Source organism: Pleurodeles waltl, chromosome 1_1 (genome assembly GCF_031143425.1).
Source record: "Pleurodeles waltl isolate 20211129_DDA chromosome 1_1, aPleWal1.hap1.20221129, whole genome shotgun sequence".
In the NCBI taxonomy this organism is placed as follows: Eukaryota; Metazoa; Chordata; class Amphibia; order Caudata; family Salamandridae; genus Pleurodeles; species Pleurodeles waltl.
This window is the reverse complement of record NC_090436.1, coordinates 284,181,927-284,326,105: the sequence shown is the minus strand read 5'-3', so window position 1 is coordinate 284,326,105 and position 144,179 is coordinate 284,181,927. Positions and strand designations below refer to the sequence as shown.

Sequence of the window (144,179 nt, the reverse complement as noted above, 5' to 3'; positions counted from 1 at the left end):
AAACTTTGACAACAGAAACTAGTAGACTGTTCTATAATTATGTTGCTGAACATTATACTCTGACGCAGAGTGATGTTTTAAAAGAATATTTCACTTTATCAGCCGCTAGTTGTGTACCTACTCACCATATATAGATTTTGCGCACTATATATTCACTTATTCACTTTCATTGCGCCGTTCACCTCTTTGGAGCACTTTACCTCCGATACGAGGTGTTGTTAAAGTTTTACAGATGTCTTTTATAAAATAAAGGAATGTGATTTATTGTTTTACAATAGCCAGACCCATGAAGGTCTTACATATTTGCCAAGGAAGTTGAGGCCACACACTACCCCCGAAAGGGACCATTGTTTTACTCTATAACTTTCTAAAACAGGCATTTTCAAATTAGCAATTTAAACTCTGAATTTTCCATCAGATTGGATTTTAAGTTAACTATTAATTCGAGTCATTGAATCTTGGTTCTAGCTATTCCTAAACGGACATGTTACATTATAAGGTGTTATATTGTAACCCAGGTCTTTTTTATGGGAGAGCCAGCCTTGCCACATGTCTGGAGACATGTTTTGCAGTGTCACTGTAATGCTGGCACAGAAGGTGCTGCAGTCTACTAGCGACATTTAACTTACAGGCTTTGGGTACACAGAGTACCACTTATTAAGAATTTATAAAATAATTAAATATGCCAGTTTGGGATTAACCAATTCTACATATTTTAGGGGTCAGTGTACATGCACTTAGTGCTGGACGGTGGGACTCCAGTGTTCAAAAAGTCTATACACCTCTAGCATTAATAAGAACATTGGGTGCAAATGTGCAAAGAAATATGACCTTTCCTTACAGAGAAGAAGCAAGCAGTAGAGGCCCAATTCACCACAATGTCATAAATCTCCTACATCCTTGTTCTTTGAGGTGGCTTGTCAACTTAGTGTGGTGTGGCATAAACATTCCTCAATGTTAGGACACCCAGTATGTTGCCAGAAATATCCACAATAGACCATTAATGTTCAACCTTTATGTTAGGGAGATCCATCATGTCTCCTGTAATGCCTATGTGAGAAAACAGGGCTGATTGCAGAGGCCCCATAACTTTTTGCCCCCATTTTCCTCTTTTTGCTGGTGTTTTCCTGACTTTGATGGTGCCCTGGGTACTGCTAACCAGTCCCAGGGCCTGTGCTCTGTGTAAAATGGATATGCAAATTAGGCTAATTATAATTGGCTAAGTTAACCTACCTATAAGTCCCTAGTATATGGTAGGGCATGTAGGTTTAGGGACCACAGCATAGGTGGTGCACACCTAGGTGCATTGCTGAGGTGCCCAGTGTCATTTTAAAAGCAAGCCTGCCTTGCTGGCTGCTTTTAAATTAAAGTTATATGCAAATTCGACTTTGGAATTAAAGGTACTTCCAAAGTCTTAAACTACCTTATTTTTACATATAAGTCACCCCTAAGGTGTGCCCTATGTGCCCCTAGGGCTGGGTGCCATGTAACTATAAGCAGGGACTTTATAAAAATAGATTTATAAGCCCTGGTGAGGTAAAAACAGCCAAATTCGTTTTTCCCTCATTGAAGTAAATGGCCTTCATAGGCTAGAATGGGCAGACTTTATTTTAAATTTTAAAGTCTCCTTAAATGTTGCATACCAAGAATTTGGTATCAAATTAATTGTTGTAATAAATCCTACAACTTCCAGTTGTTGGATTTAATATAACTAGTTCAGGTAAAAAGTTTAGACTTTACCTAAAAAGTTGCCAATTTCAGCTCTGCATTGTTTTTGCTGCTGTGCTCTGATTGGCCAGCCTGCAGCAGCTTCTGCCAGGCTGCCTTGATGAGGTGTGAAGTGGCCAGACTTCACACAAAGGAATGTGCTTGGGGGAGAGAATCTCCCCTCAGCAGATGGTAAGGCAGAAAGGGGGAGGGCTGCCAAACTGGTCTTCAAAGGCAGAGAAGGACATTTGGAACACCCAGCAACACCCCCACATCCTGCAACCCCAGACAATTAGGTGCCCCCTTGATTAGATTAGGAGAGGGCAGGAGAGGGGTGTGTTTATGATTTTTAGCCACACCAGTGGGTGGGCTCAGCCAGATGTAACCTCCAAAAATCAGATTCATCCATGTTGGATTTTTAGAGACTGTTGCCTTCTGGGATGGATTTTTGCCACACTTCCCAGGAAGTGGTCATCACAGGGGGACGACCCTGTCCCTGATTGGAGAACCAGGGCCCCCCTGCTTTTCACCCAGGAGCAAGGATAAAACTGGCAGACCTGCACCCACACCTCAGATCCCCTCCAGAATTCAACAAGAAAGGAACTAAAGAAGAAGAAGGACTGCCCTGCTGGACCCCTGGCCTGCACCTGGACCCTGCACTCAGAAGGACTGCACCAGCTGCACACTTGGGCTTCACCACAAGAAGGACTTTGCCTGGCTTCAACTGGTTCAAGGAGGGACTCCCTGTTTGCTACAGGTGAAAAATTGCTAAACCAGAGTCCCCTGCACCAACTCCTGAAGAAAGCGACCAGCTGACCACTGTCCAGTGGCCAAAAAGGAGTTTGTGCCAGGTGCATTCTGGGAGTTGAAGTCCGCACCTCCCAAGGACCATCACAGAACTTCTGGACCCTTGGGGTGAGCTGTGGACCCCAAAAGAACCTTAAAAGAACATCTGGGTGAAGCCCCAGAAGTTTGGAAAAGATTTGAGAATTTTTGGAAAAAAGCTCCAGAGAGGGACCGACCCGCCGCGGAAATTCTAGCTGGCTTGCCTCAACCGCGACCCGGCCTGACTTCGTGGTTCGTCCCGGTAAAGAAAAACATCCAAAAAAGAGACTAAGTCCGAACGTAAAAAGTTGACCGGGACCTCCCAGCCATCGTATCCGAGAAGGGCTCCATGGACGTCGGATCAAGATCCAGGTTTACCCCGGTCGAAGGATTTTCATCTCGAAAAAACGACTAAGTCCGAAGGTAAAAATCACCACCGAGGAAACCCACATCGCGTATCCGGACAAGGGCTCCAGGAGGTCGGATTCAACTGGCAGGTTTGTCCCGGTGAAGAAAAACTTCAAAATAAAGACTAAGTCAGAAGGTAACTTTTTAACCGAGGCCTCCCGCGACCTGTAGCCGAGCAGGGCTCCATCGCGGTCGGCCTGAAAGTTTGACTTTGCCCCGGTCGAGGTGCAACCAGATGACCCGATTGGCGCTTTTTGTTTCTAAGCGCTAGAAAAGTAATAATTCTTTAAAAATTCATATCTCCGGTTCCCCTGAACCAATTTTAATCGTTTTTGTGTCATTTTAAAGATAAAAATATAAACTATTTTTATAAATTGGTTTTGGATTTTTAAACTGTTTCCTGTGTTTTATTTAATTACTGTTTTGTGATATTTGAATGCTTTACACTTTGTCTCCTAAGTTAAGCCTTGACGCTCGTTGCCAAGCTACCAAGGGTTGAGCTGGGATTAATTTACTGAGACCTAACTGTACCTATGTGGAGGTTAGTGGCTTGTTGCTAGGTGTAGGTACCTACCTGCCCTACCAATAACCCATTTTCCAACATGCCTAAAAATATGTCAGCGACAGGGCCATCAAGTATGTCACCAAGATATCTCTCTCGCTCACATTCTCTCTGGGAACACTCCTCTTCTCCAGTGCTTACATCCCAGCTGTCTACAGTAATTCCAGGTTCTTGGTGCGGGGGCTCCAACATGTTTCTTTTTCCTTCTTGCTTGTATTGATTTATTTTTCAGATGAGAGTTGGTGGTGGAGAGAGCTGTCAGAAAAAACACTGTCCCACCTAAATGGTACATTTCTCTGGATAAGGTGATGAAGAGCTACTTGGTGCATGGAGAAGGCTGGTAGGGAGTAAAGTGGCATGGTCCGAAGTGCAGGGGTTATCGAGAAGCGAACTCAGATGAAATGCAGCGTGCTAGCAGGCCAGGAGGTTGAAGATAGTTAGAAAGGTCCATCTGGTCCAAGAGGCCACACATGGCACAAGGTAATGCGGGTTGGAGACCTCTCATTTGCCTTTGCCTTTTCCCACATGTTCATAGCCTGGAACAGGTTCAGGTGACTCGCTAACCTCATTCCAGTCTGAGAAAAAGTGTGAAATAGTCGCGGCCAGGACATTGGTGGTATCTCTGCTTCAGGCAGCAATGCAGAGCAACACGCCAGAATTAGAACCGGAATTGCTTGTTGTGGCCTGGCAATATATCTGTGGGAATATGAGGGTGGCACAAGGCTGTGCCATACTTGATCCAAACATATGTGCATTTGGCCTCTCTGCTGCGGGCTCGAAGTAATGCTGAGGGCATGCCAGACAGCACAGAAGTAATGGGCATACTCATGTTCATGAAATAATGCAGTGAGCAGCTGCAATGTTTAGCAAACATAATGGGCTGTGAAACAAATGGTAGGTCTGTGCTTCAGCACCCCTATGGTTGAGCCTCAACTGCTAAAGTAAAAAGCAAAGTGAAAAATTGGACACAAATTTTTCTTTTATTTTTGCATCCAGTTTTTCACTTTGCGGATTGTTAGAAATGGGGTCTCTAGTTGGCAGTCGGTTTGCAACCTGCCCAAGTAGTCAGGATAAGGGAGATGCCCAGCTCAGATAACCCCTGTTCACCTCCTTGGCAGCTTGGCACGAGCAGTCAGGATTATCTCAGAAGCAATGTATAAAGCACTTGCACATAACACACAATAATACAGTGAAAACACTACAAAAGGACACCACACAGGTTTTGAAAATTAGCCAATATTTATCTCTGTAAAACAATACCAGAACAAGAAAAATCCAAAATATAGTAATGAAGATATGGACTTTGCAAGAATTAACTTAAAAGTTCCTTGAAGTCGATAGCTCCATCTGGTGCTATCAAGGTGTCGTGAGCAACATATCCAACAGTTCAGACCGGCCGTGGCTTCGCGGGTCAGCTATGGTGTTGGGAAGACCCGCAAACAGTACCTTGGAAATGTAGGTCATTGTGATCCTTGCGATGAGATCTGGAGTGCAGCGTTGCAGGCGTTGGTTCTAGAGGTCGGTGGGCCCTTGAAGTCACACTCATTACAGATCAAACTCCAGGTTGATGACAAAGTCAGGAGCGCTGGCGTGGATGGTGTTGGGGCTGCGCTGCGAAGTGGGACAATGCAACGTGCGGTGCCCACAGGTCACGGTGCAGGCAGCAGCTCGGTGATGACATCCGTGGCGTTGGTGAGACCAGGGCTGCAGTGTGAAGCACGGCGGTGCAACGTTCGGTGGCTTCAGGTCACGGTGCAGGCAGCGGCATCGTCATTGCTGAAACGCTGTCGTCAGTAGGCCCAAGGTGGCGGTTGGGCATGGGGTGGGCACCATGCGGAGTTTACAAGTCACTGCCACGGACAAAGCCAAAAGGAAATTTCACGCAGAAATGGAAGCCATCGCCACCTGGATGAGAGAAAGCTGCCTCAAGCTCAACTCTTAGAAGACAGAGCTCATCATCTTCAGTACAGCCACCTCAGCTTGGGACGACTCATGGTGGCCCACATTCCTCAGCATCCCAACTGTGCCAACCAAGTACGCCCACAACTTAGGAATTATCATCGACTCCTCCCTATCCATGACCAGCCAGGTAAACTCTGTCACCTCCTCCTGCTGGCACAGACTCCACAAACTCTGGAAGATCTTCAGATGGATCCCAGCAGACTGTCGCAGGACAGTCACCTGTGCTTTAGTCACAAGCAATCTATACTACGGCAACGTCCTCTATGCTGGCACCTCGACTAGGAACATCAAAAAACTTCAACTCATTCTGGACCTCCCTAGCGAACACTCCCAACACCTGAGGACCCTCCACTGGCAACCAGTCGAGAAGCGAATCACCCACACGTACAAGGCCATACACAACACAGGAAGAGCCTACCTAAACCTCCGCGACTCCTTCCACACCCCCGCCAGATCCCTCCGCTCTGCCCAGATGGCCCCGGCCACTATCCCTCGCATCCACAAAACCACCGCCTGAAGACGGTCTTTTACCTACACTGCAGCGAACAGCTAGAACAACCTCCCCCTGCACCTCAGACAAAGCTCGTCTCTCAACATCTTCAGGAAGAACCTCAATACGTGGCTCATCAGATGAGGCCCCTCCCCTTCCCATCAGCACCTTGAGACCCTCTCAGGTGAGTAGCCGCACTTTACAAATACTGATTCATTGACTGATTGACTGTGCATGCAGGGGCGTCTGTTGACGACACTGAAGTCAATGGTGCTGGCATTGGTGGATCGGAGCTGCGGTGCGAGATGGGATGGTGCGTCGTGTACCTCATGAGTGGTGCCCTCAGGCCACCACGTGGGTAGCGGCATTGGTGTCAGCGTGGATCGGTGTCGTCAGGGATGCCAAGGCTGGAGTGTGAGCAAGGCAATGCGGAGTACGGGGCAAAAACAAAAAGGTCACAGTGCAAGCAGCGGCTCGGTGATGGCGTTAGGTGGCTGTGTCAGTGAGACAAGGATTGTGGTGCGACGTGGGGCACGGCTTCGTGTGGTGTTGTCAGATCACAGTGTAGTCAGTGGTGCAGTTGACAGCATTGCAGTGGTTGCAGCACAAGCCACAGTTCCCAGTGCTGTAGCAGATAAAGCTGAAGTCTTTGATATCCCTAAGACTTCCAACAGGAGGCAAGCTCCACCCCCAGCCCTTGGAGAAAATTCACAAGTAGGATACACAGCAAAGTCCAGTCTTTGCCCTCTTTAATGCTGAAGCAGCAACTTCCGGCCAACCCAGCAAAGCACACACAGCAAAGGGACAGTCCTCCTCCTCCAGCTCTTCAGCTCTTCTCCTTGGCAGAGGTTCCTCTTAATACAGAAGTGTTCTAAAAGTCTAGGGTTTTGGGTCGACTACTTACACCCCTTTCTGCCTTTCAAAGGAAAGTCTCTGTTGTTCACAACATCCTGCCTTGCCCAGGACTGGCCCCAGACACACTCCAGGGGGTCGGAGACGGCACTGTGTGAGGACTGGCACAGCACTTTCAGGAGTGTCAGCTTCTCCCTCCTCCCTCCCCACTCTAGCCCAGGACACTTATCAGGATATGCACCCCAACTCCCTTAATGTCACTGTCTAGAGGGAATTCACAACTGCCCAGGGATGGATTTGCCCTATTAACTTTGAAGTACCGTTTACATAACTGGTAAACTGCAAATTGTGTAAGTCTATGTACCTGCTATCAGGGCTATAACTTGTAAAGAACATTAGAAAATACATTAGTTCAAATTTAAAGTCCCCTATAAGAGTCCTTTGACCACTGAGTGGTAATTTTACACTTACATGTAACAAAGTTATGTTGTGCCATTTGATTATCCTCCTAAAGAAGCTTGCCGGATGAAGACCTGGTGAATTTAAGGCATGTATCCTTTTATTCACTGTTGTCAGTCGACTTCCTTAAAGAGAAATCACCTTTTTGTTTTGCATAGAGCGCACTGGGCTCTCACAAAAATGGCAAGATGGGCAACGCTAAGTGAAAATTAATTCAAGAAGTGCAGTGATCCAAATGCAGATGACATACATATGTTTGTATCCTGCCCTGCCCTGAACACTTTCTGGGAGGGTGTAAGTAGAATTATTGGGGTAGTCACAAGAGGCAAGTTTAAGGTAAGCCCTATTACAATTGTGTTTGGTGTTGGAAAAGAGGACAAAAGAGAACAAGATCAGGACCATAATTTTTGTATTTTTTATTTTATGTTGCTTGCGTGTCACTTGATATGTAGAAAATAGGTTGAGAAAACGCCACTGAATGGCAAAGTATGGTTGCAGTGGATTGAAAAAAACAAAAGTAAGTCGGATGAAGATTTTTTTAAATAACAGAAAACGAAATACTGGCAACCAATTTTAGATTGTATCGGGTCTGATAATGAGAGACAAAGACATAGATGAGTTGGAGAGTCCGACGATTATGCCGCAAAAGGCACAGGGTATTCACCCAGGAAGCCTATTCCCAATGCCCAAGACAAGCGTATTTCAGACAGTTGTACAAAGAAATGTGAGTATAACCGGGTTGATTTTTGAGTACTGCTTATTTGGTGGTGCCTAAGTGTAGGAAGTTGGCTCTGTATGTGCTATTTCAAAGTAAGGAATAGCATGCACAGAGTCCAAGGGTTCCCCTTAGAGGTAAAATAGTGGTAAAAATAGATAATACTAATGCTCTATTTTGTGGTAGTGTGGTCGAGCAGTAGGCTTATCCAAGGAGTAGTGTTAAGCATTTGTTGCACAGACACATAGACAATAAATTAGGTACACACACTCAGAGACAAATCCAGCCAATAGGTTTTGTTATAGAAAAATATCTTTTCTTAGTTTATTTTAAGAACCACAGGTTCAAATTCTACATGTAATACCTCATTCGAAAGGTATTGCAGGTAAGTACTTTAGGAACTTTAAATCATAAAAATTGCATGTATACTTTTCAAGTTATTGACAAATAGCTGTTTTAAAAGTGGACACAGTGCAATTTTCACAGTTCCTAGGGGAGGTAAGTATTTGTTAGGTTAACCAGGTAAGTAAGACACTTACAGGGCTTAGTTCTTGGTCCAAGGTAGCCCACCGTTGGGGGTTCAGAGCAACCCCAAAGTCACCACACCAGCAGCTCAGGGCCGGTCAGGTGCAGAGTTCAAAGTGGTGCCCAAAACACATAGGCTAGAATGGAGAGAAGGGGGTGCCCCAGTTCCGGTCTGCTTGCAGGTAAGTACCCGCGTCTTCGGAGGGCAGACCAGGGGGGTTTTGTAGGGCACCGGGGGGGACACAAGTCCACACAGAAATTTCACCCTCAGCAGCGCGGGGGCGGCCGGGTGCAGTGTAGGAACAGGCGTCGGGTTCGCAATGTTAGTCTATGAGAGATCTCGGGATCTCTTCAGCGCTGCAGGCAGGCAAGGGGGGGATTCCTCGGGGAAACCTCCACTTGGGCAAGGGAGAGGGACTCCTGGGGGTCACTTCTCCAGTGAAAGTCCGGTCCTTCAGGTCCTGGGGGCTGCGGGTGCAGGGTCTCTCCCAGGCGTCGGGACTTTAGGTTCAAAGAGTCGCGGTCAGGGGAAGCCTCGGGATTCCCTCTGCAGGCGGCGCTGTGGGGGCTCAGGGGGGACAGGTTTTTGTACTCACAGTCTTAGAGTAGTCCTGGGGTCCCTCCTGAGGTGTTGGATCGCCACCAGCCGAGTCGGGGTCGCCGGGTGCAGTGTTGCAAGTCTCACGCTTCTTGCGGGGAGCTTGCAGGGTTCTTTCAAAGCTGCTGGAAACAAAGTTGCAGCCTTTCTTGGAGCAGGTCCGCTGTCCTCGGGAGTTTCTTGTCTTTTCGAAGCAGGGGCAGTCCTCAGAGGATGTCGAGGTCGCTGGTCCCTTTGGAAGGCGTCGCTGGAGCAGGATCTTTGGAAGGCAGGAGACAGGCCGGTGAGTTTCTGGAGCCAAGGCAGTTGTCGTCTTCTGGTCTTCCGCTGCAGGGGTTTTCAGCTGGGCAGTCCTTCTTCTTGTAGTTGCAGGAATCTAATTTTCTAGGGTTCAGGGTAGCCCTTAAATACTAAATTTAAGGGCGTGTTTAGGTCTGGGGGGTTAGTAGCCAATGGCTACTAGCCCTGAGGGTGGGTACACCCTTTTTTGTGCCTCCTCCCAAGGGGAGGGGGTCACAATCCTAACCCTATTGGGGGAATCCTCCATCTGCAAGATGGAGGATTTCTAAAAGTTAGAGTCACTTCAGCTCAGGACACCTTAGGGGCTGTCCTGACTAGTCAGTGACTCCTCCTTGTTGCTTTCTTTGTTCCCTCCAGCCTTGCCGCCAAAAGTGGGGGCCGTGGCCGGAGGGGGCGGGCAACTCCACTAAGCTGGAGTGCCCTGCTGGGCTGTGACAAAGGGGTGAGCCTTTGAGGCTCACCGCCAGGTGTTACAGCTCCTGCCTGGGGGAGGTGTTAGCATCTCCACCCAGTGCAGGCTTTGTTACTGGCCTCAGAGTGACAAAGGCACTCTCCCCATGGGGCCAGCAACATGTCTCTGGTGTGGCAGGCTGCTGGAACTAGTCAGCCTACACAGACAGTCGGTTAAGTTTCAGGGGGCACCTCTAAGGTGCCCTCTGTGGTGTATTTTACAATAAAATGTACACTGGCATCAGTGTGCATTTATTGTGCTGAGAAGTTTGATACCAAACTTCTCAGTTTTCAGTGTAGCCATTATGGTGCTGTGGAGTTCGTGTTTGACAGACTCCCAGACCATATACTCTTATGGCTACCCTGCACTTACAATGTCTAAGGTTTTGTTTAGACACTGTAGGGGTACCATGCTCATGCACTGGTACCCTCACCTATGGTATAGTGCACCCTGCCTTAGGGCTGTAAGGCCTGCTAGAGGGGTGTCTTACCTATACTGCATAGGCAGTGAGAGGCTGGCATGGCACCCTGAGGGGAGTGCCATGTCGACTTACTCGTTTTGTCCTCACTAGCACACACAAGCTGGCAAGCAGTGTGTCTGTGCTGAGTGAGAGGTCTCCAGGGTGGCATAAGACATGCTGCAGCCCTTAGAGACCTTCCTTGGCATCAGGGCCCTTGGTACTAGAAGTACCAGTTACAAGGGACTTATCTGAATGCCAGGGTGTGCCAATTGTGGATACAATGGTACATTTTAGGTGAAGGAACACTGGTGCTGGGGCCTGGTTAGCAGGGTCCCAGCACACTTCTCAGTCAAGTCAGCATCAGTATCAGGCAAAAAGTGGGGGGTAACTGCAACAGGGAGCCATTTCTTTACACAAGCCCCCCCCAGCCCACAGGCCAGGAGACTCAGCCCAAGCTGGGAGAGTCTTCCTAGTCTGTCAGGCGAGGAAGAGTAGGAGAAATAGGCTGGTTAGTTGCAGGGCCTACTCTGCCTTACATCCTTCTGTTCAGGTCATTCCCTTTGGGGAACTGACCCACTTCCACAGTGATAGGACCTAGTCTGAATTGCCTCTTGTCTGCCTCTTCAATGTCTCCACCCATTCTTTTTATTTTGGGTTTAGAGGTATCCACCTCTGCTAATCTTATCTTAGCCAGGGTCATCCCTAGCTTACCCAAAGAGGTTACCCAGAGCTGGAGTAACCCCACCATGACCAACAGGGTCAGGGGGCCTAACTTGCTATTTGGCATGGGGTCTGACCACCATGCCAAGGATAGTGCAGCCATAAAGGCTAACACCCAGCAGAGGCCACTGACAGCTGTCAGTGCCCAGAACGACACCTTTAGCTCTTCACCTACAAGGGAAGGGGCTAAGTTACAGGCTTCTTTGGGTTCAGGGTGCCTGTCTGCTGTATTAGAGTGGGGGGTTACCACATTTTGTAGTAAACACCCTTCTTCCACTCTTTCTTCTGTTAGCTGAGGAGCCACCCACTCAGGTTTAACAGTTGCCTGACTAGCCAGGACTTCTTGTGGGTCAGGTTGGACTTTATCAGGGCCATTTTTGGAGTTCTCCCCTACTGGAGCAGAATCTCCCTGGCTTGCTGTAACCTTGGCTAAAGGTTGTCCACCCTTCCTACTCTGTTTTCTTTTCTTCTTCTTCTGGGGCCTGCTTGCATTTACTGCAGAGGCAGGACTTCCAGAATCCTTGGGAGAGGACTGGCACTGGACCAGTTCCTCTCTTGGGCTCTGACTAACCTCTGGGTAGTCATTTCCAAGGAGACAATCAAGGGGGAGGTCTGTACTGACTACTACCCTTCTCCAGCTAAGCGTGCCACCCACTTCTATGGGTACTAAAGCCACAGGCCTCTTAGTGACCCTGTCTAGGCTAACTCTTACCCTGGCAGTCTCACCTGGGATGTACTGGTTTGAGAGCACCAGCCTGTCATGCACAATAGTGTGACTGGCACAAGTGTCTCTCAGGGCAGTGGTTGGGATTCCATTCACCAGTAGGTGGTGGAAGTGTCTGCTTCCCTCTGGAATCTCCAACTCACCTGTTGGGCCCTGTTTCCAGTTGAAGGCTATGAAGACCTCCTCATCTGAGGAGTCATCTCCCATGGCTACACTGGTTACCCCTGGAATTTTGTTCTGGGGTTTGTTTTTGGGACAAGAAGTGTCCTTGGTGTGGTGCCCAGACTGTTTACAGTTGTGGCACCATGCCTTAGTGGCATCCCAGTTCTTACCCTGGTACCCACCTTTGTTTTGGGTTGTGTCTTGGGGCCCACCCACCTGTTCTGGTTTTTGGGGGCCTACAGAGGACTCTTTTTCTTTGTTTCTAGTGTCACCCACTTTCTCCTGGGGAGTTTTTGTAACCCCTTTCTTTTGGTCACCCCCAGTGGAAGTTTTGGTTACCCTAGTCTTGACCCAGTGGTCTGCCTTCTTTCCCAATTCTTGGGGAGAAATTGGACCTAGGTCTACCAGATACTGATGCAACTTTTCATTGAAGCAGTTACTTAAAATGTGTTCTTTCATAAACAAATTATAAAGCCCAACATAGTCACACACTTCATTTCCAGTTAACCAACCATCCAGTGTTTTTACTGAGTAGTCTACAAAATCAACCCAGGTCTGGCTCGAGGATTTTTGAGCCCCCCTGAATCTAATTCTATACTCCTCAGTGGAGAATCCAAAGCCCTCAATCAGGGTACCCTTCATGAGGTCATAAGATTCTGCATCTTTTCCAGAGAGTGTGAGGAGTCTATCCCTACACTTTCCAGTGAACATTTCCCAAAGGAGAGCACCCCAGTGAGATCTGTTCACTTTTCTGGTTACACAAGCCCTCTCAAAAGCTGTGAACCATTTGGTGATGTCATCACCATCTTCATATTTTGTTACAATCCCTTTGGGGATTTTTAGGATGTCAGGAGAATCTCTGACCCTATTTAAGTTGCTGCCACCATTGATGGGACCTAGGCCCATCTCTTTTCTTTCCCTCTCTATGGCTAGGATCTGTCTTTCCAAAGCCAACCTTTTGGCCATCCTGGCTAACTGGATGTCCTCTTCACTGGGGCTATCCTCAGTGATTTCAGAGGTGTTGGTCTCTCCTGTGAGGGAACCAGCATCTCTGACTATTATTTTTGGAGTCAGGGTTTGAGGGACCCTGTTCTCCTTAGATAGGACTGGTAGGGGGGAATTGTCCTCCAAGTCACTATCCTCTTCCTCTGAGTTGCCACCCTCAGAGGGGTTGGCCTTTTCAAACTCTGCCAAAAGCTCCTGGAGCTGTATTTTGGTAGGTTTGGGGCCCATTGTTATTTTCTTTATTTTACAGAGTGACCTTAGCTCCCTCATCTTAAGATGGAGGTAAGGTGTGGTGTCGAGTTCCACCACAGTCACATCTGTGCTAGACATTTTGCTTCTAAAAGTTGGAATACTTTTTAAGAATCTACAACTGGTTCTAGAATCTAATTCAAACTTTTACAAACTTTTAAACTCTAAAAGAAATGCTAAACAGGGACTTAACACACAAGGCCCTAGCAGGACTTTTAAGAATTTAGAAAACTTTTCAAATTGCAAAAATCAATTTCTAATGACAATTTTGGAATTTGTCGTGTGATCAGGTATTGGCTGAGTAGTCCAGCAAATGCAAAGTCTTGTACCCCACCACTGATCCACCAATGTAGGAAGTTGGCTCTGTATGTGCTATTTCAAAGTAAGGAATAGCATGCACAGAGTCCAAGGGTTCCCCTTAGAGGTAAAATAGTGGTAAAAATAGATAATACTAATGCTCTATTTTGTGGTAGTGTGGTCGAGCAGTAGGCTTATCCAAGGAGTAGTGTTAAGCATTTGTTGCACATACACATAGACAATAAATGAGGTACACACACTCAGAGACAAATCCAGCCAATAGGTTTTGTTATAGAAAAATATCTTTTCTTAGTTTATTTTAAGAACCACAGGTTCAAATTCTACATGTAATACCTCATTCGAAAGGTATTGCAGGTAAGTACTTTAGGAACTTTAAATCATAAAAATTGCATGTATACTTTTCAAGTTATTGACAAATAGCTGTTTTAAAAGTGGACACAGTGCAATTTTCACAGTTCCTAGGGGAGGTAAGTATTTGTTAGGTTAACCAGGTAAGTAAGACACTTACAGGGCTTAGTTCTTGGTCCAAGGTAGCCCACCGTTGGGGGTTCAGAGCAACCCCAAAGTCACCACACCAGCAGCTCAGGGCCGGTCAGGTGCAGAGTTCAAAGTGGTGCCCAAAACACATAGGCTAGAATGGAGAGAAGGGGGTGCCCCGGTTCCGGTCTGCTTGCAGGTAAGTACCCGCGTCTTCGGAGGGCAGACCAGGGGGGTTTTGTAGGGCACCGGGGGGGACACAAGTCCACACAGAAATTTCACCCTCAGCAGCGCGGGGGCGGCCGGGTGCAGTGTAGGAACAGGCGTCGGGTTCGCAATGTTAGTCTATGAGAGATCTCGGGATCTCTTCAGCGCTGCAGGCAGGCAAGGGGGGGATTCCTCGGGGAAACCTCCACTTGGGCAAGGGAGAGGGACTCCTGGGGGTCACTTCTCCAGTGAAAGTCCGGTCCTTCAGGTCCTGGGGGCTGCGGGTGCAGGGTCTCTCCCAGGCGTCGGGACTTTAGGTTCAAAGAGTCGCGGTCAGGGGAAGCCTCGGGATTCCCTCTGCAGGCGGCGCTGTGGGGGCTCAGGGGGGACAGGTTTTTGTACTCACAGTCTTAGAGTAGTCCTGGGGTCCCTCCTGAGGTGTTGGATCGCCACCAGCCGAGTCGGGGTCGCCGGGTGCAGTGTTGCAAGTCTCACGCTTCTTGCGGGGAGCTTGCAGGGTTCTTTCAAAGCTGCTGGAAACAAAGTTGCAGCCTTTCTTGGAGCAGGTCCGCTGTCCTCGGGAGTTTCTTGTCTTTTCGAAGCAGGGGCAGTCCTCAGAGGATGTCGAGGTCGCTGGTCCCTTTGGAAGGCGTCGCTGGAGCAGGATCTTTGGAAGGCAGGAGACAGGCCGGTGAGTTTCTGGAGCCAAGGCAGTTGTCGTCTTCTGGTCTTCCGCTGCAGGGGTTTTCAGCTGGGCAGTCCTTCTTCTTGTAGTTGCAGGAATCTAATTTTCTAGGGTTCAGGGTAGCCCTTAAATACTAAATTTAAGGGCATGTTTAGGTCTGGGGGGTTAGTAGCCAATGGCTACTAGCCCTGAGGGTGGGTACACCCTTTTTTGTGCCTCCTCCCAAGGGGAGGGGGTCACAATCCTAACCCTATTGGGGGAATCCTCCATCTGCAAGATGGAGGATTTCTAAAAGTTAGAGTCACTTCAGCTCAGGACACCTTAGGGGCTGTCCTGACTAGTCAGTGACTCCTCCTTGTTGCTTTCTTTGTTCCCTCCAGCCTTGCCGCCAAAAGTGGGGGCCGTGGCCGGAGGGGGCGGGCAACTCCACTAAGCTGGAGTGCCCTGCTGGGCTGTGACAAAGGGGTGAGCCTTTGAGGCTCACCGCCAGGTGTTACAGCTCCTGCCTGGGGGAGGTGTTAGCATCTCCACCCAGTGCAGGCTTTGTTACTGGCCTCAGAGTGACAAAGGCACTCTCCCCATGGGGCCAGCAACATGTCTCTGGTGTGGCAGGCTGCTGGAACTAGTCAGCCTACACAGACAGTCGGTTAAGTTTCAGGGGGCACCTCTAAGGTGCCCTCTGTGGTGTATTTTACAATAAAATGTACACTGGCATCAGTGTGCATTTATTGTGCTGAGAAGTTTGATACCAAACTTCTCAGTTTTCAGTGTAGCCATTATGATGCTGTGGAGTTCGTGTTTGACAGACTCCCAGACCATATACTCTTATGGCTACCCTGCACTTACAATGTCTAAGGTTTTGTTTAGACACTGTAGGGGTACCATGCTCATGCACTTGTACCCTCACCTATGGTATAGTGCACCCTGCCTTAGGGCTGTAAGGCCTGCTAGAGGGGTGTCTTACCTATACTGCATAGGCAGTGAGAGGCTGGCATGGCACCCTGAGGGGAGTGCCATGTCGACTTACTCGTTTTGTCCTCACTAGCACACACAAGCTGGCAAGCAGTGTGTCTGTGCTGAGTGAGAGGTCTCCAGGGTGGCATAAGACATGCTGCAGCCCTTAGAGACCTTCCTTGGCATCAGGGCCCTTGGTACTAGAAGTACCAGTTACAAGGGACTTATCTGAATGCCAGGGTGTGCCAATTGTGGATACAATGGTACATTTTAGGTGAAGGAACACTGGTGCTGGGGCCTGGTTAGCAGGGTCCCAGCACACTTCTCAGTCAAGTCAGCATCAGTATCAGGCAAAAAGTGGGGGGTAACTGCAACAGGGAGCCATTTCTTTACACTAAGCAAGCAAGCTGGCTCCAAGGTGATGAGGACTAAAAAGGATGAGTGATAATTGTTAAATGATTTCATAGAAAATATTACAACTTCTTAGGATGATTATAATAAATTATTGCTATAGAGAATGACAACAGTGTTATTATGTCAGACGTATAACTTAATATTTAACTAATTATCAATTTATTTTGTTTATTAAATTTTTTGTTTTGGTTGGAGTTTTACCCATTACGACACACAGAATTCTGGGCGAGCAATTAAAATTCAGAAAACTGCCTAAATAGTTACCATTAGTTAGATTCCAGAAGGAAAAGTGTGATGCCGTAAGTGTGATGCCTATTTCCAGTATTGTTAAGATGCTGCAAGGTCATTGAACATCTTGAGAAGAATGTCAGCATGAAGTGCTCTGTTTCCAGGCATTTCCTCCATGAAATTGGTTAGATTCTGTTCTCATCCAAAGGTTCTGATCTGGCTGTGTGTAGTCACATCCTTTCAATATACGAGGAAGGGCCTATTTTGATGTACCCAAAGGCACGTTTGAGTGCTGGTATTTACCTTTGTATTTCTATTTGAATATGACTAAGAAATATGTTACCAGAGTGTGGGGAAGTCTTAATTTTCACCCTAATCACCTCAATTGTTTGCCTGATAATGGTGGTTGCTGACTCTGACTGTGCCCAGGGGTCTGCTAACCTGGCCCAGAGCCAGTGCCTTGTTTCAAAGGTATTTGGTAATTGGGCATTTTGGAAAATGGACTCTCTGAAGGGTCACCTTAAACGTTTTTCCTTCCTCCTCCTCTTTTTCTGATATAATTTTTGTTGGCTTTAGGACTCTGGTCACTTTACCACTGCTAACCAGTGCTAAAGTGCATGTGCTCACTCCCTAAAAACATGGTAATATTGGCTCATACACAATTGGATTATTAAATTTACTTGTAAGTCCCTAGTAAAGAGCACTACGTACCCAGGGCCTGTAAATTAAATGCTACTAGTGGGCCTGCAGCACTGGTTGTGCCATCCACATAAGTAGCCCCTTAAGTATGTCTCAGGCCTGCCATTTCATAGCCTGTGTGTGCAGTTTCACTGGCACTTTGACTTGGCATTTAAAGCTACTTGCCAAGCCTTAAACTCCCCTTTTTTTACATATAGTATCTCAGACCATGACAACAGGTGTGGGCAACGGGGAAAAGCAAGGGGATAAGAGAAAGACGGGTGAAACAGAAGGGAAGGAGAGTAAGGAACTCAAGATATGGAAACTTCCCTACATAAAGGGCCACTAAGCCACTGGGGACACATTTGGTGTTGTCCACTAAGGAGGAAATATGGAAGGGTGAGTACTTACAAATGTTTAATTTCCTGCATAGGGAACTCAGGGCTAAGGAAGGCTCCAAAGATGAGGCGTATGAGCTGCCAAAATGCCCAAAGATGCCCATGACCATCGAGAATGGGACTACAGTGTTTCTGATATACACCAGTGTCTACTGTGAGAAATACCCGGAGAGCAGTTTAGCATCATTTAAATCCATGGATTTCATATGACAGGCCCAAATATCATTTGGCGGTAATTCCTGAGCCTAGTATGATGATGAGTTTGGGACGTGGATGTCCTGGGACCCAAAAGCAAAGTGGGGGGAGATAGATACATACCTCAGGGAACAAACAATGGGCCAAGTGAAATTTGGGAAGACTATATTCACAGTGAGTGGATTGCTGATAGTATATCGGCCTTTTCAGGCCCACCCCACCCGAGGAGGGGTGGGGAATACAATTAATAGTCAAGGAGGCACTTTGGGCACTCAAGGGGAATGTTGGGACTTCAACAAGGGGATGTGCAAGAGGGAATAGTGTAAATTCAGGCTTGGACGCTCAAAATGCTTGGGAAAGCACACCCTTGTGCATTGCTATGGGAATGCTGGAGGCATGTCGGGGACCCAGTCTGGGGGCCACATTTTACAATGTCAACATAATTCAGGGGGAACAGGGGCAGACAATGCAGGGACTTACAGAGAAAGTAGAAGGGCACAGGAACCTAATGGTAAAAGCTCATATGTCAGTTAAGTTGGACAGATTTGCATTTTGGCTGGGCTCTTACTCAAACAGGGAAGATGATCAAATTTATCTGGAGGGTTTCACATGGGGATTAAGGGTGGGGTTTCAGGGCCCAAGGGTGAGACATTGGTTAGAAAATCGGAGGTCAGTGAAAGCACATCCACAAGTGGTATGGGACAAGTTACGGAAAGAAGTGAAGGAAGGGAGAATGGCAAGGCCATTCGATCCATGGCCAATGGAGGGCTTGATTGTCTCCCAGATGGGGGTAGTGCCCAAGGAAAAAGTGCAATTCAGACTCATTCAACACTTGTCATGGCCGGAAAGTCAGTCCATAAATGATTTCATTGGGAAGGAATTGGTGTCCGTGTTTTATTCCTCGGTGGATGTGGCTATCGCCATGGTCAAACAAGTGGGACCAGGATCTTACTTTTCAAAATGTGACATAAAATTGGCATTTCGCTTACTGCCTGTACACCCAGATGATTTTCAATTACTGGGTATTCAACTTGATGGGTGTGGTATTTTGACAAGGATCTTCCAATGGAGTGCTCTATTTCGTGTGCTCCATTTGACATTTCAGCACGTTCCTGCAGTGGCTTTTCATGGAGGGTCCGGGACATGTGACGGTCACACACTACCTTGATGATTTTTTCATTGTCACGGACTCCGGTTCTGCGGACTGCCAGCATCTGCTGGTAAGTTTTCATAAGCACATGGAGGACGTGTGGGTTCCATTAGCACTGAAAAAGACTGTGGGCCTGGTAACAAGCATTTCTTTGTTGGGACTTGAGCTGGACTTGTAGGTGATGGTGGCTCCTCTTCCATTGGAGAAAAGTAGGGTATGCAAGTACTGTTGGACATTATGCTGGCAAAAATTAAGGTCATGGTTGGAGAGATACGGGTGCTCTTGTGACACCTGAACTTTTCATGTAGGGTGGTACAGACAGGCAGGACATTTTGCAGAAGGCTCGGTTTAGCACTCTCAGGGCTGTCCCTGCCACACCATCATGGCATGTTGTCTGCGGGGGTGGGGGAGGATTTTTCAGGTGTGTCATTTTTGGCCTCTTTCAACGGCATTCCAATCATGGCGCAGCAGGAGTTTAACTGGGATGATCAGATCTATTCAGATGCCTCAGGTAGCATAGGCTTTGGTTTGTATTGGCAGGGATGCTAGTGTGCGGAGGAATGGCCTGACTGCTGGAAAAAAAGGGAAGAAGTATAGCATTTCTTGAGCTTTTCCCTTTGGTGGTGGCCGGCACCTTGTCTTGTAGGGTGGGTTGTTGCGGCACAGGAAGGTATTCTTTAGAATAGACAATACGGCTGTGGTCCTAGTTGTTAACAGCCAGTCAGCAAAAGATGCTCAGGTACTCAAGCTGCTGAGGGTGTTTGTGCTAGAATGTTTGCGGCACAATATTTTGTTCAAAGCCAGGCATGTACCAGGCGTGGACAAAGAAATTTAAAAAGCTGTGTCTCATTCACAGGGCGGGAATTTCCATGGACTGGCTATGGAGGTGGACAGGGAAAGCCCTCCAATGCTACCGGAGTTATGGACAGTGGCAGACAAAATATGTTTCATTTGGTAGTGGGGTTCCTGGCTACATCCCTCGTAAGGCACATTACTAGGCTCGGATGAGTTTTTGATCAGGGTAATGGGAGAGAGTGGAGAACGTGGTTCAGCTAGTTCTGAGATTAACAGAAAAAAGTTTATCTAGAGTCACAATTACAGGAAAACTGGTGGGTATTGCCTTTATAAGGGGACTGTTGTGCAGGTACGCACTATCGATGGGGAGTTAGGTAAGAGGATGTTAGAAGGTTGGGCTAGGGAACAAGGTAGGGTGGGACGAAGGAGGAGGCCCCTTTCATAAAAGGTTTTTTGTGGGGTGATTAATAGTTTGCCACAGGGAGAAACATTTTTTTTTTCCACATTGATAACATGGATGGTATTGGGGCTTTTCGGGTCTCAGAGTTGTGGGGGGAAAGAGGAGGAGTGACAGGGGCCTACTTTGGGAGAAGGTTAGCCTTAGACTGGAATGTCTGGAGATCCTCCTGTGCAAGTTCAAAACTGATCAACGATCAAAAGGAACAATGGGAATACTACAGGTAGGGCAGGAAGCTGTCTGCCCTGTGGCCTGGGCAGAACATTACAAATATAGGTAGAAGGTAATACTGGGATGGGTTTTAGTCACCAGCAGGGAAGTCAGGGTCATGGCCATACAGGTGTCAGCAGTCCTGCGGAAAGTTGTTACGTGGTTGGGTTTGGTGGCTACACATTTTGGCACTCATTCTTTTTGTATTGGGTCAGCGATGGAGGCAGGTGAGGGGGTGGTCACAGGAGCAGATAAGGGGGATTTGTAAATGGTTGTCAAATTGTTTTCAGAGGTATGCAAGGACAGATAAAGTGAAAAGCTATTTTCTCTTTTTAGGTTTGGTCCAGGCCCATTGGCTGCTGGCTTGTCGGTGTGTATTGTCGGTCATTCCTTCATAAAGTGGATGGAGTGGGCTGCAGGGAAGAGTGCATGAGAAGAAATCTCGGTTTTGACAACAACATTTTGTTAGTAGGGTGGTATGGTAAAGGAGGCATGAGGTGGAGGGAGCTGTTACCCAAACATAACAAGTTCATGCTCAGGAATATTTGCCCGGACATGTTGTTGATACATTTAGGGGAGTTCATCCCTAGGAGGTGTTGGAGGAGAAGCAGCCAGGCCATCAGCCATAGACAAAGCCAGGAGAAAGATGAATAGAACAATGAAGCGTACAGAGGAAGGACTGAGCAGAGTGGAACATGTTGAATTGCGTTATGAGGAAGTTGAGCTTTTCAGGGACGATGAAGTACATTTGTCTAAGCACAAGATGGAGTCCTGCTTGCAGGGGTTGAGGGAGTTTCTAGACTTTGAAGAAACAGATGTGATCTGCTACGGGGGGCAGAAAAAGTCAGGATGGTGCCTTTTTCTTGTGGCGGTTGGGCCACATGTTTGCAGGCCTTTACTTAAGGTTCTTTTGGTGAACATAGGGTAATCAGGCTGAAAGCGAGGGTGTCAAAAAGCTCACACCGGAAGTCCTGGAGTTAAAGGTTATGCCATAATAATATCAAGTTGAGCACATGTTAATTGGTTCACTGTTAAGCTGGAGGGGAAGTTTAAAATGATACAATCAAATTTAGGGGGTATGCATAAGGGGAGGGCTTTAAAAGTGGGGGGGGAGAGGTATAGGTTGTTAAATGTATAGTGAGGTTTTAGTTCTGTAAGGTGATAGGCCAAGGATGTTTTATTTGATACACCCCTGTTTCAATTAAGCTATCTTTTCCACACATACAAAGATTCTGTGGTCTGTATTGTGGCCCATTTTTCTCAATCAGTGTTTATTGACGTGTAGAAGTGCAATATTGCCATTTCCTTGCAGGGAGCTTGTCACCAGAAAAGAAAGGAGCAACAGAACATGCCCGGAGAACTGGTGGGTAAGAGATATGTTCATTCAGACACCTCATCCACAGTCTCTACCAATGGAATCTTCCAGAGCACACACTGTACCAAGCCCTCCTTCCATTCTTGAATGGAGCCCTCTGGTAATGAATGCTCAAATACCTCAGTGGCCCTTCCAGCAAGCCCCACTCCTAAGAAGAGATAACGTTTGTACCACTTCAACGATTACCCCAGTGGCAGGATCACCTTTCATTTCTAAAACCGAGCGCTGCATGCAAACTCACAGACACAGGCCCATTAGAAGATATGCCCAGAGCCACCTGAATGGATATCCCAATGCAGTGCTCAGACAGAGGTGGAGGGTTTGAAGCCTCTCTGTGGCACAACCCCATACCAATGAGTTGATGGTCCTTACTGGATTGTAATACAATGATTCCTAATACAAATGGGCTGTTCCTGTGTGATTCATTCCATTCACTGGCACCTGACACAGAACAAGGTCCCTCCAGCTGATTAAAATGACAGATTCAAAGTTTCTCATATAGTCTTCCCTCTTCCTTTGAAACTCATTTCAGGTTTGTCTCCATTACCCTCTTGCATACACTCCCCAATATGCATGGTGAGGATCCTACAAATCACTACATCTCTCAAAGAACTCACCCAATCACTTGCCACTTCTATGCTTTCACTGACAAGCTACCAAAATAATCAGTTTTAGAAATGGGGTCTCTAGTTGGCAGAGATATGCACCAAGTTCAAGTAGGGATCACCACTCTAGTCAGGGTAATTCAGATACAAACTAGAAGATAACCTGTGCTCACCTTCTGGTGACTTGGCACTGATCAGCCAGGCTTATCTAAAGAGTCTATGTGTAAAGTATTTCTGAAACACACACAGTCACCCAATGAAAACACCACAAAAGACTCAACACTGGTTTACAAAAATAGACAATACTTTTATAAATAAATCAGGACAAAAACAACAAAAATCCAATATGTAGAAGTCGAGTAATGTATTTTAAAAGAATTGCAAGAGTTCTAGTGCTTACAAACACTAAGCATTAATGGGGGTTATCTGGTTGCGCTGGACTAGGATAAAATCAACAGTTCAGGCCCACTGCGGTGAAGTGCAGGCCGGGGACAAGAGCCACACAGACATGGGGAACACAGTACCTTGATCCTGGTTGAAACAGCGAAATGCGTCTATGCCAAGCCCACAGTCAAGGTGATGCATCGATTTTCTCTACACAGTGGTGTTGATGTGTCAGTACCAGACAAAAAACACCGGCATACGTTGGTTATGAAGTAGGATGTGCCAGGTTTAAGCATGATATCGAGGGGATGTATGAATCTCCCCACACTGCTGCTGCAGTGATGCTCAGTTCCGAGGCGTTGGGCTCTCAAGACCATGTGTTGGTTCAGAGACCGAAGGCCTGATTCTACTCCTCCAATGGGGTTGATGCTGCGGTTCTCCTCCAAGTAGGAGGCAAGCCAACAAGCCCTTGGAGACACTGGTGTTGAAAGGCAGAGTCCAGCTCTCCCTCAGCAGGGTCAGAGAGCAACAGGTAGCAGGGAAGCACAACAGAAATGCACACCTTCAAGTTCAGCGGTTGAGAGTGTCAGTCCTTGATGCAGCAGAGCAGTTCTTCTGACAGAGTCCAGTTGGGGGTACAGAAGTGTCTGATTTGGTGGGGTCAGAGACCTAGTACTTATACCCAGTTGTGCCTTTGAAGTGGGGGTGACTTCAAAGAAGGGTCTTTAAAGTGTACTGATTCCTTTTCTTCCCAGTCCTGGCTCCAGACTATCAGTCGTGGTAATCAGCCCTTTGTGTCAGACAGGACACAGACTACTCAGATGTGTCTGCCCCTCGCTCCCTTTCTGCTCAGGAAGAGCCATCAGAATGCGGATGAGTACTCAAACACAGCTAATCTTCCTGTGTTTGTGGCTGTCTAGAGGGAATGCACAAAGTAAAGCTTTCACCTAACCCAGATGTGTATTGGAAACTGGCTACAGGCACACAGAGTTGTGAGAGCAGAGCAATGCCCACATTCTAAAAGTGGCATTTCTAAAATAGTAAGGTGAAATCCAACTTTACCAGTAAAGACGATTTATCATTACCACTGCAAAGATATGAAACATAATCCAACTACTCCTTTCTAATAAGGAATTATGCTATAAAATTATATTAAGGAATTCCCACTGTTAACCTATAAGAGAGATAAGCCTCACAGTAGTGAAAAGCATATTTGTGTGTCCTGTGCATACTTCTGCTGAATCTTTGTATTTTGAGTATGGTGGACATGTAGGGAACAGCCAGCTCTTTACTAATCTTCTGAAGTTAAGATGATTATCTGTGCATCTTGTGTTTGGGGGTAATGAATTAGGTAGTTTGACTGCTTGAACAGAGAAAGATGTTCCACCCATGGCTTTTTTCTTGTATGGTGGGATTTTGAGGCGAGGCGCCAATCTTGAGAGGCGGTTCCTTTGTTGTACATGAACAAATAATTACAAGCACTGCACAACTGTGTAATGGTAAAGTACCAAAGTAAGTCCTACACTCAGGTACATTTCTCTTGTTTATTTCACTTCATATTTCCACCGGTTTAATTAACAAGCAGCATCTTCACACAAAGTCAACACGTGTTTTGTCTGCTAAGCAGGTATCATCACAGACTTCATCAGGGCTACAATAATAAGCTTACATCAATTAATGTATGACCCACTGGGTTACCACTCAACCATCACCAAGGGTGAAAAAAAAGTTCAGAATTCTATATACACATATTCAAAGAATATAGATTAAACCCAAGTCCAAAGTGTGCAGAAGTCACAAAGGAGAACACGTGGGAAAATCTTCCCAAGAAACAAAAGAGAACCGAGTCCTACACTAAAGTCGTTGATGCGTCTTCATCATCAGTCAAAGAAAGAAGGGTAGTCATATCCATAATGTCCTGTATCGTATAGTCACTAAAGTTAGATTTGTGGCCAGTTCTACTGTCTTTGTTGGGACAATTTGCAAAGTACTTTTTACGTTTCAATTTTCTTCCAAATTTAAAAACATCAGTTTTGCCCATTTGGTAATCATAATTAACCACACAGCAAAAGCTAAGGCCCTTTTTCAGAACTTTTATCCTATCATTGGTAAGCTCTTTCCTAGATAAATTATTCACCTTTACATCAGAATACACATTTGAAGCCTTATCATCTGAGCAAGCCAGGCCTATTATTTCTTGCGAGTTCAGGATCTGGTCTCCATCCCAACCCTTTGCCTTGGTTACTCCCTGACTTTTTTTCTGCCCTCGTCTGGTCTTCCTCCGCTTGTAGATCTGGGGGTTTGAATCTGATTGCCCATTCTGATCCTTTTCAACTCTTCAAAAAAATTATTTTTCTCTCCCTCCTTAAATGTGCCTTCTCCAGGGTCAGAAATGCTCTCATTGCCAATACTGGATGACATGTTAGATTAACTCTGACTAGCACTGCCCCTTGGCATGGAGTACATGTTTTTATTAATCAAATGATCAAATTTATTTGCAAATGTAAAAACCCTTCCACCCCAATAATCATTGTTATCTCTCTTGAGTATCCTGGCCTTTCTTCTCTTAATTTCATCCTGATGCCTATCTAATACTTCATTAGCAATAACATAATTCTTCTCTGTGGGCTCAGGAAGATTCATATCCTTGATTTCTTTCTCAACAATTGTGATTTCTGACTGCATTGTAGTTATCTTTCTTTCAGAATTCGCAATTAGAATCTCCATTAATCATATAGAATAATTGGTTAGTTCTTTTTCCGTCTCCACTAGTAAGTCATCTTCAAGATCATCATATGTGGAGAATATTTGTGACTTAAACCTCTAGGAATCCTATTCAATTTAATATATTGTTTCAAGGTTGCTTCATCCTACCGTTTAGAAAGCTCATTCATTTTTAGTCTTTCAAATTTCTTAAATTTGTCCTAAATACCCTCTTTTGCAGTTGTTCATTTGGGTTCCTCTACTTCCATGTTAAAGTTACTAAACATTTCTTCTGCCATTTTTTGTTTATCCGCTAATTATGCAATATTTCACTGTTTCCAGAACAGTATGAAAACCAATAGTTAACTCCTATAGTAGTGTAGCCTCGCAAGTTACAATCTAGAAGAGAGATAGGTGGCTGGGGAAATGGCATACACACTATTAATGTCCATGCGCGAAACAAAGGAGCCACCTATTCTTCTGGAGCCGGAAAATCCGCCAAACATGTACAAATAATTTCAAGCACTCCACTGTTGTGTCATGGTAAAGTACCAAAGTAAGTCCTCCACTCAGGTAAGTTTCTCTTGTTTATTACACTAGATATTTTCCACAGGTTTAATTAACGAGCATCATCTTCACACAAAACCAACACATGTTTAGTCTGTTAAGCAGGTATCATTACAAACTTCATCAGGGATACAATAACAAGGTTACATCAATTAATGTATGACACACTGGGACCTTTGTTGTATGTATTTGATGATTTTCTTCCTGATGAAAAGTGGTCCTGTTCCATGTATTGCTTTGTGGGTGAAACAAAGCAGCTTGAAAGTGGAGCTTCTGGCAATGGGTAACTAATGTAGGGCCCTTAAGGTAGGTTGTGAGAACACCATGCACCTCGGCATGTCAAGCAATTATCCATCATTAAAAGTCAGATGTTACTATTGTGAGAAAAAGGGGCAGTTTTCACTTCTATGCAAAATCCATCGAGATGTAGATAGCAAACGTGTATCTGATACTGCAAATAGTGAACAGCTGGTAGTGTGTGTTAGCGGTGATGAAGATGGAGTATTGGTAGTCAGAGGCACAAAGGGACTACTACACAAAATGGGACTGTATAATCCACGCATGTCTAGGGAATAGATATTAACATGTTGGCAGCTTCTTGCTAACCTTATACATTGACTGACTGTCATACATGCCAAATGTTAAATGATGTAGTGTTAGTGTTGAAAAAAACATGATGGGTGTCAATTTGAAAACTGTAGAGTAAAATTAGATTAGGTATTTCAAGAAACACTCAGTAGGTTGCAAGGATTTTCCTGTAGTATACTTTTGAATAGAGTGTCTGTACCAAAGGCGCACAAATCAAAAAGTTTACCTCTAGTGGTAAGAATGTAAGGAAGTGATTAGTGAGCCTATAGCCTCTTCAAAGTGGGTAAGCCTGATTGTTTTGGCACTGAAACTAAATGGTAAGATACGGATGTTGAGTATTCTTGAATAAGGAAACATTTTCTTGACAACAGAATTCTTGAAGCTGTTGTGTAGCCATTTTAGCTATAGCTCCATGCACGTTATTTTAGCATAGGCCAGCTGCTGTGCCCTCTAAACTCGATATATTGTATTGGGTTTCATTTATTATTGTTACAATAGCCACTTGTACGGTCTTGTTTTATTTTCTAACTATCTAACTGGTTTGCCTAGGCCAGCACTCTGTTCTCAAACAAGACATTCTTGCTCACTCTGTGCTTCTTCCAAGGCCTACAGCAAGGTATATTGCCGGTGAACGTGGTATAAGTTTAGTCTCCAACATTCGTAGAAAACACACATCCTTACGTAGGGACATTTTCTAAGAACATCAGCTGTTTTATTATAAAAACACCTCCCTGTCCCTTACATGTTAGATTCCAGCCAGAGAACAACGACTGTATGCTGATTGCTGAACGCTTTGCTACAGATGCTAATGCAGACTTCAGGCCTTTGCTCAGGTATGGGGGATGATGTCTTCCCAGGGGAACCTGAAGGGCAGAATTAGAGCTTAAACACGCTGTGCTCTATTGCGATCTAGGCAGGAATTAGTCTATTAATTGTAGTGACAATATGGTGGCGTTATTCTTATGCTTCACTTTCCTTGTCACCATTTTAATACTGTCATGCTGTGTCATTCTGGTGATTGCAGCCCCATCTTTGCTATCTAAGATGCTGTTGTTTTATTAAAATCATTATTGAAACATTTACTGCCTCTGTTTGTCATTGTATATATGATACTAATATAATTGAGGGAAACAGATGAAACCTGAGTGACCACAGCTTTCCTGAGAAACCAATTATTTCATGCGCTCGGCTGCCCAGTCATCCCTGCCCTTGGGTAGAGATGAGGCACTGCTAGTTAGCCGGAGCAAAACCCGGATTGGAGCGACAGGTGTCACCTGCAGTGGGTAAGACTTAGTCTCCCACACCGCTGGCGATTCTGTCTCTCAAAATCCAGTAGTCTCATTAGAATAATGAGAGCCTACGCGACAAAGCCATATCATCAAAAGGGTTGCATCCAAAATGCAGGCATTTTACATTGTTTGTAACACCAAAAGGAGCATTTAGATATCTTAGAATGCAATTTGGTTTAGCAGCTTCAACTGCAGATTTTCAAAGTATCATACAGCAGTTAATGATAGGTATCAATAATGTAGGTTAATTCAAAGATGACAAATTAGTTTGTGGGAAAGATAAATTAGATCACGAAAGCACGTAGGCACAGGTAGAAGAAGGATTAGGAGAACCAGGTTTAACCATTGGTGTAGAAAAATGCTAATTTCCTGAGTCCGAATTGGAATACTTAGGTCATGTCATCTGGACCAGAGCTTTGCTGTTAGAGAAGGAAGAGAAGTATATATGAACAGGAGAGCCAAAAATATGTATTGAACACGAAGGGCTGCATATCAATGGCTCCAATACTGAAACCTGCATACAATGGTGGAATTCACCTGGGGAAGTGCACATGGATTAGGAGCAGTTCTAAATCAGTGGAACAAATGCCTAAAGAGAGTTCTGGAATTTGCCTCCAGGACTTTGAAGGATATGGAAGGTAGCTATTTAGTTATTGAAACAGACACTCCAGCTTGTTGGTAGGGAATTCGAAAATGTCCTACATATTTGTAGGGTTAAGATTCAAGTTGAGAACAGACCATAAACTCAGGCATTTTCACCACAAAGTTAGCAGGGAAAGTTACCTCATGAATGGTAAAGTGGCTATATTGGCTAATATGGAAATATTCATTTACAATGAAATATGTACTACGTGCACCGAAGACCAATGTGGATTGTTTAGACAGGCTACCATTGGCAGGGTCAGCTGAAATAGATGAAGATGGTTGGTTGCTAATGTAGGGTTGTCTTTGGGAAGAGCCATTAGTGAGGAGAAATGTAAAAATGGTATAGACCAGTGGTTCTTAACCTGTGGCCCGGGGACCCCTGGTGGTCCACGAAGCCTCCTCAGGGGGTCCGTGACTGCTTAGAAAATTAAAGAATATTAACAGATTAGGTCCCCAGCTTTCAGTAATGACTTTGTTGGAGGGTCCCCGGACTCCAATAATTATTCAGTGGAGGTCCCTGGGTTCCAGTAATCATAAAGTAGGGGTCCACAGAACTTAAAAGGTTGGGAACCACTTGTATAGACAGTGGTGTAGAATTGGCAATTGTGAAGGCAAACATTTCTGAAGAGTGGAGGAAAGAAATGGTAAACAATTATTTGTCAGAAAAAAATAGATTGGCTCAGCCAGAACTATGTGTGGTGGATGGTGTTTTTCTTAGAGCAAACAAGTTGGTTGTGCCTATGTCTTTGCATAAAAGAATAAAAGATCAACATAATGACAGGTCATGGAGGGATGTCAACCATAAAGAGGAAAGCACATATAGATTTCTGGTGGCACAGGATGGATTGAAATCTTGAAAGATGTGTATGAAATTGTGTGAATACTGTGCAAAGTTACAGCTCACTTTCGGTAAGAGAATAGAAACTTTCATTGTACTATTACAAAGTATCCAAATAAGCCTTGGAGAAGGGTTGGTGTACATATGTGTAGGCCATTTGGTCAATGTAATGTGGAAGGCAAATGTTGAATTCTAAAGTTTGATTATGTCTCAAAGTGGCACGAGGTAAGAATGGTGAATGAAGTTAAAAGTAGCAATGCAATTTCATTTCCTTGGGATATCTCCTAAAAGAAAGGAATCACAGAGGCGATGGCAATGGATAATGGACCCCAGTTTGTTTCTCTAGGCATGGCGGATTTATTGAAGGTTCATGGCATAGCTCACCACAGAACTGCCTTAATCACCCAAGATAAAATTGATTAGTTGAAAGGTTTAACAGGGTGTTGAGAGAATGCTCACAAATGGATATAAGGACTGGATTGGACTGTACGGCTGACTGAGAAAGATGTTGTGGAGTTAAAGAAGCCCACAAAACTTAATCATAGAAGAGCTGCTGTTTGTACTGCTACATGGATGAAAGCCAGCTGCGGTTGTGTGTACCAAATGGATATGAGAGCATGAGAGGAAGGAATAAAGTCTGGAGGTGGTGTTGAGGAGAGATGAAGCTGAATAAGTGATAAGTAAGACAAACACAGTTATAGGCTGTGTGCTTCTAATCACAGGTTTAACAAAGGAGGTTTGGTACGCATCAACCTAGGAATGATGGCGAGAAAGGGTGAATCAAAGTTCAATGGAATTCAGCAAGTTTTTGAGAACAATATACTACTAGAGAATGATGTAGGAAAGTGCCCCTTTTTGACATGGTCACCCCCACTTTTTGTGCCTGGTACAAGATGCAATTTTGACTTGAAAGTGCACTGGGTTCCTGTTGGGTTCCTGCTATTGAGGTCCCCGGTGCCAAATCACTTTCCCTAAAACTGTATAATTGTTCCCCAACTGGTAATTCCTTTGGCATCCAAATATGTCCCTAGTAAATGGTACCCCAGGCACCTAGGGCATGGGTACCAAAAAGGGTCACCAAAGACTGCAGCATGTTATTGTGCCACCCTCAGAGATCCCTCACCAACCTCATGAAGACTGTCATTGCAGGCTGTGTGTCTTGGTGCAGCTAAAAGTGAAAACATGACATGGGACACCGACTGTGTACCATGCCCACTGACACTGCACGAAGTGTATGTAGGTCACCCCTACAGCAGGCCTTCCAGCCCTAAGGCAGGATGCACTATAGTACATGTGTGGACATATCTGTAAGAACAGTTATGCCCCTGCTATGTCTTTGTTGATTCTTAGACATAGTTAGTGATCAGGGAAGCCATTTTAAGTACATGTGCTGGACACTGGTCAATAAGAGTTCCACAGCTGCATGATGGCTCACTGAAACTAGTGATGTTTGGTATCAAACATTAATAACTGATTCCAGTGATGGATTGATTAATTCATGCACCCAGAAAGCATCTTAGAGATGACCCCTGAAAACCCTACCAACTGCCAGTGTACTGGCAACTAGTTTTAGCCAGCCTGCCACAAACTGATATGTTTGAGACTCCCAGGGGTGAGAGCCTGCGCTCTTGGATGGCCAGGAACAAAGCTTGCTCTGACAGGGGTGTCAACACACCCCTCCCACAAGTATGACCTGCAAATCTGTGTTCTGTGCTACAAAGAGCCCATTGCCCTTGGTATGCTGATCTGGCTTCCCTCAGAGGGGATGCCAACTCCCATACCCCCACCCCAGGGCCCATTTGGCACCTGGACTGGCTGGAAAATGAGCAGTCAGAGAGGTGTGTTTACCCCTCAACTTCCACCCCTAAGGTGAATTGCCTGATTCGAACACAACATTTTGAAGTTCTTGGTGATGGCAGAAGTAGGAACTCTGGGACAGGGCTATGCCCACTTCCCACAGGAAGTGGTCATATAGGGGGTGTAGTGAAACCACAGGTAAGTGGCCCATTGACTACTACCCTACACTCCCCAAAATGCCCTAGACTCAGTATTTAGGGGAGCCCCTGACACCAGAAAATCAAATTCTGCTGACCTGAAGAAGTGGGACACTTCAGAGACGCAAAAGAGAGAACTGAAGACCAGTGACGGACTCAGCACCAACCCTGCCTGCTTGCCTGCTGACTTCAACAACTGTGCAAAAGATGCCTCGTCCTGCAGCTGCTTGTGCCTCATGAAGCCATGGAGGACTGCTAGCCTTCACTCAAGATCCAGTGATTCCTGTGGAGCAGTGGAGCTACCTTCCTGCACCTTGCAGGCACTCTAACAGACACTGTGCAGACTCGAACTGCCAAACCCTGACGCTGAACAGCACCACTGCACCCGTGCCTCCTAACCTGAGTTGAAGTGAGCCAATGGTGCCAGTGTGTTCCCCACACCCTCCAGGGACTCAGCCCACTGTGGGTCTTCTCACTGTGACCTTCAGTTCTGATGCCAGCAGCCTCTTTGTACATTCCCCTCTTTCTACTGCGACCGCCACTGATGCTGCACCTGCAGCATCTTTGTGACGGGACCAATCCCCATTGATTACCACAGGGCACACAACACTGAACCAAACCACTGCACCCAGCTGCCCCGGTGTCACCTGAGGTAATCTGTTGGTGTGGCCTAGGACCCTGTCCTGTACTACCGTAAGTCTGGAAGATTGGTCCTTTAAGTTGCTGTGAAGTACCTGTTTGCTGTACATGCTTTCTCCCCCATCGGGTAACATTTCATTTTTAGACAATTGCACTGTAAACGTGTGATAATTCCTATTGTGAAACATACTTACCTAACCATCTTGAGTCTGGTGCTTAAACATACATAAATATACCTTTTATCTTTATAAATTGGTGTGGATCCCCTTACTGAGTCGTGTGTCTCCTGTATTGACTGGGTGCCTATGGTAAGTGTCTAACACTCCTCTCTGATAAGCCTAAGGCTGCTCAACCACACTACCCCCTAAGAGAGCACCTTGGGATTGCTAGAACAAGTCCCTGTCCACTAGTAAGGGAACCCCTGGACTCTTTGCACAGTATATCTAATTTTGATATTCTTTATAAAGGGCCAGCATCCTACAAATGGTGAAAAGTGGAACATTAGAAGATTAGTTTGTTACAATTGAGAGGAAAGCACTGGTCTGGAGAAGTAGTAAGTCAGGCGTTTGGGTGTGGTTATAATGTGGATCACATGGAAAAGTAGAATGTCGTCCAGGGTAGATGCATGATTTATTCAGCAATTTTAGTGGTCTTTACTTTTCTAAAATGTAGCATTTAGTGTTCTCATGGGCTGTGCACTATGAGTTCCATTGTTATTTTCTTCACATGTAAATTATTTCATGAGTAAGCAATAGAGATGTGTTGTATTCATTTCATTTCAGAATATGGATATGATTACACTGTTGGGTGAATTTGACCATATCATCAGAATGTGGTGGGATACCAGGATTAGAAATTTTACCTAACACTATTGCAATGCCAAGGTCTTGCAGAATGGATGTCAAGTTGCTGAAACAATATAAACCTGTTTAAATTACACTTTGGAAGAGTCAATCTTTTTCTCCACCTCACCCTCCTCCTGCTTCGTGCTGTACCAGGAGAGATAATTGATCTGCCATGCTTTCCCATATTCACAGCACGCAGAACTAGGAACATCTACTCAGAGAGCAAACAAAACAGGGGTGTGGAATTCCTTCCCACTACAAATTATTTGATGTGAAGGATAACACACTTTCATATTTATTGTGTCAAATGTGTAAGTAAGCAAAACCACAAGCAGCAAAAAGTTTCAGGCTGCCAGTTTACTGTATCAAGTAAGGATGTGGCATACAGGATACTCCATGAGGGGCAAATAGGTGCAGAAGCATGAAAGCAAAATTGATCATTGTTTGCTCTCAAAATAAAATATCCATAAAAAATTGCAACTTGCAAAAAACTATTATGCAGCCTTTAATACTACTTCTCACATCATTTAGTAAAACATGTCTGATGCATGTCAAAATTGGAACCACATTCTTAATGCAGTTTAAGACTATGCATTGAACAGATTTATGATTTTCAGGAACTCACAAAAGTTAAAGAAGTAGGCCTGGAAACTGTACTTCTAGCAAACGTTTCTGAATTATTTTCTTTGCCTAGGCCGATATACATTGGTAAATTTTCTTATGCGAAAATCTGCACAGCAATTGTAATTCAAATATTAAAACTTTTTTTGTCTTTTATCTCCTAGAGGAAATATTTCCAAATGGAAAAGCTCCTTTACCTACATTTCTCCATTGTTTCTCCTCCATGGAAAAAGTTTTACTATTGCCTTTCTAAGCAATACATTTCTGAGCTTTTCCAATGTGAGAATAGATTGGATAGTCGTGGATGAATACATTTAAACGTTTGGCAGTGCAAACATCCACAGGTATTGAAAACTTGAATTACCATATCTCACCTATATCCAGCCCATGTGAGATTTGAGGAAAGGTGATTTCATCAGAGCATTGCTAGAACCCTGAAAATATGAGTCCTGACATAATCAAACAGTATTATCAGAATATAATAAGAATGCTGCTTTAACATTTTACCTTCCTGAACAACACCAAAATGGACAAGTGAATAGATTTACAGGACAAGTATATTTCTGAAGCATCATGTCCATTGCAAAAGTATGAATGAATGCATGATTGAATGAATGAATTAATTTATTCATGTTTGATTACTTAAAATCATTACATGTAAACGACAGCAGTTTCCTCAGTGCAATTCTTCTCAACTAAATAAGCGCAATTGTAAATAACATTAAAATTCTTATAAAAAAGAGCATTGTGAGTATTGTATCTTCTAGTCTTACATCTGGGATGCTCTGTGTAAAACGTCCACAGAGTTAGTGCAAAAGGCAAGAAAGTGATGAGTGCTTGTGACGCAGTGTGTCTGGCCACAAGGGCCAGACTGAATTTGCTGCTATTATTTAAGATGTTCAGGATATGCAGGCTCTGGAACCTAGGAGGGGAACGGAGAAAGTGCATAAGATGCATCGGTCTTTGGAGCATTGGCAGAGAAAACAGGTCTGAGGCTTTTCTGCAAGATCTTATTCTGTTGGCCCGGAATGTGGGAACTAGCAGTTAATAGTGGTCATTGAAAAGTTTGGGGCAACAGCACAACAGGTGGAGCCTGGATTCTCTGTGATAGCTGCAAGGTGGGCAGGATAGTGCCTCATCCTGCCTCACCCAGGAGGGATTAAAATCTGTGATCAACAGGGCAAGGAAACTCATGGAAATTATTTTCCTGCGAGGGCTTGATGAAAGTAGGGTGAGCCTTCCCCAGCATATTGAAGGCCTCAAGTGTCTCGAAATGTCATTACAACAGAGCCATTGGAAAAGTAGATATTTTAATAAATTCCATACCCCTGCTTGCCACAAGGAAAAAAATCCCAAAATTAGGAGAACATGGAGGAGGGAGAAGACACAGACATAGACTCCTCTCACTGCTGCATCAATGAAATTCCCATACGGCTTAGCTCAGTGCCGAAAAACCCATACACCATGAGTAACAATGAACCAACGGCTAAACATTTGCTAATGAATGACACTATAAAACACAATGGGAGGTGGGGCTCAAATTTTGCTCAACTCTGTAACCTCTGTAAATATATGAAACAACAAAGGCTGTCTGTCTGCCATGCATAAAGAGACCAAATTTAATTTTTGTTTGTTTTTCAGAAATAGCTGCTTTTATAAGCAGCTCCTCTTTTTAGTAGCTATTTTGTGTGAACCCATACTAAATAGCTATTTTGGGACAGATGTATTAAGCCCTAGCTCTAGAATTCAGTAATTGACTTCCATATAAGTTCTCCTATGTTTGCAGAACATTTCTGTTTTTTTGGGGTTTCACTAGTAACTGTCACAGATTTCAGGAAGCACTCTAATAAACAAAATATTATCTTACAGAATTACCACCAGTTGTAAATGTCTGCTTAAGTAAATGATGAAAAATTAAGAGTGGAATATATATTTTTGCTTCTGCACAGGCCATATTATTTGGCTTTTGAAGAAACCCTTTTCACAAAACCCGCATTACATGTGTGCCACTAACTGCTAGCATTGTCAGCTCACATGAGAATTAAGTTTGAATTGTCTAAGAGTAAATATAACCATGTTAGGAACACACCGTTAATAAAAACTGCAGAGGTTTTCAAATATGAATTGGCTTTTAGCAATTCACAATCTTACAGATCTATTTTATTTTCCTGAGCTAAATTAAAGCTCATCAAAGGCTTTTTTGGACGATGCTACACCTAAGCTGATGCATAAAATGAAACAGGTTAAATATCTTAAAATGTAGTTCGTCCATAAACGACAAAAATAAAGAAAAGTTCAAAAATGAACATCATGGTAAAAGAACCCTCCATAGATAACAAAAGAAGAAGTCTGAAAACCTCATAAGGAGCATAAGACTGGTATTTTTCTTCTCTGAAAAAAGTAGTTGATCAAGTAATTTCTCCAAGGAATTGATTAAGATACTTAACTACCGTATTAACCCTAGTATAGAACCAAATGAGAATAATCCCTTGGAGGACTGGATAAAGGCACCTGTGGGATCGGAGAGGTGCTCCAAATTCTCGAAACCCTCGGAAGTAGTATAATTCTTTAGAGAAACTGTAAAGACTGATGATGATGGATCTGAAACATGTGTCAGGTTTACAAATAGAGTGAGGAAGAGGAAAGAGGAAAAGAAAATAGTGAGCGGGAGGGATTCTAATGGAGCAGGAAGAGAATCAAGAAACTCTAAAGAAAACATCAAACAGACCACTACAAGAGTTTTGAGGAAAACCTTCTGTTTCTATGTATTGAACCCATTGCTCAGATGGAACTGTAAGATTGGTCATCCAAAGGCTTTAGTATTAGTATTTTGTTAGTCAGATAAATGTACCTTAACAAAAACATTAGGGAGAAAAAGATCCACCTTTACATTACATACTGTTTTATCATGTAAGAGCAACACTATCAACAATTTTGGAGACTGGATTTTGGTTAAAAAAAAAGGATGTTTTCAAGACCTGTTTCCTGAAACTGGCAGCATCAGGTGATCCTTGAGACCAACACTGCTGTGAAATGTGCCGAGCTACTACAGTGGATTCATGTGTTGCACACAAAGAGGGTGAGATGAGCTGATGAAGAAGTGGTAACAGCCACTGATTCACCAAATGGAACCTCATCTCAGTATTAGGGCTCAGAAGAAGAAGAAACACAAGTTGAGCCTCTACAAAATGAGTTTCAGCGGGTCCCAGCTGATCAAGCCCTAGATCCCTAGAGAGATGAGGGTATTCAACAGTCTCAAATCCAGAGAAAGAAACAGAGCTCAAGACTAAACATTTGTATCTCCCGAACTCCTGGAAAGTCTTGGTCTGCTGTCGGGGGTGAAGATGATCAAATCAAAAACAGTCCTCAGCTTGTGGAGCATGAAGTAAGGTCACCAGTGGTGAATGAAAATGCATCTGAAGAGGAAAATGTGCACTGTAAATCAGAGCCAGTTGTAGGCACTTCAAGTGGAAGACAGTATCACAAGGAAGAGTGGCCAAGGGGTGCATGAAAAAGAATATTAAAAAGGGTGCAAAACCCCAGAAAACTGAAGATGAAACTGAGCAGGTAGAACACAGTGACAGTGAACAACCAAATGTCAAAAGAGCAAAGAGAATGAGAGTGTCTAATAGAAAGTATCTCCCTAATGGTCATAGCTAGTTGATGTTCAGCAATCAGAACAGTCAGTTGAGGATATCATAGATTTGACAGCCTATCAATTTATTTCTGAAGAACCTTCATGACCCTGAACTGATTAAAAGCTGAAACAATCATTCTTACACAATTGCGGATGAAATATTGAACTAAGATTTTAAATGAGGTCTCGAATTAAAGTCTTTTTTGTTTTGTACCTTAGGTATCCAGTCAAGAATAACAGGGTTACTCCCTGAAGACATTGTGCTTTGTCAGTTTTTGTACAATAAAATTAATAGTTAGGGCTTTGAATATATTTGCAGACTCATTGTAAAAGAAACATGCCTAACCATAACAAAATGGGGTGACAGCACAAGTTCCTTCCGCACTGTGTGCAGCGATGACAACATCAAGCGCACCTCTTCAGTCCTCCCATTGGGGTGCTGCATCACAGGGCACCATATTCCAGTGCAAATGGCAGAGAGAACCAGTTGTATACCCTCATCCTTTTGAGTAGCTGTGTAAATTTCTTCTAGTGAGATGGGTAGAGGTTGAGAGTGTTCCACCACCATCCTGACATACTCCTCCACATCCTCCGCATCTTTCTCTTCAATGATGGTTGCAGGCTGGGCATGTCGAGAGACACAGTCCAGAGGATTCTGTGCCCCTGGCCTCTATACCACCGAGAACTGATACTCCTGGAGTTGGAGAATCCATTTTTCAATACAGGAGGGCAGTTTAGATGAAGACCCATTGAACAGGTGTATCAGTGGCTTGGGATCGGTATGCACAATGAACAGATGGCCATACAGATACAAATGAAAATGACGGCACCCCCAGTGCACCGCAATGGCCTCCTTTTCAATATTTGAGTACCGTTGCTCCGTGTCAGTTAGTGCTCGACTGGCATATGCCACTGGGGACCACTCTCCATTCTTCCCTCTTTGAGACAACACAGCACCCAGCCCTGTGGGACTTGCATCGACAGAAAATTCAGACTTGTTAGACAGATCAAAGTAGACCAGAGTGGTATGGGCAGACAAGGCATCCCTAGTGGCTTGGAATGCTGCAGGCACTGGATTTAGTGAGTTATCGAAGCGGAGCTGTGAGAGACGTGAGATTCTGAATGAACCTCCCACAGTAGCTAACCATGCCCAGGAAGCTCTGCACTCCATTGACGGAGATGGGGCTGGTGCTGACTGAATGTACTGTACCTTGTTGGGGTTGGGCATGACTCCCTTTTCAAAGAAATGATAGCCAAAAAAAAGCGATTTCTGGCTGTAGAAAAACACACTTGTACCAATGGAGGGTCAGGCTATTTTCTTGTAGCCTTGTGAATGTGGCTCTTAGCCTCTCCAGAAGCTCTTCCACGGTACAAGCATGCACCAAAATGTCATCACCGTCATTGATAATTCCTTCCAAGCCAGCCAGCACTCCCCTGAGATCCATCTTGGAGAATCAGCGGGAACCATTCACCTCAGCTACAATGTCATCAACGTTAGGTGTCAGGTGACATTCCCGTTTAATGCCCACATTAGACATCCTCATATCCACACAGATTTGTACCTCCCCTGGCTGTTTTGGTTTCCTTGTGACCACTATCAGGGAAACCCATGGTGTGGTCTCCTCCACCCGCTCAATGAAATCAGCTTGCTCCAGTTGTCTCAGCTCCTCCTCCACCTTGGGGCGCAGATAATACGTGACCCTCTGGTGTTTCAGGGCCACTAGTTGAATCAATTCATCGATGTTCAGATTGACCATTCTCCCCTTGAGACAACCAATGTCATCAAATATCTGAGAAAATTCCGACATTAGGGCTTCAACTGACCGTAGTTGTACACTAAAAGCAAATGACACCAGATGCAGTTTTTCTGCTGTCCTGCAGCCCAGCAGCATGTCACCTCCGGACTTCGTGACATAGATATTGGCATTTATCGTTGCAGACCATGAGTAAGGTTCGTTGTGAATACTCCTACTAGGGGAAGCGAGTAGTTGACCCAAATGCATAAACCTGTGTTGGTAGGGTGAAGGGTCGGACCTATGTGTAAATTCTTCAGGACAGACTGTGCTAATATATTTATTGATGTACCAGTGTCTAAAAAGGGCAGACACATCCTCACCAGCCACTAAGACATTGCATCTTGGGACTCTCCTACTGGTTTGTCTCCCCGGCTGCATGTCATGGATCACTTGAATGGTATCTTCAAGCTCTTCCTTGTCACCATCCATGTCTTCCTCCAATTCAGGAGCAGGAATGTACTGTGCACAGTTTATGCCTTTGGCCTTGCTGCCCTTTTGTGTTGATGCAGATCGACACACTTTAGCAAAATGATTAAGCTTGTTGCTATTTGTACAGCGCTTCCCTTGGGCTGGGCATGGTCCATGGTGCGGATAAGTCCCCCCACACATATAGCAGGTCCCGGGCGTGGTCTTGGCTTTAGGGTGAGCCTTTTTTTTTGTCCTTGGCAGTCGTAGTCACAGCATTTACCGGTTTAGTCTTTACCTGCCTTTGCAGTGCGGCTTCCATGTGTGCCGCCAGCACCTTCAAGAGTTCTTTGCATCGCCCCATGGTGAGGATGTCACCATGGACATACCAGGGACCTGCAGGATGCCTTCTCTCAGCTTCACGGAGTGGCACCCTTGAATGAACTGCACCCGTATCTCGTCTTCTGCGTTGGGGAGGGGACATATGCTCGCCAGTTTCCTTCGTGTTTGGCAGTACCACCCTATGTACAGGGTTGCTTCCTGTTTTGCTCCCCTCGCCCTCCAGCAATGGCCTGGGATCAACCTGTGAGGGCTTCAGTACAGGCAACACACCTCACCTTGTTGTTGTTGTGTCGTGTTCAGTTTTTTAAAAAATGTAAAAAAAAATTATAGGCAGGACACAGGTGATCCTGAACGCGAGGCCCATGGCATGTACACTCTCTTGGGCCCTCATGCATCGTCCTGTATGCCTGCAATCGCTACTCAGCTTACTGCATCCCTCTCTGTCCTCAGAGACGCGCCGAAGACAGCAGAGGGTGGTTCTTCTGTGGGGCAGCCTGCATTGTGCGGACGATCATCATGAGTGCAGCCAGGAAATCCTCTGTAGTGAGTGGCACAGAGAGGGCAGCCGGTGTCCCTCGTAGCAACAGCGGGACCAACTTCGGGCGGAAGAAATACACCGGTGCACTGCCATATGTGTAGCCGGGTTCGCGACCACACTTGTCGCCAAATTGTTGTGAGCGGTAATGCCAAACGTTGCTTGAACAGTAAATACATGCACACGCTTTTGGTAATAAACTGTTTATTAGGCACAAAAATCCTCTGCCTCTTTTATTCCCTTCCCTCCTTACGTCAGGAGGCTACTACCTTCCGACTCCCTGGCAGGGAAACCATGTCTACCAAAATGCGACAGGGCCCTCACGCAAGTGGTACAACCCTGAACATAACTGGCTTTGGTTACAGGCACGTTTTTATTTACCAGTTAAGCACTGAATCTAGGCTTGCTTAATTTTAGAAAGCAACACTAATGTTGGTCTCCCCTCTGTACCATGACTTACGCTGAACTATATATTGTTCTGCTTTTTGCATATTTGCATTTTATTCTGAGCTTAACGTTGTTAGTAAGTGACTAACTGTCTGACGTTTAACTGTAATGAGTTAAACCGTCGTTGTTTAGACTGCATTATTTGTCCAGTTTTTACCGTAAAGCTTGATGTGCTTCACTATTTATATTGTAAGCTGCACTGACATATTTGTTGGACAGGTCCAGTTGAGGAGCACCAAAATCCCTAGGGGATAAATGCGACCCGGATTTGTCTGAAGCATTATTAACTGATATATTCAGATAAAAAAAGCACCAGCAGATCTATGTCTGCGCTATATACAATAGATAAAAAACTAATATTGTACCTGCCTCTTAGTCTTTAACATCATTTCCTGCCAGTAATTTCAGAAACATCTCCGTACAGATTACACTGTAGCGCCTCCATTCAACAACTCGCAAAATCAGATACCAAACTGAGACATTTTACAAAATATCACGAAGCCTAAGCACCAGTAATTAGCAACATCCTGCAACTTGATAGAAAAGTTACAAGTGATAGTCCAATCAAAAGGGAGGACAAGGCATCCAATCAAAACCTCAGGAATGTAGCAAATCAAAATGGAGCTTGCACAGAAAGTTCCAGGAAGTGTTTTTCCTATCATGTTTGCGTTCCAACCTTACCTTGCTGACAGTTCGTGTAGGCTACTCTCTTGCTTGGCTATGTTCGTCTGTTGTTAACATAAAGGGGATAATTCACCCTCGAATTCTTTTACAAACTTTACAGTCTGGGTTTGCATTCATGAACTGCGAGGTACGTGCACCATTTTAAAACGACAATCACTTTATGTTAATGGTCGGTCTAAACTACATACCTTTCTGTTTTGCGTATTAGATTCTGCCTGGCTGTTTTACAATATTAGTGTATTCCTTACAGTTAACATTTCTTTTGGATTAACACTTATTTCCTGTAAATTATGATTCCTTTCCTCTTTGATTAGAAAAACGGCGTTTAGCAAATCGCGTTAATTCGAGAACTTGAAGATTGCGCGAAATTAGAAAGATAAAGAGGTTTTACCATTCCTTAACATATGGAAGAAGGAGACAGGTAGCTAGAATGGTAGCATACACCAGTCTATTTACATTAATTTGAGAGCGTTTTTCAAAGCTCTGGTAAACAAAAAATCCTATAACTAGGTATGTCTGTATTTGGAAAACAGCTGTATTACTCCTCAAAACAATACTTTTTTTGGCTAGTTTTAATAGCGAAAGTTCTTTTGAGAGATAGTTCGACTGTCTATTTTCGCCACAAAGTATGTTGTTTATCTGATGCTTGTAAATTGTTATTAATGTATGACACCTAGCTTTTTAACACAACATGTTACATTTTTGGACTTGTAGTTTAATCTTCAACGTTGCTAATCTGAAATTCACAGTCCAGCTGTCAGAGTGCTGTTAACCAAAATGCCAGGACTAGTTGAAGCTTTTACACGTGAAACGGAACCACCTGCCAACGACCGGCGAAGAAGAGATAAGAGGTTGGGGCAGCGGAATTCATGTATTATGAGAAATAGAATAAATCCAGCCATGTATGAAAACTTGTTTGCTAGTCACCTCAGGTTCCTAAAACGTCATAAAGGCGCACAGCTTGGAGCTTTGTACACTGATATGGCTACTTATCTCCTTGGTGACTTTTAACATCCTTATAGATACATGTTGAATTGATACAAAGGAAAGAGAAGCATGAACAGGGTTCTCCTTACAGTTTTAGCACCAGTGGTCCATTTACAATTTTAATGTTGAGCACACTGAAGGTAGAAGTTTTCTGCACTAATTTAATGGAGCTTTTTCAGTTTTTAACTCAACCGAAAATCTGATAACGGGCAATGAAAAATTCCTAGCTAACGAGAAGGAAAGTTTCAATTCTATTAAGGACACGGAGGCGAGGATTATGCATAACTTTCTTCACTTTATTCAAAAGGCAGATTCAAAGAAAACGTAACAAAAAGTAAAAAAAAAACATGTAAAGACTACAAGTCCCATGAGTCTATAGTGTAGAGTGTGCAATAGTCCAATCACAGTACAGCACAAAGTATACATATGTATGACATCCCTTCCTGTTCCTCTTTCTTCACTGCTCCTCAGTTAAGTACTACTTCATTAATGCTTTCCCTTAACTGACGATAATAATCTCTATATTTAGTTGCCTTTTTTGATTAATTCTTGTGCGCGGTAGGCTTTTGGCCCGAGTGCTCATTGTTTTCATATTTTGCAGCTCGATAGAGGCGAGCGCGTGCTCCCTCTCGAACTGTCTGACGCGTCAGCTGTCTTCCTGAGGCGGCTCTTACAGAGCCCCTCAGCTGACAACAACGCGTGTTTCAGGGCAGCGCTGACAGGAAATTCTTTGAATTCTGAACCAACCCTCGCTTTGACACAGCTGGTGAACAGTTTTAATCAAATAGCCCCATCTAGTGGCCAGTTTTATATATATTTATAATTTACTTCTCTGCATTTTGAGCACCAGCGAGGGGGCTGCCCTTTTTATTCTTTGGGTGAATATATATATATATACATATATATATATATATATATATATATATACATATATTTTGAAAACAAATATGTTTTCTCCTAAATTTAAAAAAATAGATCATTTAATTTTTTCTACAATACTCTTATTGAGTTTGGTGCTCTCACCCTTATAATGGACCAATCTATTGGTCACGAAAGCGCTTCCTTTCAGGATGCACAACAGGAATGGCCTTCCCAACGTCTTCCCCCGGAGGTGACTTCTTTCGCTATTTCTAATGCGCTTGCACCTCTTAGGGAACAGGTTGATAAGCTCGCAAAGAGCATACCAGGTGTTTTTTCTGACACGGTTCAACCTAAACCCGGCCCTAGTGGGGTTAGATCAGGGGGTAAAAAGGCCTCGAAGCATGACGCGGGGCACCTGGAAGGTTTTGATAAACTTACCTAAACCTTCCATAAGAGTGCGCGCATGTTTAAAAATGTACCCTTCCGGGAGGAAGATAATACAGGATAAACGAGCGACTTTGTCGCGGAAAATCTAGATCCTTTATTTTCGTTTCCCCTTGGAGGGGAGGGTGATTCTTATGCTGATTTATCCTCAGATGAGGATCAAGAACTGAGTAGACCTTGGCGTCCTAACCCTGTTTCCCCAGATTCTCCTGAAGAGGTTTCAGATATGTTTAACCCTTATGAAATTTATCATCCCAGGACTTCTGAATGGGTGCCTGAGACTAAAGTTGCCAATTATGTGGCAGATAAAATGCGCCAACCACTAGAGAGAGAGGTTAGAGCTAAACGTAGGGCAGAATGTCCTAGACCCTCTTTACCGGGAAAGGTAGCTGTCACACCCAATATCGGCCCTAAGCTGTGCACATTTTTTAGCCAGTACATGAAATACCCTAAGATTTCTGTTTTGGGACACTTTGGGCCTTTAGTGGAAAACTTTTGCTTTTGTATTGTGTTTGATTATAGAAGTAAAAAGAAGTCACCACCCAAGCGTATCCCTTATTTTAATCAGTGCATGAATTCTCTCTTTTTAAAACTTTAAATATTGAAGATCTTTATATTACATGTTTCCTAATTTTGGGATGGATCAAATTTAAATCAGTCCAGGAAGGTGAGGTTGCTGCAACTATAATGAAGTTGAAGCCACCCCATTCCCTCAATGATCCATGTCCCACTCCTTTAATCAAAAAGTATGCATTGCTACTCCCCTAAAGCAGCACATTGAGGAACACAGCCTGCTAGACCTAGATACAGCACAGAGGCAGCCATTCTCCAAATAGTGAACAATGTCCTGCACCTCCTGGTTGCGGAGGCCTCCTGTCTCTTATGCATCTTGGTCTTTCTTGGCCTTCAACACAGTCAATCGCAAAATCCTCATGAAGACTCTGAGTGTGGGTATAGGTGAAACATTTCTTAGGTAGTTTGGCTCTTACTTAGACAACAAATCATAACAAGTCAAATTAGGCACTTATTTGGTGGAATCAGCCACCAAGGAGTTAATTTTCCATTTCCCTTCATTCTGTACATAGAACCTCTAACCACCACCTAAAAACATGCAAGCAGCTCACATCATTTCTACCCTAATGATACTAAGCTTCATCTCAGGGATAGTCAGCTTCATCTCAAAACCATATCTAAACCACATCCAGAAATCATTTCCGGTGTTAAAGCCTGGCTGCCTGCCAATCGGCTGAAAGTAAACCCTTTCAAGACGGAGTTTCTTCTCTTCACCACATGAATGCATCTACCCTGATGCAAGAATGGCTAATCTCATCAAATACACTAGACTTTGACACCAAAACTCTTAAGTCCTCCTGATCTCTTAGGGTCTCCCTCAACAGGAACTGGAATCTTCATTCTTACATAAGTAGCATAACGAAGAGTGCCCAATCCCAACCTAAACTCCTGAAATTCATTACAAGCTTCATTCTTGACTCAATCTTGAAAAAAAATAGTGCAAACCATAGTCATTTCCAGGCTGCACTATGGCAATGCCCTCCTTATGGGCATTCACAAGATAGATCTAGCTCTTACAAAGGCAGTCCTGCACTCTGCTGCTAGACGTATTTCAGGAGTGGGCGCTTCAGTCTTCCCGGTGCTCATCGCCCTTAGCTCACTATCTGTCAAAGCTGGAAGCATCTTTAAAATTGCATGCATTAACCACAAAGCACTGCATAAGGGCTCCTGGTATACCTGGTGCAGAAACTCAAATCCGTCTGGAGATGCTACACGAAGTGCAAACTCTCTCCTCCTTAACCTGCTGTGATTCAGGAAACACAAAAACTATCTCCTGCTCATTCTCAGGTAATCCTCTCAAAATATGGAACTCCATCTCCATTCCGATATCCGGACCAACCCCTCATTTGAATCCTTCAAGAGAGGCATGAAAGCTCTTCTCTTCCAGAGATGCCTTCTAAACTAAAACCTACCGTCTTTGTTTCCTTGGACAGCTGAATCTCCCCATCTTTGACCCTCTCTTAGATTGCACAAATATGTTTTTAATTGGTCTCTCGTAAAAAAAGAGAACTGTCTTCCATCATGAGCTTGATTTTCCATTGAGCCAAGCTACTTCAGGGACAGTGGGTAAGCCATATCTGCTTCAGACACCCCGCCCCCATGGTAGCCTGCGATACCACAAGACTCTTTCACACTTTGAAAATGTTACTAGATTCCATCCATCTTGACTCAAGCTTCCTTATCAAACCAAAGTTGGTAGCCAAACCCAGTCACCAACTACTTAGTCAACAAATCTCCTCAACCATTTCTTGTCATACCACTCCTTGTACTTCAACCTTCCACTCACAACCAGCTTATATTCATCTGTCACATACCTGTTTTCATTTGCCTTCAGTCCTATTCATGCTGGCACAATTTTGTTCCTGCAATCTGTCTTTGCATAGGTGAGAAAGGCCTCATTATGTTGTGCACTGGGGTCTCATATGCCCACAACCTGTCCTCCAACTTCTTTCTCCAGGACAAACAACACTTGGTAGCAACTGTAAATACTGTAAATGTAATACTCTCACTGTCCTATTCACTCTTTCCAGTGAACCATTGATTTTTGAGTTGAAGGCCACACACCTGTGTTTCACAACTTGTCCTTGTGAAAAAACTCACTAATCTCTCTGAAAGACAATTGCACACCGTTTTTTGTAAACAAAACACACTGAACTCCTTCCCCCAAAACATTTTGTTTCTGGACCAGTATTATATTTTTAAAGACTTTATCTATGAGTAAGATGATCTCAAAACATAGGCAATACACAAACCAGTATGATATTAACTGTACCTAAATGTGATGTCAGCTTAGCTTTATCTCATTTTGACCAAGAACAACCCCTCCAGACCTCTAAGGTTTTCCTAAATAATCCAGTGGTCCACTTGTATCAAAGGTAATCTTCTCTCACACTTTATTAAGAACCGGTGCTGGTTCCAAAGGTGTACCCTCCAACTTCTGACACTTGTAATTATTCACGCTGCTTGCACAATATTTCATCATATCTTCCAAGGATCTATCTATAGCCGTTCGCCACTGCCCCTGTTTCTTCGTACTCTTACCAGTATGGTCCTTGTGAGCCATGTCAGGCTAACCTCCTTCTGAGTTTCAATGGTGGGGTTGTCCTCTCAAAACAACATTGTTTAGTACAACTCTTTCTTTACAATTTCACAGTCTTATCCATTGATTCAAGACCAGGCCATCAACCCCAACATCTTTCTTGACACCAATTAGATCTGCTTCTTCACTTTCTGCATTGTTCCACTCATACTCTACAATCTTCAGCCCCACAACACCCCCATGCCATGCTATTCCTGTGCCACCAGTTTTCCACCAGTTCACACATAAGAAATAATGAACCACCACATTTTCCCATCTTTAGATATGCTACACACTGAAATCATCTTCCTATAATTACAACTCTGCTTCAAGTGGAATTGGATCTGTCAATCCTCCTATGTATACCAACTGTACTTAGGGCTGATAAACTGAATGAATCACCTACTTATTTCCCCACTCAAATGATACAAAATTATTTAAACTTCACAAACAGTGTACCTCAGTTAAGGCATGTGAAGCAAACGTTATATTAACTTCGCCTTGAGTTTGGGTAAAAACATATCCAAGTCCTTTTTCCACTTGCATCCACAGTCAAATGATTTTACACATAACATCAAAAGTCATGAATGCTGGAGCTGAGCTGATAAATGTCTTTATTTCTTCAAACTTTTCTTGACACATTGTAGTCTAGCACCATTCCACTTCACTCTTAAAAAACAGTCTTATTGCACTTGTTCATTGTTAAAAGTGTGGTTATTTTAGTGCCTTTTTAGGGACGAGCGTGCAAGAACTCTAGCCTGCTTTAATCTCTCTGTGGGCTTTTAACCACGCCCACTGCACGCCCAATAGTTTTGTTGGTTTGTGGGCCTGCCTTTTAAAAATCGCTTGATTTTATTTGTGAAAGGCATGCATAGGTCATGCCTTTTCTGGTGTTTACCTCTCCTTCGAGCACACCGGCCAACTACTGAAAACATACGAGGCTCCACGTTTTCAGCATGGTTTCTAGAATACTTTTTCTTTTTATTTCCTATGCAGCGCAATCTCACTACACATTTGCGGATACGTTTGACTGCGAGGGAATTTCTGTTCATTTTGTTTGCTCCTTCAATCTCATGGCGTGGTGGTTTAAATCGAGTCGCTTATTTAAAACTGTATTACTTTTTATTTTCATTTTATGTGGCAATAAAAGTCTGGTTAGGACTTTTCAACGCTAATAGCTCTAAGTCGAGCAAATGCGAGACCCACTGCATTGCAAATGCTTGTTTGTTAGTTGTAGCAGGTAACATCGTGATAGCAGAAACAAGATTATCTCTCAGATGTCTTACATCTACAGTGTGATCAAGATATGTCTAAGTCCGTTATAATCTTGCAATTCGCTCTCTTGACCATCAAGCATAGCTAAAACATAGTATTATAATAATAATAATAATAATAATACATAACAACACTAATAAGAATATCATCTTGACACCATACAATAATGTTGACATATTGGAATAAAGCATCCATTCCCCTTTTTTAGAAATTGCATGTGGTAAACCAGTATGCACCCAACAGCGTAATGAATAATGTAATGTGTCTGAACTCTTTTTCTCTTTCTTTCTGGTGTGAAACCACTGGGATTTCTTCAGTATCATCAACAAATCACTAATGTTGGGAAGAGGGCACCGGTTCACATACATAGCTGAGTTAACTTTGTGAAGGCCCACATAATCTTCCTTAATGAGTTGTTCCCCTGGTGAACACATTCTGGGCGAACCACTTCATTGGTTTAATTACCCCATTGTTAAGTACTGTCTCAACCTCATTCTCAAGTTTCTCAATTGCTTTAAAAAGGTACTATGTAAACTTTACGAATGGCTGGTTTTACAGGTATACATAATGTGATTCTATGTTCACAATCTCCCAATTCACCCGGCTTATCAAAGAAAACTTCACATTATAACTCGCGCACATTGTTCCTAATTCCCAAAAGTAGGTTACACTTTGAAGTACATTTACTACTTTTTGGTATTCACAAGCTGAACTATTGTAGTAATTTACACTTTGTAGTAATTTACACGTTTGTTGTAAATTAAACTGTTGTGGTACATTACACTTTTGTAGTAAGTTCAGCACTACACATGGCCAACCACTGGTAATGCAACACTGTGAAATAAAAAATAAACCCCCATAGGAAATAATATTAAATTCAATTAGTAAAAAATTTAAATATAATATAGTACTAAAAATAGCACTTCATTATTTGATTATAAAATATTTATTAACTAATTCTTAATTGAAAACAATGTAACATTACTTTTCATTAAAAATACATTAATTTTAAATAATTCTATACGTGGCTTTTAATCATTATTAAAGCAGATGAAATAATATTTGTTTTTCTTCAGGTGGGAATTTATTGTGTAATTTAAACTTCCAAAATTAATTATATATACATATTAATTACAGTTTAAATTCAAAATTAATTTAATAGTGCTGTAGCAGTTTGTTTTATTTTGTTTTACATTTAAAGTAAATACATAAAATGAGTTTAAAAATTATTTAACCTGAAATATTTTTAATATTTATTTTTTATTTAAATACATTTTTTTATTTTCCCTGTACTTTACAAAAGGGAGCCTCTGCAGTCAGGGCAGACATCTCCACTTGGTAAAGTATAGGAAGCCTTTTAAAGAATTATGAAACAAATAAAAGGATGGGAAGATTTATTTCCCTTCTTATGGTAAAATTATTTATCCATATTTTCAGTTTGCTAAAACTTTTAGTGCAAAATGTTACTGAAAATCGAGGCGTTCAGCACCAAATGGTCACTTTTTTCCTGTACACAGAGCACTGTAGAAGCACTATTTTCATTAAAATCAAGATTTTCGTGCCTTAAATAATCATGCATAATCACAAAAATTAGCAGGCAGGGACAAATCTACTCATTATTTTAATAACCAAATATTCACTATTGGTTACAAGGGTGAATTGCTTTCCCATATTTATTAAATTTATTCACAGGCTGCAGTATACACCTCATCATTGCAACACATATTGTACAATCACTATGACACAAATCTATATACATCAAATTTACATCTCATTCATTAATTACATTTACTCATAAAAAACATATACTCATAAAATAATAACACACATAACATAAGTGAGGGTTATGCCCAACAATATAACTTCTTAAGGTCACTGTAGCACAATTAGCAATGTGATCCTATATCCTATAGGTGAACAAGGGATTAGCACCCAGCTGAAAAATACCTAACTATTTTTTCAAAGGTTTTATGTAGTGCTCTAACAATTTTGGCTATCAATTAATTGGTTTAAAAAACCCTTGATCCCACTAAGCTGGTGTCGACACGTTTCGGCCTCAAAACTCGTGGCCTCTTCAGGACTGTCAAAGGGCACTGGCACCTCTTTCTTTCCGTTGCAGAAACAAATCTCAGATTAATCCACAGGGTTTGTATACTTGTTGTCAATTAGTGCTAGTGCTATCTTATTGTTTGTCCTTTGGTTTACGCGAGGTTAAAAAACAAGTTCTAGCTGTCTGTGCAGGTATTAGAATGCCGCGTGTAAGACGTGATGGATTGTAAAGCCCCGACAAGGAAAATGTCGCGTGGTTCGAGTTTTGTTCAGTAAGACTTTGAGGCTAATTCAAATAGCTCTAAGATAGCACTAATTGACAACAAGTATACAAACCCGAAGGCAGAAGTCGTGATGAAGCAAAAGTGGAGCTGCCGGGGACCAGCAAGGTCCAGGAGGAATCAACTCACACGGTGAGTCCTAGGAGGACCCTCAGCAAGTCAGAGAGTCCACAGAAGAAAAGGCAGCTCACTCAAGAGACCCACTGGATGAGGAACCAAGAATTGCAGAGGAGTCCACGCAGTACAAATAGAGAAGGGTCCCATGCCACAGAAGCACGCAGAGGGCTATGCGTTGCAGGAAGGAATGCTGGGGGCTGGGGCTACATGGAACCTGGAGATCCCTTGGAAATGCCACGGGTGTACTATCCTGCGTGGGAAGGCAACGGCTTATGTCCTCCAAAGTTGGACAGTTAGAAGAGAGGACCAAGAGGACTACATCACCCGTGAGGCAGGATCCACACAGCTCAGGATGAGAGGAGATCCACGCAGCAGGTCGTTGCTGCAGTTAGTGCCTGCGGATGCAGGGGAGTGACTCTTTTACTCCAAGGGAGATTCCTTCTTCCTTCTTGTGTAGACTGAAGACTTGCTGTCCTCAGGGAATGTTGCAGAAGCTGGAAGAAGCTGTGGAAACAACATTGCAAGCAGATTCTTTGTCGTGGATGCAGATTGTCGGTTCCTGGAGGGTCCAGTCATGGTTCCAGTGGCTAAACGTCGAAGTAGAGGTTGTAGAGGAGTCCTGCTGGAATCTTGCAAGCCGAATCTGAGGACTCACCCAAGAGAGAGACCCTAAATAGCCCTGAAAGAGGGATTGGTCACCTAGCCAAGTGACCACCTATCAGGATGGGGCTCTGACGTCACCTGCCTGACCTGGCCACTCAGATCCTCCTAGATGTCCCTGCCCACCTTGGATTCAAGATGGCTGAACCAAGGGACCCTCTGAAGGAGCTCTAGGCACCACCCCTGGGGTGGTGACGGACAGGGGAGTCGTCACTCTCCTTTCCATTGTCCAATTTCGTACCAGAGCAGGGACTTGGGCGTTTGGGGGTCCCTGAACCGATGTAGACTGGTTTATGCATGGAGGGCACAAAATGTGCAAAGCATACCAGTGACTTGGGGAGGCTACCCCTCCCATGCCATGTAACACATATTTCCAAAGGTAGGGGGTGTTATCCCCACCTCCTAAAGGACATCCTTTGTTCTGCATTCCTGGGCTTGAGCTGCTCAAGTAGCAGGAGGGCAGAAACCTGTCTGAGGGGTGGCAGCAGCTTGGGCTGGCCGGAAAACCCCAGAATGCTGATAGGAGCAGTGCTGTGAGTCCTCTAAGGAGCCATCAGAATGCATGGAATCATACTTCCAATACTAGCAGCAGTATTGGGGAATGACTCCGACATGTTTGATACCAAACATGCCTAGTTAGGAGTTAACATTATGTAGCTGGACATAGGTAGTGACCAGGTAATGGAACTTGAGTTTGTGGAGGCACCTCTGCTAGGGCGGGGGAGCCCCCACACACAGGTACTTGCACCTTGCTCTCTGGGCTAGGAGGGCCTACCATAGGAGTGACTTCGAGTGACCTGGTGCAGTGACCTGTAGTGAAAAGGGTGCAGTCACCCTTTCAGGCAGGCTGCAATTGTCTGCCTGAAAGAAGTGAGTTGTCTGAGTGAGTCTCGCTGGTTGGAATGTGTAAAACAGGAGTTGGAAAGTTATGATTATGTATTGATTCAAGAGCTTTAAACAACTATGGTGTTTGATAACCAAATATTACCCACAATCAATGAGAGATTGATGCTAGATGGAACATCAGTGTTCTAGACCTAGAGGTGACATACCATCAAGTGGAGCTGGCTCCTTAATCCAAGATACTTGCCACTTTCAGAACACCTTTTGGCTTTTTCCCCTACAAAAAGATGTCTGGTGACCTGACCTTGGCATGTCTGTTATTTAGAGGGTTATGTACTGCATTTGTAAATACTTGGATTCATCAGTTACGATCTTTCAAGATGATATATTGGTAATTTCCAAAAACAAAACGCATCTTCCTGGATTACTTAACGAGATATGTTACAGACTGCTTAGTAATGGTTTGGGTTTCAATACTGATGCGTTTCCCTGTTCATCAGTAAAGGTAATAGTACCTACTGTAGACCATGTAGACGCCACAGAGCACACACTTGCCCAAGATTCCTCAGAAAAGCTTTTCTCTTTTGCAGTTTTCTGTGACTATTATAGTAGTTTGGTTGAAAAATTTGTAGAACTCATGCAGCCCCTGAGGCAGTTACTGCGTAATGGTAGCTGTTTATGTGACGATCTACAACAAAAACCTTTTAGTCCAGGAAAGATTGTCATTGGCAATTCTCCTACTCTGAAGCTGTATGGTGGTGGTTAGATGTTTAATCCCTGTAGACAGAGAGGCCTATGGTTTGGGGACAATATTACCCAGAGTTCTAGAAATTCAGAATGGAATCTGGTGTTTGCTATTAGGAGGCTTAGAGCCGTTGAACATAAATATGTGGCAATTGAGCTGGAACAGTTAGCCTGTGTTTGAGCTTTTGACCATTTCGATTACTCTCAGTGGGGCAAGAGGTTTATGAGATCAGATCATAAAACCAGTGGTAAAAATCTTGTCACCCGGCAGGGAAAGGAACTCTGGGACCAGAATAGCAAGATTGTGTTTGGAACTTCAAGAATGCTGTTTTATGATGTGTTTGATTCCCACTCAAAGAGTGTCACTGCTGTCAGTTGTCATGCACCCCTTTGCAACATCCTTGCCCCAATAATAATGGTGATGAGTCTTTTGTAATATCTTCCATAAGGGAGAGGGTGGACCACAATTTTTAGGGTGTTTCCAGGTGGCTGATATCAAGGACGAGACTCTCGAGCAAGTTGAGGTATCTCACAGAGAGTTTGCCCTCGACCTGAAACCTCAGTTTATTCATTTATGTAACTTTAAATCTTTCAGTTGAAGGTGCTTTGGTAAAAAGAAATGGAAAGTGCATGTCACCTGAAAGTGGCAGGCGTAAACCGCTAGAGAATGGATATCTAGGCCACATGGGCATGTCTACATAGAATACATAGATTACACTCTTGTTTGCCTTGTTTTGATTAGGAACGAAACAAGTGGGTGAGAGATTGTGAAATCTGTGCTGATTCTGACAAATATGCTAAGACCTCTTCTATGCCTGTGTGTCCTGTCAAATGGCCTTACTGTGCCTGCAAAAATCTCACTTTAGACATTGTGGGGTCTTTCAAAGTGCTGCATAACAAATTAACATGTGCTTTAGCTTCAGTAGCCAACCACTCACAGTGGTCCAAAGTGAAATTTGTTGAACATTACAATAACAGCAATGTCTTGGATTCCTCATAGATGCATTTTGTAAGAAAGAAATCCCAGAAATTTTTGTTACGGATAATGGAGTGCAACTGTTTTCTGCTGAATTAGAAGACCTTTTGGGGAAGTACATTGTTTCGCACTTCACCACAACCTTATATGATCCCCAATGGAAATGGTCAAGTCGAACAATTCAGTATTTATTAGGAATCAAAAAAGCTGGATTCTGGGTATAGAACTTGGTGAAGGCTTGATTACAAGGCTAACAACTAACAATGAGCCAAACTGTCATGCCCTTTGAAAGTCATTAAAGTTAGCATGGTGATCCATAATGGTAAATGCTGACATGCTAGAAGGGTATCTAAGTGGAATGGGGACATCCTTTCAGAGTACAACCCTGTGATTAAAACTCATGGAGACAGAGAAATGAGTTTCCCTCAGCAGGAAGGATTGGAATTACCCGAGTTGGCCCTTTTAGTGCATCAATATCTACCAAGGTAACTACCCCTTCAGTCTCCCAGCCACACGCTCCTCCCCCCACCACCTCTTAGAAGGCAGATACTCCGTTGTTTTTAGTGTCAAAGACAATGTCAGATGTAGGAAAGTGTTGTGGAGACTAATGCAGGATTGTTCTTATTTCTTTTTATTTTGTTTTCTTCTTGTGTTGCATACTTAAAGGGAAAGAAGTGCCATATTCATAATAGACAGCTTATTGTGTAGTTATTATGCTTTGACCTTGTCCTTTCTCTGTCTTTTTTCTCTCCTACACCACGCTCTTCTCCTTCCCAGTATGCAGCTTCAGAATTCTGTGTCCTGGACGTTCCATTATTTAATTAATGGCAGTTGCTAGGATGTCAGAGGTGCTGCATGACTTAACCTAATAAATCTTTGTTTCTGTTTACTTCGTGTACTTTGTTACTACAGTTGTCTTTCAGAGGTCAGATCACCTCCTGTCATTTTGACTGTGACCTTTCTTCATGGAACCTAGAAATAAACGTGGTATAAACATAATTGAAAGAAAGATGACAAAAAAGTAAAGAGAGGGAGGTAGGCATGAAAGTGGCTGTTGACAGAAATGATTGAAATGAAGAATGACAAAAATGTGGTACAAAAGGAGAACAAAGATGGAATAAAACATGAATTGTAAAGGTTAAAAAGCAACCCAGGACATAATAAATCAAATAGAAAGGATGAAAATAGGGGTGGAGGGGAGCAGAGCAAGGAAGATAGGAAAGTGGAGGGCTGCCATAGAAGCAGTAGAGAGGGGACATGAGGTAACAAGCATTTGCAATGCAATGGGTCTTGCATTTGCTCAAGTTACAGCTATTAACGTTGTAAACGCCCTAACCAGACTTTTCTTGCCACATAAACTCAAATTGAAAAGTAATACAGTTTCACGTAAGAGAGCCGATTCAAAGCATCATGCCATGAACGCGAAGGAGACAAACAAAAGGAAAAAAGTTTGCTCGCAGTCTGACTTATTAGCAAAAGTGCAATTAGCCATGTAAAAGGGTCAATGTCCGAGGCAGTAACCAAACTGCCCCAAGGTGGAACAAGTGTAAAGCATTTACTAGTGATAACAAACGATTTTTGAAGGGCAAGCCCATGAACTAGCGCTAGTGATGGGCGTGAAGTGGGTGTGGTTAAAAGCCCAGATAGATAAAAACATGTCGTAAAAGCAGTGCTTGCGTGCTCCTAAGCTCGACCTAAAAAGGTGGGGGGTAGGGGTGGGGGCAGGGGGATCGAAGTTGTTAAAAAAACAGGGGGGCCATAATATGTCTTGCCCGGGGCCTAAAAATCCTATACTGAGCACACACGGCGGATATCAGTCCACTAATACAAAGCCAATTGTAAAAATACAAATTTTTTGACAGATAAGCGCCCATTTGCATTTTTTAAGACACTTTTTATTTTTATCATAAAGGTTACATGCTACTGATATAGGGGGTTATTACAACTTTGGAGGAGGTGTTAATCCGTCCCAAAAGTGACGGTAAAGTGACGGATATACCACGAGCCGTATTACGAGTCCATTATATCCTTTGGAACTCGTAATACGGCTGGTGGTATATCTGTCACATTTGGGACGGATTAACACCTCCTCCAAAGTTGTAATAACCCCCATAATGCGCTGTCATTCTAGCCTACTGCCTTTTGAGAACATTTGACCTGCATCAAATATATCTTTGGCATTTTGCAAAAATAATGTGGCAGTCACTCTTCCTTAAGAAAATTTACAAACTAATTTACAACGAGCATTTTTCTTTAAAGTGTAACTAACCATTTGGAGCTCAAATGTGTTTCCCCTGTAGGCACTACTATAAAACACATACAGCTGAAATAGGTCACATACAGAACTTCCTTGATGTCTTGGCCCTCATCCCCGAGGACACATTGCAACCTCACCGAGGGTTCTTAAATAATGTGAAGTCACAGATGAATGTTCTGTTTTCCTGAAATGATGTGCCTTGTCTTCTGCTAGAGGTCATCACTAAGGCGAGCACAGTGCAGCGAGAGGTTCAGTGTCTTGGGGATACCCTTAGATTTTGCATTCTTTTTTTTATCTCCAATAGGGGGTTGTTTTTTAATTGCAGAATGTGTCACTTAACACTTGACACCTTTATGCTATGCATAGCTCTTCTTGTTAAAATGCCTTACTTTATCAATGTGCCAAAATAGCGTGTTATTTTTACTGCAAAATGTAAACACACACCCTGAAATAAAACAATAGGGCAGCCTGTTTATTATTAATCGATTTCCGTACCAATAGCACTTACTGGCAAAGAGAGGTACATTAAGTGGACATCATTGAATAAATGTTTTCATTTACTTATCTTATTCTCACAGAATCAAAAAAACAAAAAAACATTTGAATGTAAATTAAAATACCGGACTAATATACTGCAACAGCGCTCACATAAGCGAAGTTGTAACTAAGCCTGTAAGGCGGTGGTGTAACGAAACTGGAACCTGACCCCCCCCAACACCCCACCTACCCCCTTTGAAGGAGCACACAAAAGGAAACAGAAGTTCGCTCGCAGTCAAATGTATCGGCAGTTGTGCAGTTATCCATGTAACAGGGTCAATGTCATGCAAAGCACGGAATAAAGAATGCACGAGAAGATGAGTTAGGAAAGGAATGGAGGGAATAGGGATTTAGGGAGAAAAGGGGGGGGGGCGAAAGTTATTGGGTGGCAGTAGTGAAGAAGACAGACCATAGCCGAGGAAACAATGAATTTAGTTTACTTTCGATTGAAGAGGAGCAAGAAAGATACACTGAGTGGCACTCCGGGTGCAAAGGCCACTCCACTGGGGTAGGGGGCAGCGGCCCACAGCATGTCATGGCAGTGTGTCAAAGCTGAACAGACTTTTTCCTCTGACTGAGGGTAGCTGGGTACCATTAGGAGCTTTACCTTTCTTCTCCTTGGTTCACATGATGGCGGTGATCTGTGGTAATCACAGCAAGTGATGGGGAGGGTGTTGAGTCTCAGTCGGCCCCATTCTCTCGGTGTTTGAGTCGGAAAGCGGAATTCACCTTTGTGAACACATCATGCAAACACATTGTCCATGTTTAATTTGGCAAAACAGACCACAAACATGTTCCTTTGGCCCTATTTAGTAGGGCACATATGTGTTTTTTTAAACATTGTTCTTAATGTATTGAAGGCATATTAATAGTGCTTCCTCCATACTACTTTTATTGTTTTATATGCACAAACTCATGTGAAAACCTCGTGCGAGCCAAGCACGTTTCAAAACTTGTAAATGCTCACGTGATGTGCCCTGACACAAAAACGTGGTGGAAGTTCCATCAAGCTAATGCGAGAAGGAGGCTCACCTAAACAACCGTTTTTAGGACGGCTGACCCAAAACAGTTCTGTTATTTGGTCTGTGTTGCTCTAAGTGTCCTAGGAAGAAAACCCCATAATGAAGCAGCACCTTGGTCTGGATTTATGGCCACTTTCTTGAATGTACTGCCTTAGCAGGGTTAAGGTGTGCCCCCGAAGAAGAATGATCAGAAATCAAGTCAGAATATTAAGTGTAAGTTGAGAACTGAAAAAGGTGATGCAAAATGTTGCATAGTAGATACCTTTGACAAAGGACTAGTATTTACGTTGCATCTTCAAAAAGTCTGTGCACATACACGTTAGCTTTCTAATCAAATTATATAAAGGGAGATTAGTGAATAGTAGACTTAAAAAAGCTATAAACTGGTAATTAGAATGTTGTTGTATCAGCCCAGGAAATACTTCAAAGAGAGCATACTGCCTATAGATTAACAAAAGTACTACATGTGCACCAAAACCTCTCCAGAAAGAACCCAAACAGTTATTTTGACATTTTTACATTACATGCACTTAGTGATTTGCCCAGTACATGTTCTTTGCAGCAGGCACATTAACCCTGTGCGCTACCTTCTGATGACTACAAGCTTCCACTAGACAAAAGTGCGTTCTCTCTCTAGAAAGGACATAAATCTCGAGTTATTATGCCATTTTTACATTACATGCACTTTGTGATTAGCTTAGTACACGTTCTTTGCAGCAGGCACATAAACCCTGTGCCCTACATTATGATGAGTCCAAGCTTTCACAAGACAATAGTACATCCTCTCTCTAGAAAGGACATAAATCTCCAGAGTTATTTTGACAGTTTTACTTTACATACAATTTGTGATTTGCCTAGTACAGGTTCTTTGCAGCAGGCACATTAACCCAGTGCACTACCTTATGATCAGTCCAAGCTTCCACTAGACAAAATTGTGTTCTCTCTCCAGAAATAACATAAAGCTCCAGAGTTATTTTGCCATTTTTACATTACATGCACTTGTGATTTGCCTAGTACACGTTCTTTGCAGCACGCATAGGCCCTCATTACAAGTGTGCCGGTCTTAAGACCTCCACGGATCTGGTGGTAAATACTGCCACATTACAAGTCTAGCGGTTTTGCCAAAACCAAACCGCCATAACGCCGCCAGTACTGCCAGGGCGGTCGGACTGGCGGTGAGCACCTCTGGCCCGGCTGCAGCCATACGACCCCTGGCGGAATTATGACTCAGCAAACCGCCAGGCTTTCTGCGGCAGTCAACCCACCACGAAAACTGTGGTGGTAATGCACCCACTGGCAGGAATCCCCATTCCTGTTGCTGGCACACTTACCCCCAACTGCACGCATACATCCAGACACCCCTACTTGCTCTCACACAGACAGAGATGCACTCCCACTCATTTAACACATAGTCATAAACGCACCCACACTCATCAACACACTCCCTGACATACACCCCCACTTGCTTGCACCCATACAAACACCCCTACTCACATGCATCCCAATACACACACTTATTCACACCCCGACACCCCCCTCCTCTCCGCTTCCATTCAGACACACACACCTTCCACACACACATACATACACATAAGCACTCATGCACACCCATACAGCAACACATACATGCACACATGCATGCCCCTTGCCCGCACTTTTGGACAGTCCACCTGCCTGTCTGGGTGAGGTGGTCGTCTGGGAGGGGATGGGTGTTGGCGTTTTCATCGCCGGTGGTCTTTCCAGAAGACTGCCAAAGTTGTAATGAGGGCCAAAGTAATTTTTATAACGGAATACAAGCTGGGAATACAAAGCAGAAACCTGACTAGATGAACTACACATGTTTGTCTATGAAACTTGAGCTGAGTGTGCGTGTATTTATAAAACTAACCTCAAGGAGAGCTTACAGTTGATTATGCTGTACAATGGTCAATATTTTGTAACTAATATTTCAGTTCAAGACTAACTAAGGATCATTGATATCATGTCAAGTGGCTCTCCTCAAGCGTGCCAAAAATCATGGGTGTTTTGTTCGACTTCCCAGACTGCAGTAAAGGGACAGTGCTCGAGTAAGCATGCATTCTTGGAGTACAATTATTTATTAATTGCCACGCGGGCAATGTCTCCTGTACCGACTTCCAAGTAAGTGTATTTTGCACCTGGGAGTAGTTTGTGTTTTAAGGGCCTTGGTTAACAAAAATATTCCAGTAGGCCTACTAGCCCTTTGGTTGTAGGCAGGGCTACTGGAATTATGTGGCAGAAAGGATCAAAATATAATATGTGGCAGGGTTGACCAATTAATTTGGCAAAAAAAAGTCCAGTTATTAATTTACAATGCCAATAGATCCAACTCAAGTAAATGTAAGACCTAATGCATTGCAAATGCGTGTTAACTATGGGAGATGGTATTTTGATCCTCATAATACATGGTCATGCAATGCCTGGCCTTTTTCTCCCTCAGTATGGTAACAGATAATTTGTAATACTTGTGGACTCTGTTAAAATAAAAAACATTAAGGAGTAGCTTGTAATATTGTAACACTTCTAAGTAGTAATAAAGCTCCTTGATGCTTTATATTGTATGGAAACAAGGAGATAGATACCTGCCCCCTCATGTATTGGGCGCCAGCGGTTCAATAAACGTTTTAACATTTATCACCATGAACAGCTCACTACAGATTTTCAAGATAGAAATTTTCGAAGAAAATGGTTTGGAAAAATCAATCTTTAATTTAATTGTTTGTCACGGTTATGTGCTCATGAAGTCGTTTCTCAGAGCGTCCTATCTCTAGCAGCAGGCGTTTAACATAACAATTCGACTATTACAGTAGCCTTTTCATTCTCTTGTCACAGGTGAGTAGGGTATGGATGTTACATCGATTCGAAGTTTTATAAAGAGCTCGACAAGTCACCTTGCAAGCACTTCAGGTCACTGAGCTTGCTACAGAGCACTGTGTTTAACCTCTGATTCGCCTGTTCAAGTAGTGCAATGGGTTCCAAAGTGCTTTTTGCAGGCATATTTTTGTAACATGCAAGTCGATTGATTGTTACTGATCCTCAGTTTTTGTAAAGCCTGCTCCCATGTGTTTGTTTGAGTGCTTTGGAAACTTGGAAATAAAGCCTTGTAGAGACATTGTTTTTGGACCGAAAGCCAATGAAGAGATTGCAGGTAGGAAGAGGTTCTGCTGCATCTCTTGAAACCTAGAGTCAAGCTTGCAGCAACAGTTTGGATCTATTAGACTCTAGCTATGTTGTATGTCGGAATAACGACATATAAGCTGTCACAATAGCCTGTCCTTATGCAGAAAAGGTAAGAGCTTGAATAATGGCATTCCTAGACCATTCTGGAGCATAGGAAGGATTCTTCAAATTAATTTAATTAGGTAAAAGGCAGTTGAGGTATTTTTGTTGATCTGCTGATTGAAGGAAATAAATCTACTGTGCATCAACAATAGAATGTAGGGGGATGAGATGTTTAGACCACAAGGCATGCAGCCATGCCAAAAGTTGACCAAATATAATAATTTTGTTGTTGTTGGCTGCTGTACTCAAGCAGTTTTTGAACCGGGTCTATGAGCAATTGAATCCCAGTCCAGCCTAAGATCCCCTGGGTTTCATCAGCATAACAGTACAAACTGAGACCAAACGGCTAGGTAACAGAGGCAAACTGAGAATGTAAATATCAAAATGTTTTGGGCTAAGAGCAGAGCCACTTGGCTTAAGTGGTGTACTCTTCTAATATGCTTTCAATGTCACAATCTTACCTGAACATTGGAAACGTAAAATGTAATGATAATTTTGTTGGTTTAGACATCATTCATGACTGAAGGTAACTTACTTGTAGAAATAGGAGAGCATTGTTTTCAGTTACTTATTTAAAATGTGAGATTTGTGTTCCATTGTTTCACAGTACTCAAAAGTGAATAATATTATTGTATTATTATTATTACATTTCTGCTTGTTGAGGTTGATGGAAGAAACAGCTTTTGGTTTTTTAACTTATTTACAGGTTACTGTTTTGTACTTTGCGAAAAGTGCAGAACTTGCAGGTATTCGTTCCGAGACTCTTTGCTTACCACAGCAAGTATCTTCATCCCAAATTTGGGAGGGAATCGTCAACCAACATCCAAGGTAATTCTTGTATATAATATCTTCTGTATTCTTGACTTGAACTTCTAAAGTTCCAAGTATCAAGAGTTCCTAATATCTCACACAAAATCTCACATTAGCTGCAGGAACTCATACTCTCTAATGCAAAAAGAAATTATGCCTTCAAACCCCAATTTTCAAGAAAAAAGTTACGTTACACAGCCTTCAGGCAAAGAGCCCAGCATCTGGAATACTCTCCTCTAGCACATTAAAAATATTAATTATTCTCCAATCTTTAAAGATTTCTGTAGGAGAGGCTCATGGATAAACACAATTGTTGTGATTAACTCCAATAATCTTCTTTCTGTGTCTCACATATTAAAATATTGTCTTAATGATAACCACTAAACCCTCTGTAGTCCCCATGCTCCACATTTCTTTGCATTTAACCCCCTAATTAATTCTGGTTCTTCTTTTTCTGTGACTTGAACATATCTCAATTATCGACCCCCACAATTTTGAAATTCATGTATAACATATTACCATATGTATCAATCAGAAAGCAGTTCACCTTTGACTCCGACAACTAAAGAAAAAATAATAATTTTATATATATAAATATATATATATATGTATATATAGCAATATAATATTTTACTTGACTGAAAAAAGGTAAAAGTAACATTGTAGTTAGGTGAAAATGTTAATTTAAAGGTGTTAATCTAAAGAAATAAAATGAAAGAATTATAGTTATTTCAAGTAACTGTAACTTGTGCCCCTGCCATGCAGAGTGGTGTTGTCAATGAAGAAAATTCAGTTGTGTCACAGAACGTCGTTAGTGCTGTAATATGTGAGGTCAAAGCCAGTGCACGGGAGAGTGTAAGTTGTAATTCTGAGTTCCAGGAACTACCATAGGCTGCTGTGTCCCTATTATGGATGCATAGTTCAAGTCGACCTCTGTGAGTCCGTGCTCAGCTAGCTTTGTCCTGTTCTAACATGTTTTACCACTGTGAGGCGGTGTGTGTATGTATATATATAGATTGCTTGACCCAAGTCATAGTGTATGATTACATGGTATCTGCTCTCTTTCCATTAGGCAGTTCTGCCCAACTTACAAATGCCACCATCACCAAGCAACATCAGTACCAATCTGTAGTACTGTAATACTCTCACCAGTAGTAATGACAAACTGTATCCCCACATCTCCTCATACTGTCCAGACTTGGTCCTAACAGAAGCAGAAGGCGTCCATGCTGTTGAACATCACTGCTACTGTATTTTAGTTTTAAGCTATCTATAGTCTATTTCCCTGGATTGTCCCTTGCAATGCTTGCTTCCATCCTAATAAAAAATAGGCTTTACTTCTAATAGCCAAGAAGGCATTTGAAGGCTGCTGTGATCATTACCTTCTCCATCATGTCTTAATGACACAGCTTCAGTTAGTATTTTCGCTCAAGTTGGCCGCTTCTACCCGTCCCCCTCGATTAACTTCAAGCTTTCAGACATGGTCATAGAGTCTGAAACAGACGGTGATTCAGGAGGACACATAAGCATCCATCTGGTGGGGGGGGGGGCATCTGACCAATCTGAGCCTAGGAACTGAATGAAGCCATTAAGAGTGATCCAATCTTTGGGTATCTATAGACTGCTCTGAAACCTGAAATTGTCCAAAGTCATGGCGCTCTATTTTGTTTCAATGTGAGATGCCATCATTAGGTCAGACATTAATTCGTCCCATTGGTTCATGATGTAATAAACATATCATTTCAAGGTATTTTGTCTCGTCCACAAGGTACTGCATGGCCTCTTCGATAAGATACTCTGCCAAATCATTAGTTCCCTACCAGCCTCTCATCATCAAGCCTCAACCGACTTTCCATGTGGTGAACCAACTAGAAGGGATTCAACAGGAAAGGTTTACATACCTGTAGTTCTCTTCAATATTGAACACACTTCCACTCTAAGTTATGAAAGTTTCTTTTTCAAGTTGAGAAAATTCATTTCTCCATTCTAACCTTCAGTTAGATTTCTTTCCTATAGTTTGAGTCAATGGACATCTCATCAGTACTCAACGGAGAAACTGTGTTTACACTAAATTGTGTTCTCATTTAAATTCTTGCTATTCTAATAACGTGTAAACTTGTTGTCCAGTTATAGTACTGGTAATACTGAACCTTGTAAATTTTCTCTTATAGCTTTAGTGGTGGCTGGTGCCTCGAAAAAGCTGTTCAGGTATTACTGAAAAAGGCGAATTGGTATCCGTCTATCACTGTGAACCCTCCCCATATATAATTGCTTCCTATGCTTTCAAACATTTAGGAAAGTGCAACTAACCCCTTCTTCATAGGATTCCCTGACCACTTGGATAATGCCTGGATGGGTTTTTGTCACTGCTAGTGCACAGAATAACTATCTGTTGGTGGAATCCAAAGACAACATCAGCCTGTCTGGGATGAGATTGGCAACACTCTATCCATGCCTTTCAACATTGTCTCCCATCCCATTCTATCCTCATAAATCTTCTTCTTTAGTTTTAGGTGAGAGGCTGTGCCCTTGTCTAGCTGGCTTCATTTTTTAAAGAACAGTCACAGGCAGGGTCATCTCAGCTTTAATCAGACTTTAAAGTTGTTTGTTGTGGGTTCTGTGATGTCTTCTGATTAAATCCCACTTTATTAAATGTGTATGTATGTCCTTTAGCTGCATTACTTCAGTCCCTTTTTCTTTTCCTGGACTGTCCCAAACTTGAATTCCAGGCTCTAGTATTAGCAGGGCCAAATTATGTAAATCCAGCCTGCCTAAATAATCTTCATAGACTTTACATTATTCAGAATGGTGCTATATTGCTTCTGCTAGGGCGACCACATAGAGCTATAGTTGGGTCCACAAAATACATATAAAAAATGTTTGCTCATTGAGGGCCAGATGTAGCAACAGAAAATTTTGCGAGTTGCAAATTGCGAGTCATACCGACTCGCAATTTGCAACTCGCAAAATTGTATGCAGAAAGGTGTCTCAGACACCTTCTGCGACTCGCTATGGGGTCGCAAAGACCCACCTCATGAATATTATTGAGGTGGGTCGCATTTTGCGACCCCACAGCGAGTACCTGCACTCACAGGGATGGTGGCCTGCTGAAGACAGCAGACCTCCATGTCTGTGACTGCTTTTTTAATAAAGCAGTTTTTTTTTATTTATTTTTATTGCAGCCCGTTTTCCTTAAAGGAAAACGAGTTGCAATAAAAAAAAAAGAATGAAACCATTTGGTTTCATTTTTTCAGAGCAGGCAGTGGTCCATTGGACCACTGCCTGCTCTGAAAAAATATTTTCAGCGACATTCACAAAGGGGAAGGGGTCCCATGTGGACCCCTTCCCGTTTGCGAATGAGTTACCACCCACTTCAAGTGGGTGTTAACTGCGAATTGCTTTGAGACCACTTTTGCGGTCACAAAGCAATTCTACATCGCGGTGCGAGTCACAAATAGGAAGGGAACACCCCTTCCTATTTGCGAGTCGAATTCACAGTTTGCGAGTCGTTACCGACTCAGCATCGCGATGGCCGTTTTGCATGTCGCAAACTGCGTTTTTCGCAGTTTGCGACATGCAAACCGGTTCCTACATCTGGCCCTGAGTCACCTTGCTCTAGGAACAAATGACATTTTCAGTCTTGTGGTATTCTTTCTAGTTCATAAAACAAAATTAGATTAAGTGAAATAAAATAAAACAAAGTATCATAAGATGTATTTTTTCTAGAGGGACCTAACTAATCAATACAATTTACCTTCTAGTTTGAATTAAAACTTGATTATAACAATCCTACTCAGTCATCTGCCCATAATTTTACTTTCTGGACCATCCTGAATAGAATTTGAATTCTCTAGGAACATTTGAAATCAATTGCTTTCTCCTTCTTTTTTAGATAGAACGTACAGAATGTTCTCTGTGTTGCCTATGGTTAGAAAGTATCATTAACAAATGCCCTCTCATTCTTCTTGGTTACTGTCAAAGATTCTCAGACGGTTAGGAAGTATTTCTACCTTTTTGGATATTATTTTGAATATACCTTTCCAAAATTTTGTTCATTTTTCAGTCAGCTTGCATATCTTTCAGGTGTCTGTATTCTCTACTTTTGAAAGAATTAAAATATTTGCTAAACTTTCTTATCCGCTCTGGAGTCCAGTATGGCCTGATATTAAACATGAGAAATGTTGTTCTGTAAGACCAGAAGTAAGTATTATGCAGCAGTAGCTAAAACAACTTCAGCCTGTTATCTAAGATCACATTAGATAGAATCCCATGAAAAAGAATATCACAACCAACTAGTCTCTGCCCAGTCCACAAGGGTCATCTGTTACTGTCTTCTTGTCTTTCTTTGCAGGATGGCGGACAGTAAAGTACATCCTTATAGTTATGTGCTATAATTGGTAGGTGGGTCTTTTGTACTAAGCTGTTTGACTGGGATGGTTTGATGATATTCTGTTTTCTTGGAGAATTGTTATTACTTTTTACAACTGAACCTGTTTGATCTTCAGAATAATGTCCGACACTTGATGCTCCAGTATCCTAGGACTTGTTTCTGGAGGGAGCATGCAACCTGTTTACATTCCTGTGACTTTTCCTGACCATAACCTAAAGTGGGCCAGCCGGTGCAGGTGCATGGCTGGATCCTGGATTAATTGCAGGGAGGTGATGGCAGGGGCGCTCCTCCATTAGGGCAGCGGAGCGTTGCGCCCCCACCAGCAGCTGCAAAGCTTTTACCAAAAAAAACGATAATAAACTGTGTTTATTATCGTTTTTTTGGTAAAAGGGCGGGACCACGGAGGTGACGAGCAGTGCGGGGCAGTGCTCAGCACTCCCTCTCAGAGTGCATGTGTTTTTGGCCAGCCGTCTCGGGCCAGCCGTCCAGACATGTGCACTAGTTTCTCTCCAGTTCTGCAACACAGTTGCCGGGCTAGGGAGAGTCTGCACAGGCTCCCACTCTGTGAGCTCCCAGCCGATCCTGACGCTGCTTTGAGTAGCATCAGGATTGGTTGCAGGGCAGGCTGGGAGGCTCTGCCTGCAGGGAGGGGCATTCAGGTAAGTGTTTTTAAAAAATATATTTTTTAATTTAAATCCCCCCCCCTCCCCCACGATCCGCCCCGCCCCTTCTGCTTGCCACGAGTAACAACAGGGTGATGGAGTCTGCTTTCTACCTGAAAGTTGCAATTGGCATCTTTTGAGAATATGCATGGTCATGGTCCAAGTATTGCCTGCTGCTTAGTATGTGATTTTCATTTCATCCCTGATCCTCAGCCGTCCATGCTCTGCAGCCAGCTCTGTCTACAGGCAGGTTGTAGTCGTTTTAAAGCACTTGGGGGATCATTGATCCTTTAGTAATTAAAGAAAAAAAGTTTTACCTCTCATGGGGGGGTTGGATGAACCTGTGTGTGATGGGACTGCAGAACTTCCTGCTACGTTTCTGCAGAGCAGAACTGTTTGAAGAGCTGGAAAGGTCCTTCATGAATATCACAGAAGCTGCATCAAACACACTTCAGACTTTTAGGATAATCAAGCAAGTCTTAGTTATAAACACCTTCTTAAGCCAGGGCTGTGATGAAGAATGTGTCTCCTGAGGAAGAGAATATGTATGATGATTCCTCTGAGGACTTGGCCATGTAAAAGTGGAAGTGTGGGGTTGGCTCAGAAAAGTGGGGCACAATATTCCTTGATCTTGAAGGACGATCAGCTGAACAGAAGGAGAACATCTTCAAATATGTCTATCATTGGATGTCTTTGATTTTGCCGCAATGATGAGTCACAGCAACACCCATTGCACGCCCCTTCCATGCAAAGTGCTGGGCGTGAAGAGGCTGTATTTACAAGGTGGCATTATGTCACAAAAAGTGGCTTAACGCCACCTTGTAAATACGACACAGGGCATTGCGCCACCGATGCGTCACAAAAAGTGACGCTCCGGTGGCACTAGGGGCTCTTAAATATGCCCCATTGTGCTTCAAGCTTCAGTCTCCTGAGTATACCTTAATTGCTCCAAAAAAACTCTAAAACACAGCAATCAAGTGGAAACAAGTCTCCCCACTAAACTTTAACTTTTAAGAACCATAACAGTAAAAATAAAAGGAACACTTTGTCTGGTACTTGATTCATCACTGGCTATCTTAGAAAATGTTGCTGCCTTGTAATATCTACAGAAGATTCCACCTCCTCCCCTTTTTATTGGAATGGGTATATTTCCCTTTCTAATTTGGGGTTGTTTTTTTCAGATGAATTGGTTTACCTCTGAGTCTGGGTTGCTCTGATAAATTTGTCAGAGACATTACCTGTGATGGGAAGGCAGAAATAAAGAAATACAATCTTTTTTTCAGTTGGGATTTCTGGTCTGACGTTCTTCATCACCACTGGGGCTGCTATCATATACTAACAAAGTGTGCTATCAAATGATATTTCTATGAAGGATCCTGAATGGGAGGTCTCAGACCAATAAGACAATTCTTGGTCCCAGCTGTAGTGTTTTGGGGCCCCCATATTGTGACCCCCTCCAAGTGGGGACTAAGTACCTCTTTTTTAACTTGACTCTCATAGTGGTGAGGCAGAGTAGTCCAAGGCTGGCTCCTAGAGGTGCTGTGGACTAGAAACTCATAACTCTGCAGCACATCAAATAACATACAGTAATCGATGTCCAGTCATTTTCTTGAAATAAATATACATACACAGCTAAATACTACGCACAAGGGCAGCCAAACCCTAAACCCAGACAAGACCCCATGTTCTGAGGTTCCTTCGCCCACTTGCGGTCTAGCAGACCCTAACAACTAAAACCACAATAGCTTCTATAAGTATCTATAGCACCCATACAAAGGTATGCAGTTATTAAAAGTGAGTCCTCTTCGGGATTTGTCAAGGGTGTTCACAATTTTCAAATCAGGTCCACAGGCCTGACCATACACGCCATATCAAGAAAACCAACATTTTTTAAATCTCAGACCTATTGGGCTTGACACAGTTTTAAAAAAAAATGAAATATGGGCATTTCAATTTCAATTAATATGTCAGACTAATATTGTTAGCCTACACGTTACCACAATTATGATGACGTTTGGCTTCTGGTATCACAAAGCAGACCTATTGTCCTTGCTAACAATGAAAAACAAACATTTCAAGGGAAATTACTTCTTCTTCTTTTACACCATTATGTCTAGCAAGATATCCGGACCCAAAACATAAAAAATCCAACACCCTCAGGGTAACACATACGTTTGGCATTAGAAACGTCTTATTTTGGTGCCTAGATTTTCCCAGGGTAACTATTTCGGTTCCCTGAGAACCTTAGGGCACTGATTTTGTCCCTGTCCACTATGAACATACGGGAGTCTACTGTTGCTCCATACAACCTCATAAAAGAAAGCACTTTGCAATGCCCCTGCCCTTCAGGGTACACTGTAGTAGCCAATACACACAGTTTTCATTAAGCCCTGATAATCCATGTAGCGTTCCTTCACCCCAAGGTGCTGTTTTTCTCAGATTTTTGATGTGACCGTATCAAGGCCCAGGAATTAATTAATTATTTCTTTTTTCCTCCTTTATTTCTTTTGATGTGTCCTATGGCTAGAAAGTCCTTGTTCTGGTGCTTCTGCCTTTGTGGGGTATTGTGCATACAGGTCCACTCTTTTTCTTGCTTTGCTCTCTTCCTCAAATGCCATGAAACAAGTTTAGCTGTCGCACACCCCTGACTCTCCAGCACTCTTTTCACCTGGAGAGAGAGAGAGAGGGCAAGACTGCTGCTTGTCTCCCTTGTCCCATCCCACTCCGGAAATTCACTATCCGACATAGGCTGTGTGATAAGGTCCTGGGGAATCCCTTGGTCAAATGGCCTGCTCTTTTATCCCCAATGCCAGCAGGGGCTACTTGTTCTGCTGGTTCTAATCAGAATGTGATTGTAGAAATAGTGCTGTTGTGTCCCTCGTCCCTCCCCCCCCCCCCCCCCACACCCCTGACAATTTCCACCTCCACACAGGATCCTCAGAGGTTAATTACTTATTCTGCTTTGAATTCCTTGATGCCATCATGCCCCTCCAGCTCCACAACATCCTCTGCAGACATAGAATGTACCATTATTGCTCAGAGTGGACATTGCCAACCCTATTGGACCAGTTTGCATGGTTTTTTTTCTTCTTGTTGGTACTGGTGGCTCAATCCATCCACCTTGGGGCACGCTTGTGGGGTCCTCTCACCCCAAACATTTTGATGAGGATACTTTAGGTCTTCTTCCAGTTTATGGCTCTTCTGTTTTCCCCTTCTAATTAGCAGTGTGTCTGTAGAGTCCTTGACCGCCCTTCCTCTCAGGTCACTGTTGTCTCGTGACCTAGGCACTTCACACTAGCAGTACCCTACTGTCTTCACAGCAGATCAGTTTCCCTGTCTGCACTTTTAAGCACCCATGGTTTTAGCCATTTGCAGGAACCTGTGACACCCATCCGTGGGGTACTCACAAACAGGACCAGTCCACAGAAGTCAAAAATATCCCTACTCTTCAAGGTCCCCAGCAAGTTCACTTTTTACAGGTTCTGGAAGAGAGTCAGGCTAGTAGCCTTGAGACACAGTCTGCAAGCGTCTAAAAATATAAGTCCAGAATGAAGTCCTCCATGTTTCACAGAGAGGTTATTGAACAGCGCTGTTGCTTGTGGTCATTTTTTTCCGAGGTTATTCCCTCATGAAGACTTAAAGCAGAGGTGGAGAATTCTGGAGGTGGGGGAGATCTACCCAATCCAGTGATACGTACTGCCTTTTTTCCCTCAACTAGCTCTTCCAGAGATAAGTCCAGCGACTGTTTAATACCTTACATAGTATTTTGAGAAGAAACAAACGTGGTATATCTCTGTCCCGAGCCAAGCTTTGACAACCCAGGACTTGTTTTTCCCCTTCAAAACATCAAAGGACGCCTTGTGGTGACTAGAGCCAGAGATGTGCCTGTCCTCCCTTTGTCCCATATGGGAACATCCTGCAAGCCAGTTGACAGGAAGATGCTGCTATCATCTATTGTGATTACATCCCCACTTCCTTACTCTGCATCCCAAGGATAGACCCATTGTTTCAATGGGACTTTGATCTTCCAGCTGAGGCAACACAGCAATAATGCCCCCAGTAGGGGAGCTCAAAGTATAAGTGTAATCAAAGCTGGCTCAAGGAACTATGCCAAATTATGCAAGATATGAAAAACTCATAGAGCAAAATGGACCTTGAAACCTCATGCCAATCAAAAGGCACATTTTAGGAGCTCTTTATTCAAAGTGCATTCCCGTTTAAATAGAGCATTTCAACAAACAACAATCTTTTTGAATTCCCAGTTGAATTATCAAATCTTAGAAGGCAGCAACCAATTTATTCTCAATCTTACCTTTGACAGTCCTACCTGTACGCAGATGCCAGCTGGGCCACACAACAATCTTCCCCGCTCAGAATGCTCACGTGCACGTACACACGTGTTCATGTGGAACCTTCTAATAGAATCTTTCCACAGCTGCACACAATCGAAAATTTCCATAGAATGGACACTGAAGTTTACAACTCAGATCCATTTTAATCCACAATTTACAGTGGGTCATAACCCATTAGGTGGCCCCAAACCAGGAGTGGTCCAAAGAACAGAGGTCCATTAGGGAAAAACCTGACATTTTTCGCCGAATAGAAACTACTACCTTACACTTCCAATGTGACCTCTGGGTGTTTTTTAACCACTATCCCCATCCTTACAAAATCGCCTTTTTTTGTTTTTTTTTGGAGAATGACTCAGGAGGAGATTATCTTTGGAACTCTTGGCTAAGGGAACTGCCCACCATTGATGTTGTTCTCAGTTAGCAAGGTGGAATTTGAGGCTCTTTTAAGCTTTAACACCTGTTGACGTCACCATCAGCAAGGAAATATAGTGATAGCAAACGAGTACATTGCTACATGTTTGATTAAAATGATTTCAATTTGAGCCATTTTTAAGCTCGAATACCCTTTCATGTGCGGAAACCATGCATATGATTTATATAAAAAAATAAGACTTAACTCAAAAGCGTCATTTTCACAATCACTCATGGCTACATTGGTTGTTATTTTAAAGGAAACCTACTGTTAGGGGCCCTCTTAACAGAGCTGATAAAACAAAAAACACAAACACCAAACTTACTTTTAGTGTCCGTTTTTGTTTTTACTCTTTGTCATGGCTGATATCAACTTGATGAGTTCCAACTATAAACGATAACTTTAAGTGTGTATAGCAAACTAAGAATTCATACATTTATATATAATTGGAAAGCAAGTACCCACGTTTTTTTCATTATTTCATACTACAAATGGCTGTTATTTTTTTCACATGCAAGAAACACATACCTGTGTGATTGGAATATATACATTGCATACAATTACATTCGTATGTTATATGTATTAACGTTTGTATTTTAGATTTGTATGTAACATACAGCAATTGAGTGCGATGGTATGGTGATAACTGCTTCCTATGACATCACAATCAAAATGAACTGTCTGTACTAATGAATTCGCTATTTATTTTACCATGTTTGCTCTGTAAAAAGTATATCTCCAGCAGAATATTTTTTTGTCTTACCGTCCCCTCAGTCTTGCTGTCATTCAAGACCACGTGGTCCTCGCCGTCCGTCAGGAGTACGTCCCCCTCGGTGATCAGCTTCTGCTCCTTCAGCCAGGTGACGAGGTCGCTGTTATTCCTCCTATCAGCGGGGGTTAGCTGCGAAGAGATATAACTAGGTACGTCTAGTTTCCTCTCCGAGACGGCTGGTGGAACAGGGCGGCGCAGGTTAATGTTTCGGATGGCTTCCCTTATTTTTGCTAGATCTTCTGCCTCATTGCTTGACAACTTTGTCGCCTCACCTTTACCTTGCTGCCACAATCTTGATTTTCTGCTGCAAGGCGCCATTGTGCTTTGTGTAGCGCTAAAAGTAGTGGGAAAAATAATGTCGTTTCAGTATATTTATACAAATGAATGAGCATTTAGACAATACGCTTTCTGCGTCCCTTTTTGTGTTGTCATCACATGCATGTCATAATATTATTTTGTCTGTAAAGCTTGATAAATTACGCAGGAATATATATATTTATTTGTGTACTCTTTGCAGACTGCTGCTTGTTTGCACTAGACCTCCTTGAAGAATTAGTTTTAAAAGTGCATTTAACTCGTTATCTGTATGAGCCAGAACAGGGATGCAGCTCAGTGAGATTCGAGGGCGTGAAGCCCCCGGATCCCAGTTAGAACGGCCGGGCGGCATGGTGGATGAGTGAGCTGACAAAGGGATACAGCACCTAAGAGGTAGCAAACCGCTGGGGGCAGCTTTCATGCTGCTTTTTTTTTTATTAGACTCTTTTCATCTAGTAAATGTTTTTGGAAATTGTGCCGCCAAATGAATTATTAAGCTCCAAATGTTTTTCAAATTTTTTTGGTGAGGTAATATCAACTAAAACCATTTTGAAGAGGCTCAGGCTTCCTTGTTGTGCTGAGCTTGGTTGGTGCAAAATGGGACTGGGATTGAAGCTCACGGTCTAGCTCTGCATTTTAAGTGGAAGGGTTGTTGTGTTCTCTTGACCTGCCTTTTCATTTCAAAGCAAACCTCCAAAGAACAAAAAACATTAAAGAGACCTGTTTGCGTTTACATTCCCTTACCCCGCCTCATAATATTTTGACATTGAGGCCCAACTCACAAAGTCAGTTACATGACTGAAAATGTGTTCCTGTAAGGAATTCACCAAAGCCATTACTGCTGCATTATTGCGTGTCACAACTTCTTAAAATTATGCAGTGGTAAACCCCGGGAAATGATTTTGGGTGGGCAGATCAACCAAGATCTGCCTTGAGAGTTTGTCAATGGCCACCATCTAGTGAGTTTATGGATAGTCATAAACTCCTGGGTGACTCTTTTCTGTTTTGGAAACTGTCAGAGATTTGCTCCAGCAAAGTGCTGAAGTAAACTGACTTCCAGGCTGGGATGGGGAATGGAACATCCCAGCATTTTGTGGGGTAGAGGCTAAGGGTTTTTTTTTATGCAGAAAAGTATTCTCTATGAAGAAAAAAAAGTACAATGAGAAAATTTACTGTTTGAACAATATGCGTGTTTGAAATAGTAAATTCAAAACTGTTACATGGCGTTGCCACTATGTTGCCTGTAAACCTAAGACTGGAGCATCTTTCCTAGGCTACCATTGCTTGTGAATTCCAAAAAGTGGTAAATTTGCACCAGACATAGGAGTGCTTCTAGGGGTGCAGATCTACTAGATTTTTTTTTTTTTTGTGGGTTCTCACACCCTAAACGCCCCCAATTAAGCTACACCAAGCCAGATATGTGAAGAAGTCCTATGTTTTCAAAGATCTGCACATGCACTTTGAGCTATTGAGGTGGAGAGATTTAGGACTGCTTACCCTTTTCATAATCTTACCCACATGCTTGGGGTTCTTATACATTTCCTGTATAATACTGTCTTTATGCCCAACAAAGAAGCTCTTTTCAAGAGTCAATTTGGCTTACTTTAACCGTCCTCCATGTGCAGTGGTGACCTATCCCTGGAACATCCCATGTTTTATCTCTTAAGTTCAAGGCCAAGGTAGTCCACCTGATGCTATGCTATTTTGTTACTCAGTAAAATTTCCCAGTGTTTTCCTGGCTGCAAGTTGCGTCCGGGAACTGAATATTCCACGACATCTGTACCAGGCTGAACATTTTTGATTTTCTGTGACAACAAAAGAATCAGGGCCCACTTCAAGACTTGCAAAATGTGGCAAAGGAAACATTTGTAAGGTAAATAAGACTGAGGCTCTAATTAAGACAGGGTTGCGGTGGCGGTCGGACCGCTGCAAATGTGGCTTTCCCGGCCTCCTCATTACAACTGTGGCGAATGCGCCACAGTCGGACTGCTGGCACCGCCAGATTTCGGCAGCGCTGCCCGGGGGATTAAGACCCCTCTGTCTGCCAGCATTTGCATGGCGGTTACACCGCCTTGTAAATGCTGGTGGAGATTGGGTGCAGGTGGCCCCTTGGGGGCCCCTACACTGTCCATGCATTTGGCATGGGCAGTGCAGGGGCCCCCATAGCCAGTCCTGTCGTGCTTTTAGACAGTGAAAAGTGCGATGAATGCTGGTGCACCCTACTCAGCGCAACATTGCAGCTCCCTCAATTATGAGCCGCCACCAATGTTGTGTGCTGTTTCCTGCTGAGCCAACAGGCAGAAACTCTGTTTCCGCCCACTGACCCAGCGAGAAACTCGTAATAGGGGCTGTTGGAAGGACACCGCACTGGCGGTGACCTGACGGCGGGGCTTCAGCAGACGGGCTTTTCTGTCAAAATGAGGGCGTAAATGTGCTAAGTGTGCACCACGAAGGAATTATCAGACAGTGTCAAAGTTGACAAACCCTGCTGCTGACTTGTGAAGGGGCCTTCAGCCCCTCTCAAACCTTGGGACCTATTGCGGGGAAGGAAACAGAAGTGGAAGGTTGGTATTTTGCATTCTGTGTGGAAATCAGGCACATAATCCTGGTTGAGCCGGACATTATCAGTGAGGCTGACCACTGGCCAAACCCCTTTCCTTCTTTGTATTTGGCTAACAAGGAGTTGAGTGCCTATTTTAACCTTTCATAAATACAAGGGATATGGGCTTTGGCTGTGTGTTTATTTGTTTTGCTTGTTTCTATAGCACAAGCCACCTCCACACAAACATTGCTACCTCTGAACTGTCTAGGAAGGGTATGCAGCTGAGATATGTCATACGGAAAGATCACACAGCTGAGACATATCTCAGGGAAAGGCCATACCGCTGTGACATGCCATTGGGAAAGGCCATACAATTGAGATATGTCATAGGGAAAGGCCATGGAGAACAGAACATTCATTAAGGAACTACTACTATGCAGTAGTGATAGTGACGCTATGAATTATAACTAGAATTCTTGTAATTTGCCAAGAACATTAGGCAAGAAATGATGTGAGCTTTGACTACTTAAAAACCCTAACTTTCTCCCAGTGCCAGGTCACCTAGATTTACCCTGGGGTCAAGCTTCAGCCTCAAGGGACACATTGCCAAGAAAACAAAGACAGGTTTGTAACATAACTCTCTGTTAAAGAAAATTAAACTATTTACCCCAGAAAGCGACTTCAGATCTGCTGTCCTATCCTTAGTACTCATGCATCGGGGTGGTGGAAATAGCCTGCTCCATGGCCTTCACAGACTCCTCACTGCCCCATTACTCTGTTAAGAGCATCTACATGCAATAATACGCTGCATTAAAGGCCTGAAGAAGAACGACCACATCACCCACACCCTGATAGAATTCGACTGGCTGCCAAAACAGTGCGCATCGTCTTCAAAACCAGCTGCCTCAGTTACAAAGCCATCATAACCAGCATCTCTGCCTTTCTGTCTCCCAACCTCATGATTTCCTTTGGCTCCCTGCATTCTCACAGCCAGTCCGCCATCAGAATGGATATGAAGAAATGCAAAAAAATCCTCCTCAGCTACGCACCCAGGATGTAGAACATCCCTTTGTCATTCAGGACTGCCCCAACCCTTTTCCAATTTACTACTAGCCAAAGACGCACCTTTCTGAAGAACATTACATCGTGGTGCACTTTAACTTTTACAAATCCGCTGCACCTTGAATCACACGTTGACAGTATTTTTTTACCTTGCTGCCTTTCACCTAGGGTCGGACGATGTAGTTACCAAATACGTACATATGTGTTGCGTGCCGTTTAAGCAAGGCACGCCTTTTATTGAAGCATTGTCGTGATGTAGGATTTATTTCTGCTTTGTCCAACATTATTTATGTCTTACGTGATCTGTGTTACTCTGGAAGCTGTTTGTGACTAACGTTTTCAATAGGATGTGTTGAGTAGATGTAATTTTATTTCTTAATAAACCTATGCAGTGTTATAATTCTGAAATCACTATTGGATCAAAGTGCAAAGTAGCTAGACCTTAATTTCGTTCTGCTTGATTCGTAGTTGGTCTTTAGTCACATAGTATGCCACCATATAATTTGTCTTTCCATGCCGCATAACTTTCCATGCCACATTGGATAATCACTGTGCTACATTATGCCATCACTGATGCATAATTCCAGATTCTGCGAATTTTCACACAATTATTTTCAGTATTAAGTTGTGATAATTGTTCTGTAAATTCATTGTTTAGAAATATGAAAAGTTAACCCTTGCTTCACCTAAAATACGTGACTTTCCATAGGTTGTGCGATGAGAGTAATCTTTTTAATTAAAAAATGACATTTATTGCCCTTAGAAATAATGAATGAAAATGAGAGAGAGGTGAGAGACGTCATCAAAGTGTGCCATGAAAATCTATCTGTGGATGAAGTGTCGCAGTTGGTAATCTCGCCGTGCTGCGGAGCTGTGTCCATGTTCGTAGGTAAACTGCCATCAATTTGCTAGTTTCATCGATAATGTAACTGTGGTAGTTGGCAATCATAACACTTTGCATCTTGATAATGTTTTACTCACAAACATGGCCTTTTTTAAATCAGGGTTCATAAAATCACGACATGGTATGAGACCACGGGCTGCTCTAAAATTATGTATTGTGGCCGAGTTAGCCAGTTCCACTAGTTGTTTAACTTTAAGCATTGCTTTTCCTCAGAGAGGGTTCTGCAAAAGTCATATGAAGCAAGTTGTAACTAGGTGGTCAGTTTCTCCGCTGAGTCTCTCTCATTACTAAAAATATGCGGTTATTTTTTTAGAAGAAAAGGAAACAAACGTACTTGCCACAGCTCCTTTGATCAAAAATACACTCTATGCAGTAATCAACACTCAAGTGACCAAAGGACCCCAGACCATACAAACCTCAGCAGCCACGCTCGCGCTCAACTTCCCACTCCGCAGTCACATCACCCCTCACCTCGAGAAGCTCCTGTGTCTCCCAAACCACAAACGAGCACTCTTCAAACTTCTTACACACACATACAAAACCCAACACATTGGCCTAACGTACTCCGACAACTTCTACAAACCTACCAGACATCTCAGCTCAGATGGACTCCTACTTGCACCTCCTCCCACCACCCTGCATACGCAGAACCAAGTCTGGCAGTCATGCCTTCTATGTTGCTGCTAAAGCCTGAAACGACCTGCCCCTGCACATCAAAAGCTCCCCCTCATTTTTACAATTCCGCAAGAGTCTGAAGACGTTGCTATTCACCTAACCCTTTCAATGGCTCAGCCCATACAACTCCTACCTCAGCGCCAGGATAGCCTCCCAGGTGAGTTGTGTGCTATACAGATACACATAACATAACAAAAAGATCTAGGATTTTTCTTGTTTTAGGAACCATCAATTAGCATATTCAAGACATCACTATAAAGTCTGCTGCCCCTGGATCAGAGAAACTTTAGTGTGGCCTTAGACCCAGGTAACACCGTGAACCACATATATAATAAATGAGTGGCTTGAGGTCTGTGATAATCCATAACCTTTCTAGCACACAACTTCATGCACAAACCAGAATATTTAAATGACCAACAAGTGTGTCATCTTTGTACGAGCACTTGTCTCTTTTGTTTTGATGTCTGGCTGACAATTTGCTTTCTGCCAGAACTCATGTTAACACAGGACGTACGGCCAATATTAAACAACATAGAAATGGGAGCTTTTGGTCATCCCTCTTTCACCATTGGCTTGTTTAGTTGAGGCCCCCAGGCAATGGCTCAATAGGCTGTCCATCATGGTTTGGATTAGCCCATGGCTTCCACAAGTGTTTAAACATATTCAACATAGTCCTGTCAGGCAATTAAGGCTATCAGCAGTGTCACTCTTTTCACAGCACATGATTTCAACTCTGCAAAAGCCGTGCTTGTGATTGTACACTTAACCTATAAACAAAAGAAGGTGCCGAAAATAAGAGATTTTTTTAAAAAAAAGTTTCAAAGCTGCATTTGTTAGGTTTGTAAACAAGTAATGTTACCTTGGCATATCATGTTAGCACCTAATCTAAATTGTTATTTGCCTGTGTTGTTTTAATCATGCAGTTATTTTGAAACTTCAGCAGTCAATTGTGAAGACATCAGGATTAAGGTCATCATTTTCTGAGTAGGTGCAGGGTCAAAGGTCACATGATGTCAATTCCTGTCATGTCATTAAGGTAAAAGCTTGTGTGACGCCACTTCCTCTCGCATTTTGGTGAATCAATGTGCATGTCGGCAGCCTCATCATTTCTTTAAAAGAAAATACAAAAGCTGGGAAATACCATTATCAGAATAAATACGCACAGAAGAAAGCGTGTGCAAGCTTTATTAGGTTTTCGATACTACAAAAGTAGAGCAGGCTTTGTGGCAGAAAACTCATGCAATATTCCCCCAAACACCCGGGTTCGACTGCACAATAGTGTTCCATTGGCTGGCAGAAAGCCCAGTACTTGCTGTAACTATTCATATTTCCACTTCAGTGTGTATCCATGTTGCTCCTTCTTTGACGTGCTTAGCAGTGAGCACACCTTATCAGGCTGCAGTGAGAGTACCTGTTAAATGGAACAGTCTGGACACCCTCTGTTGTGCTGAAGGATCCTATTATTGGCAAAATAATGGCCCTGGTCTCCAGCTTTCCACATACCTGCTGTATGCTATTATAAACGTTTGTGTCCACTACAGTCATATTTTTGATGTATTTACTTATGATGTCAAACTTGGAGGGATAAGGGACCGAGTCTGCTCTGCAGGGTAAGTACATAGACATAAGTCTCTGAAGAGGACGTTTGGTCTATTGAGATATTTTGCCAGCTCTGTGGGCTCAGTTCGCACAGTTTATGTGGTTGCATCCTTCACCTCACTTTGACTTGACTTAGCTCTTAAGTTCTAGAAATAAGGCACACTTCAGGCACGCTCCAAAATAAGGATTTTCGGAACCCCATGTGAAATGCCATTTTGGCGTGGGTATTACTTTGTCTTTAGCTGAACAGTCTGTATGGTGCCACTTGCAATTTAGGATCTTCGTGTGGCCGTTTGGAACCTTCTGCCACACTTTTCGCAATTCCGAAACCTCACTAAACCTTTTGCGATACTCGTCCCTTGGTCCCGTCACCACACCTTTCATTCTCCCTGTCTCTTAAACCACCACATTTAATGGTGTTTGTGTAACAAGGTCTGGGAGAAGCCATCTCTCTCAATTTCTTAATCTACCAGGGCTGTTCTGTTTACTTCTGTTTTACATTCTGTGTAAATATTACCTCGCAGATGGTCTGGTATCCAGTCTTGTGCCCCCGCCAATTCTGGGCCATTTGACCGGTTCTTTAGGATTAATTGTTTCCTCCCACCTACCCTTCGTTAGAAAAATGTACTTTTATTCTTTTTACCTATGGTGTACAAAGACTTGGTGCACCTTTCACAGAATGTGAAGCCAGTATATGGTCTTCTTAGGCTGCCTTCGGTAGAGCACTTTGCAGAAATGAACATGTTAGAACGAGACTTTGCAAAGATAGAGCAGTCTACCATCTGTATATCTCACAAGCTGAAAAAAACAAGTTTTTTTTATACTTTCAGATACGATTACTTGGGTATTCATCTGAATTCCATCTTCTCTGGTCGTCACACATCTTTTTTATTTTTAAACACCTCTCACACCTATGCCAAACCACGCATAAAAGGACACACGTTCACTAACTGAAAAAAACAAACCTGCATTTATAAATCTAGTGTGAACTTTTCATTTCTTATCCCTGAGACTACCCAAAACTAAGCCGTAAAGTTGGATTTTATCATGCAAACATAATAATATAAATAAGATATCATACCAAGTTGTCATTACTTTGCCTCGTTAATTAAAGTCTTAGTCACCTGTCACTTAAGTCACTTGAGTTTGTTCACTTCTTTGGTTTCATTTACAGTTTGGATTCATGTTACTAAAATGTTAATAATTCATATTCAAGCACAGATTGTGATTGAAGATCATGTTATCTTGCATAAGAGTGTGGTACAAACATCATTTTTTCAAAAGGACGGTAATTGGCATGAAACCAGATGGGATCCATAAGGTGAATCGGAACAGGATGAACCTACCATCTTGTTAAATTAAGAATTTATGATCCCACTGGTGCGAAGTTTCAGGTTAGTTGCACATGCTTTCCTTCTCCGGTTTTATTTAAACAGCAGTGTCTAGAGGTCTCTTCCACAAAATGACTCCTTTGGACATGCAGGGGAGACCGACTGTCTATAAAAGGTTGGATTGTGCTAAGGAAAAATTCCTTCCTTGTTTTGGTCACTGAAAAGCCTACTTTGATTCAGGTGCATATCTGGATCAGTAATTGAGCTGTATGTCACACTGGCAGCGGAATATTACCAGGCTCCTAAACAGTCTCTCTGTCTCAAATTCCACTGCTCGTTATTATGTTATGCATGGTTCCCACATGAAGAATCTATCGTTTGCACCAAATTCTCAGTCTGGTAATTCGCTTCTATGACTTTGCCACAGTTCACAACACTCGTCACCCACTGTAGCTGCGTTATGAAGGAACTTCCAAGCCAGGCTGGCAGGGCTCTCTCAAGCTCTGTAGGTGCAGCACAGCTCAGCAAGCAGAAAGCAAAGCTTCAGAAGGGGAAGGAAAAGCAGGGAAGGTGGGACAGGCCATTTTATGTATGGCTCCCCAATACCCCCTTGCCTCCATTAAGCAGTTATAAGCAGGGGCAGATGATTTTGGGGGCCATACGTACCATAACATTATAGATGGATAACTTTGAGTTATATGATATTTTTAACTTTGGAGCTCTGAGTGACAGACAACTCGAGCTTCACTCTTGTTGCCTGTTTGATGTCACTTGGAACTCCTTGGTGAAAACCATTACCGTAACTCAGTTACCCTTATATAATTCACCTTGAAAATGCTTTTCTGTCCCTCTGAAAGATAAAGTATTTCCGAGTGATGCTAAAAAAAAGACGATTCCCTGTCTTCCCAAGTGATTTCAAGTTCTCCTGTGTCAGTCATGAGAGGATTATGAGGATCTTTGTTTACTATAAGTTGTAGTACTCGTAGTGCTTGATTTAAGTTCAGCAATTATGTTCCTCTGTTTCTTTCCTCTGTGTGTGGTTATGTTCCTACATTTCTGGTCTGAGTGCGGAATAGAGAGTAGCAATGAGTCCCTAGAAGAGACATCCTTTCTGTGTCCCATTCCACTCTGGCCTCACGGGAAAGATACAGATGTGCCTGCACATTAAGCAAGTGCTTGATGAGCTGTGGAGCAGCCTGCAGGGGGGGGGTAAGGTGACCTTTCCCCTCTCTGGCACTGAAAAGCGGCACATGTAGACATTCTGTAATTCATTTTGGCAGCTTTTCCTTGGATGGCAGCAGACATCAGGAGTCCTAGCAAAGCTGAAACCTCATAGCTCCTCTCCAGATCGAAGGGAGCAGGCCATCAGGGAAACAAGTCACAGCCTGTCCCTTCACAAGCTATTATTAAGAGATACCCGAGACCTGAAAGCGTTTCCACCTATCTTAAGATTTGTACTTTTGTAAGATTGTACATCCGTTAAAATGTCATGTATGTCTTTCCATGCGCATGATTACATTAACAACTAACGAGTATATTGCACCAAATAATGACTTTATCCTATTAATATTGCCATATGGCATGTCTGCAGTTTTTAAGTGTTGTAATTAAAAGGTTCTGTTATTACCCAGCTAAATGTATTTAATCTACCTATCTCAGAAGGATGGAAGGTTGAATCAGATTTGCCAGGATTCAAACTATGACCCGGAGATCACCAGCCACAAATATCATCCCTGGGCGTCCAGCTCAATGGATCACTGTACCAGCGTACAAACTACATTGTTTTGTCGTGTAATAAGTAGTGTTTACAACTACCCAACAGAAATTATGCTGATAACATTACAATAATAAGCATTTTACTGCTGCATACAGTTGTTTGGAGAAAGTACGTGATTCACTCAGCTACTTTACCATAGTTGTGACTTATGGCTGGCAGTTTAGAGGCAGGTAGGAGTAGTTTTTTTTTTGCCAAACCTCTACTTCATTCTGCGCTGACTCTTCTTACATAATGCTCCTGAATCACACAGTGGCCTTGGAATTAAGCGGAGTAAGATTTAAAGCAGAATCCTTTTCAGAGGGAAGGAGAGTATACCCAAGAGCCCTCCTTTTGAATAGTTTAGATGTTCTGATGTTAGTTGACGTTGTTTTGAATGTGAAAACAATTAAAAAAAATGTTGATAGCATGATCACTCCTACTCAGTGAGGCAACAGTCACCAGTTCTTGTTGGGCCACCTCAGTACACCTTTATAAGCCACCTTTATAGTCTTTCCCTCACAGTTTCAGCTTTCTCAGTTCTGTGCTCCTGTACTTTGCTACTGATTATAAGAGGAGTGTGCAAACGACTCTGAGCAGGCCAATTCTACTGGGTAGATCACATATATATTTTCGGTCTTATGCCAAATTCCTCTGTTATCCATGAAAAAGGTATATGAGGCTTTCCCTATGGAACTGAAATAGGGAAAACTGTTCTGTTTTTAAATGGTTTAAAGGTTTCCTCTTCTCCTTTTGTGAGAGAAAAGTCAACAGGTACAGCCCGAGCAGGAGCCCGAGGAGAGCCTGAGCAGGAGCCCGACACGTCATTCTCTGGGCAGCGCCTGCGCCCCTCTACCGGTCTGCACCCTGGACATGTGTCCAGGCTCACACATGCTAAAGGCCAGCCCTATTCCAGAGCTCCTCAATGACAGGCTGTGGCGCTGCTTCCTTATGTTCTATCTGCTACAGAGTCCTATTGGAAATCACAAGCCTGGCTGAGATGCTTTTTAGAATCCCAGTCTTAATATCTCAGGTGTGTTTTGTAGCTGATAAGTGTGTCTCCTTTCCCACACACGTGTACTTCTTTCTACACCTTCAGATGCTATGCTATCACAAAAGTCTCAACTCCTACTTCATTCTTAAAACCCTGCATGAAACTTTACTTTAAATTATATCTACTGATCGTTCATTTCCCGTTGCTTTCCATCACATCATCCTCTCCTTACCCTCCAGCATCTGCTTGCCTTCCTGAGCATAAACCTCCTCTGTTGTATGCATATCTGCCTCACTCTCCTCCATATTTCTGCAAACTGACCACACCTCTTCTGCCAAATCACAGGCTCTCCTCCATAACCATTCCTTGCAGTCTATTAATATCTAATCTCTGCTAGGCTGTCTTGCCATCCGTCTTTTCATTTACATAAGATTACACTGATGGCCTAACCGGACTCCTTTAAGTTTATTCTACTTTAAAGAAATCGCGGGAAATGATTGGAACTGTTTCCTGAGCCCAGAAGATGAACTCCACAATAGCTAATGCCCACTGGAATAATGGCCGTGCCATTTTGGCTGCCGTTTAGTCGGCACACCTTACTTACTGTCCAGGCCGTACTGTTTTTTTCTTTGTAATCAGCACGCCTTACCTATTAGCCTTACTTACTGTTGCCATTTCTTCTATGTTTACCATACTACCTCTATTTTTCATGATGTTTAATGTTACAGCGAGCTTGCTTAGTAGACCACTCTCTGGCCTCCGTATTATGATTTCTAGTAGCTAGCACATTTTCCTTACAAGTACTCCCCGCATTGGAGCCCTTTTGGTCACCTTAAAAAATTAGTCACCTTATTTCCCATTCACTCTTTGTCCTGTTCTTGCCTGAGAACTCCTTTTGTGCTTTTTCCCCTAGGCACGAGACTTACCATGGTCTCTTACATCAGGGTCTACCCTATACCCTGTTGCATTAACAAGTGACTGACCTTATTTCGACCCTCTGTTCTACTGTGCAGTTCAAAGGTGAGTTCCCAACATATGGGATGGTCCTTTAATATAGCCCTAAATCTCTTAAACTGTGGGGCCACCACTGAACATCATCATTCTTCCTCTTTTAGACATAAGCATTTTTGTTTGGGAACTCGTATGCTCAAAGAAGTATGGCAATCTACTACTTCCCTTTTAAATGTTTGCTTTGTTATTCTTTGCAACAATGCTTGGTCTCCCCAACTATGATTCACCACCACCCCTTTGGGTCTTTCCAGTATGCTAATTCACAATAACCTTAACGGGGCTAAGATTAAACTCACCTTTGACTCATCCAACAACACTGTTATGCGGTGGGCACATATGATGCTGTTCATTGCACTGGCTGGATTGCCCTGTCACTAACCATCCTGCGTGCTTCACAATCTTTTGGCTCCTTCTGTTTTGACATTAGGGGTACTTAACCACCTGTCCCCTACTTGGGATGGACGCATGCTTAACCAACAGAACATACACTGTTAATCTCTATGTTATCATCCTCAACACCTACATACAAGCTTTGGCAATCATATCTCTGTATATCTTGCAGCCTTGAAAAAGTCACCTGTTGTGACAAAACAGGTATTGGCTGTGATCGCGGAACAATGCTCATCCTATTACTATGATGTCCATGTCTAGAAATAAAAGGAACCTACTACAACTAACTCATCTGGGTGACGTGTTAATTATGAGCATTTTTTGAGTGCTGCGGTATCTTTGTAATACCCACTGGAATAATAATAACCGGAGTAGCATACTACCCACCAGAAAGTACTTCAAAGCCTGGTCACGTCAAAGGTAGTAAGCACTATATAATGCAATTAGAATTCATTGTGTTCACCACAGCTTCCAGAATTGTCCCCTTGCTACCTGTTTACTTCGCCCCACTGGACTCAAATAACGTAACAATTTCTATGTATTACTTTGCTCTTCGTCCCTTATAACACCTCTGCGCTCATTAGTTTTGCAAGATGATAGTCGACGCTTTATCAAACCCAAACATAAATCAGTAGTTCGAAAAGTGAGGTAGTGTGTACTGTATTTAGAAACGCTTGTAATACAAGTGAGAAGCAGCAGGTAGCAGCAGAGTCCAAGATAGAAGACTGTAATGTTTTCTCTATCGAAATTTGCTACCAGCCCATCAGTTTGTTTGCCTTCCGGTTCTCTTTTTTTTCTTGTGACAAATCTTAATTAAGGAAATAACTACATAGTGGTCTAGGGATACATTTTACCTTCTTCGCTTCTTTTAACAGCCTTTGCTGTTTTCGAGTTAGAGGGGCGGGGTTGGAATGGGGCACAGAAAATTTAAGAGCAACAAAAGAGAATGTAAAATTGTCATTCAGAGAAAGCTTGGATTGTCAGCAAAGCACAATCCTGTCAAATTCTCATTAAGTAAATATGTACGTTTAGTTTTTATTTATCCCAGCCAACATTTTTATGTTCAAGGGTCAAGGGTGACGGCTCCAGATGATTCTTTTTTTTGTTTTTTTGTTTTAAAAGCAGATCTTTGCCTCCTGGGACGTTTCGCTTACAATTTTTTGCCTACAGGCTTCAAAACTTCAGCATGCTTAATGCCACAGGTCAATTCGGAGTACCATTCCAACTTATATTTCTTTTTCTGACCATGCCACATCAGTTTGGAACTAGCCATATGCAAATCAGTCTCGACCCTGCGCCAGTAGGAACACAAGCAATCTAAGACTGTTTCTCCTTGACTGAGGCTTATTAGTCTGGTGTAGCCTAGTTCCAATGGCACAGTGAGCCCGAGACCCGCTTGTGAACATACCACTTAGGGCAGTACTTCAAACATACAAAAGGTGGTGCAAGGAATTCTTGAGTTAGTCTAACCACTGTTGTAGTTAGTTATCTCAAGTAACTATTATTCATGCCCTAAGGTAACTATAACTCGCGCCTCCATCATGCACAGTTTTTTTGCATTTTTTTTTTTACTGCAAATATTACATTGATATTATCAGGATGTTATCAAAGATGTCGAGTGCCGTAATTTGTGGGGTAATTATCAGTGCATGGCGAGGGCGCAAGTTATAGTTAACTTAGGGCACAAGTTACAATTACTTGAGGTAACTCTAACTATAACTGGAGAATTTCTTTGGTTTTGTACTTTTAAAATGTGAGCCTAACTATAACGTCCTTGTAACCTTTAGCTTTTTAAGTGAATTTCGATGTTTTTTTAAAATTCTACTTCCTAACTATAACGTCCCTCTAACCTTTGTGCTTTTTCAGTGAATTTCTGTGTTTTTTTGTAACATATAGTAATTTTTATTACTATACATTAATCCAGCCACCGCCAAGCATAGTCAAAGCCCTGAGGCCAACCCCATACATGCACGCAACCTTGCACCGTGCATGACCCTCGACTGTGCGTGGCAAGGGTTGGCTGCAAGGCCAGGGCTGTGGCCAGACCCTGCGGCCAACCCCCCAACCACCCAACTCACACCAAGCATGGTCCTCTGGCCGTGCGCAGAGGAAGTTAACCGTGGCCTGTTTCTATGGGTGTGAGAATAAGTGTGAGAGGGTGTATCTGGGGGCGAGAGTGGCTGTGAGAGTGTCTGGGTGTGTGAGTGGGTGCATCAGTGTCTGTGTGGGTCTGTGAGTGGGTGTGTGAGGGTTTCAATGGGTCTGTGAGTGGTTGTCTGAGTGAGTCTGTCAGTGGGTGCATAAGGGTCTGAGTGGATGCGTGAGTGGGAGAAAGATTGATAAAGAGTAATTGAGAAAGAGAGGGAGAGAGAGAGGTTTTTTAGGTTTCAATGATTGATAAATATAGAATTAGATATTTCCAAACAAATTGACAAGAGAAATGTATTTGTCAATGAAAATGAGTGAGATCACCTTTCAGTATGAACCTTTTAAACTTTTGAAGTTTAAAAGAAATTAAAGAAGGAAAATGACCAGGGACACACCTGGAGTAGAACTTCAACTTTCAATGTGAGAGTCTGTGACCTTAACCTTTAGGCTTTGCATCTAAACAGAACTATAATGTTCGTCCCAAACATCTTGCTAGTTTAACACTTTGAAGTCATTGCAATGACAACCTCTCTTTCTCTTTTCCATCCTCCTGAAGGCTTCTGCGGTCCTAGCCGGCTCCCCACTTCCTGTGAGAGCCGGCATTGCTCCTCCAAGCAGGGAGCCTCTTTTAAAGCAGGAACAATGTTTTAATCTGTCTTCCCCGCACTCATATTTGCATGTAGGGAAGACAGATGAAAACTCACCTTTCTCCAAGTGAGAACTGTTTGACAGCTCTCACTTGCAGAAAGCAGACTTTGTTTGCGTTTGCTTGCTGGGAGCTGACGGCTCCGACCAAGAAAAGCAAACAAACAGCTATGTTCCGAGTGTGGGCATCATTGGCTTCTCAAGGGGAGGACATGCGGCCCCTCTCCATCTGTGAATTTAGCCCCAGGGAGGTGGCAGTCCCCAGGGTGCGGGGATTCAAAACGGACCCCCTTTCTTTTTTTTTCCTCTTTGACCTGGGGAGGTGGCAGTCCATGCTGCCCCCTACTTCATATTTCTTTTAAGCCCTGGGGCGGTGGCATTCCTCCGGCCTCGGGGGGGGCGGGGGCAGCTCCCCCGCATTGGAAATTTAAATGCCTCCGGGACCTGGCCCACCCTGGGGCTTGTAAAAAATAAAAAAAAATTAAAAAAAGCACCGAAGCCCGCAATTGTTTTTTTTGTTGTTGTTGTATTTTTTCCTGAATTCACAACATCGCTGCATATTGCAGGAAAAATTGATACAAAAATGTTTTTTGCTTGGGGGGACCCCACACCAGAGCTAAGGGGGACCCCACACCAGAGCTAAGGGGTCAGGGTGACTCTACGTTGGCCCCTTGTCTTGTCTTTTTTTTTTTTTATATATACTTTTTTGTGGGACTCGGCTGAAGCTGATGGCTGCTAATACTTCCTTGTTGAAGTGTTGGCAGCCAATCAGTGCTTTGCATTTCCCTGCACGAGCTTGTTATGATTCACTAAGTCTTCGTGAACTCAGATATACAAATTTGGATTTCCTTTAATTTCTCCTAAACTACTGAACAGATTCACACCAAACACCTCAATCCGCAGTCTGCGTACAGACAGCTAGCTTTCTGCCAAAATTATGTGTAGTTCGTCCAGTGGTTCGAGCTGTATTCGTGCTCAAAGGTTCTATGCGCATTAACATGGAAAACACAACTTTTTTGACCCCTCCCACCCTTTTTCTCGGCCCCCGCTTGATGGACCACCCCAAAACTTTCTGTGTGCTACAAGCATCACCGGCAGTTTATTTTGGAAATTTTTGTGAAGATTCATCAAACGGTGCCAAAGACATAGGAAAGTCAAAAAAATTGTGTTCCTATGGAAACATGGTCCCAACTATAACTACCTTCTTGTGACCACCAGTAGGTAATATATATTCATGTGCAGCTCACACCCCTTCCCTGCTGCATGCCCTCGCTATTTCCTTTTTTTCCACTCATTATTGTTTATATAAACCCCCATTCTACATTTTCTGTAGTTGTGATGTTTGTTTTTTGCCCTCTATCCCCATATCTCCATCTTCCTTCAGATTCAATAGCTTATGCCATTGGTTGTCTGAAAGAGCTGTCCTGCATAATCGTTCATTTTGTGTTCAGGGAATGGTCATCTGGTGCAACCATGCTGTGTTTGTGTGCGCCAAAACTGTTGCAGTCTCTCCAGAATCTCATGGCTTGAATGCTAAGTAATGGTGTACCAAGTGTGAAAGAAACATTCAATTTCATTAATTGACAGAAGAGTCAATTGGTAAGTGTAGAGTCTAATAATGGTGGTGAAGAGAAAATTAACTTTGTCAAAAGATTACCCCCGTACCTGATAAACTTCACCCAGCCCGGCTTGAGCTCTATGTAGCTAAGACACGTTTGGCATCAAAAACCATTGCCATACATGGTCTATTCCTTTGACAAGTCTAGCCAATCTTCTTGTATGGAAAGCAAAGTCCCAAGACCATATCACACAAAGCGTCACATGTTTATCTCCTCTGTGGTTTGCTGCAGACTTCTTGCACCAAGGGCTCTGCTGCCTATCTGCTTCCCTCAGCTGGCTCTAAAACTCAGTCTGCTCTTATGACTCCAGAGACTTGCACCAGTTAGTCAAGCCCTGCACCTTATGTGAGTGATCTCTGTTGCGTTCCCGGTCTGATGGGGTTAGGTCCATCTCCTGACTCTTCCTTCAGCCTTGCAGTCAAGCCTGTCTGCTGCACAGTGCAGATGACTGTTGAGAACAAGAGTGTTAGAAATGGGGTCTCTGATTGGCAGATGTATACACCCTTGTCCAAGTAAGGACCACAATCCTAGTCAGGGTAAGCCACAATCCAATCCAAAATATTTTGTGCTCACCCGTTGGTAGCTTGGCACTGAGCAGTGAGGCTTAACTTAAAAGGCAATTTGTAAAGTATTTGTGCAATTTTTCATACAGTAACACACTGAAAACAAGACAAAAATACACCACACAGGTTTAGAAAAATAGATAATATTTATCTGAATAAAATAAGGTCAAATCGACAAAGATCCATTAAGCGCAAGTTTGAATATCACTTTTAAAAGGTTTAAAAGAGTCTCAATCCACAAAACAGTTGTCTCTTTGCTACACACAGTACCTGGTATGTGTCAAAAATAAAGATGCCCGGAGACCACAGAGGAGATGCGTGGAAAAATAAGTTGTTGCATTGGATTTTCTTATGCGGCACAGACGATGCTTCACTTATTTCCATGCTGCAAGGGGTTTGGGTCATTTTTTGGTGCACATTCTTGGTTCCTCACTGTGATGCGGGGATATTTTGATAGCCAGGGACAATGCGTTAAAAATCCTTGATGCGCTGGAAATCCTTGATGTGCTGGAAAAAGCAATAGGCGCTGCATCGATCCAGTAGGCGATGCGTCAAATTTTCCGTCGCAAGGTAGGTGCAGCATCGAATTTCCAGTCGGGGCTGCGTTGTTCCAGTCGGCTCTGTGACACTTTCTTGGCTGCAATGCAGGCTTCACGTTGATTTCTGCAGGCGTTGTATCGATTTTCGACGCACAAAGAATTTCTTGAAGAGGTGAAGTCTTTGTTGGCCCTGAGACTTCAGAAGCATGAGGCAAGCTCAATCCAAACCCTTAGAGAGCACATTTGGGGAAGGCAGAGTCCTTCCAGCAAAGTCGGAGGCCAGCAGGGCAACAATCCTTCTCAGCATAGCAGTCCATAGGAGTCCTTTGGGCCAGACAGCTCCTCTGACTGGGTGCAGGTGTACGGCTAGAAGTTTCTGAGTCAGTGGGGTCAAAAACCCAGTTTATATACCAAAAAAAGCCTTTGGGGTGGGGGAGACATCAAAGAGTGGTTTTGAAATGCACTAGTTCCCCTTTCAGTCCAGTCCTGTTTTTAAGGGTCCAAGTGGTTTTTTTTTCAGTCCCTTTGTGTGAGGGCAGGCCAGCGGCCTTTGAAATGTAAGTGTCAGGCACTCCACCCTTCCAGCCCAGGAAGACCCATGCAGTATTCAGATGAATGTAGATGGGACTGAGGCCCTTATTTCAAGTCTGGCAGTCCCCTAGAACCGCCAGACTCGCTGTGGCAGTCGGACCACCGCCAATGCGATCTTAATCCGCCAGGGCAGCGCTGCCCTGGGGAGTACTTCTCCCATGTCAGCAATTGGCATGGGAAGTACAGGGGCCCCCATGGTTAGCCCTGTCATGCTTTTTATCTACTAAATTCCAGGCAGTGAAAGCGTGACGGGTGCTGTCACACCTGACGCACCGCAACATTTCCACTGGCTCGATTACGAGCCAGCCTCAATGTTTTGGGTAGTTTCCCCCTGGGCCAGCGGGAAACTCATAATAGGGCCCGCGGGCGAAAAACCAAATTGTCGGTTTTCTGACTTAACTAGTTTGGCAGGCAGCCCCCACCACCTGCCAAACTCGTAATGAGGCCCTGAGTGTCCTGTGTTTGTGGTTGTCTGGGTGAAATGTACAAGGGAGCTGTCAACCAGAACAGAACAGACATTGATTGGAGACAGGCTGTAAGGTACAGATGGTTTTAAGTGCAGAGAAATGCTCACTTTCTCAAAGCTGCATTTCTAAAACAGTAATATAAAATCCAACCTCACCAATAAGCAGGGTTTTCTATCGCCATTCTGGCCATACTGAATATGACCTGGTTACCCCTTTCAGGTCAGAATCTACCACTCAAACAGTATATGAGGGCAGAACTAATGCTAGTCCATTAAAGGAGATGGCCTCACAGTACTGGAAAACGAAGTTAGGTGTTTTCCACTACCAGGACATATAAAACACACATGTACATGTCCTGCCTTTTACCTACATAGCACCCTTCCCTATGGGTTACCTAGGGCCTACCTTAGGGGTGACTTATATGTAGACAAAGGGGAGTTTAAGGCTTAGCAAGTACTTTTTAAATGCCAATTCGAAGTGGCATTGAAACTCTACACACAGGCCTTACAATGGCAGGCCTGCGACATGGTTAAGGGGCTACTTATGTGGGTGGCACAATCAGTGCTGCAGGCCCACTTGTAGCATTTAATTTACAGGCCCTGTGCACATGTAGTGCACTTTGCAAGGGAATTATAAGTAACTCAAAAATGCCAATTGGGATGAACCAATGTTACCATGTTTAAGGGAGAGAGAATATACACTTAAGCACTGGTTATCAATGATAAAGTGTGCAGGGTCCTAAAACCAGCAAAAACAGTGTCAGAAAAGTAGAGGGAGGCAGGCAAAAAGTTGGGGGATGACCATCCTAAAGCTGTTAGGTATAATATGTGTCCCCTTCACCTTAAAGTGGGGAGGGATACCCAACCCCCTCACTAAGACGGAGGAATCTGGAGAGACCATAAGCATTGGCGTGGTCCGTCCCTGGGCGATGCTCCACTGTAAAATCCATTCCCTGTAGGGAGATCGACCACGTCAAGAGTTTAATATTTTCACCCCTCATCTGCATGAGCCATTTGAGGGGCCTGTGGTCTGTCTGAACCCGGAAGTGAGTTCCAAACGGGTATGGTCTCAGCTTCTTCAGTGCCTGGACCACAGCAAATGCTTCTCTCTCAATAGCACTCCACCTCTGTTCCTGTGGTAATAGCCTTCTGCTAATAAAGGCTACTGGCTGGTCCAGGCCCTCCTCATTCAGCTGTGCTACACCCGACCCTATGCCATGCGCTGAAGCATCTGTTGCACAATGAACTCCTTTGAGTAGTCAAGGGCCCTGAGCACGATGCCGTGCAAAGGCTTTCTGACCAGCCTCTTTCCAAATCACCAACCTATGTTGCTTTTTTTTAAGGTTAGTTCTGTTGAGGGGGCCATAAAGGTGCCATGACCCTTAACAAACCTACAATAGTACCCAGTGAGGCCTAAGAAGGCTCTCACCTCTGTTTGGGTTCTAAGTGGTTGCAAGGCTGTGATTTTCTCAATCTTGGCCTGGAAGGGCTGCACCTTGCCACCACCTACTAGGTGTCCCAAGTACACCACAGAACCCTGCCCAATCTGGCACTTACTGGCCTTGATTGTCAGGCCTGCTTGTTGCAGGGCCTGAATCACCTCTTGGAGGTGGAGCAGGTGTTCCTCCCAGCTGGAACTGTAGACGGCAATGTCATTTAGATAGTTGGTGCAGAATGCATTCTTACCAGCCAGGACCCCGTTAACCAACAGCTGGAAGGTAGTGGGGGCATTTTTCAAACCAAAAGGCATCACTATGAACTGATAATGTCCCTCAGGAGCTGAAAAAGCAGATCTCCTTTTGGCCTCCTCAGTCAAAGCGATCTGCCAGTACCCTGATGTGAGATCAAAAGTGCTGAGGAATTCGGCAACGCCTATGAGCTCATCAGCTCAGGGGATGGGGTGAGCGTCAGTTTCAGTGACTGAATTGAGACCCCAGTAATCCATGCAGAACTTAAGTTCTGGCTTGGCACAGGGTGGGGCACCCTTTGGTACCATTGCCACAGGGCTGGACCATGGACTGCTAGATTTCTCAATTACCCCAGAGCCAGCATCTTGGCAACTTCATCCTTGATACTGGCCTTCACCCTGTCCGACAACTGTCAATTTTATTCTTTACAGGGGACTCTCACTTGTGTCAATATCATGGACACACAAGTGTGTGAGTACAGGGGTGAGGGAAAACAGGGAGGATTACTGCTCCAGTAGCTGGTAGCAGTCCCATTGTTGGTCCAGGGTCAGGGAGTCCGAGAGATTGACACCCTCCACTGACCCATCACCTTATTGGGCAGAGAGGAGGTCAGAGAGAGGTTCACTCTCTTCCTACACACCCTCATCTGTCACCAGAAGCATGGTGACTCCAGTCCTCTCAAAATGAGGCTTCAGTCTATTTACATGGAGCACCCAAAGGGGGTTCCTAGAGGACTAGGGGCCAGATGTATGAAAGGTTTTTGCACTCGCACACAGTGCGAATTGCAAAAATCGTCCGTTTGCGAGTACAAAAACGTGGTCTGCAATGCATGAAAGGCATTCGCAGACCAAAAATAAGAAATCGCAAACATTTCGATATTTTGCGTTGCGACCTGGTTTTGCGAGTCGCATTTTGTGATTCGGTATTTCCATTAGGAAATTGCGAGGCGCAAAATGCGATTCGCAAATTCCAAATCGCAAATAGATGCATCAAAAAATCGCAATTTGTGATTTTTCGCAGAATGCCACTTTGCACATGCAAAATACCACTAAGTGAAACCAGGTAGTAACCATGTGCAACCTATATAAAGAGGCCCAGAATGCCTCAGACTCTTTTCCACAATGGCTGCACTCTACGTCATGGCGAGGAGAATGAGGATCTTGGCAGGTATGAGGAGAGGGAGGAGGAGACAGGAGCGCATTTTCAGAGTGCGCATTACACTTTTTGACCTGACAGAGGAGGAAATATTTGAGCAGTATAGGTCGAACTCATCCATGATACTTGATCTGATAGCTGAGCTACAACCCATACTGCAGCACAGAACAGTAAGGACTCACAGCATACCCACCCATGTGCAGGTATTATGCTCCCTACACCTACTTGCCTCAGGGAGCTATCAAGGGGTCATAGCAGCAGCTGGAGGGGTTTCACAGAGTACCCTCTCCAGATTTTTCAATGCATTTATCAACGCCATGCTGAGCAAACTCCAACAGTACATAAGATTCCCCCACACCCCACAGGAAATACAGCAGACAAAAATAGAGTTTTACCAGATAGCACAGTTCCCCCACGTCCTAGGTGCCATAGATGGCACACATGTGGCAATCTGTCCACCATCAGCCACAGAGTATGTGTACCGAAACCGTAAATACCAACATTCCATGAATATTCAGGTGATATGCAATGCCTCGTATATCATAACTGATCTCGTGGCCAGGTACTCAGGGAGCACACATGATTCGTACATCTTTTGCCACAGCGACATTCACACAAGACTGCTAGCTGGGTAGTTTGGTGAAGGATATCTCCTAGGTAATGCCACTCTGTACACTGGTGCATAGATGGCGAACCCATGTCAGATGGCTCAGTTACTCATCACACCTTCTGTCCCTTCCAGGAGACAGTGCCTACGCAGTGTGCACCTACATGATGACGCCCTACCTCAATCCCACAACACCAGCAGAACGGAGATACAATGCAGCACACAGGGCAACCCGCAACGTGGTGGAGCGCACATTTGGACTGCTGAAGAGTCGCTTCCGTTGCCTCCACAAAAGTGGAGGGGCACTAAAGTACAGTCCAGAGACGACATGTAGAATAGTGGCTACTTGTGCAATCTTGCACAATATAGCTACAACCAGGGGCATACCTATAGAAATCAGTGACACTGAATCAGATGAGGATGACGATCCCATACCACCTCTACAGCCAGCAGGCAGGACCAGTGCAGCAGAGGGAAGGCAAAGGCGTGCTGACATCACACCCAACCATTTCAGACATGAGTATGAATGACATAAATCCACTGTCAACTGTACCTGTAGTGATATAAATTTATTACCTTACGTCAGGTAATGAATGATTGATAAATAAAAGAAACAGGTGATGTTAGAAACGCAAATTAACTAATGAACAGAGTCACGCACTATTCCCTCATAGTGGCAACAGCAGTGTAATGGTGGCAAGAGTCACTTTCTCCTCCCACGTACACCACTCGGGTGCCCAGTTAAGTCACTGGCACCTTGATTGTCACCTTCAGTGGCAGTGCTGCGCCTGGCACTGCGCCGTCTGGTGTCTGCCGCTGGTACGGCAACACTACTGAGGCTTGAACTGTCCTCAGTGTCCCCCAAGGCTACCTCACTGGGAGTGGCAGATCTCTGTCCCATTACATGTTCTATCACATTTGTGATGTGAACTAGTCCCTGGACAACGTCCCTGCTGCTATGTGCAGCCTCCACTTGTGCCGCCACTGCGCGACGGGCAATTACTGCAGTGGAATTCGCCATCCTGTTGGAGTACCTGCAGTAGCTGCCAAACATTGTCCGGAATCTGTGTTCCTGTCTGCGCCGGCTAACCCTTTCATGGCTCAGCTCCTGGCAGAGATCACGGACAGCACTAGTTAGGTCCCTGGTGTCCTCTGAAGCCTGCACCTGTCCCTCACCCAGCTGTGAAATATTGCTATTTAGTGCATCCAGTTGCCGATGCAGGCCCATCATGTGTCGGTTGTGCACTCGCAGGTTCCGTCCTAAACTGAGGATCCGCTTGTTTTGCAGGTGCTACTGCTGCAACATAGCAGCCTCAAGGCCCCCGAATAAGGACAGACCCTCACCTGCCTCATGATGTTGCTGCTGGGACTCTGTTGCAATCCTGCGTGGTGCTGGCTGACCCCTGCCCTCCAGAATCTGGCTGTGCCTGTCTAGTACAGACGGTGTGCTTGGCCCTTCCAAGTGCTCATCCGAGTCGCTGCTGAACTCTGGCAGTGGTAGTGCCCTGGGCCTGCGGCGGACAGTGGATATGTGGAGGGACCCACTGGTGTTGGTGTCCGAGGGCTGATGGGTGTCCGTCTCTCCTACACATGGACTGTGTGTGGCTGCTGGGCCTGGCCCACTTGCAACAACAATATGCAGCATGCCAGTTCTGTATGTTACATTATCTGTCAGAAAATGGCAATAAAGGTACAGGTACTGCTCTACACGGTGTTGTGTGTGTTGTGTTACCTTGGGTGTCACTACACTTCATTACATTGTTATGCTACTGTCTGTACTAGTTTGTGGACTGCCACTCCCATAATGCATTGTTGTGCTGCTTCTAAGATGTGGACTGGACTACTTCACACACTGCTTCACATTACATGCTAATTCCTAAGGGGCTTTTGTGCATACACATATCGGGTTCACAAACAACATTGCACTTACCTTGGCTGGTACTCGGTGTGCCGGAGGTGTCGATGACTGTGACCCCAGTCACAGCTTCAGGGAGGAGTGTGGATTCCACCAGGTCCTCCAGTGGTGTGGATAGTGCTTCGGTCGGTTGTACCCCTGGCCTCCGCAAGTCTCCTTGCCACCCTCTTCTTTGCACGGGAGCGCAGGTCGTACCACCTTTTTTTTATTTCCTCTATGGAGCGCTGTGCCACTCCAATGGCGCAGATTTTAGATTGACTGTCCAGCCATAATCTTCTTTTTTCGCTCTCAGGAACCTGGAGTGAAGATTTCCCGAACAGGCGGTCATGGCTCCTCACCACCTCTTCAGTCAGGACCTCAAGCTCCTGTTCACTAAATTTAAGCTTGCGCTTCCTTTCTTGCTTCTCCTGTGATGGTCCTGGGGTCTCCATCCTGGCTCAGGTGTTTCTGTTCCTGCGGACTGCTGCTCTGTGTGGCTGGGCTGCTCTCTCTCAGGATGCTGGTTTGGGTGTGGCACCTGAAACTGCCTGGGATGACTCATTTCCTGCTGGTGATGTCATCAGGCTCCTCCAGGTGTGCATTCTCGAACTTTCTCGCAATTTGCGATTTTTTACCGAATCGCAAAAAAATCGCAAATTGCGAGAATGCAAATTGCGATTCGGTAAATGGGCCTCGCAAACCGCAAATAGTGATTTTTAAGAAATCGCTAATTCCCATTCGCAATTTTGTTATATGGCCAATTGCGACTCGGAAATAGCGATTTCTTAAAAATCGCTATTTGCGATTCGCAAGCTCATGTTTTCATACATATGGCCCTAGAAGTCCACTAAGTAAGTGGCCTCCCTTTTATGCTCCATTATCTCATATGGGCCAGTCCAGCGGTCCTGGAGAGCCCTAGGCTCTATTTGCTCCATCACCCAAACTTAATCTCCAGGCTGAAACTACACCAGGGTGGTCCTCTGGTCTTACCAGCATTTCATAACCTCTTGACTGGCCTTGAGGTTGCTCTTGGCCTTCTTCCAGAAGCTGTGCATCTGATTGCAGAGGGCCAGCATGTAGCTGACCACATCCTGAGGGGGTGCCTTGGGAGCTTTCTCCCACCCCTCCTTCACAATGCTTAGGGGCCCCCTGACAGGGTGCCAATAGAGAAGTTCAAAGGGACTGAATCCAACCCCCTTCTGGGGTAACTCTCTATAAGCAAAGAGAAGGCCTGGCAAGAGGATGTCCCACTTATGCCTCCTGGCCTCAGAGAGGCCTGTGATCATGCCCTTCAAGGTCTTGTTAAATCTTTCCACAAGACCATTGGATTGAGGATGATAGGGTGTGGTAAACTTGTAGGTCACCCCACACTCATCTCACATGGACTTCATGTATGCAGGCATGAAGTTTGTGCTTCTGTCAGATACAATCTCCTTTGGCAATCCAACACGGGTAAAGATCCCCATCAGAGTTCTGGTCCAACCGGTGCAGTCACCGTCCTCAGAGTGATTGTCTCTGGGTCGCGGGTGGCATGGTCCACCAAAACCAGGATAAACCTGTTTCCAAGGGCAGATTTTGGGTCCAAGGAACCAATTAAGTTGATACCCACCCTTTCAAAGGGGGTGCCGATGACGGGGAGGGGGGTCAGGGGGGCCTTGAGCCTTTTCCCTGTCTTTCCACTGGCCTGCCAGGAGGGACAGGACCTACATAATTCATCTGAGGCTGTCATCATTCGGGCCAGTAAAAGTGAGTGACAATCCTGGCAAATGTCTTGTCTTGCCCTAGATGTCCTGCCAGGGGTATATTGTGAGACAGGCTTCGTAGGAAGGCCCAGTAACACTGGGGGACCACCAACACACGTGCTGCCCCAGCCTCCGCAACTTCAGGCTCCCTGTAAAGGAGATCATTCTCCTAATAGATAAGGTGATCCCCAGAGGCTTCACCTGCTGCTTGGGCTGAGGCCTGTTGCTTCAAACCCACAAGAGTAGGACACTCTTTCTGTGCTTGGCAGAATTCCTCAGGTTGGCCCAACCTCAACTTGCCATCCAGCAAGCTCAGGTAGGTCATCCAGGGCAGCAATGTCCTCCCCATTTGGCTCAGGATCCTCATCCTCAGGGACCCTGTCAACCACTGTGGGAACCCACGGCCCTTACTCCCCTCCTTGGCAGCTTTCTGGGCCATTCTTCAAGGCTCCAAGCACCATTAACTCCTCTCCTGGGCAGCCATGGACCTTGTGGTCATGCAGACCCACTCAGGCAATCCCAACATCTCCAATTGAGACCTTAGCTCTACCTCTCTCCAGGTAGTGTGCTCAAGGTCATTGCCTAACAGGCAATCTACATGAATGGCAGGACTCGCAGCTACTTTCAGAGTACCAGAGACACGCCTCCCCCCACGAAAGGGAACGAGAGCTACAGGTAGGTGGCTCTCATGATTGTCAGCGACTATGACTTGATGGAATGTGTTTGGTAGGACCTGCTCTGCTGACACCAGCTGACCCTTGACAGTGGTCATGCTGGCTCCTGTGCCACGCAAAGCCTCCACCTGTTGCCCATTAATGGTGACCCACTGCCTATACTTGAAAGTATTGGCAGGCATGTGGGCTTTTGGCACAATTTCTGCATCCCCCAGGGACAGTAGGGTTACCTCTGTCTGTTCCCCCAAAACAAACTGTTACTACCTCCTCCCCGAGGGCTACACTAGCCAACTCAGGTGTCTTCCCTCCAGTGGGGGGCTCTGCCCTCTTTGGACATCTGCAGTCGCCCTTAGAGTGACCATACTTGGAGCACTCTATGCATTGGTGTAGAAACCTTCCTGTCTTATGGTCAAAGAACTTTTTCTTTTTAGAGTCAGATTGGGACTGGTTACCACTATTCCCATGAGAAATATTTTGAGGGCCTTTTGAGAACTCCTTATTTTTAAGTTTTTCTCCCCCCTCTTTCTTCTGTTGAGGATCCTGACTACCTTTGTGGGTGTTCATCCCCTCCCACACCCCTTTTTGGACACACTGGTGCTAGCCCAGAGGTCCAGCCCCTCAGCAAGCTTCCTGGGAACAGTCAGCTTACTTTCAACTAGGTTCTGGTGCAGCTCTCTAAAACAAATGCTGATGCTCTCTAAGGATCAAATTGTTCAAACCCATGTAATCATTTAATGTACGCTAGCCATTCAGTTTCTTACTGGAAAAATATGTAAAGTCTACCCAGGTTTGGCTGGGGAACTTGCTACTGTCCCTGAATATTTGGCGATACTTTTCAGGGGTCAGTCCAAATTTGGCAATTAAAATTGCCTTCATATTCACAAATTCTGTGGTGTCACCCGCCACTACTGTTGGCAAATCCTCGGGAGAGCCATCCACTTGCTCTCCCAGCTCAACATGCTCTTGTGATCGGGCTTCTGCCCAGGCCCTCAGTGCCTTTTCACACTCTTCCTTCTTGAAGGCTCCCCGGGTAGGTACTCCCATCCGTTTGCAGAACCCTTTCAGCTGGCTGACAGTGTATGCCTCCAGCTTGCCTAGGTCAAACTCTCCAGCTCCACTCGTGGACCCAACCAGAGACATGTTGTATAGGGTTACATTAGTAAAATGTCAAGCAGGGACATTTGTAGCAAAAAGAAACAAATCAAAAAATGATCTTTGACTGTGGGTGGGTAATAAGGTTATGTATATGCCTAAATACTGAAAACTCAGTCGCCAAATGGGAATTTGGAGCTGCCAATGAGCGATGTCCATGTCACCTTTAATGGGCACCAAGAGGGACTTTGTCCAGTTCATAACCAGACTGGAGGCCTGACCATAGAGATTGAGCAATTGAAGGAGACGCGGGCCCATGGATTCCGAATGAGCCACAAACAACAACACATCATCCACATATAATGCTATACTGTCTTCCAACCCGTCTCCCCTAAACAACCCCTGCAGTTGGGCGTCACAGCTCACCCAAGATGCAAACGGCTCAATCTTTAGCAGGAAAAATAGCCAGGTGCCTCTTCCTATGAGGAATGGGTCAGACAGTGCGCCATTGACCTTTACTTGGGTCCTAGGTGTCGTCTATAGGACTCATATATATCATATAAACCTGTCCCCAAATCCCATTTGATGTAGCCCACCCCACAAGAAGTTCCAATCCAGTGTATTAAATGCATTGTCAAAATCATGCAACAAGAATGCATTTTTACTCTTTAGCCTATGATTATACACCACAGCTGCCTTGACCCTACAGATACAATACTGCGACTGGGTATAAAACCACACTGAGGTTTTTGTATTAACAAGGGGAGGACCAGGAGGAGCCTGTTGGCTAACATTTTTGCATAGAGTTTGACTTTGGTGTTAATAAGGAAGATATGGCGATGCAAGATACAGCGCTTAGGTCTCCCCCCCCCCCACCTTAGGAAATTATACTGTAGTGGCTAGATCCACCCTTTGGCAGGCGGACCCATTTCAAGGCCTCATTGAACACCTTTATATGAAGTGGTAGAGTGGGTGTCTAAACTTCAAATAGTATTTATTTGGCAACCCCTCTGGACCCGATTTCTTGCCCGTGAGCAGATCAGAGAGCACAAGATTGAGCTCCTTCACTGTAAAGGGTTGATCGAGTTCCTCCTTCACAGTCCCAAACAGCACTGGTAGAATTAGGTCTGTAGTCAAGGGAGACTCAATCTCTCTAGCTGGTTGTTTCCATTTCGTCCAGAGGGAACCATAGTAGCCTGCAAATGCCATAGCAGTCTCTCGGGCTCCCTCCATTTTATGGCCCTCCTGATCCAGTACCCCTAGAACCACTCCCTCTACTGGCCCCTCCGTAGCTTGCTGGACTCATCCCCCCACTCATAGATCCTACTCTGCATGGCCATCCATCATTGCTGAGCATGCTGCAGAGGGCTGTGGCAGTGCCAACCTGTCAAGTGCTAGTTGGTGCACTTCCCTTTCATTTTTAGTGCTCATTCGTTCCATCATAGTGCATAGTGCATCTAAGTCCATAATCTGCTGCTCAGTCTAATGCCCCGAAATGAGATCTTGCCACCCCTCTCATGTAAGCTTTGAAGGCCCCCCATAAGGTGACAGGAGGTTGCACTGAACCCTTGCTCCCCTCTAGAAAACAATCTAACTTCATAGACAAATGCTGGACCACCTCTTCATTTGTAAGATGCCACAGCACGCCCCTAGGCCCCATATAGGCCTAGGGACAAGGTCCAGGCCACCCACTAGTAGTACTACAGGTGAGTGGTCTGAGATCCCCAAAGTAAAAAAAAAAAAAAAAAGCTCCCATCATGGTGCACATAGTGGCAGTGGGCAGGATTATGAGATCTATGTGTGACCTGGTTTTATGGCTGGAGGAGATGTGCGTGTAGGCAGTCTCTTATGGGTGCCTCTTGCACCAAGCATATCAGAGCCCCATACTTGATGCCCATGAAGCCATCTGCGTGCCCCACTCCCATGTCTGAGGGGGGGATTCCTCGAAGAGTCCTCCTGGGAAAGGATAACCATGTTAAAATCTCCTCCGAGCCATGGGAAAGGCCAATCACTATGTCTTTAAGCAGCCCTAGTGTCTCGGTCACTATCTTTGAGGAAACATTAACACTCAGCAAGCTACGGGTCTGTCCTGCAGGCACCCCTTCAGCCCACACATATCTTCCCTGTGGATCCAAGGCTGTACATGTCACTGCCATGGGAATCTGTTTATGCAGCAGGGTAGCCACCCATCTGGAGCCCCAGACAAACCCCGCATGGAACACCCTCTCATAGCCATACCAGGCTAAAATTAGTCAGTAAGTACCCTGTAGGTGGCTCTTCTGTAGCATAAGGAAGTGCTGTTTCACCAGGCCGACGACAGCCCCACCCTTAATGCGACCCAGTAGGCCATTAACATTCCATGTCATGATCTTAAGCCATGCCATTAATTAGGTATCTTCACCATGCTGATGGACCGAATTTCTCTGCATGGACCCCTCGTATGCTCCCAGCCTGGCCAACCCACCACAAGCGACAGGTCGTGCCAGCTCTCACCTGACTGGGTCTAGATTGAGCAACTGCCTGCGCTTGTGTTGTCATGCAAACTCCAACCAACTGGTCCAGAACTTCACCATCAAACTCCCTCTAACTACCCCCTTGCCATACCTCCACCCTTGAGGCATCAGTCACCCTTAACATGAATTGTTCCCAACAAATATTTCAGTTGTGTCAAATAGTATATCCACCAACAACCCCCCCACCCTCCCCTCTTGAGCAACCCATTACTAAGATCTGTTGCTAGCAGCAGTACATCTTTGAAAGTCATTGACAAACAGAGGGGGTGAGGGGAGGTGGACAGTGTTCTTCCCCAGCCGGGACATCGCAGAAACCCCAGTCTGATGCCAGGTCTCAAGTCCCTATTCTAGGAGACCGACAATGGTTGCTGGTACACTCAACTTTCACCAGACACGGTGGGATCAGAACAAGCTGGCCCCGGCTGCACCTTGTTCCGCTCCTCCTCTTTACCCAAAGAGTCCAAAAGTCGTCATGGACCCACTACGTTTTCTGGCTCACCTCACTCCCTGTTGCGCCTCCGCAGGCTCACACCAGATAACTCACCTTGTCTGTGCCCCCCCAATCTGAGCAAAGGTTTACTTCGCAGTGGTCTTTGTTTAGTCAGTAAGAACAAATTGTCATGGCACTCGTGTATTGATACTCAGTGTTTAGGTAAGTGCTTCCTGGTCCAAATTACATATCTGGTACCAAAGTATTTTGATAAATTTTGCTGATGTACAGGAACTCCTGAGTAAATATAACTCAATTTATTCTTTCAGAAGAGCAGATCATTGTAGAAAACAAAAATGTTCATTGAATCAGAATTTCATGAATCATCAAAAGCCAAACGCCAACACGTGTTTCGTCCAGTAAGATAATAGTCTTAAAGACTTCCTCAGGGCTTACTCGAATGTCAACATAACTGGAAAAATCAATCCTTGTATTGTAGTGAGTATCTCGTTATATCCATATTAAATGTCATAAGGTATGAAGAGGTGATGTGCAGGTATTTCTACCACATAGAAAATTCATTGAATGCAGGCCGTGTTCAAATCATAGCACGGAGCTGCTGAGTATCAACCGGTATATTTGTAATGTCACCCATGTCCACGCTGCCTCTGATGTGTCAAAGAAATATGACTGGAGGGGGATTTGAAGCCAGGGAGTGATGCACACGTCCCAGCATAAAACAAGTAGAGAGCTTTTTTTCGGCTTTCCTGGGAGAATTCATGATTCCAGAAACTCTTCTGGAGCATCCCCTCTATACCTTCAAGAAATTCAATGTAACCTAAATTATTCCTATATATTTGATTTTCAGAATCCTCCGTTCACTCCTATGGGATACAGGAGGCGTAGCTCAGGAGGACCACTTTTGACTTCAACGTCATCACTGAGTCCTCCAGATCAGATATGCGCCCTTCTGCCCCAGATAATCTGTCTACCGTGTTCCACAAGTCTTGTCTCAGGACTGCCACATCCATTCCTGCCTCCCATATCTTAGTCTCACTGGTGGTCTGCGATATCTGTATCGCCTGTAAGATGTCTATTGCATCCGGGGTCCCAGAGCATGGGGTTAACTTCTCCCCATCTCCATCCATTGCACTAGTCTGTGGGGGGGGGGGGCGTGTATTTATAGATTTTTTGTTTGAGCCTGTGAAGAAGGCCTCCCTTCCCATTGGTGAATATCTGTGTAAGCGGCTGCTCTGACCTCAAGCAGCGCTATGGCCCCTTCAACACACAAAACACTGTCCACTCAGACTTGTGTGGCAAGTCTCTCTTGAGGTGGATAAATGACCCTGTCTGCGGGCAGCAAGCTGATCAAGGTCCTGCAGGGATCAAACAGCAGGCAGGTGGCTGTCACAGTATGCTTAGTCTCGGTCCATTACCCCAACAGTCAACTAAGATACTGAATACTGACCAAAGCTATTGCAGGCTTGGTTGTCCTGGAACATGAAGCAGGGTTCCCCCCCCAACCACTGTATATCTCTGGAGGCTGTCCATTCAGACTGCACTCACGGTTGGGGGGGGAGTCTCCTCCTCTTGGAGTGCCCTCACTGAGCACCTCCACTGTACTTGCCCGTCTTAGTCGTTCCCCCAACTCACCTCATCCAGTTCGGCAGAAGCGTTTCACCACCACTTGCCTCCAGCCTGCAAGGCCCACCTGGTCGTTTCGGAAGCCCGGCCTCACTCACGCTGGCCTCCCAGTTCTGAGCAGTAGCTGCCTCTGGCCTCTGCAACAAGGACAAAGGAAAAATATTGCTCACCTGGCATCCTTACTCTTCTTCATATTGGCCCTGCTGCCCAAACCTCTGAAGATGCGTCTGCCAGCTCTGTGAGCCAGTCCTGAGATTTGCGTTTGTCCATGGGGGCACGCTCATGCATTGGCCAGTTCCTCACGGTTCCTTGAGGTGCATGCCCTATCCTAGGACATTTCAGGGGCCAGATTGCCTGCCAGCAGCCAGATTATGGCAAATGCTCGATCTGTTGAGCCAGGAGCTTACGGAGAGACAGCCACCATCTTGGCCCTCTCAGCACCCCCAAGGTTTATTTCATTTTACTGCTCTTCACCCAACCGTCCATTGCCTTACAAAAGGAATCCACACAATCCATTAAGGACTGATGGGCCATCTTCTGGCTCTCCCTAGGTTTCTGCCTGTGTCCTTCATGGGGGTGTAGCACATCTTGCCAACCTTTCCCAGGGTCAGTAGCAAGTCCTTCAGTAGGTATATGCCTCCAGGGACTAACTTCCCAATGCTCATCAGGGACCCTCTTCGTCTCCAGAGGAACTTCATAGGTTTCATCAATGTCATCCCTCACTACAAAGTTAAGCACCAGATCCTTGGGAATGAGAACACTGTTTTCTCCAGAAGACACTGCAGGTATGCTGCCACCATTACATGTTGACTCCACTTGCCTGGCCTTTAGGGCCAGCTCTCTGAGGCTCCATTGAAGGCCAACTTCCTTTCCTCCATCTTGGTTTTGACCATCTCTAGGCTAAACTCCCTCCACTGCCTTCCTGTCCACCAGCTCATCTGAGAACAGGCCTTGAGAAGACACACTGCTCTCTGCTCTTGCATGGAGCTCTAGCTCAAGAGACAAATCATCCCCCTCAGCTGAATGCTGCATCTCAGAACTGGCACTTAGATCCTCTCCTTGCCTTTCCACTTCATCTCCTTCTCTTGCTGTAACCAGTGACTGGTGGACTTCCGCGCTGTTAGGAGCTCCAGATTTCTAGTGTTGCTTTTGGTTGACAGTCCTCCTCCCCTTGCAGAACTCCTTGAGCTCAGCCACAGTGTAGACATCCATGTTGGCAAGCTCAAACTCCATCTTTGCCGATATGATGTCATGTACAACAGTCAAGAAGAATGACAGGTAATTTGAAAAAAGTAAATAGGCCAATCAAGGAGAATTTGTAAAAATAAAAAATATATAAAAACTTGCATTAGAATCAAATTATTTATCTGGGATTTTTAGTGTAACACAAAATCACTGTATGGCGTTGCACAAATACAAGCCCTAATCCCTATCGGCTGACACTAATGTAAGAAATTGGGTTTTTGGTTGGGAGGTGTGAAACCATACTCAAGCAACAACCACAGTTCTTGTCGGTTTGAAGTCGCAAGCAAACCCCAAATTAACCGGTGCTCAGTAATAAAGTGAGAACACAGCACAAAAGAATTCCCACACCAAGGTAGAAAAATAGAATAAAATGTACTAAATATTTTGGGAACAAAACAACAAAAATGTAATCAGTAGAACTGGTGAAATGCCATTTTAAAGATTTAAGTCAATATAGCACCAAAAGGCACAAAGCTCCAACTGTGGATTTCTGGTCGCCAGGACCGGGACAAAGTCAGAAGTATAAGTTGGACGCGATGGGGCGCGGGGCAGCTACAGGGACCCGGTTAGGCCCACAGAACAAAGTACCTTAAATCCTGGTTGTGGAGCGTTGCGAGGTCCTCATTGAGGATGCGCTGTGCAGCTGAGGCGATGCAAGGTCTGGTTGTGGAGCTGCATCGTGCAGCAATTGTTCTGGGAAGCCGCAAGACTGCGATACGAGGTGCTGCGTTGTCATCAAGGATGCTGTTGATGATAGCGATACAAAGGCCTGTGTCATAAATGCATCATGCACCAGCTGTTACGATGAGTCTGCTGGCTATGATGTGAAGTCCTGCACCGGACGTGTGCCATGAAGGGGTTCCAATGTAGAGTTTCTTTGTGGTGATGCGTATGTGTCAGTCCAATGCAGAGTTTCGGGAGGCGATGCGTTGTACTGCATTGGTTCTGCTAGAACAACAGCTGGGCTGGCGGAGCACCTTCAAGCCCACTTCCAAGGGTCAAGTACTGGGGAGGCACCACTTGGGATGGTAGGACTCCCAGCAGACATAGTGCAGCTGCTGGGTTCAAGATGGTTGGATCCTTTTGTCCCTGAGGCTTTGGTAAGGAGGTCAGCTAATTAGTCACTCTGTTTTGTGTTCAAGATGCAGGTCCAGTGCTTTACTCAGGCAGCAGAGCAGACTCCTTCTGAGTCTTCAGCAGGTCAAGAGCTGTACTGACAAGCTGTGTTTAAGGCTCCAATATTTATACCTGGTGCCCATTTTCAAGTGGAGGTGGTTTTGAAGGTTTCCATCCCACTCACATGTTATGCATCTCCCTCCTCACTGTCTGGGAGCAATGCATAAAGACCAACTGCCAGTTACACCAACTCATGTGACCCAGGAACAGGCTATAGGCATAAAATGGTTAGGATAAGAAAATGCCAACTTTCTAAAAGTTGCGCTTTCAGAATTTTGATCGAAAATATAACTTCACCATTAAAGGGGGTTTTCATTGACACTTCTTTAGACACCAAACTCAGCATATCCTCTGCTCCTAATTGAAAGTATTGCTTATTAAATATAAGAAGGTAACCAAATGTTAGCCTTTGGGAGAGGTATGCCTTGCAGGAGTGAAAAACGAAATTTAGGGGGTTTGCAGTACCTGGACATATAAAACTTAAAAGTACATGCCCCACTTAATAAATACACTGCACCGTGCTCTCTGGGCTGTTCAAGATCTACTCTTGGGGTGACTTAAATGTACTTAAAAGGAAGGTTAGAGCCTTGCAAAGGTTTACTTTGCCAGGTCAAAATGACTGCTTAAAACTGCACACATAGGCTGCAGTGGCATGTGTGAGACATGTTAAAAGGGCTAATTAAGTGGGTGGCACAATCAGTGCTGCAGGGCAAGTAGCATTTAATTTACAGGCTCTGGGTACAGGTAGTACCACTTTACTAGGTACTTATGTGTACATTAAATATGCCATTTGTGTGTAAGCCAATTTTCCCATGTTTAGGGGAATAACACAAGCACTTTAGCACTGGTTAGCATTGGAAAGTGTGCTGAGTCCTGAAGCCAGCAGAAAGGAATTCAGCAAAACAGGAGGCTGTAAGGAAAAAAGTTGGGGAAAAACCATGCCAAGGATGTCCAGTCCACCATGCCTGTTCTGAAGAAGTACAGGAAGCGTTTTTAAATACATTGTGGGGGACAAAAATAGCTATACTCGAAGTACTACTTGATCTTGCTGTCGCCCCCTTGGGTTTTACAAAGAGTTTAGTCCCAGTGCCAGCCTTTCAGCTTAAGCTGAATGTGAATTATTACACAGTATTGAGTTGTCAGTGTATTCTATTGATAGCACTGATTTGGGATGGCAAGGTCTTCCCTCCTCTTGAGTTGGAAACTGCCATCACCATCACCCAAGTGGTGCTTCATTTCTTGAATTACAAGAATGGTTGTCTGGTGGCTCCGGAGACTACTGGGAGTTCTGCACATAAGTCCCTCCCTCCCATGCCAAGCCGTAGAATGATTTTACTGTAATTACATCTGAAAGGGGTTGGAGCCAGCTGTGCAAAGACTAGTTCAAACACGTACTTGCTAATACATCCTTGGTTCCCATCAAGGTATGTTGTGGTTATGCTCTCAATATCCTGATGGAGTGCCGTTTCCATCTGACCCATTCAGTACTTACATTGACGCCTAACTCTTCATAGTGGAGCTGACGGAAGCACATTATGCAAAACTCTCCTTCGTGGCTTGTGAACCAAAATATTGATGTCCCTCCATATGAACATGTTGGAGTTTAAAGAAAATCACGCTTTCTTAGCCATTCTGAGATCCAGGGTTGTGACGGTCCACAACGACAACACTATTGTCCTATTTTACATCAGGAAATAAATGGGCGTCCACTGCCCAGGCCTTTATTACCTGTTTAATCTCAGTAAGTAATGCCGAAGCATACAGCCAAAACAAAAGTCTCTTCTTATTGCTTGAGTGGGAGGTCTTCCAGAAGTTATCACCCCTTCCCACCAGTCTTCAAGGCCTGGCGTCGATCTCCCAGAGAGGCCTGCACTACCTCTTAACGCAAGTGTTTGAAGTTTACCTATTCAATGAGCATAAAGCCCTGTCCCCGAGCTAATGGCTGTTGTTAAACTGGGCAAAAGATCAGAGCAAACCTGACGTGTGAGTGAGCCTGTGACGTTGGTCTGGCCTTTCCTGGTTTGGTATTCGATCTAACTCACCTATTTCCAGGAGACTGTTGCCTTCCTCAAGGCACGAAGAGATCTCCTGTACATTTGGAGAGAGTGCTGCCACCACTCAAGTTAGCTGTTTGATACTTTAGATGTTGCATCATCCAGATCTCTCCTGATAGGTCCTCGAGGTTCCGGCTGCTTCCATGAACTTCCCCCTCAAGACTCCAATTTAAAAGTAAATGGCTGACTGCACATTAGAGAAGAACGCGATGTGGCCTGCATGTTCAATCAATGATGCTGTATGTTTTTGACAACACCTGGTTAAGACAGAAATGAAGATGAATGCCCAAAAGGCACAATGACGACAGGAACCCACCAAATGTGGCACAGGGAATTGTCTTACTTGGTAACGATGTCAAAAGATATCTGTCGGCCCTAATGTATTTGTTTTCAAAGCCTTAAGTGGTCATACTTTGGTTCTTGCCAAGCTGATGCACAATCCTTTCATGCTGATGCCACCCTGCAACTTTACACGTTTGTGCGTCTGCCTTCTTTGATAGCTGATACCTGCCCTTGGGCTACTTCGTGTATTCTGCTGATATTTCATTGTTGAGGTATCCTCTTGGAGCAAACCCAGGTTTATTCTGGAGCTTTTTGGAAACATCTTTCCCGGGTTACCTAATGCTTCCTTCTTATTCATCTTTTTCCGCATTAATAATGACTGCCTAATCTCCCCAGGGATCCAAATGGGAACCAGCCAGGTTGTAAGAGTAGGATACAGAAGTAGTGATCCAGTTAGTCTTAGGCTTGTTATTATAATCGCCTTTCTGCCAACCTCTGTCATCGATCAGAAAAGATGAGCTCGTTTTACAGACTGAAAGGAAGTGCTGAGGACGTGCATACACATAGGGACGGCGTGGGCTGCATAAGATGTACGTATACATATGTGGTACGGGTGTACGTACCTCTGCGTTTAGGCAGCTATAGACGTAGGTTCGGGTCCTGAAACTACGTGTCTGAGATAACCACAGAGCCCATGGACGAAAGTAACAGGAGTACCCATCAGTGTAACTTTATCCTTCCACCGCATCATGGCAGATCTTTGACCTCTCCTCTGACATGCCATTTTCTTCTTGTTTACACCAGTTGGACTTCTCATTCCTTCCAGTTAGCTCGCATGTTTCGCTTGGATATGTTTGTCATTAATACGTAAACTAGGTACGAGTACCCTCGCGAAACTCCTGGTCAAACGCAAAGCTTTTTTTCGCAATTGGTAACTCTTGCTTCCTGCTAAATATCCGTGAACCGAGTCCTTAGAAACTGCCTCTTGCAAGACCACCAATAGCCCCACGACTAATACTTCTAGGCAGATGCAAGGGAAATCGGATTCTTAAACTTGTGCTAACATATGCCTGGGAGTGCTAACTGCACGTCTACAGATTACACATTACGGAAATCTACAAGTATGGGGTTGAGAGACATTTTCATTTCATATTTAACAATTTGAGTTTCATTCTAAAGAAAAGATAAACCAGTTTCCTCAAATGAAGACCCCCCCCCCTCCCCCCCCCCGCACCTGTTTACAAGAAGTAGCTGATTTTTGTCATTGGCCATATTTTCAGCAGCACTTATAGTTAAGTTTTAGAAATGGAGCAGCATGTGACCATTAGTGGTAAATAACAAACATTGTCTCCCCGGGAACGGTCAGTACTCAGAGGTTAGTGAACGGGGCCCCCCCAGGCTTGGCTCTACACTGACGCTTATAGACTCTAGTTAGTATGTATGCCATCTAGACAGCGAGCTAGGACAAACTGAGGCCACACTTGCGTGATGTTTGTTTTATACTCACAGTACAGTGCCGGTCCAGGGCAACAACCCATCAGCAACTGACCAGGCATGGAATCATTGAAGAGATCTACCACATGTCACTGGCCACTGGAGAACTTTAATGTAGTCCACCACTGCAGGCTACATGCTGTGGCCGCTTCCTGACAACTCACAATGACAATCAGATATGGAATGATATTAACTGAACCTATCTCAGCAGATCTCTCTGCCGTGTCTTCCGCCAGCCCGTGCCTGCTCAGGATCACAAACCCTGAACACATTATCTCAGAATGAAAAGCACGGTAGTATTGAAACGTCCGATTTAGCACGCGCCTTCGACTACAGCAGCACAAGCGCTGGCAACATTGCACTTCACATGTACTTTCAAACACTTCACTTGTACTTTCAAACTCTTCAACATCTCAACGTGTTGGACGTATATATACCCCAGCAGCAGAAAATAGTGTGTGCAATGAATACATCTGTCTGAGGTGTCCCGTTTTAATGTCGGAATCCTATTCGGTTAGCACAACAGAATGGCATTACACCCGACTTTTTTTGTTTGGCTGCTGCACAGAGCAAGCTACAAAAATCAACTTTTTCGCACTATTAATAATGTGCGCCTCACTTTAAGGAAGCACATTGTTCATTGATATTTTTTAAACATGGACGCTATACCCACACGCACATATTTCTCTGTGCTGCGAGGGTGCCTTTAGGTTTCTGAGGTGCTCTGATACAAGACTGCGGATTAAGTTGAAGAAATCGGAGGGTGCCTACCTCTTAGTTTCCCCTCTCCGGTCTGGCGCCTGTCCATCCGTCACCTGCGAGGCCCGGGGAGTGATGCGCGAGCCTCAGGTGTGGGCCTAGCACCCTGGCCACCCTCACCAGAAGTGCTCATGAATATTTCATAGGAACTAATGTGAACATTCTCTGCGACACCAGGTTTAATTGAGTACGTGCATTATATATTCTGCACATGGTCGGCTCAGCAGAATTTGGAACCCCGTCCTGATTAGGAATTCAACTCTGTGGCGGAGGTGTGAGAAGTAAGCACATTTTATATGAGGTTCGCTCTCAGACTCTTTAACCCACAGGTGCATAGAGTGTTTTAGTTAGTTCGGTGGACTAATTCATTCTTTTCATGGGCCTGTGTTCAGACGTCTGGTCGCAGGTTCGTGAGCCCGCTGGTCTGCTCAGTAGTTTACCTTTATGTTGGCGATAAAATCGCCACCATTGAGTTGATTAACAATATACTTAAGTTAACCTTTTTGGCGGCGAACCACAAATCGCCAAAACAAAGGTATACCTAAGACAAATTGTTTTTTAATTGGTCCGTGAACACCCCAGATATTTTTCCTGACCAGGTGATTTTACTGACTAGTCCTAATACAACAAAGTTTTTGTCATTGGGGCATTATTGATGTTCCCCCGCCATGCACAGTTTTTCCCTCAAAAATCTTACTGCAAATATTACATTGATATTATTAGTGCTGTTATCAAAGATGTCATGAGTGCCGTAATTTCTGCGGTAATTAGCAGTGCATGGCGAGGGCACAAGTTATAGTTACTTGAGATAACTCTAACTGGTAACAGGTGAATTTCTATGGTTTAGTATGTTTAAAATGTGAGCCTAACTATAACGTCCCCGTAACCTTTGATTTTTAAGTGAGTTTCTAGGTTTCTTAATAGTTTCCCAACTATAATATCCCTATCTCCTTTGTTTTTTTTCAGTGAATTTCTATGTTTTTTCTAATGAAAAGTAATTTTCAATACCATACGTTAATCCAACCACTGCCGTTGGCCACAGGGCCTGTAGCTAGATGCTGCATTTAACAGCCCATACCACCAAACCCCACGCTGCGCATGGCCCTTTGGCCGCAAATGGCAGAACTTGGCTTTACCTGTCTATCTGGGTGTGAGAATAGGTGTGAGAGGGTGTATCTGGGGGTGAGAGTGGGTGCATCCGGTGTCTTAGTGGGTGTGTCAGTGTCTGTGTCGGTCTGTGAGTGGGAGTGTGAGGGTTTCAGTGGGTCTGTGAGTAAATGCATGAGTGTCTGCATGAGTCTGAGTGGGTGCGTGAGGGTGTGAGTGGGTGCACAAGGTTCTGAATTGGAGTGTGAGTGGGAGAAAGATTGAAAAAGAGAGATTGTGAGAGAGATAGAGAGTGAGAGGGAGCAAGAGAGTTTTTTTTAGGTTTGATGGATGTTATACTTAGAATGAGATTTCTGGACATATTGAAAAGAAAAAATGTTTGTCATTTAAAAAGAGTGAGATCACCTTATAGTATGAACCTAAAGTTTTAAAGTTTCAAAGAAATTAAAGTAGGGAAATGACCATAGACACACCTGGACTAGAACCCCCAACTTTCAGTGTGAGGGTCTGTGACCTGAACCATTATGCAACTGATGACTACTTGCTGTAGTCACTGCATGGAGAGACCATTGTAATGAATATCTATCTCTCTTTTCCATCCCATTATGGGATGGGAGAGAAAGAGAGAGTGACAGGACCGTGGGGGAGCCTGAAGGACCCCAGCGGTCCTACCTGGTTCCCCACTTCCTGTGGGAGCTGGCATTGCTCCTCTAAGCAGGGAGCTTCTTTAAATAGCAGCTTCCTGCTTGTGGGAGCAATGTTTTCATCTGTCTTCCCCGCAGGCATATTTGCTTGCAGGGAAAACAGATGAAAACTCCACTTTCTGCTAGGGAGAACTGTTTGACAGCTCTCTCTTGCAGAAAGCAGACTTTGTTTGCTTTTGCTTGGTAGGGGCTGTCAGCTTCTTCCCCCTGCATTCAATTGGATATTGGCCTCGGGGAAGTGGTGGTCTCTGGGGCTGCAGGGGCGCATCATATTTAAAGCCCCGGGGAGGTGGTGGTCCCTGGGCCCCGGCACATGGTGAGTGGCGGACCGCAGGGCTATCTGTGTCTTCATAAGGGAGGCCATGTGCTCCCCTCCAACGACCTTTGCCCCGGGAGGTCCCTGGGGCGTGGTGGGTCCAAAATGGACCCCCTTCACTTTTTTATTGTAGCCCTGGGGGGTGGCGGTCCATGGGGCAGTTGGGGGGGGGGGGTCAGGGCGCACAGCCACCATCCCAGGGCAAAAAATATTATTTGTGCTAAGGGCCACCCGCAGCCCCGGGGACAGCCACCTTCCTGGGGCTCATCTGTTTGTAATGCAGGGTGTGGGGGGGGCACACAACCCCCTACAGCCCTCTACAACCCCGGGAACTGCCACCTCCCTGGGGAAAAATGCTTTGTGTGAGAGTGTCTCGATGGCCTCTCCATTGCCCCCAGGGACTGCCTCCTCCCCTGAGCTTGAACTTAATGTGATGAAGGGGGGAAATGCTACCTCCCTCGGGCATTATTAAAATTCAGTGCTTGGGGGCCTGCCAGCTCCCCCACAGCCCGAGGACCACCGCCTCCGTGGGGTTAGCATAAAGGAGTGAAGGTGGTTCATTTTGGAGCACCGAGGACCACCACCACCGCGGGGCAGTATTGGTTCGAGGGGGGGCCACATGGCCCCCCTCAAGGAGCCATTAATGGCCTTGGGGACTGCCATCCCTCCCACCCCCCCCCCGGCCTGGGGAGGGAGGGGGCATGCGGCCAGGCCAGGCCCTGCAGACAACCCCACTGCGAACAGTCAAAGGCCATCTGCAGTGCAAGGTTCGGTGGTTATAAGTGTTGTCTGCATGGACTGGCTGCAGACCAGGCCCTGCGGTAAACCGCTGCTGCGCACGGCCTAAGGCTGTGTGCAGCACAGGGTTGGGTGGTTATAGGAGTTGGCCACAGTCTGACCCTGCGGCCAACTCCCGTGTGCATGGCCGAAGCCCGTGCATGGTGGTGGTTGGATTAACATATAGGGGGTCATTCTGACGGCCACCGACCACGGGAGCACCGCCAACAGGCTGGCTGTGCTCCCACGAGCATTCTGACCGCGGCGGTTCAGCCGCGGTCAGAAGCGGCAAGTCGGCGGGCTCCCGCCGACTTACCGCTGCTCGGGGGAATCCTTCATGGCGGCGGAGCGCGCTCCGCCGCCATGAGGATTCTGACAGCCCCTACCGCCATCCTGTTCATGGCGGGAAACCCGCCATGAACAGGATGGCGGTAGGGGGTGCCGCGGGGCCCCTGGGGCAATGGCATGGGCACGGCAGGGGCCCCCGTAAGAGGGCCCCGCAAAGTATTTCAGTGTCTGCCATGCAGACACTGAAATACGCGACGGGTGCAAACTGCACCCGTCGCACCCCTGCAACTACGCCGGCTCAATTCTGAGCCGGCGTCCTCGTTGCAGGGGCATTTCCTCTGGGCCGGCGGGCGCTCTTTTGGAGAGCGCCCGCCGGCCCAGAGGAAATGTTAGAATGGCCGCGGTGCGGTCATTTGGCGGCGGAACCTTGGCGGACGGCCTCCGCCGTCCGCCAAGGTTAAAATCAGGGCCATAGTAATTTAACTTACTTTACGTTACAAAAACCATAGAAATTCACTGAAAAAAGCAAAGGTTACAGGGACGTTATAGCTAGGAAATAGAATTAAAAAAATGTAGAAATAGTTAGGATCACATTTTAGGTGTACCAAACCATAGAAATTCACCTGTTATAGTTAGTTATCGCAAGTAACGATATCTTGTGCCCCGAGTAACTATAACAGGCGCCCTTACCGTGCACTACTAATTACTGCACAAATTACGACACTAATGAAATTTTTGACGATATCATTGATCATATCAGTGTAATATTTGCAATAAAACTTTTTATGAAAAAACTATGCATGCGGGGGTGCGAGATATAGTTACTTCAGGGCACGAGCTATAGTTACTTTAAGTAACTCTAAAACATATGAATTTCAAAGGTTTGGTACAATTTGAATGTGAGGCTAACTATAACAACCCTGTAAACTTTTTTTTTTTTGTGAAAATATATGTACACATACATACATACGTGTACATATATGTGTGTGTGTATATATATATATATATATATGTTCGATGGCATGTGTAGCTGCAGATACACATGCTGTGCATATACTTCTACCATCTAGTGTTGGGCTCTGAGTGTTACAAGTTGTTTTTCTTCGAAGAAGTGTTTTCGAGTCACGAGATCGAGTGACTCCTCCTCTTCGGCTCCATTGTGCATGGGCATCGACTCCTTGTTAGATTGTTTTCTTTCCGCTATCGGGTTCGGACATGTTTCCTTTCGCTCCGATAGTTCGATTTGGGAAACTTTGAAAACGCTTAATTTTTCGTCGGTTACCGCGTTACATCTTCTATCGACACTTCGATACAGTCGGAACAGACATCTCTATTCGCCCTTCAGGGTGCGCGCGCCCAACTCGGGCCTGGTCGCGCCGACCACGCCATTCCGATTCTGTCCTTGGTGCCACGCCAAATTCCCTTATACAGACAAACACCTCGTCTGTAATCTTTGCCGTTCCCCAGATCATCGGGAAGAAAATTGCGAGGCCTGCCGATCCTTCCAATCAAAAAAGACACTTCGGGACAGAAGAGCAGGAAGGCTCGAGATGGCGTCAAAAAGCTCCGAACATCTCAACGTCGAAGAGGAAGAGATCATGCAGACCGCAGTCTCCGTTCGAGGTTCCGACTCTGACCAGGAATCTGAGGAAGACAGACCGGTCACGGCAGGACAGCACGTGAGTACGCCTGCCCCTGTACCATCCAAACCGAAATATAAGGCCTTGGGGACGCCACTGCCGGAAGGCCATGGCTCGACCCAAAAGAAGATACCCGGTGACCAAACCCCCAGTTCGGCATCGAAAAAGGCCACTCCTCTGAAGCCATCGGAGTCGACCAAAAGCTCTGTGTCCGACTCAAGCAAACACCGCTCTTCCGAGATGAAATTTCAGAAATCCCTTTCGGAGATGAGACCATCCACAACGCCATCTTTTTTTATACCGAAAAAGCCAGCTTCGGAGCCGAAAAGAGCAGGTTATACCGAGGAGCATGGACTTTCTAAGACACTCAAATAAAGCCATAACACTTCTGAGGAGGACTCCCAAATACAGCCAAAACTGGAAGTAATGGACAATATTCAGATCCTTAAAGAAACTGGCAGAATCTTAACAGCACCTCCTCTAAAACCTAAGAGGAAATTAGCCTTTGAGGAGGAATTGGACACTACACAGCCTCCAGCTAAAGTGCCAAAGACAAAGCAGAGACCACCGCCTCCTCAATTTTCTCCTCCTCATTCTCCTCCTCACTCTCCACACCTGCATATCTCTCCTACTACCAGTCCTACACAAATGCAGTCACCATCACATTCGTTTGACTCGCAGCAAGACAATGTAGACCCATGGGATCTTTATGATCCAGACCCCATTCCCGACAACGACCCTGATTGCTATCTCTCTAAGCCTTCACCACCTGAGGATAGTACAGGGTACAATCAAGTTTTAGCTAGGGCTGCAGCATACCATAGTGTCAACATGCACACTGAACCTTTGGAGGACGATTGTTTTGTTTAATACACTCTCCTCCACGCATACATACCAGTTGCTCCCTATGCTCCCGGGCATGCGAAACATGCTGATCAAATATTTAGCGAGCCTGTCAAAGCAAGAATAATAACTCCCAGAGTAGAAAAAAAATACAAGCCACCTCCCTCAGATCCTGTCTATATAACTTAGCAGCTCCCTCCAGACTCAGTAGTGGTAAGCGCTGCCAGGAAAAGGGCAAACTCAGTCGTTAGGTGATGCACCCCCACCAGGCAAAGAGAATAGGAAATTTGATGATGCAGGGAAGAGTGGCATCCCAGGTAGCCAACCAATGGAGAATAGCCAACTCACAGGCGTTGTTGGCTAGATACGACAGGGCCCATTGGGATGAGATGAAAGATATAATTTAGCATCTCCCCAAGGAACATCAAAAGAGAGCATAGCAGATAGTGGAGGAAGGGCAAGCCATCACCAATAATCAGATTAGGTCTGCCCTAGACTCAGCAGACACAGCTGCCAGGAGCGTCAACACTGCTGTAACAATCAGGAGGCATTCATGGCTCAGGTCCTCTGTTCAAACCCGAAATCCAACAAGCGGTGTTGAATATGCCGTTCAACAAAAAACAACTTTTCGGTCCAGAAGTGGATACTGCAATTGAAAAATTGCGTAAGGATTCAGACACCGCAAAAGCTATGGGTGGACTATACACCACACAATACAGGGGATCCTTTCGGAAACCTCAGTTTAGAGGTGGATTTAGGGCTCAAACTGCAGAGGCATCCACATCGCAGCCAAAACCAGCCTACCAACCTCAATACCAGCGAGGTGGTTTTAAGAGCACATATAGAGGGCAGTACCCCAGAAGTAGAGGGAAATATCAAACACCTAAACAAGACTCACAACACACTAAACAGTGACTTGTTTCATTCCCTTCCACTCCACACCTCCCCTGTGGGAGGAAGACTACAAAAGTTCCACACCAATTGGCAAAACATTACCACAGACAATTGGGTACTATCAATTATCCGCAATGGTTATTGCCTAGCACACAAACTATGTACAGAACACATCAGTCTGTTACAGGAAGAAGTCAAATCTCTATTACTCAAACAAGCAATAGAACCAGTGCCACAGAATCAAGTAGGGACGGGAGTTTACTCACTGTAGTTCCTGATTCCCAAAAAGGATGGCACCCTAAGGCCAATATTAGATCTCAGGACCCTCAACCTTTACATCCTGTCAGAACACTTTCACATGGTAACTCTCCAGGATGTTATCCCACTACTCCAAAAACACAATTTCAAGGCAATATTAGACCTCAAAGATGCGTATTTTCATATATACCCATCCACCCGGCGCACAGAAAATATCTCAGGTTTGTCATTCAAGGAAAGCACTATCAGTTCAAAGTGTTACCCTTCGGAATAACAACAGCTCCAAGGGTATTCACAAAGTGCCTAGCAGTAGTCGCAGCCTTTCTTTTTTTATTTTTCTTTTTTTATTAAGGTTTTATTGTGAACATTGCAAAGTCGTACAAAACCCAAATAGGGTCGAAGCCCCAATAGTTTTCAACAGTTGTATACAATGATCAATAAACAATGAAACGGGGGAACGGATGGATCGATGGGGTGTTGTCGAACGTTGCTTAGGAAAAACATGTATCAAATCACACAGGAGAAGGAAGGAGGTGTCAGGGAAGAAAATATGAGTAAAGGTAATAGGTATGAAACAGGGCAAAGGCGCTATGTCTGATTGTATCAAGTTACAGTGATTGTGAAATTGTAAGGCTATAAAGTTATAAAGTTATAGGGCTCTCGGGGTGGGGTTTTAGGGTAATACGGAGAACAAACAATTTTAGTCAAATAGACAAGCTAGCCAAGCCAGCCGGGTGGCATGGACATGGGGCATGAGGGTCAAGTCGTCGGTCCGTCTGGGAGTAAGTGGGCAGGCTCTGTGCTGTATCGCCACCTGAGTTGGGAGCAGGTCGTGGGGTACCTGGGTGCCTGGGTCCATGCCAAGCCTGGGGGTCACAGTGGCAGGCGGTAGCATACCCTAGGATGATGATGTTGGCAGAGGGGGGAGGCCGGGTACGTCGGGAGGGTGGGGCTTAAAGCCTTTGTCTGTGCTCAGCCAACTTCTGTTTAGTACGAATGTCCTATCGGCGGCGCTTGGGGAAAAGTCTGTGGGAGGGGACTGCTAGAGGGGTTGGGGGAAAAGAAAAAGGGGGGGGAGCAATAAAGAAAGGGAAGGAAGGGAAAGGGAGGGGGGGACCAGTGAGGAAAAAGGAGAAAGGAAAAGAGAAGGGAGGGGGAAAAGGGAGGGGGAGCAGAACTGAAAAAGGGGGGGGGGTGGAGAGTGGTGTGCAATCTACGAACCCCCCCCACGGTCAGAAAGGGGGCCCACACCTGGGTGAAGGTTTGGGCTTGATCTTGCAAGTTGTAGATAATTCTTTCATATGTGGCCGTGCGGGTCATGGCTAAGATCCATTCCTCCGGGGTTGGGGAGATTTCTGACCGCCAGTGGCAGAGTATGCAGATCTTTGCAGTGGCTAGTGCTGTGTGTAGCAGTCTTTTTTGCGGCCTAGAGAGGTTTGGAAGAGCGGTCGTATCTTGTAGAAGTATTAAGGAAGGGGGGAGTGGTGACAGGAGCGACAGTGATTCAGCCAAGGTGGAGCTCACCACATCCCATAGTGGTCGGACTGTTGGACAGTCAATTAAGATATGGTTTAGGTCGCAGTGTGTCTCTGGGCATCTCCAACACTGCGCATGCGGAAGGAGTGCTATCCTGTGCAATTTCGCCGGGGACCAATACCAGTCATGTAAGACCTTAAAAAGACAGAACTTTAATCGTGCCTCGCGGGTACCTCTCTCCAGAGCTTCCAGGACATCTTCCCATTCAGCTGGATCTAAGGGTTGCTGTAACCGGGTTTGCCAATGCAGACGCAGTTTGTCTAGGAGAGGTTGAGAGTAAAGCTGCCTGGTGATTAGGTCGTAAAGACCCGACATGACTCCCTTTTGTTGGGCCCACCGCTGCAGGTAGGTCACTATGGGTGAGGGTTGAGACCCCTGTCGGGTAGCTTCAACCCTTCAGGAGATGCAGTGTTTAAGCTGTAGATATCTCCATTCTTGGTTTGGCTGTAGACCGAATTCTTCCCTTAGCCTTGGGAAGGGCTTGAGCACCTCGTTCTCCAGTATCTGAGAGAGAGTGTGGATACCAGCCTCCCTCCACTGTGACCAGTTAAGCACTTCCCCACCTATCCGAAGTCCACTATTACGCCACAGAGGCGCCTGAGCATGAATAAGTGGATGTACCCCAAATAGTCTGTGGGCCCTTCGCCACGCTGCTCTAGTCGCTTTCAAGATAGGGTTCACTGGGTTAGCCGATGGGAGGTCATCGCGATAAGGTCCCCCAAGCCCTTCGTTCGCGGATAGTAGTCGCCTTTCCACTGCAATCCATTGTGGTGGGTCAGGCGTCGCGAGCGTGGTGTGAGACAGTTGTGATAGCTGTAGTGCTAGCGAGTAATGCTCCACAGACGGGAGTCCCATGCCCCTGTGGGAACGGCAGGCTAGGAGCTTGGCGGGTGATAGTCGTGGCCACATAGGGCCACATATGAACAATCTGATGAGGGAATCTATGCGTCGTAATGTATGGCGGGGCACCTGTAAGGGGAGGAGTCCCAGGATATAGGTGAAGTGAGGCACAGTAACCATTCTGGCTGCCTGTACTCGGCCCCACGTGGACAGGCCCAGGTGGGCCCATTTTGAAAAGTCGAGTTTCATCCGTGCAATGAGGGGGTCGATATTGTCCGCTACAATATGTGCCATGCCCGGGTTCATTAGCACTCCCAAGTATTTAAGGTGTGAAACGGGAAGCCTAGGAGTGCAGCTTTTGTAGTCACCCGCGAGAGGGGAAGCGCCTCACTCTTGTCCCAGTTGACACGGTAACCGGACAGTGAGGGCTGGTATGGAGCTTTCTAAGTCTGTAAGGGTTAACAGGATGTCATCGGCGTATAGATAGATTTTGGATAGGCCGTCAGGGAGTGCAAGGCCAGTTATAAGAGGGGAAGATCGGATGGCTGCGGAACAGGAGAGGGGAGAGAGGGCAGCCCTGTAGTGTGCCTCTGCGGATTGGGAAGGGGTCTGAGAAGAAGCCCCCACAGTTTACTATTGCCGCTGGCTGGTCGTAGAGTAGTCGCACCATTGAGATGAATTTGTCTCCCAGACCAAATCTCTCTAAGGCCATGAATAGGTAGGGCCATTCTATGCGATCAAACGTTTTTTTCGGCATCTAGAGACAGGGCTAATGCTGTCTCCAGCAAGTCCTTTGAGGCCCATAAGGTATGGCATAAGGTACGCAAATGATTCCTAGAGGTGCGTCCCGGTACAAACCCCACTTGCGTGTGGTGGATTAAGGATGGAATGACTTTGCGCAGCCTGTTTGCCAGGATACTTACTAAAATTTTAACATTGCCGTTTAAGAGAGATATAGGCCAGTAGCTGCCACACAGTAGGGGGTCCCTCCCGGGCTTCGGTATGACAGCTATCGTTGCGCTGTTGGATATGACACCTAACGTCTGCGTGGAACAGGCTTCATTTAGAGCTTCATGTAGGATATCTATCGCCTCTTTCCCTACCCATTTATAGAATTCCGCTGGGAAACCATCCTTCCCGGGCGATTTGTGGTAAGGGAGGCTAGAGATGACACTCTCTAATTCCTGTCTGGTTATTTCCCCTTCAAGGAGACTGCGACCCTCGTCTGACAGGGAGGGTAAGTCAAGGCCTTCTAAAAAAGTTGTGGCCTGCGCCGGGCTGAATGTTATTTCTGGGGTGTATAGGTGTCTGTAAAACAACGCAAATTCGTTTGCAATGGCTTGCGGGTGCGTCAGTATTTCTCCAGAGGGAGCGCGAATGGCCGGTATGGCAAGAGCTGCCGTTCTTTGGTGTAGCTGGGCTGCCAGCAAGCGTCCCGCTTTTTCACCTTGGTCATAGTGTTTCCCTTGTATTCTCTGTAGGGCATATTCAGCCTGTGTGGTATATAGCTCGTTGAGGGCCATTTGGGCACGCTCTAAAAACCAACGCCCTGATAGAGAGGGATGTATAGTATATTGTCTGGTAAGATGAAGAATATCGAGTTCTACTGCCGCCTGTTGTTCCTTTCTGTCTCTATTCGCCAGCGCCGCGTCCCGCATAAGTTGTCTGCGTATTGTGGCCTTGGCTGCGGCCCACAGTATGCGGTTAGACTCAACTGTGCCTTTATTATCTTGGTCAAAGGTGGCTGCGTGGTCCTGTAGCTATAACTTACCTTGTGGGGATCGATAGCGGTGGACTGCAAGTCTCCAGGGCTTGCGGCCCGGGGATACTAGTCCTAATTGGATAGCCACACTGATTGGGGAATGGTCTGAGAGGCCACCCTCCATTATGCTATTATCATGGGTGTGGGCCACGAGGCTATCGGATAGGAGGAAGTAGTCGAGTCGGGATTGGATCCATGTACCGGCGAAATGAAGGTAAATTCTCGTTCCGTCGGGTGGGTCAGCCTCCAGTGATCCACGAGGCCGTTGTCCAAGAGGACATCAGTCTGTAAGGCTCTGTCTGCATTATTACTTGTGTCCAGGGGTCCCGTTCTGTCCTGGACTGCATTCCTAGCTATTTTCCAGTCCCCCCCTATTACATAGCGAGATGCTCCTATCTCTGTCAGGAGCCGATTGATTTGTAGAAAGAAGAGGCGTTTGGGGCCCATTGGTGCGTAAACGGAGCCCAAGCATAGCGAGGAGTCTCCTATCTTTAGCTTAGCAAATACGTAGCGGCCCTCGGGATCGGTCCATGATTTGGTGATCCTGTAAGGGAGGGTTTTACGTAGCAACAGTGCCACCCCGCATTTTCTCGGGGTTTCTCTGTGTTGGGTGAGGGTGAACTGCAGCTAAATAGGACAGTGCCTACCCAGTCACGTCGAAGTTTATCTGATTCCAGGCTGTCCAGGTGTGTCTCTTGTAAGAGGGCAATGTCGGCTCCCTTGTCATTAAGGTAGGTCAATTTTTTTTTCCTTTTTATGAAGTGGGTAAGGCCATTTACATTCCATGACATAATCCGTAAGGGTGCTACCTTGTTTGAGTCAGGCATCGTGGCCCTATAAAGGCGCTTACCCGGAGGGGGGGGCGTCAAGGGTAAAGGAAGGAGGAACTGGGAGGGGTAGAAGGGGAGAGGGGGAGAGAGAAATAGCCTCTAGAAGCGGGGAGGAAGAGAGTGATGTGGGGGAAGGGAGAAACTATAGGTGCTTGCAATAATATGGGGAAGGGAAGGGGAAGGGGAAGAGAAAGACAAAAAAACGGGACTTGAGTCCCGGTGTTCTCAAACTGTAACCTGCGGGTCTATAACCCAGGTCAGTCGAGCTCCACTGCCCGTCCAGCGGGCCGCGCGTCCAGAGAGGCAGCGCACGTCTGGTGTCCATGCCCCTATTTTTTTTCTATTTTCCTCTTTTTTTTGTTGTTGTTTCCGTCTGTGCGGTGGTCTGGGCGGCTCAAGAGGGGTATGAGGGACAGGCCCGGCCACCAGGGGGGAGAGGTTGCTTGGGGTTTGCGTAAGGGATATCTGTATGGCTCCCATTATAGCTTTATAGCTTAGCTCCAGTAGCGTAAAGCTATTGTGCTTTTAGAGGAAAAATGGGGTGGGGCGAGAAAGCCATAAGAGGGGGTGTGGACGAAGGGGGGGGGGGAGGGGAGGAAGGTGTGGGTCCGCAGGGTTTGTAGTTGATAGGGGAGCTGTAGGGGCTGGTTTTATGGAGTTTATCCTATCTACATCACTACATACTCCGCTGCTCAAGCCTACGCTACTCTATTGCTCTCAATGGGCCTTCCACATCTCTCCCTGTTAAAACAAAGAAAAACCAACAGACAAACGAACAAACAGCCCAATAAACCCCTTCGGGACAAGTCGACGGGGGGGGGGAGGGCCTTGGAGCAGTTCCAGCCACGCAGAGAGAAGGGGGAAGGGGTGTGCGCTGTCCCGTTGCTAGGCAAGTCTGGCCAGAGGGGTGTGTTGCTGGGGGAAGAGAGGAGGGGAAAGGGGGGGATAGGGGATAGATCTCCTGAAGAAAAGAGAATTTGTAAGGAATTGATCGAGCAATCAAGAAGAAGGGTAGAGAGAGAGAGAGAAGAGAAAGAAGAAGGAGAAAGAAGAAACATCATCAACACTGCAACGTTGTGCAGGGCCAGTCTGAGACAGAGGCCCACAGTATTAGGATGACTCATGAGTTCACAAGGTCAGGTACTCATCTCTCCGTTTGTTCTTCTCCTCCACCAAAGGATCTCTTGGGCTCGACCATGATAATCCAGGGTTCATCATAACAAGGACTCCAAGGGCTCCGAGGAGGGGGGGGAGGGGAGAAGGGTGCTGGTGTCCGGTCGGTCTTAGATGGGGGCGGCTGTGGGCTTCAGGGGGGAGCAGGATTTATCTCTGTCCGACATCTGAGTGTACATCACCACCGCCTGGAGTACTTGGCCCCTGTCGTCATGACTTTTTGTGAGTCTCTCTAAGTCTCTTCCCCTGGGGTGGGGATCCATAGTTGTTCCTCCCTCCGGGTTAAAGGCGGTTTCTGAGTGGCTGGTTCCCGAGGATACACCTCGTATGTCCTGGAGGGTCAGAATTGTCGTTTCCATAGGTTGTGCCTGTTCCTGATGTTTGTCTAGGAATGTTCTCAGGTCCTCCGGGTCAAAGAAAGTTCGTGATTCGCCGTTTTTGGTAATCCACATTCTGGCCGGTTCCAACAGGCCCAATTTCACATCGAGATGGTGGAGGCGAGGGCGAAGGGAAAGGAAAGCTCTCCTACGGTCTACAGTCTCTTTGGAAAAGTCAGCTGAGAGTCGGATTTCCATGGTGCCCAGCCTTAGTGGGCCTTGTGCCCGGGCTGTCTGCAGCAGTTGGCGAGCTTGACCATGGCGCAATAGACAGGCTATGATTGAGCGAGGACGTCCCTTCCCATCCTGTCTCTTTAGACCAAGTCTGTGCACCCTTTTGAATTCTAGAGGAGGGTCGAATGTTATGTCCGTCAGCTTATGGAGTGTGTCCCGGAGGTAGGAGATCAGGTCCGTGCCCTCTATGCCCTCCGGGAATCCCATTAGGCGGATATTGTTCCTGCGGCTTCTATCCTCCAAGTCCGTCAGTTTGCGGAGGTTCATGAGTTCTTGGCTGTTGTCAGTCCAGGAAGCTACATGGGTTTCCACTGTTGTCACCCGTTGGTCCAGCCCCGATATTTGCGACTGGAAGCCCGCTATCTCTAGGCGCATAGATCTTGTCTCTGCTGTCAGCGCTGTTCATTCCCTCCAGTTTGCGTCCCACCGATGAGATCTCCTGCAAAATGCAGTCCATGGACGCTCCTTGAGGGCCCTCCTCCATGTTGCCGGTGATGGTGTGAGGGTGGGGGGAGGGTCCTTCGAGTCCTTCGCCGGGGGATGCTTCTGTTGGCGCAGGATTACCCGATGGTTTGCCCGTCACTTTGCCTCTGGGCATGGCAGATCCCCCCTCACTGACAGGAGTCTGGGGGGGTGTTCGTCCTTGGCACAGTGGCGTGGCAGGTTTTGGGAAAGTGGAGGAGGGGGAGGGAGGGCCTCGGGAGGCAAGTGAGGCCAGGTGGGTGCTTCTTTGTTTCCCAGGGCGGCCTCGAAGGGTTGCTGTTCATGCAGTAGGGCAGAGTTTAGGACCGCTCATTAGGCGCAGGCTCGGGTAGTCCCTGATGGTACCTCCTTTTTTTGTTTTTTATTTTGTTTTTGAGAGAGAGGGAGAAGGGTAGTGTGGGAGTACGTTCGGTCGGGCGATGAGTGAGGAGGGGGCCACTTGTCACTCAGCGTCCCTTGTCTCAGCGGGAGAGTCCACAAGGGAGAAGGAGGAGCAGGAGTGCGGATGAGGTGCTCCCTCTAGGTCAAGACTCCTGGGCGCTCAGGGGCCCGGCTGGTGGTGTTGCACTCCTCTGCCTCTACCTCTACTCCCCCCCTCCACACGCTTCCTCCCCTTGGCTTCCCTCACTGTCCCCTCATCCCTCCTCCTCCCTCTCCCTCCAGTTCTGGTTCCTCTCCTCTCTTGGCTTGGAGGGAGCAAGGTTAGAGGAAAAGAAGGAAAAAGGCGTGGATGTGGCAAGGATCTCGACTCCGGCTTCCGCCTCGCTCCCGCCCGGTCTGCCGCAGGAGTGCGCACCTTTCCAGGGTCCTCAAGGGTCTTAAAAAATCTTCAAAAAGGTGGGGGGGGCCACTAGCCGGCGCCCCCGCAACCAGGAGAATAAGTTCTGTTTCAAAAACAGGACAGGCGGGGGTGTTCCAAGGCGTCCGCCATCCAAAGAGTCTATGCCAGGGAAGAAGGGGGGGGAAATGCCAGCCTTCGAGGTCAAGTCCACCGCTCACCCCGGTCTCCTCGGGGGGTGGAAACGTAAGTCCTCCGGCCAGTTTTATGGCCCATTCCGCCGCAGTCTGCGGCTCGTCTTTGTAGCTGGCAGGAACGGGGGGGATCTTCCAGGCAGTCCCCAGCAGGGGGAGGTGGAGGCGCGTTCCCCGGTTTGGGCCCCCGCACCCGATTCCGCGGCCCCCCTGTCCGCAGCAGGCCCCGGCTTCGTCATTCGCTCCCCCCGGTCATGTCAGGGGGAGCGCGCGTCTTCTGGGCAGCTCCACAGCTCGTCCTGCCGCAAGCAGCGGAGAGCCGCAGCAGCAAGCGGGGAGGGGGGAGGGGGGAGAGGGGAGAGGGGGAGGGTGGGGACAGGGGTGCTATAAAATACCTCCCTCCAGGGCCGTCCGTCCGTCGTCCATCGGCTGGTCGCGGGGGGGAAGCACGTTTCTCAGAGCGGCTCCCCTCATGCACTCGAGGCCCCGGCTTATTGTCACGCCGTAGGCCTCGTCCTTGTCTTCCGCTCTCCTCAGTGTTGTTGTGGAGAGCGCGGGTTTCCCGCTGGGTCTTGCGGCCCATCCCAGCCGCCGATCCTTCGCACCATGGTTGGTAGGGGATGGGGGGCCCTCAGAACGCCCCCGGCTTTGCCACTCTCGCCGCGCGGCCCGCCGTCCTGTGGAGCCCTTCACCTAGTCAGCCATCGTTAGTCGTGGCCAGACCATGCCCCCAGTCGCAGCCTTTCTAAGAAGACAACATATACATGTCTTTCCATATCTAGACGATTGGCTGATAACATCAAACAGTCATACGTAATGTCAAAACCATGCGCATTACGTAATACAAACCCTGCACACGCTAGGGTTCTCAATAAATTACCAAAAGTCGCAACTACAACCTGCACCTAAATATTGTTGTATTTGCGCAATTCTAAATACTCAAAAAGCGCTAGCAAGTCCAAATACGCAAAGAATACAAGCATTCCAAAATATAATCGCACAGATACACACAGGTCAACAGTACACTGTCAGATTTGTCATGAAAATATTAGGGATGATGGCATCATGTATTGCAGTTGTCCCACATGCAAGACTAAACATGCGGCCCTTACTACAGTGCCTTGCACAACAATGGTCACAGGCACACAGTCATCTTCAAGATCTAGTGTTGATAGACCGCCAAACATACATGTCCCTTCAGTGGTGGAATTCTACAAATCTAAACAAGGGGCGGCCTTTTCAAGGCCCTGTGACTCAGACCATAATTACAGCAGATGCATCAGTGATTGTCTGGGGATCTAACCTCAACAATCACAACATCCAAGGACAATGGAATGCCCAACACAAACAGTTACATATAAATCATTTAGAGCTGTTAGCTGTGTTCCTAGCACTCAAAACTTTTGAACCTCTTCTCAAACAAAAGAATGTCTTAATCAAAACAGACAACATGGCCATGTATTACCTAGAAAGCAAGGAGGGACTCATTTGTCCCAGCTCTCCCTCCTAGCTCAAAAAATTTGGAAATGGGCCATACACAATCAAATTCACCTGGTAGCACAATACATTCCAGGGATACAGAACCAACTAGCAGATGTTCTCAGCAGAAGTCATCAACAAACACACAAGTGGGAGATTCACCCTCAAGTACTTCAAAAATACATTCGACAATGGGGAACACCAAACATAAATCTGTTCGCCACAAGCAAAAACGCAAAATGCCAAAACTTGGCATCCAGGCACCTACGTCCCCTATCCAAGGGCAGTGCTCTATGGATCAGTTGATCAATTGGTCATGGATATTTGCTTACGCATTTACCCCTCTCCCACTCATTCCATTTGTAGTCAACAAATTGGGTCAAAACACACTCAATATGATACTCATAGCACCAGCGTGGGCTCATCAACCGTGGTACACAACATTATTAAACTTATCAGTAGTACCACACTCCAAACTACCAAACAGACCAGACCTGTTGACTCAAAACAAAGGACAGATCAGACATCCAAATCCCAACACACTCAATCTAGCGATTTGGCTCCTGAGGTCATAGAGTTTGGGTATTTACAACTACCATCAGAATGTATGGAAGTGATTAAACGAGCAAGAAAACCCACTACTAGACAATGCTATGCTAACAAATGGCAAAGATTTGTATATTATTGTCAATCTAAACAGATTGCCCCTCTTACAGCATCAATACAAGATATTGTATGCTATTTACTTCATTTACAAAAATCAAATTTAGCATTTTCTTCCATAAAAATACATCTTACTGCAATTTCAGCATATTTGCAAAACGTTAAGCACAACTCTATTTAGAGTTCCTGTTATTAAAGCCTTCATGGAAGGCTTAAAATGCATCATTCCACCCAGAACACCTCCAGTTCCTTCTTGGAATTTAAACATAGTGCTTACGCGACTTATGGGCCCACCATTTGAACCTATGCACTCATGTCAAATGCAATTCTTAACATGGAAGGTTGCCTTCCTAGTCGCAATTACATCATTGCGAAGAGTCAGTGAAATTCAAGCTTTCACTATTGAAGAATCGTTCATACAAGTACACAAACATAAAGTTGTTCTACGAACTAACCCTACATTTCTTCCAAAAGTGGTATCACCTTTTCATATCAATCAAACAGTGGAACTACCAGTCTTCTTCCCACAGCCAAATTCTGTGACAGAAAGAGCTCTACATACATTAGACATTAAAAGAGCACTAATGTACTATATAGATACAACGAGACCATTCAGAAAAAGTAAACAGCTGTTTGTAGCCTTTCTAAAACCTCATACTGGTAACCCCATTTCAAAACAAGGATTAGCAAGATGGATAGTAAGATGCATCCAAACATGCTACATTAAAGCCAAAAGATAACTCTTAGTTACTCCTAAAGCACATTCCACAAGGAAAAAAGGTGCCACAATGGCTTTTTTAGGAAACATACCAATGGCTGAAATATGTAAAGCAGCTACTTGGTCAGCACCACATTTACTAAACACTATTGTGTAGATGTTTTAGCAACACAGCAAGCCACAGTAAGTCAAGCTGTACTCAGAACATTATTTCAAACAACTTCATCTCCTACAGGTTAACCACCGCTTTTATGGGAGGACTAACTGCTTTGTAGTCTATGCACAGCATGTGTATCTGCAGCTACACATGTCATCGAACGGAAAATGTGACTTACCCAGAGTACATCTGTTCGTGGCAGGTTCTGCTGCAGATTCACATGCACCCACCTCCCCGGCAACCTGTAGTCATTTAAGTTAACAACATTTGTACATATGAATATATATATATATATATATATTTAACATTCCATTAGCATGAACATCTCTTTTCTTTATAATCTATCACTCTTACCTTACCCTCTGCGGGAAAGCAATCTAACATGGAGTCAATGCCCATGCGCAATGGAGCCGAAGATGAGGAGTCACTCGATCCTGTGACTCGAAAACACTTTTTCGAAGAAAAACAACTTGTAACACTCCGAGCCTAACACTAGATGGCAGAAGTATATACACTGCATGTGAATCTGCAGCGGAACATGCCACAAACAGATAACAGATGTACACTGGGTAAGTGACATTTTCCATATATATATATTTGCTGAAAAAAGCAAAGGTTAGAGGGACGTTATAGTTAGGAAATAGAATAAAAAAAAACACATAAACTCACTTAAAAAAAACAAAGGTTACAGGGAAGTTATAGTTAGGCTCACATTTTAAACGTACGAAACCATAGAAATTCACCAGTTATAGTTAGTTACCTCAAGTAACTATAACTCGTGCCCTAAGGTAACTATAACCTGCGCCCCCACCATCTGCGACATTCACACTGAGTTATATATATTTTTTTCTTCAAGCCCTTTATGGGCTTTCAGGGACCGCGGTCCCTACATATTAGTTAATTTATTTTTTAAGTTACAAAATACCCTTCAAAGGCTATCTGGCACGGCAGGGAAAGTTGCGCCATTGCTTCAGAAAGCGGGGAGCTGCTTTAACAGCTGCTTGCTGGAGCATTTCATCTCTGTTCCATGCAAAGGTGCAGGGGACAGAGATGAAAACCTCAGATTTTGACAGGGGGATCTTCTTGGCGGGTCCCACTGTCAAAACCCGAAGTGTTTGCTGTGGCTTGGCTACAGCTGCAGAGCCTGAACAAAGTAGGAGCCGGCCCTGGGGGTTGGTGGTCCCCAGGTCCATCAGTTGCTCCATGAGGGGGCCCATGAGGCCCCCTCTAACATGAAGGAAGCCCCGGGGAGGCGGTAATCCCCAGGGCTAAGGGGGTCTGAAACTGAACCCCTTTCTTTACTTAACTATTTGTCTAGGGGAGGTGGTGGTCCCCAGGGCAGCAGGGGGGGGGAAGATGTCACACGCCCCCCGTTATCATTCAATTTCAGCCCTGGGGTAGTGGTGATCCCCAGGACAGCGGGGGGGTATGCCCCCGCATATTTATCATATGCCAGTCCCCGGGGCAGCGGGAGGGGGGCCAGGCCCTCTGCCATTTTTAAACAAATGCCCCCGAGACTTGGCCCATCTGAGGGCTTTATAATAAAGAAGCGCGGGAGCCCGTGATTTAAGTTTTTTTTTCTTTTTTAAATTTTACGGCGTATCCGCGGATACACCACAACTCCACCTGTAAAATAAATAAAAAATGCGTTTAGTCTCTTTGGGACCGCACCACCAGTGCTAAGGACATTAGGGTGTTCGTACCCGGCCCCTTTTCTTTATTCTTTACTTTTTTTCTCAGCCGAGTCCGAAGATTGCTGACAACACTTTAACGGCTTCTGTTTTTGAATTGTTATCAACGAATCAGATCTCAGCACAAGATCGTAGGGGTCTCAAATCCTTCACGTCCCTATATATACAAATTTGTTTTTCCCCTTAATTTCTCAAAAACTACTGAAAGAAATGACCCCAAAATAAAAAAAAAAGGTTTGCTTTCTGGACCAGGGCCTACTTTAAGCTAAATTTGGTGTAATTCCGTCCAATAGTTTTGGCGCTATCACTGTTCAAAATCCCTATGGAAAAATGGGGAAAATTTGTTTTGGGACCTTTAAGCTGTTGCAATGCAGTACTTACTTCAAACAATTCTAAATGGCTCAAAATGAATATGAAAATGTTATATGTTTATGGTGTGAAAGGAATTCTATGTATTTCTCCTGAAGGGTTTATTTTATTTTAACTAGGGACAACAAGAGATAGCTTTGACGGTAAAAGAGTCACCCGGCTTGAATATGAGGCATATGTACCAATGGCAGAAACTGAAATAAAAAAAATCTGCTGTATTATGAGGCAGAAGTGGCCTTCAGTCAAGCATATTGCAGTGCATCATCGCCTTGGGTAAGTAGGGCCGTTATCCAAATATTAACATGCGTGAATTGCTGACTCTAAATTGGCTGTATGAAGTGGAACCTGAAATCCGTGAATATTGAGGGAATTTTGAGAGTATACGTTCACCTACTGCTTTAGGGTTTGAGGTGTTGATAGAAATGTTTGTTGGTCACAAAAATTAACATTTTGCTCCAGGTCCCTAGCTCAAGGTCAGTATGATCTAACTTCAGTTTGTCGGAATCAGAATACACGATTATTCAATCAGCACCCAGAACTAATATGGCACAGTGAGATGCAAAGTCGGGGGCCTATTCACTAAGGCATTTTGGAATTGTCCCCAAAACATCTAAAATTAGATTAAGATGGGAATTTTCATGGAATGTTTAAATAGTAAGGACAATCCTATATTTGCATTTTTACCATTATAGAGTTGGACGTTGCAGCCCGTCTCAGATAGGCATGTAAGAGTAAGCAAAAGGTTACTTCTGTAGTACTACTTTCCATACTCATAAAGGCTTTTGTGAGCGTCTACCTTGTTTATTTTGTTATAAATAAGTATAATAGTGAGTTGCATATGGGAGGGGAGCCATTTCCCAAGACTATGATTATAAGTTCTGTGTAAATATGCAACTAGTGTAAGATCGATTAGAGGGAATTAATGGATTAAACGAGTTGCTGAAAAATAAAAGTAGTGAGCGCAAATGGGATTGGGTTTTCAAAAATGAAAAGGTTGATTCCAGCGTGGCAGCTGCAAAACTACATTAATGTTAGATTAAAAAAAACTCTATTCCCAGCCATGTCACTGAACACCAGATTTTTGCTCTAAGCATGTTTACTAGACTGCTTGGGCCACTGAAACCTTCCTGTGAGCACTTCACGATTTAATCAGATAGTTAATACAGACATTTTCAAGAGACAACTAATCTACCCAGATGTGAAATTGATCACTGAATATTCCCCTTTGATTTTTATACCATATGTTCTCCATATGCAAGGAAAGCCTATGTCTAAACCTATCATTCTTTTGCAAGGTGAAATATAATGGCAAATTCTGACTCTCATTGCATCATGGTCTTGGTGACTTTGTAAAACGAAACCCCAAAACGTAAAATGCATTTCAAAGCATTTTTAATGTTTCGAAGACTGGCTCTAGCATTAGCAGTGAATATGGCAGGCTCTTCAGGTTCTGTGTTGTGTCTAAGCTTTCTGATGTGCGTGCATGCACCCACAGAGTGAATGAGTTAGTGCATTCGTGGTGAACAGTATGGTTTCCAGAGGAATGGGTGCATTGTTTCAATTTGTGTCTGTGGGTAGATAGAAAATGAGTTAATGACATGGTTTCTGTTAGCCGGCAGTATGTCGATTTTTCAGCCGCGGATCAGAGTTGCGTCGATCTTTTCCCCACACGGTGGTCTGTGCGTGGATTTCTCACTCTTGTTCTGCCAGCTTCTCCTTTCAGGCCCCAGGAACTGGATTGGCACCACTTGGCAGAGTAGGAGTCTCAGCAGAGGCTCCAGGTGCTGGCAGAGAGAAGTCTTTGCTGTCCCTGAGACTTCAAATAACAGCAGGCAAGCTCTAAAGCAAAGAGAAAGAGTCCTGATAATCAGGAGCAATAGTCCTCACACACCGTATTTGGTGTCATGCTTCATCATCGGACAGCTCCTCGTCAGACCGGCGCTGCAATGTCTGACGGGCACCCCCCGAGTGTTGGATCCTTTCCGTCCTCCTTAATTATTTTGATTGTTTTTGTGTGAGTGTCCGAGCATTGTCTCTAGTTTCACTCCCTTGACTTCTTTTTAATCTTGACCATTTCCCAACAGCGAATAATAAACTATTAAGTGAGGGATCTGAGCCAATTTTACTCTTCTTTTTCTGTACATTTTCTCCTCTCTCGGACCCATATTTGGCTCCGCGGCATCATCGAGTATATTCAAAAAGATCTCCGGCAAAGAGCCCCCCCTTGGGGGGTGCCCGTCAGACATTGCAGCGCCGGTCTGATGAGGAGCTGTCCGATGATGAAGCATGACACCAAATACGGTGTGTGAGGACTATTGCTCCTGATTATCAGGACTCTTTCTCTTTCCTTTTCTCTTGAATTCGGAACAGTGTACCATATCATATTAGCACGTTGTTGGGAGGGTGTACACTGGACCGTCCAATCCTCCTCTCTTACCCCCCTCTTTTTTTGAAGCTCTAAAGCAAGCCCTTGGAGAGTTCTTCACAAGAAGGAAGGCACACCAAGTCCAGTCTTTGTCCTCTAGCACAGGCAGAAGCAGGAACTGCAGGATAGCTCCACAAAGCACAGTAACATGCAGGGCAGCTCTTCAGCTCTTCTCTAGGCAGAGGTTCCCCTTGGTTTCCAGAAGTGTTCTAAAGTAGGTGGTTTTGGGTTCCCTTCTTATACCCATTTTGCCCTTTGAAGTAGGTTTACTTCAAAGCAGTCTCTCTTGTTTGTGAAATACTGCCTTGCCCAGGCCATGCCCAGACACACCCCAGGGGATTGGAGACTGCATTGTGTGAGGGCAGGCACAGCCCTTTCAGGTGTGAGTGACCATTCCTCCCCTCCCCTCCCCCCTAGCACAGATGGGTCATCATGAAATGCAGACTACACCCCAGCTCCCTTTGTGTCACTGTCTAGTGAGAGCTGCAACCAGCCCAACTGTCAAACTGACCCAGACAGGGAATCCACAAACAGGTAGAGTCACAGAAATGGTATAAGCAAGAAAATAATCACTATCTAAAAGTGGCATTTTCAAACACACAATCTTAAAACCAACTTTATTAAAAGATGTATTTTTAAATTGTGAGTTCAGAGACCCAAACTCCACATGTCTATCCACTCCCAAAGGGAATCTACCCTTTAATCATATTTAAGGGTAGCCCCCATGTTACCCTTTGAGAGGGACAGGCCTTGAAACAGTGAAAAACGGAATTAGCAGTATTTCACTGTCAGGCCATATAACACACATTACTATATGTACTACCTTAACCATACACTGCACCCTGCCCTTGGGGCTACCCAGGTCCTACCTTAGGAGTGTCTTACATGTAAGAAAAGGGACGGTTTAGGCCTGGGAAGTGGGTACCCTTGCCAAGTCGAATTTACAGTTAGAAACTGCACACACAGGCACTGCAGTGGCAGGTCTGAGACATGATTACAGAGCTACTTATGTGGGTGGCACAACCAGTGTTGCAGGCCTTCTATTAGCATTTGATTTACAGGCCATGGGTACCTCTAGTGCAATTTACTAGGGACATACTAGTAAATCAAATATGCCAATCATGGATAAACCAATTATATACACATTTTGTTTAGTAGCACTTGCACTTTAGCACTGGTTAGCAGTGGTAAAGTGCCCAGAGTAACAAAAACATCAGAAACAGAGTCCAGCACACATCCACAACCTGGGAAACGGAGGCAAAAATTAAGGGAGACCACGGCAAGGATGAAAAGTCAAACAGTTTCCATTGGCAATGGTGCTTCCACATGACTGATAACAGGATTCCCAGATAAAATGGTTTGATAAAGTATGCACGTATGGTTTTTACATAGCGCCAACCTAACCAAAAGGCAGCAGCAACTTTGAAGGGTTGGTTTTTTTTTCAGGTCTTTTCTAAACCTGAACAGGTTTGATGCAGTCCTGATGGATGGGAGAGATGGTGATAGCTCTCTTAGCTAAGGAGTATGTAGTTCAAATACATACTTGTGAAGCATGGCGACTTCCACAAAAACAATATCTTTATAAACAGAAAACAGCATTGCTGTCAAAATAAATTATGTGTGTTTGGCTACATGCCAGGTGGTCATCTCCTGAGGCCCTCACAGGAGCCTCCGCAGAGCTGTTGAGTTTGCAATCCTGTGGGTGGCCTGTGTTGCTAGTGGTCCCAATGGATTCTGTTCTGTGCCTAGGCCCTGCTTACTTTGTGTTCTGCCCCAAGGATCTTAGATGATCTTCTTGGATTTTCTGTCTTCCTGTGGGAATTTTCCGCACCTGTTGTAGGGGTGAGCTCCGGCATGGTTCCCATTCCTGTGAGATGATCGACCTTTGCTCCGTCGCTCATTCCCAAGCTGCTTCTGGAATGTCAAAACATAATGATTTAGAGTTGTGAGCCTGGTGGGGAATAGGAGCATATAATGTAGTTTCAGTGCCCTCAACTTGTCTCTGTCTTTTTTAAATCTTGACTATCATGGGACAAGGAGGTGCACCTGAAGGATCTTGTTAGTGTCCAGTGGCCCAGTCCACCATGTGGCCGCTACACCCCCTAGTTAAGTGGTAGCAGACAGCATGGTTGTAAAATTCTCAATTTGTGCTTGTGCCGGGGTTGAGAGGGCCGCCTCTCTAAATGTTCAGCCTCAGTCCACTGAGTTTTTCCAATCCCGTGCCACTGCGGGCCTCTCTGGGGGTCAGCTGGTGCCTCCTCTCCATGCAGGATTCCCTTTAGCAGGTGTCTCTTCCAAAGGCACGCAACTCCTACCATCAGTGTGCCATATGAAGCAGACCCACTTATCCTAGGGCTGGCCTCAGGAGCAAGCAGCACGAGCAGTTAGGCCTGGACTGACAACTTCACCAGCCCACCCTGAGGCACCTGTGTTGCAATTCACACACTCCCTTCCAGACACAAGCTCGGGCTCGTTGAGTGCCTTTATTCCTTGGGTTACCCAGGAGGAAGGGGCAGCCTCTAGTTGCTTGCTGAAGGCAATACATATTCCTCTCCCTCGCTTGGAGTTTAGAGGCTACTGAAGCCCAATGGGGCCCCTGAGTCTCCAGTATTCCTGTAGAGGAGAATTGAGGAGAGAGGTCAACCTACCAATATGGGGGGGTCCTGCTCTAATGCAGCTGTGGATTCTGTATTGTGGAACTCCACTGTGTCCACCTTTGGCCCTGGGAAAGCTCTCTCCAACTTTCTAACATGGGTCAGACCTGCGGGCAGCCTTCGATCACTGCATTGCCCCTGCGCCACTCCCCCATTCTTCACTACAGGATCCCGTCACCAGTGGACACTCCACGCCTGCCTCTGAGGTGCTATGTTGACTCCCAAGGGCCAGTGGGGGGTTGCATACCAGCAAATTTGCAGGGGGGCTTACATGCTACCACACGCTTCTCCTCGGTCCGCATTCCTACAGGCCGCCTGTCACTACCATGCCACCATTGTGCATGCAACTGTTTGACCATCACCACTCTCGGCCACTTGGGCCCATATTTGTACTTTTTTAGCCCCACATTTGCATCATTTTTCGACAAGAAAGTGGTGCAAACTTACAAAATACAATTCGATTTTTTTAAGTTTGTGCCCCTTTTGCATAAAAAAATGACACAAATGCGGCGCAAAAAAGTATAAATATGGGCCTTAGTTGCAATCACTCTGCTTCTTCAATGGAACACCAGCAAAGGTAGATTCTCAGACCAGGGAGCTGGTTCGGTCCGGTTCTCGCTAAGAGACGTCCGCCATTTTACATGTATTTGTATTTTAAGACAGTACTTGATGCATTGCATCTACTACCAGAAAGGCCCATGAGTCCTTCAAAAAATGTCATGAGTATTTACCCTCTTTTTTCTTGCCATCATCTTCTGCATGCAAGGACGCATATATGGTTTATTATTTCAATATTAAATATACCTAGAATGTGCAGACCTAGGCACATGTGCAGCACAGTGTCTAACAAAATATTGAAAGATATTTATTGAACAGAGGAGCAATAAGTTGAGAGAGTTCCATATGTAAAGTCATATCAAAGTTGATCTTTAAAGTACAGGGTGATTTACACTTGAACGACATTGCTTATGCTCTCAAAAATCTCATCTGAAATTTCTCAGTGACTTTAAAACCTGTCTGAATCACTTTTAACCTCAGGCAGTTTTGCAGCATCTCACTAATTTGTGTAATTTCTAGAGTGCTAGGAAACTGTCAAGGCGAATCCATGCTCCTTACACATAGGCAAATATAGCGATAGTATAAACAATGGAGAAATTTTCTGTATACCATTCACACAACATACACACATACAAAAAAACTGACTCTTGTGGACAGAAAGTGTACAATGTTTACAGTGTCCCATAACTTTTCCAGTTAATATTAACTGATTCTCATTAGTCAATTTATTATTATGTACTTATATTTGGCACAGCAATACCTTTCATGACCTGTGATTTTATTTTATGTGCTGCAAGGTATTATGATATTTGTTTGTTCTTTGTTTTAGCTGAAAATAAGTGTTACCTCAAAGAATTTGCTTTTTTCAGTGAACACTGATTACTACTGTGATTACTTAGTGATAGGTCCCATTACTATGAATCATTTAAGCCACTTACCTTCCCTGAGCAATACAAACCTTCCACCCCAGAGACATGTTACTAATAATCAGACAGTATTGCCACTGTCGAAGAGGATTAATGGCTATTAAGGCATTAAAGCATTACCACTTTGCCTTCTTCCTCATTATAGTCTAACAGTGTGAGGCTATGCCAAGTAGAACAACGTCTTAAACCAACCACCCTCAGCAGTCAGCAGTAAGCTGTGCATATTTATGATCTTCATGGGACTCTCATTGCCAAACACTGCATAGGAAAGCAGATGACTGATAAAACATACAAGTCGGACAATAAAAATAGAGAGAGCCAGCTACCTATACCATGTAGGCAGCTATCTGTCCCATGGAGTGGGTTCCTGTTTAGATGTTAGAAGAACCCTCACCCACCAACCTTAGTTGGTGGTATGCTTTCATTATGAGGGGCTTACCCTCGATGCCTAGCGCATCTGGGTGTGCTCCGACGCCTGTGTTCCAGTGGAAAAGGTTAATGGTAGTACGTATTTTAGGGATCTCAGTGATTAAAATTACCTTATTGTAGACCTGTCTAAAGGAGAATATTTTATATTGGCAACTTCAGGTAAAGTTAAAAACAAGATGCATTGTGGCGACAATATTATGGTCTCCCTACATTTTTTTGTTTTAAGATAAGGCACATAGTGGGCCAGTAGTCCTTGTCACTGAAGGGGACTACTTTTTGTTCTGTATGGAAGAGCAGAATGCCATCACCGCAGTGAGATAAGTCATTGGCTTTAGCGGGCTACCCTGTGCCTCGTGTTCTATGCTGTGATGGGCAGAACACATATGTGAATGCCACGACAATGGACAAGTGAATTAAAAATGCTGACTGGAAGCCCTTACAATTAAATATATTATATTCATACTTTTATTAAAATCAAAACTTCTTGGATAACGCCAGCCACAAAAAAGGCAAACATATTGCTCCTCGTATGACTCTTATTACCTGCCTTAAAAAGACCCCATGTTCTCTGTTCGTTTGATCTTGTGTTCTTCTACTCCTTTGTTAGATTTTTAACATCAGCTTCATAAATATATGGACAGGTTGGTATTACGAGGGTAATAATGAGTTTTGGATGATTTAAAACAAGGGGGTCGCAATTTTGCTTTAGTGAAATAAAACAATTTGACAGCTATACAATCTAAATGTCCTAAAAAATAAATAGTTATGCTGAATTCTGCTTGAAGTGTTTATTGCCGTGGTATCGCCAACGCTGTTCTCTTTTATTTTTTTGGACATATTGTTTACTTTTTAACATTCCAGTTTAGTGCCTGTTACCGAGGCAAGTGTGATTATTGCTGTTTCCTCGCCACACAGAAGAGAGTCCCTAGAAGCTGTACAGTACTGCATTGACACCTTGAAGGCCACAGTTCCTATTTGGAAAAAGGTGAGAATGCGTTTGTTAAAATGATCTTAATTGGAGATGCTCATATGCTATCGTTTGTTTACATCTCGAGGGATGACAACATTTTATACTACCAAAATCTGTCTCTAAGTACACCGTGCAGCAAGCTCTTACTTTCACAAAACAGCTACTAGTCTAAAGCTAGTCTATAAGAAAAGAGGGTTTGCTTGCCTACAGGATCTATGAATTTATGTAGATTAGGCACTTTACTGGTGCCATCTGGCTCATCTTTGTGCCTCAAGGCTCCACTGGAGCCTCCAGTTCGACTTTTGCCCCAGTAGGTCAACCCTCTGTTCCACCAGTGTCTCCCAAACCTGCTTTGGGTTCTGCACCAGCTCCGATACGTACTTTGGGCCATGCTCCACCCCATGTGCTGGTCCCTTTCAGATTGACGCTGGTGCTGGAGAAAGATACACAACCTATAGCGCTTTTCAACTTCGAGCCAAACTTACCTCGACTGAGGCCTCAATCCGATCTCGCCAGAGCACATCCTCCCTGCAACCCCTCACATTCTGATACCTTGAGTTTACCATGTGGTAGGGCTCAGGATTTGCACAGTTTTTTGGGCACTGGTTCAGACAGTGACAATTTTGATGACTGGGATGATTCTGTCCCACAATGTGACAAGGACAATTGCTGTGAGCAACTACAGGATGCCAGTGGCCTGGATACTTCCTCAGATACTGGCCTTGTGTCTCCTGCTGACCCTGCAAAAGAGGAAAACACCTCCTTCGCTGTTTGTTAGAAATGGGGTTTCTGGTTGTCAGAATATGCACCCTGTACAAGCAGGAACCATCACTTTAGCCAGGGTAAGTCAGATACACACTTTATATTAACTTGTGCTCATCTTCTGATAGTTTGGCACAGAAAAGGCTGGTTTCAACTTAAGAGGCAATGTGTTAAGTATTTGTGCAATATACTCACACAGTAACACAATGAAAACACCACAAAAAGACTCCACATAGGTTTAGAGAAATAGCAAATATTTATCGGAGTAAAACCAGACCAAAACAACAAAAATCCAATCTGTAGAAGTCGAGATATTAATTTTTAAAGATTAAAATAAAAATAGTGCTTAGAAGTCACTAGTGGTCAAAAGGTTACTTGATGTTGCGATGGACTGGTGCATGTCCGAAGTTCAGGCCAACCACAATGGATGGTAGGCCGGCTACAGGACCCAGACGGGCCCCGCTGAAAAAGTACCCTGGATGAAGTTTTTGTTGACGTCAAGAGTCCACTGCGTCGCCATCAAGCTGCGCAAAGGATCGGGGATGGGGGAAATCCTGTGTCGCTGTCTAACTCCATTGAAGTCCATGCGTCTATATTTAGCCACACAGGCTGTAGATCCGATTTCGTCAAGCAGTGTCAAAGGGCGATTCTGCGGAATTTCTCTCGCACTCAAGGCAATGCACCAGGTTTTACTGGAATCAGTTTCAGAACTTACTTCTGAGGCCCAGAACCGGAGAGGGGAACCTTAGGGGAGGGTATGACTCGCAGATGGCAGTGTCCAGCAGTACTAGGAGAGTTGCATGCAATCTTTGATGTCCCTGAGACTGCAGAGGAATATGGGGCAAGCCAGCAAGCCCTTCGAGTCACTCTGGGTTCTGTTGAGATGGGTCCAGCCTCTGTCCTCAGCAAGGCAGAAATCAGCAGGGCATCTCAGCAAAGCACAGAAGCAGTTCCTGGAACAGTCAGTCCAGTCAAAGTGCCAATCCTTACAGTTCAGCAGTCTTTAATCAAGTAAAGTTCTCCCCAAGTCTAGTAGTGATCTGATTTCAAGGGGGTCAGTGAACCAGTGCCTATACCCAAAAGTGCCTTTGATGTGAGATATGACTTCAAGGGGACTCTCAGAAGGATCCCTGTCACCTCAGCCCAGTCTGCCAAGCTATCTGTGAGGGGTAATCAGTTCTTTGTTTGAGGTCAGGCCACTTCCCTTTAAAATGTAAGTGTGGACCCCTCCCATTCTTCCTGCCAAAGAAGACCCATCAGTATGTAGATGCAGTTGAGTGTCCTGTGTTGTGGCTGTCTGGAGGGAATGCACAAATGTAGCTGTCACCCAACCCAGCCCTGTTCAGATGTGTATTGGAGAAAGACTGTCACACACACAGACAAATAAAAGCAGCAAAATGCCCACTTTCTAAAAGTAAAAACAACAGATGATGGACAGAATGGAGAGCAAATCAAGCATTCACCCACAGTCACAGATCTGGGTTAAATCCATCAGTTTTTTTGCTTGCCATGCCATTCCAGTATGGACCCAGCCATATGCAAATCAGTCTTGACCATGTTCCCCATGGGAACAGTCCAGCCCGAACTGCCAGGCCAGGTTCTCCCTGGACCAGGAAAAAGCATCCTGGGACCGGTTTCAGGTTATCACCCTTCATCAGCCAGGCTAGCTTGAATCTGGTGGCATAGCAGGCACGGGACCCATGTCTGGGCATACCCTTCCCACTTGGGGCTACAAAAACAGGTGATGGACTGAATGCAGAGCAAATCAAACATTCACCCCCAGTCACGGATCTGGGTTTAATTCATCACTTTTTTTGCTTTCTATGCCATTCCAGTTTGGATCTAGCTATATGCAAATCAGTGTTGATGCTGTTCCCAATGGGAACAGTCCAGCCCAAATTGCCAGGCCAGGTCCTACCTGGACCAGAGAAAAGCATCCTGGGACGGGTTTCAGGGTATCACCCTTGGACCTAAAAAAAAGCGCTCGGCTTTTAGATGGATCACACCAGGTAATGCTTTGAAAACCTGCAACAATCACCATTTTCCAGTAAGACTGCTGAAAAACATTTGTCAGTTACATTGTCTTAATACACAATATCGTACCTATATTTTCGCATGAGAAAATTTGCTGATCATGTGCGAATGCCTCACTACTTAGATTTCTCAATTGGAAACTGTTTTGCCCTAATAAGAAAAACCCTTCCCCTTCTCGCCCTTTCCTTTTGCACACGAAGTAGATTTACTCATTGTTGAAGACAAGTTTCTGAATATGCACAAGCATGTATGTTTTTTAAAGGTTCCAGTATCACGGTGCATATCTGCAATGCATTGCCTACTCCCCCCCCCAATTCTGTCTCCACTCTGCTTATATTTTACTCATCCAAAAATGCTTATGTGAGTAAATTCATTGGAATGCAACATTGCACAATAATACGTGTTTTGGTATTTCTAAATCTGTCTATTTGTTTATGCAAGTCTGACTTGGAACATACAGATGGCATTGAGAATCCAGCACAGTTTCTTCTCTAATCAAAGTGCACGGCTATCATTTTAAATTATTTGGGTACAATTATTTATTTGCAATTATTAACCAAGATCTCGCCACAGAATTGCTAAAGTTGTACAAGAATTGGTTCTTCAACAGTCGATTTTTAAAATGTGTCATTCTTTTCATATGATACGTGATACATTGTTTTTATTTGTAGGAGTTTTATGATGAAGAAAAATACTCATGGAAAGAAAACAAAGAATGCTTTTGGGCGCAATGAGAAATTCATTTAACTTTTTCTACACTTCCAAGAAACAGATGGTTAATTTCCAATGTGCAGCATGACCTGAAGATTTTCATTGTATTGTATGTACTCTAATAAATATTCCAAAATTCACTGGATTGTACTTCATTTTTACAGGCCCAAATTCACCACCAGGAATGTAGTGTTGTTCTTCCATCACACCCCATCTGTGCAACAAATCGAAGTTGCTTGGCTACACTGTGGTATTTCTGTCTTTAGAAACCATGTAACTCAGGGAACGGAAACCTGATAACTCCAGGTATTGTTATTTCATAAAGTAAACTCTTTCCTTTTGGAAGTGGGCTTCAGACCTACAGTACACACACTGTTCCTCTCACAAACTGATGGTGCTGGTACCCTGCTAACACGAGTGCCAGCTTCCTATCTCACACTTCTTAAAAAGCATCCTCCATACAGCAGACCATCTAATCATAGGTTTTTCAAGGGCTCACACCGATCAAGGCACATTCAAATAATTCTTCTGGTTTCTTCTGTCAGGCGCATAACCTTTGAAACATAATGCACCATTTACAAAGTGCTCTACACAAAAGGCCCACCTTTGTTCGATTTCAAGAGCAGAATCTGTGCCTGTGAGGAACAACACCCCAGGAAAGGAAACCGAGTCATGTAAGAAGTAGAAAAGCACACAGCAAGCCTCGGCCTCCTACATGTAGAGAGACTGTTCTGAGTCACGATTCTAGTCAAGATCCGTCAAACATCTTTCCTCTGTAAATGGAAACCACTTCACTTAAGATTTGCCGCTTCTGCTGTTGAC

General features: G+C 44.8%; 2 protein-coding genes across 2 annotated transcripts; both read left to right on the top strand.

Moving 5' to 3' along the window:
* The first annotated feature begins 41,248 nt into the window (after positions 1-41,248).
* LOC138283704 (molybdopterin synthase sulfur carrier subunit-like) lies at positions 41,249-72,319 on the top strand. The gene is made up of 3 exons (XM_069221735.1): positions 41,249-41,406; positions 61,490-61,611; positions 72,184-72,319. The coding sequence occupies exons 1-3, from the start codon at positions 41,395-41,397 to the stop codon at positions 72,308-72,310; spliced, it is 261 nt and encodes an 86-aa protein (XP_069077836.1). The 5' UTR covers positions 41,249-41,394; the 3' UTR covers positions 72,311-72,319.
* A 4,549-nt stretch (positions 72,320-76,868) lies between these two features.
* On the top strand, positions 76,869-143,497 carry LOC138283702 (molybdopterin synthase catalytic subunit-like). The gene is made up of 4 exons (XM_069221720.1): positions 76,869-76,989; positions 132,008-132,161; positions 139,742-139,865; positions 143,318-143,497. The coding sequence occupies exons 1-4, from the start codon at positions 76,869-76,871 to the stop codon at positions 143,378-143,380; spliced, it is 462 nt and encodes a 153-aa protein (XP_069077821.1). The 3' UTR covers positions 143,381-143,497.
* Positions 143,498-144,179: the final 682 nt, after the last annotated feature.

Bases quoted from the DNA above. Each gene is read 5' to 3' on its own strand.
- LOC138283704 (XM_069221735.1), top strand. The intron at 61,612-72,183 runs GTAATTCTTGTA...CCGTCCCCTCAG, and splicing joins ATCGTCAACCAACATCCAAG to TCTTGCTGTCATTCAAGACC.
- LOC138283702 (XM_069221720.1), top strand. From the start codon at position 76,869: ATGAATGAAAATGAGAGAGAGGTGAGAGACGTCATCAAAGTGTGCCAT. The intron at 76,990-132,007 runs GTAAACTGCCAT...TATTTTAACTAG, and splicing joins AGCTGTGTCCATGTTCGTAG to GGACAACAAGAGATAGCTTT. The intron at 132,162-139,741 runs GTAAGTAGGGCC...TTAACATTCCAG, and splicing joins GCAGTGCATCATCGCCTTGG to TTTAGTGCCTGTTACCGAGG.